The 113,824-nt window shown below is 36.5% G+C and overlaps 15 protein-coding genes across 26 annotated transcripts; 4 read left to right on the top strand and 11 right to left on the bottom strand.

Annotated features, from left to right (window-relative positions):
• Positions 1 to 6,325: 6,325 nt before the first annotated feature.
• On the bottom strand, positions 6,326 to 12,825 carry LOC118435950. Its single transcript, XM_035852506.1, has 3 exons — positions 12,540 to 12,825; positions 7,236 to 7,669; positions 6,326 to 6,789 (listed from the first exon to the last, which is right to left on the bottom strand). The coding sequence occupies exons 1-3, from the start codon at positions 12,586 to 12,588 to the stop codon at positions 6,433 to 6,435; spliced, it is 840 nt and encodes a 279-aa protein (XP_035708399.1). The 5' UTR covers positions 12,589 to 12,825; the 3' UTR covers positions 6,326 to 6,432.
• Positions 12,826 to 13,082: 257 nt separating this feature from the next.
• On the bottom strand, positions 13,083 to 17,132 carry LOC118435953. 3 transcript variants are annotated; one of them, XM_035852509.1, is made up of 6 exons: positions 16,844 to 17,132; positions 16,623 to 16,754; positions 16,359 to 16,517; positions 16,196 to 16,287; positions 15,904 to 16,131; positions 13,083 to 14,466 (listed from the first exon to the last, which is right to left on the bottom strand). In XM_035852509.1, the coding sequence occupies exon 6, from the start codon at positions 14,411 to 14,413 to the stop codon at positions 13,379 to 13,381; it is 1,035 nt and encodes a 344-aa protein (XP_035708402.1). In that variant the 5' UTR covers positions 14,414 to 14,466; positions 15,904 to 16,131; positions 16,196 to 16,287; positions 16,359 to 16,517; positions 16,623 to 16,754; positions 16,844 to 17,132; the 3' UTR covers positions 13,083 to 13,378. The 3 variants fall into 2 exon arrangements, with proteins under 3 accessions (XP_035708402.1, XP_035708404.1, XP_035708403.1); XM_035852510.1 differs by having other exon boundaries at positions 15,917 to 16,131.
• Positions 17,133 to 17,628: 496 nt separating this feature from the next.
• LOC118435845 lies at positions 17,629 to 20,236 on the bottom strand. The gene is made up of 5 exons (XM_035852308.1): positions 19,928 to 20,236; positions 19,702 to 19,833; positions 19,442 to 19,600; positions 19,267 to 19,362; positions 17,629 to 19,203 (listed from the first exon to the last, which is right to left on the bottom strand). Exons 1-5 carry the CDS (start codon positions 20,090 to 20,092, stop codon positions 17,863 to 17,865), a joined length of 1,893 nt encoding a protein of 630 aa, XP_035708201.1. The 5' UTR covers positions 20,093 to 20,236; the 3' UTR covers positions 17,629 to 17,862.
• A 5,716-nt stretch (positions 20,237 to 25,952) lies between these two features.
• Positions 25,953 to 27,681, bottom strand: LOC110849881. Of its 2 annotated transcripts, none has more exons than XM_022097350.2 (4): positions 27,552 to 27,681; positions 27,384 to 27,481; positions 27,167 to 27,256; positions 25,953 to 27,089 (listed from the first exon to the last, which is right to left on the bottom strand). In XM_022097350.2, the coding sequence occupies exons 3-4, from the start codon at positions 27,215 to 27,217 to the stop codon at positions 26,400 to 26,402; spliced, it is 741 nt and encodes a 246-aa protein (XP_021953042.1). In that variant the 5' UTR covers positions 27,218 to 27,256; positions 27,384 to 27,481; positions 27,552 to 27,681; the 3' UTR covers positions 25,953 to 26,399. The 2 variants fall into 2 exon arrangements, with proteins under 2 accessions (XP_021953042.1, XP_021953040.1); XM_022097348.2 differs by having other exon boundaries at positions 27,397 to 27,481.
• Positions 27,682 to 38,249: 10,568 nt separating this feature from the next.
• Positions 38,250 to 41,693, bottom strand: LOC110849782. The gene is made up of 4 exons (XM_022097231.2): positions 41,380 to 41,693; positions 41,107 to 41,177; positions 39,436 to 40,755; positions 38,250 to 38,862 (listed from the first exon to the last, which is right to left on the bottom strand). Exons 3-4 carry the CDS (start codon positions 40,750 to 40,752, stop codon positions 38,539 to 38,541), a joined length of 1,641 nt encoding a protein of 546 aa, XP_021952923.1. The 5' UTR covers positions 40,753 to 40,755; positions 41,107 to 41,177; positions 41,380 to 41,693; the 3' UTR covers positions 38,250 to 38,538.
• A 427-nt stretch (positions 41,694 to 42,120) lies between these two features.
• LOC110849890 lies at positions 42,121 to 44,691 on the bottom strand. 2 transcript variants are annotated; one of them, XM_022097361.2, is made up of 3 exons: positions 44,433 to 44,691; positions 43,265 to 43,511; positions 42,121 to 42,627 (listed from the first exon to the last, which is right to left on the bottom strand). In XM_022097361.2, exons 1-3 carry the CDS (start codon positions 44,621 to 44,623, stop codon positions 42,310 to 42,312), a joined length of 756 nt encoding a protein of 251 aa, XP_021953053.1. In that variant the 5' UTR covers positions 44,624 to 44,691; the 3' UTR covers positions 42,121 to 42,309. The 2 variants fall into 2 exon arrangements, with proteins under 2 accessions (XP_021953053.1, XP_035707798.1); XM_035851905.1 differs by lacking the exon at positions 44,433 to 44,691 and adding an exon at positions 44,178 to 44,303.
• Positions 44,692 to 49,615: 4,924 nt separating this feature from the next.
• Positions 49,616 to 52,224, bottom strand: LOC110850131 (peroxisomal multifunctional enzyme type 2). The gene is made up of 4 exons (XM_022097614.2): positions 51,643 to 52,224; positions 50,782 to 51,167; positions 49,773 to 49,890; positions 49,616 to 49,698 (listed from the first exon to the last, which is right to left on the bottom strand). Exons 1-4 carry the CDS (start codon positions 52,169 to 52,171, stop codon positions 49,658 to 49,660), a joined length of 1,074 nt encoding a protein of 357 aa, XP_021953306.1. The 5' UTR covers positions 52,172 to 52,224; the 3' UTR covers positions 49,616 to 49,657.
• Positions 52,225 to 54,129: 1,905 nt separating this feature from the next.
• Positions 54,130 to 56,177, bottom strand: LOC110850197 (peroxisomal multifunctional enzyme type 2). Its single transcript, XM_022097666.2, has 4 exons — positions 55,589 to 56,177; positions 54,675 to 55,060; positions 54,358 to 54,475; positions 54,130 to 54,283 (listed from the first exon to the last, which is right to left on the bottom strand). The coding sequence occupies exons 1-4, from the start codon at positions 56,121 to 56,123 to the stop codon at positions 54,243 to 54,245; spliced, it is 1,080 nt and encodes a 359-aa protein (XP_021953358.1). The 5' UTR covers positions 56,124 to 56,177; the 3' UTR covers positions 54,130 to 54,242.
• Positions 56,178 to 62,446: 6,269 nt separating this feature from the next.
• Positions 62,447 to 64,300, top strand: LOC118435588. The gene is made up of 3 exons (XM_035851875.1): positions 62,447 to 62,679; positions 63,140 to 63,585; positions 64,196 to 64,300. Exons 1-3 carry the CDS (start codon positions 62,478 to 62,480, stop codon positions 64,298 to 64,300), a joined length of 753 nt encoding a protein of 250 aa, XP_035707768.1. The 5' UTR covers positions 62,447 to 62,477.
• Positions 64,301 to 71,009: 6,709 nt separating this feature from the next.
• Positions 71,010 to 72,445, bottom strand: LOC110850088. The gene is made up of 2 exons (XM_022097572.2): positions 71,926 to 72,445; positions 71,010 to 71,631 (listed from the first exon to the last, which is right to left on the bottom strand). Exons 1-2 carry the CDS (start codon positions 72,116 to 72,118, stop codon positions 71,261 to 71,263), a joined length of 564 nt encoding a protein of 187 aa, XP_021953264.1. The 5' UTR covers positions 72,119 to 72,445; the 3' UTR covers positions 71,010 to 71,260.
• Positions 72,446 to 75,138: 2,693 nt separating this feature from the next.
• Positions 75,139 to 77,450, top strand: LOC118435763. The gene is made up of 4 exons (XM_035852177.1): positions 75,139 to 75,473; positions 75,582 to 75,771; positions 76,145 to 76,556; positions 77,040 to 77,450. The coding sequence occupies exons 1-3, from the start codon at positions 75,411 to 75,413 to the stop codon at positions 76,417 to 76,419; spliced, it is 528 nt and encodes a 175-aa protein (XP_035708070.1). The 5' UTR covers positions 75,139 to 75,410; the 3' UTR covers positions 76,420 to 76,556; positions 77,040 to 77,450.
• A 396-nt stretch (positions 77,451 to 77,846) lies between these two features.
• On the top strand, positions 77,847 to 82,003 carry LOC110849657 (zinc finger protein 77). Of its 3 annotated transcripts, none has more exons than XR_002547869.2 (8): positions 77,847 to 78,011; positions 78,296 to 78,690; positions 78,760 to 79,015; positions 79,074 to 79,595; positions 80,021 to 80,323; positions 80,396 to 80,474; positions 80,547 to 81,306; positions 81,886 to 82,003. XR_002547869.2 is itself a non-coding variant. In XM_022097089.2 (7 exons), the coding sequence occupies exons 2-7, from the start codon at positions 78,321 to 78,323 to the stop codon at positions 80,829 to 80,831; spliced, it is 1,815 nt and encodes a 604-aa protein (XP_021952781.1). In that variant the 5' UTR covers positions 77,847 to 78,011; positions 78,296 to 78,320; the 3' UTR covers positions 80,832 to 82,003. The 3 variants fall into 3 exon arrangements, 1 of the variants encoding a protein (XP_021952781.1); XR_002547868.2 differs by having other exon boundaries at positions 80,547 to 81,350; XM_022097089.2 differs by having other exon boundaries at positions 80,547 to 82,003.
• A 1,431-nt stretch (positions 82,004 to 83,434) lies between these two features.
• LOC110849882 lies at positions 83,435 to 86,098 on the top strand. Its single transcript, XM_022097352.2, has 5 exons — positions 83,435 to 83,743; positions 83,834 to 83,965; positions 84,066 to 84,224; positions 84,304 to 84,399; positions 84,485 to 86,098. Exons 1-5 carry the CDS (start codon positions 83,579 to 83,581, stop codon positions 85,739 to 85,741), a joined length of 1,809 nt encoding a protein of 602 aa, XP_021953044.1. The 5' UTR covers positions 83,435 to 83,578; the 3' UTR covers positions 85,742 to 86,098.
• Positions 86,099 to 88,079: 1,981 nt separating this feature from the next.
• Positions 88,080 to 90,539, bottom strand: LOC110849770 (zinc finger protein 16). 6 transcript variants are annotated; one of them, XM_022097215.2, is made up of 6 exons: positions 90,254 to 90,527; positions 89,644 to 90,028; positions 89,530 to 89,566; positions 89,100 to 89,391; positions 88,726 to 89,037; positions 88,080 to 88,657 (listed from the first exon to the last, which is right to left on the bottom strand). In XM_022097215.2, exons 3-6 carry the CDS (start codon positions 89,540 to 89,542, stop codon positions 88,186 to 88,188), a joined length of 1,089 nt encoding a protein of 362 aa, XP_021952907.1. In that variant the 5' UTR covers positions 89,543 to 89,566; positions 89,644 to 90,028; positions 90,254 to 90,527; the 3' UTR covers positions 88,080 to 88,185. The 6 variants fall into 6 exon arrangements, 4 of the variants coding, with proteins under 4 accessions (XP_021952907.1, XP_035707917.1, XP_035707916.1 ...); XR_004834949.1 differs by having other exon boundaries at positions 89,100 to 89,359; positions 89,530 to 90,028; positions 90,254 to 90,539; XR_002547879.2 differs by lacking the exon at positions 89,530 to 89,566 and having other exon boundaries at positions 89,100 to 89,359; positions 89,599 to 90,028; positions 90,254 to 90,538.
• Positions 90,540 to 95,478: 4,939 nt separating this feature from the next.
• Positions 95,479 to 98,538, bottom strand: LOC118435533. Its single transcript, XM_035851710.1, has 2 exons — positions 96,851 to 98,538; positions 95,479 to 96,748 (listed from the first exon to the last, which is right to left on the bottom strand). The coding sequence occupies exons 1-2, from the start codon at positions 96,981 to 96,983 to the stop codon at positions 96,267 to 96,269; spliced, it is 615 nt and encodes a 204-aa protein (XP_035707603.1). The 5' UTR covers positions 96,984 to 98,538; the 3' UTR covers positions 95,479 to 96,266.
• Positions 98,539 to 113,824: the final 15,286 nt, after the last annotated feature.

The following is a 113,824-nucleotide window of genomic DNA, read 5'->3' as shown; positions in this document are numbered from 1 at the left end:
GTTTATTTATTTAACTTTTTAACCTTATCCTTAACTATAAATTTAACATTTTACAACCTTATCGCAAGTTTATTTATGTATTGGTATAGTTTAATACGCATAAATATTTGATTTCCAAAAGTTTAATATGTACATATTGGATAAATCGCACGCAAAAATCGTAAAAGAGTTTTTTCCTTCTTAGGAGCCGTCCATAAATTACGTAACGTAAGAGGGTGGAGGGGGGTCTATGGCTCCAATAATATCGTGCCTGTGTTAAATGGGGGTCTAGAAAATCGCAATTTTTGTGTTGCGTAATTTATGGGCGGCCCCTTATCAAAGTATCAAATTTGTTTTAGTTCTTCCCACAAGATGAAACTACTTATTTCGATAGTTAATAAATCAAATTTATTTCAACCATTGTCGAATTTGCTTAATATTGAACACTCCACTTAAATTTTATACGTACTCGTACACGTCATGTGATTCGAGTATATAAAAGATGACGGCCTCGCAAGGCGAAATCATCCTGCAACGACAATTGGAACGTATATAGCCTTCCACTCCGAGATCGAAAATAGGTATGTGCTGATGTGACTGAGACTTTTGTAATTATTTTTAAATACAAGGCTAATTAAATATTGATATATATTAATCATCGTAATTAATTAATTAATCAATCCTTAATCATCCTGCTTGTGTTAGGGGATGCCCATAAATTATGTAACGGCTGAGGGGATGGGATGGTCTGAAAAAAATATGGATGTTTCCGTTACATAATTTATGGACGTTCCCTTATCCAAGTAGTTCTTTTATATATTTCATTAATAGAGATTTATACTTGCATTTCGGTTTTATTCTATTAAAATCTGTGGAAAACACTACAAAATCACTGCTACTTTCCAGGACACAATTTATTACATTATTATTGCTAAAAATTTTACGAAATAAGTTTGCCATACACGACTCAAATTGTACATGTAGTCAATTGCTAATTTAGATAAATTACAGATTGTGTTTGCCCCCTTCAGGATTACACTACTCGTGAAAATGTCTCTCTCCAAGTATAAACCAACCAGGCTAAATGGTCATGTCGAATTCATCATTCCCGACGTTCTGGGAACAACCGGTGTATCGGGGATGTATCGCCGAATCGCGCCAACCAACCAGCGCCCCGTCGTTCCACTGTCGCAGATTGAGTCCCTCGCCGCAAAATTGACCAGCTGGGCGGAACAATGTGGCTTCAAGAATGACCATTTCGAACGCTTCCCGATCCACACGCTTTCCCTGACGGCGACACAGTTTGCCGTCGTTTGGTTGCCCGATGCCCCCTTCGAGTCGAAAAAGATGGAGTTTTTCTCCCGCTTTCTCCTCTGGACTTGGGTGCTAGATGACGCGATGGAAGAGTCCTGGCGGGATGGGAGAATGCAGACGAAAAATATTGCCACTTTGCAGTACATTCACGAAACGTTTTTTAATATCATTAGGAAAGTTGAGATAGACGAGCCGCTCCCTTATTTTCCTGAGTATCCGGACTTTGCCACCCTTTGCAATTGTACCAAGGGCATGGTCGCCAGTGCGGAGGAGGTGGCGGGAAAGGAGAACTATGTCCAAGCTATTGAACCCTTTGCGTCAACGCTGGAATTTTTTACGAAAAGTTGCGAATGGTTTACCGTCAGTCGGGTGGATAAACGGTAAGGATGCGTGGGGAGAGTTTCTTTAACAATTTTTTAGGGATGCGGGAGTGGCAGTGACAAATTGACATGGCAGAAATGTCCGATTTATCGGATACTTAAAACTGTGACAAATATGGTAAATGTGACAAGTTCGTAAATAAATGTCCCAATTTAAGCATTGCATAAATTTGACATTTGTGAAAATTTGAATTTGCAATTTTGATGTTTGTCAGCGCGTCGGACATTTTTCAAAAATATGCTCAAATCTGTCATAAACGTGAAATTCTTGAGAAAAATGACTACCAATTTTTACCAAAATAACCCCAACCTTTCGTAAACCCATTTTTATCCTAGAACAATTTATAATTTGCAGTTACTCTTTGCGAACCTTCCACCGCTGGCGGGTACTAAACACTGGGGCGGATTCCGTCCTGGAAGCGAGCGCGTTCGCAGACGGGATCCAGATTCCACAAAATATCCGAAGAAATCCCGCCTTCATGCGCATGGTCAACATTATGGTGACAAATGTCCAACTCGTCAACGACGTGCTTGGCGTAAAGAAGGACTTCAACTACAAGGATGGCGACCCTGACAATGAAATCGTGTTCCGTGTCCTGCGAAAAGGTGACCCCATCGATGTCGCCATAGCGGAGACGTGCCGCATCATGGATGAGGAATTGTCCGACCTTATCCTCATCAAACAGGCCGTCGTCGACCAGTTTGGCGAGGAGGATGAAATGCTGCTCCGCTACTTGGATAAGGTTGACACCTTCATTGACGGGCAGAATCAGGTGTACGTGGAAAACGTGCGGTACGAGTGTGACCGGGGCTTCGTTCGATTGACGAGGGAAGAATGAATGAATGAATAAATAAAATAAGCATAATGGGGGAATTCATTACGAGTTTATGTATATTATAACAACAATGTATTGTCAAATACATTGTTGCATTTACATTAATGTACATAAATATGTATCGTTTTATTCATGAGAAATTGGTGATGGGTGATTTTCTGTGATGATGGTGATGGAGTTTTGTGAATTATTGCACTGGGGAACAAAGAGATTAATGTTTATAAAAATATGCATAGAGGTGAAATTTATTTACTGTCGCTATAAAATCAATACAGACGGTCGTCTTGTACCATATATTTAGCGACTTAATTATTTGTTGAGGCAATTTGATACATGGTTTAATTAGCAAGCTCACGTCGTCATTTGAGGAAAATTGAGACATGCGTCATAATCTTGTGTCACGTGTGTAAGGCTCTGACAAGTATTGGATGTTATTGGGGGCGTATCCGGGGCGTATTAGGAATATGAACAATATATATACGTCGTATCTAAATCGAGCTTACTAACGCATAACAACGACTTGCAACTAATTTATGTAGAAAATTTGAGAAGGTCAAAAAATTCGCAAAATATGATTTCGCAAATGTCCCAAATCCCTACAAACAAGTCTATGTAGTATCCAATTTTAATTTAGATAGTGTCTATTATTTGCAATTTTTCAAGTAGTTAATAAATATGATGTGAAGACTTTGTAGACCAAAAAATACTCAATTACGAAGAATTTAAATTTATAAAAATAATCTATGTGTAATGGTGTTCGACTAAAATTGTTTCAAAATCCTACAAATTATGTCGCTATGCTTAATTTTCGAGATATAAAGATTGACGTGACTACGCCCACCCATACATAATTATTGTTTGACCTAACAAACCACAATCTTATCTTAACGCCGTCCCTCATTAATTCCTCGCTAACAACAAACTAATCGTATTGCTGGTCACTCTTTCCAAAAAATTGGCAAAATACTCCATATCAATCCCCTCCTGCATCGTTTCTACTGAACTGACAAACTCCAAATTGATATAATTCGGCAACAAACTCCTCAAAATGCGCCTTCTATACTTATTCTTTTCATGATTTCGTCTCGCCTCAAGTATAAAAGTTTTCGACAATGTCGTCCCCTTGGCGACGATGGCAATCGCGAACCACTCCACGTACCCCGCGACAAGGATCATCGTCACACAAACGAGCATACTAAAAGGCGTCACTTTTCCGGACACGATAACCTGTATCATGACACAATAGATGGCCATGGTTGCCCAGACGACGGCGTAAAAGTGGTGCATCAGCGGGAGCACGAGGTCACGGGAGAGGTCAAATTGGACCAAGGTCATGACCCTGAGTGCCCTGTAAATTTTTACCCCGGTGTCAAAAGACAACGCAGATTTGTCCGACGGCACGAGGAAAAGTGTCCACAAGTAGAGCGTCACGATTCCGTACATGACAAGCAGGATGCCAATGCTGAGGGTGGACGCTGTCAGGGCCCCCGTCGTGCTGACGATGAGACCACCAATTAGTTTGGTTAGAAATATATTTTCTTCGGACACGAGTTTGGTTGATGTGACCAGATTTGTGATCGGATTTTGGGGCGAAAATGCTACGACGAAGGAAAACATGGGAACGAGATAGTCAAAGGCGTAGAAGAAGAGGGTAATTATTATGGAAATGTTGCGGATTGCGGTGGTCTTGATGACGTCTCGGCGGAATTTGTAAATTTGAGAGGGAATCATACCTGAGGGGAAAGGATAAAATAAATTTTTAGTGGGCGAATAGAAATTTTGAAATTTTGGAGATTAATTAGTGGATCATAATTAAAACGGGAGGTTGACATGTACCTCCTTTAACCTTAAAATTATACTTTGCAAAGCCAAACTTTGTGAGTTTCAAAATTTTCAGCAAAGTCTTAATTTTTAAACTCAATATCATTTCAAAAATATGAGAGGGGTAATATTCATTGCGAGTTAGCATTGTTGGTAACGTTTGCCAAAACAGTTCCCAAGTTCGCAAAACGTTGGATTGAAAAGTTTATTTGCAAACTAATACATCTCCAAAGCTATTATGTACTTGGCAAATTTTTCTTCAAAATCATTTTGCGATGTGAATTCATACTGAATTCACCCCAAATATACATATTTGCATAACCTCTCACCTTGTAATTTCTTCTCCAAACTTAGCAGTGAAGCGTACACATGTACAAACTTCTTTACGCCCTCGGGCCACACGAAGTACCACAAATAATGCACACCAAGCCATAAGTACACAATGCACAAATAAGCAAACCAGATTTCCACCACGTCCGCCCCGCCACGACTGAGGAGTTGATACAATCTTAAAATAACCGTTGGCATGACGACAAAAATGCAAAACAGGGCACAAATTTGAAATATCCGGTAATGCCAGCCCTTCTCAAGGGGTGTGGCACACCGCTTCTTTTCATCCCAGGAAATAAAATACCCCGTGTGCAGCAAGTTGCGATGCGTGGCTAGAATACTGCGGCGGAAATTTCGAAAGGCTTCGGCACGCCACATTATTTTCAGAAACGCAAAAACTTCAAAAAATTTAAGAAAATTAAATTCTTTCTTGTCTTATAGAAGATTTGATCGGCTCGTTTTCAGAAATGTTATGAGTTACGAGATAATTGGATTAAAAATAACAAATATTTATGCAAATCTTGGGTTTTTTGCCTTATATATAAGGCAAAAAAGGCATTTTCTAAAGAAAATCTACGTGATCCTAAATAATTTTCATATTGTTCGTTCTGGTGGACATTGTGACGGGCAAATTATAGTTACATGACGTATTTTTGATAGGAAGACTAATTACTAGTTAAAATATTGAATAGTTCATAATTAAATTGTTAGGTTATCAGCAGGAATATTAAAAAGCTTTGATTTTCAAAGGGTAGGTACGTATAAAGTTTATTATCTGAATTTTAGGCTGCCATCTCTGGATTCTGTGAAAATTGTACTTAAAAATATTTACTTATATTCATAATGAAAAAGTGGTTCGAAATTATACATCTTATGAACGATTCTTATTTCCTTCTCGCTATTGCACTTTCTTTGTTGGCCTCACTTAACCAATTCTTTTTAGGATTTTTTGACTCTACAGGCGAAAAAAGTAGACTAAATAACAAAATTTGATTAATTTGTCTAGTAAATAACAAAATTTGATTAATATGTGTCCATCATGCAGATTTAATCACCTGATATCAAAAGTATTTATGTATGTAGGCTTAATTTCAAAATAATTGGAGTTTTATTATTCACTATGATTGGAAATATGCAAATGTGTATTGGATTTATTGGGTAAAGATAAATTTTCAATCCCCTTCTAAATAAATAAATATAAATAAATAAATATGAACCCGATACATAAATCCTCGAAGCAAATCACATGATTCATGATTGCATGCGTGTTATGTACTTCAAACTTCAAAAGTTATCCTTCAAACCGACATGTTGTAACCAGCGCGTGCATGTCAGTCTAAATAAAATGCGATGCGTACCTTGATTGGATTTCAGATTAAATTATGTACCAGGTTTTTGGTATCATATTTTCACCTACGTAGTACATATTTACGAAGTTGGAGTAAATCGTCATGTACAATCCTTCGCGTCATCATCATACATTGTACCTTGTTTGGAATCCGATTTTTTGATTGGTCGAAATTTTTAATGGTGATAAGTAATTTCGAAAGTCTGGGGCCAGCTCAAGTATGTATATACAGATGTATGCATACAAATGTGGCATAGATATATGTACATGTGTGTGGGTAAATGTGTAAATATGTATGACTGACGGCTACACAAGTCTTAGTTTTGAGAATTGAAATTTTTATTAAATTGCGAAAATTATTACATGCGCATTTGCCATAATTTCCGCTCAAGATACATACCATCCTTCCTGCATAATGCATAAGTTAAATCGGAAACCCCATTACTAACGACGCCGTGCTATCCAGCACTTTGTCGAGATATGTCATCTTGAAGTGGCGTGTTATGGGGGAGGTCGTGTTACAAAGAGACACGTGAAACGCGAGGATCGGCATGGCTCGAATTTTCTTTAATAATTCTTTCCTTCTGTTCTTAATATTTTTCATGGCACACTTTCTCTTCATTAGATCCAGCCTCGTTTTGCAGATGGAATTCACCTCGGCGAGAAAATAAACAATCACCGCCATCGTCACCCCAGAGGCGAACGCGACGTATGGAATGGACACGTAGGCGTTAAGTGGTACCAGTCCCGCCAGAACGATACTCGCGTAGTTGAATGACACCTGAAATAGGACAACGTCTTGTTTAGAATCGCAAATTATTTAGCAAACTTGCTTGTCACGCTCAAACAATTTGTGTCGTGAGAAAGAGAATTTGCAAAATATGAGTTCGAAAATTAATAGAGACAGTTTTGCTATCGGTTGCCATGAATTATTTGGAATTTCTGAAGCATTTTATAGAAAGACGAGGTTACGAAATGATCTTGCGAAATAAAAACATGCCCAATTTCTGCGTAGATTTACGGAAAAATCGTAGGGTTTTCCATCAAATGTTTTGCGGAATCTCGCAAATTCCGTCAAAACCTTGCGAAGTTATGTTGCTATTGCTATTATTAATATGCTCAATTTATTTATGGGTGACGGGATATACGAGATTTGGCAAGGTTGACGTGCATACGCTCATCGAAAATTTTCAAAAAAATTCCCAGGTTTTTAATAATTTTATCTACCTGTAATGCGAATCCGATTGTGATCGCAACCGTCGTCATGAAAGTGGCAGGACCACGACGAAGTATGTACAAAGCGATTAGTTGTCGATAAAAGTATAATCCAACGTGAATTTTTCTGTCACAAATGGCCCCCCACATGTGCAGCTGACGCCACGTGGCATTAATGAAGAACAATATTAGTCCGGCTAGCAGGGCGATGAGACGGCCAACTTCTGCTGCCGTGGCGACAAGGGCGGCGGCGCGAAGAAGGACGACGAGCGGGTGCAGGGGCGAGATTCCCAACTGGAGGAGGATAAAGTAGGCCGGTTCCTGGCTGAAGATCAGGCAGCTCAGGGCCGCAAGATATGGACAATTTCGATACATGCGAAATATGGAGGATGCTATCGAGTGAATTTTTACAGTGACTTGTTGACCTTGTTGGACTGGGTTGCAATCTAAAATTCAATCGATTTATTTATGAAGTTAAATTGGATAATTTTTCAACCGGAGGTACCCGAAGGGGTGACCCATACCGATTTTTCAAAATAATCTAATCACGCTGAAATTTGGTATAGAGGCTGCTAAAGGCCCCTAATGGAAGAATATGAAGCCAAATTGGTAAAATTTTCATATCCGGGACCCGTTGGGGTGACCCATACCGATTTTCATAACTTGTCCCAAAAACCTGAAATTCGGAACGGTGATACTTAATGGCTTCGCATGAAATTATATGAAGTCAAAGATAAACAAAGAGTAACCAGAGGGGCACTAAGGGGTACCCATACCGATTTCTAAGAGTTTATATATTTAGCTAAAAATTTAGCGTGGAGTCGAAAAAATAACTTAGGATTAGAGTTTTGGAGGGTTGAATTTTGAAATTTTAGAATTGAAAATTCTGACAAACATTGAGTTTACTAATCAACCCTGGTTCGGGCTAAGCAAAGCTGTACTGATAGGTTGTTAATATTAGAATAAGTATGTATATATTTGTATATTTATTTTTCCCAGGAAAAGCTCTGGCAAAATTGGCATTATGCGTTATGAAATCAGTACATAGATATGTAAATATTTATTTAAATGAAATTGAGGAGATTATATATTTGGTACTTATTTTCGGGATTTATATTTTTGAGACTATCAGTGTTTTATGCCATTGTAAAATTCTAATAAACCATGCAAAGGTCTGTTCGAAATCTGGTATAGTACGGCAGGTATTGATTTCTCGGTATTAAAGTTGCTGCCCCTTGATATTAAAATTATAGATAATGATTTATAAAAGTTTTCTACCGATACAGTACAACTTTAACCACTTCGCCCCTATAATGACTATGTGGCGTATTTGACCTTTACACCGAATACGACCATGTGGCGTAAGTTCCCTTGGCACCGGAATACGACGATGTGTCGTATTGACCCTTGACAACGGATACGACTATGTGGCGTATTTTCCGTTCACACCGGCCTACGACTATGTGTCGTATCCGGAAAAAATTAGGTCATTGCCTCTCCAAGCAAAGCAAAGCAAGAGTTATGAGTCAACAACCCGCCCTTTAGGCGGGAAGATAAATTGTCTCTTAGGAAATAATATTAGAAATGGATGCAAAATAAATTTATAGCCAAGTGGCTATATCTAGCCAAGACGCCGAGTTGTGAAAACTGTTTTTTGCAAGGAAATTTCGACGCCGATTTATTTCAACAACGCTTTACGATAAGATTAGAGAAATTGTTTTGCTCGCATGTAGCACAAATGGGCGTTTTGGGCGAGAAAACTAAAAGTTTGATGAATTGCATCATTGCATGGATTTAATTATATACCACAAATAATCTTGCCGGTAGGGTAAACTACGTCAAAATTAATGATTACGTACCGGGTGCCGCTGAAATATCTTTTGGGCGGGAAAATTAAAAATTGAGAGATTGCCAGGAATTAGTAGAATTTAATTTTCCCGCTTAAAATTGATTTCTATTCACCAGATGCGCCATAGTCTATGTTCGAGCAATTTCCTCTCACGGGATAATTATTCATTGTCATTGCTGTCTATTTAAAATCATTGTAAGGATTTTTGGTTTTCCCGCCCAAAATCGGCTCCTAAGGCGCTTTATGCGCTATAATCAATATTTGCGAGTTTACGTACTATTATGCAAGTATTACTCTATGCTTGTTTAACTTTTCATGCAATTACAATCATTTTTAAAATTCGGCGTGTTGGCTATTTTCGGCTATAAACATTGGTGGTTCGCCACAACTCAAAAATGCAAACTACAACTCAAAATACCTTCTTGAAAGGTTATTCATACCAATTTTCACAAAAAAGTGTCCAGAATAATTCCGGTGGGAACACCATTTTTTAATTCATGGCCCAGGAATTAACGTCATGCAGTAGATAAAAATTTCGGGGTCAAGGGAGGTAAAAATTCGCGGTTACTAGGGGTGAAAGGTATGAAAAAACTCGTCTCCTAGGGTTGAAGTGGTTAATGTCAAGCCATGACTACATGATAAGAATTATTTATCAATACCACTTTAGTTGTGTGAGAAATATGTATACCGCTCGGTATTATTTTAATACTGGATTTCTATATAAGAGTGAGTACCATGCGTTACCTGCAATCAACGTCTCAAACACCTCAAAAGTCTGTCTCTGTACTAAAATCCCGTACTTATTCCAGAAAATTACCAACGGAGCGAACACAAGGACCAGACAGGTCACCACCGTCAACATGGCAACGTTTACACCGATCACGTTCAAAGGAATGTTATCCTCCCAATTAGTGACCCCAGTTTGATTGCAGAAATACCGGATCACCACGACCCATCCCGGTATGAAGTACGTGATCATACTGAAAATGACTTTCACCCAGTAGAAACTATACCCGAAAAAAAGGGTGTCTAAATATAATTCGCCTCGTTTCTTGTCCCACGTGAAGGGACATTTCCCAAAGAGATGAGAGGATTCTAAGATATTGCAATATGCTTCGAAAATACCAAATACTTGAAATTGTGAAGTCATTGTGGAAAATAAAAATAAGATTTTTTTCAGTCCGTGTATATTGGTGGATTGAATTTGATGATGCATGTTGATTTATGTACACATGCTTATTTAGGTATGTTTCCTCTCGATATTTAATTCTATAATTTAACTATCTTTGATCAATATGTAATAGAATATTCTAAATATATACAAATAAATATATGCACATATATACATATGCAGCATTATACCAATTCTTATAATACATATACATACATATGCAAACTAAGGTCACGTACGTATGTACATATCCTTCGCAAAAATACATATGTGGAACGACTCGATAATAAAATTAAAAGTGATGTCGTCAAATGTAGATAAGAATATTTGATTCGCGAAGAAATATCGCAGTAATTTAAATTTTGTGCCTACGTACTACGTACGGAAGTTAACAACTATGTACATATATGTATGTATACGTAAAACTTTTCAATGTTCAAGCGTTACAAAGTAGATAAATACGTATAGTTGTTAATTTCTGTATGTATGTAGGCATACAATTACTCAATATTTCTTCACGAATCAAATATTTTTATCCAGTGTTCTGCTTAAACTTAAAAATTTTGGTACATAATTTGATTTTTGCATTATTCAACCTAAGTTTATAAATATTTACGAATATGTAAATATGTAGGAACATGTGTATGCATAAATAGAATAAGTTCGATAAGCACATGATAGATATTTACATCAGACTACCATAAAAATGCAACCATAAAAATGTGCTCATTATCAGAATTAAAATTATGGTTTAGGAATTTCATTTTTGTACTCATGAATGCATTAATTTGACATTTTTTTTACCATGAGACCATGCTCATTTCGTGGAGTACTGTGTCCGTGCTACTTTTTTGCCAGGAAACCTCTCGCTTACAATTCAAGCAATTCTCGACGACGGGTAGGCAGAGGGGAACATGATTAGCGAGAGGGCATCAAGTCTGGGAAGGTGCCTCTCATAGTCGAGGACATCATCGTCCTCGTTATTTTGCTCAGAAGGGAAACGAATTTCCATGCCAGAAAATTGCATCCATCCGACAGAAAGCGTTAGCATCCGGGGAAGAATCGGGAGGTGGAGAGTTTCGTCATTGCGCCAGACGTCATAAGTGAAATGCAACTCTTCCAATGTGTTGGCGTGCTTCTGGAGTAATTTTTCGAATTTGGCATAATCTTCTCCTTGTTCAAATCGCAACCGGTCCAGTTTCAATTTCTTCAAGGGATTAGTCAACTTCAGGAGTAAGTCAAGAGAGATTTGCTGAATTAACGTGTCAACTAGATCAACTAGGTACGCGGGAAGCGTTGTTATTCTAGTTAGCAGTCCTAGCTAGCAATCCTAGCTAGCAGTCCTAGCTAGCAATCCTAGCTAGAAATCCTAGCTAGCAGTCCTAGCTAGCAATCCTAGCTAGCAATCCTAGCTAGCAGTCCTAGCTAGCAGTCCTAGCTAGCAGTCCTAGCTAGCAGTCCTAGCTAGCAGTCCTAGCTAGAAATCCTAGCTAGCAGTCCTAGCTAGCAATCCTAGCTAGCAGTCCTAGGAAACATTGTGAGGAAACATGATGAGGAAACATGGGGGCAACATGTGAGGAAACACGGGAGGCAACATGGGAGGAAACATAACGTTGTGAGGCAACATTACAATGGGAGGCAACATCGCGCAACATCTGCCTTACTCTGCCCCAAGTTAGTGCTTCCGCGTGAGGAGAACTTTTGTAAACAGTTTATGGTTGTGGGTGCAATGTCGGGTCGTGGTGTCCTCCCACTTATCAAATTCCCCCAAAAAGTGAAGATATCTGTAAGGTATGATGTGGACCGTGTATTGAAACCACTTTTAGAATAACACTTTCCTAAATTGCACGGTAAAAAAATAAATAAGGTGATTTTTCATGATGACGCAGCGTCTTCCCAGACGGCAAAGTTAACCCAAGATAATGAAAAGGACCTTGAAGCTAGACTGGGGATAAAAAAGCATTTCGAATAGTGAAATACCTGTATAATTCCCTGATATAAGTCAAATGGACTTGTTTGGGTTCGGATACTGGAAAAGAAAATCTTTTCTGTGGAGACCGAATTTTTTAGACTGAGTTTGGAAAAAGTTGGAATTAGTGTCTCAACTTCTGGGGGCTGTGGGGGAGGCATTTTTGAAAGTAGGGAGTTGAATTTTTGCACACCTCTATCTGAGAATAACATGCTCGTCGGTTCAAAATTTTGACCCGCTACGACAAACCGTTCCGGGGTTATTCAACGACAAATTCGTCACCACCAGCGAAAGCGCCCTTTGGTAATAGTCGAAAAATTCACTCACCTTTTGATTCTCGATATAGGGCAAGATTGCATATGCATGTTGTTCCCATTCCACGTCCGTATAACCTTTACCATGGACACACCCACAACTTGAACCCCACATATACGCTCGACATGAAGGGCAATGTCGACATTTTGGTACAAGAAGAGTTGCGTCTTCACTTTCCATTTTATTGGCTCCTCAATTAAAAAAATGTGGTCGGAAATATTTAAAAATTCCAAGAATTGGAATGCACGGAATATTCTGTTTGTTGATCGTTGAGCAAAATTTGTTGACTCACTTACAACTGTTCCATTAATAGTTTTGAACGTCCCGCTGGACAAAATTGCAAAATTCAATGGAGTTTTGAGTCTTATGAATTGAAAGGGCCCATTCATATATTAAGTCATAAAAAATCCGGTTTTTCTACCTACACCCCCGTTTGATAAGGGCAACATAAGCATGATATGATTAGAGCTTGGACCCCCCCCTCCCCTCTCTTGTATACGTAACGTAATATATAACGGGGATATTCATAAAGCATTTTTTGTTAAAATGGCGAAATTTAATGGAAAACCCATTTTTATTAATCTCATCTATAATCAAAGTCAAATCAATACTACACATCGAATAAGTAATATAAAAAGCGTGACCGTCATATAACAGAAAATCCAAAGGTACAAAATGGTTTTTAATGAGAACGTCACAAAAATCAATGATCAATAAATAAATGAATAAGTAAATTGAGGTTCATCTTTTTTAATTATTCTTGTCCTGGCTCGGAGATTACTTCCATGTCGTCCCTGGTCGCAGATAAGGATTCCTCTCGTGACTTCTCACTCCTTTGTCTCGTCATCCAATCATTCCAGACGTTTGGGAACATCGGTGAGTGAGAGGTCGGAAGGGAACTCAATTTCCGACCAATCACGTCCTCTACACAGGTCGTACATACGTGGCTCAAGTTTCCTCAATGTGACGCATCTTATCTCAATCGGCTCTCCATTTCTGTCCCGCGTGGGGAAAAAATTATCCAGTTGGTCTCGTTGATGTTCCCACGTATAATTGAACTCATAGTCGTAGGGAAACATGGATAACGAGAGGGCATCAAGGCTGGGAAGGTGCCTCTCATAATCGACGACATCGTTGTTATCATGCCCAGAAGGGAAACGAATATTCAGGTCGGTCCGTGGCATCCATCCAACGGTAAACTTTTTCAACCGGGGAAGAATCGGGAGATGGAGTCGATGGAAAGTTGCGTTTCCGAAAGAAATAAAGTTCACCCCGTTATAAATGAACTTAAACTCTTCCAATGTGCCGGCATGCTTCTGGATTAAGGTTTCGAATTTGGAGATATCTTCACGTTCACAAAATAGCAACGCGTTCAGATTCAACTTCTTCAAGGGATTCGTCAACTTCAAGAGTAAGTCAAGAACACCCTGTCCTGTTAAATCCGAATTGATAAAAGCCTCCAATTGTGGAAAAGGGAGCTCGCACTTCCGCAAACATTCGAAGAATTTGTAATCCTCGAGACAATTGCAATTTAGTTGCATGGTTTTTACGCCTTGAATTGCTGCCGCCCAGGAGGACATGATGGTCCGGCGGGGTTTGGCAGGGATGCGATCAAAATTCACGGAGTAAGTGAATACTTCTAGATTCTTGAGATGAAGGGCATCCGTTGGAAATGCGTAGTCTTCACTGGATTGAAATATTCTTACTGTTCTTACGTCAAAAAGCCAAGATAACTCTAGGTCGCGAAGGGTTCCTTGCATTTTAATGAGAATATCGAGATGCATCTTATAATCGGATCTTGAACAAATTTCTCCACCCAAATTTAATCGTGTGATGTGACGACATCGATCTAGTAGAAACCAGTTCAGATCGTCGACCCGTTTCATGGCTAATTGTCCTTCTACCGAGTTTGGATCCGCTGGCGGGCGAAAGGCGGGACCTTCAAGTTCGAATCCATGTCAAATTGACCCCGTCAGATTTCCCCGGTCATATTGACCCCATGTCATATTGACCCCGCGACAGATTGACCCCACGCCATATTGACCCCGCGACAGATTGACCCCAAGTCATATTGACCCCGCGACAGATTGACCCCAAGTCATATTGACCCCGCGACAGATTGACCCCCGGCAACTATTAGTTAATACACAAATAAATAGGTATGTCCTATGGACATTGTCCACTAGCGTACCATACACATGTTCAATCATAATTTTGTTGACAAATTGTTATATTTTTAGCCCGAGTCAGGGCTTATGGAACCGTCATGTCCGTCCGTCTGTCTGTCTGTCTGTCCGACACGATAGAGCCAAAACGGCTGAACCGATTGACTTGAAATTTTTACTATATGCATATTGGGCAAAGTTAGGAAACGAGTTCGAAGATGGGCGAAATCGGTCCAGTGGTTGACCGGTGGGGGTCATCGGAGTGGGTGGGGTATAATGCACCAAAGTTTCAAAATTATTGTAGAGAGCTGAAATTTAGTACAGAGGTTGCTAATGGCTTATAATGCACAAAACTCAAGTTGGAAAAATTCAAGTTGGAAAAATTGTTATCTTGAGGGACCGTAGGAGGTGACCCATAGGTAGCGTCCATAAATCACGTGATCGATTAGAGGGGGGGAGGGGGTCTGAAATTTGTCACCAATTATCACGGGGGGGGGGTAGATGGTCAGATGTCACGTGACATGAGTGATTACTTTTGTATATGCCAATGTCATAAGAGTTATGTATAAACTCTCTTGGCATACCACACGCACGTTATATAAATTTGATTTTCATTTTGCATATTTAGAAACTTGCTTCTTATGTTAGACTTAAATTCTTATGTTTGACTGGCGTATTAAATAGTTATTTACACATATGTGTGTAGTGTAGCTCTAATTTGATTAATGATTTTAAAAATATTGTTATTCCGGACAAAATGATTGAATTTGAGCATCATCTCCTGTCACGTGACCGGTGGGGTGGGGGGTAGCGGTCACCAACCAACGGTCACCAACGGTCACCAACGGTCACCAAGGGGGGAGGGGGTCAAAATTGTCCAAAAATCGATCACGTGATTTATGGACGCTCCCATACTGATTTTTCAAAAATCATCATATCAAACTGAAATTTGGTAGAGATCTTGCTTATAGGTCCCATTAGAAGAATATGAAAATAAATTGGTAAAATTTGTATCTGGAGCGACCCTATGGGCGTGGGGTCAATCTGTCGCGGGGTCAATATGACATGGGGTCAATCTGTCGCGGGGTCAATATGACGTGGGGTCAATCTGTCGCGGGGTCAATATGACGTGGGGTCAATCTGTCGCGGGGTCAATATGACCGGGTAAATCTGTCGCGGGGAAATCTGACGGGGTCAATTTGACGCCCTACCTTCAAGTTCAACCTCATAGGTTGCACGTTTTCCATTTCTTTAACGTATCGAAGCAACCTCATCGACCCCATCGGGTGCTCGTAATAATTGTCCCGGGAACAAAAGTCCAAGGTAAGGGTGGATTTTTTCTTTACAATCCGAGCAGCTTCCTCGTCCCATTTGCTGCATACTAATCGTGCCGTTTTGAGAGTGTTGAAGGGCAGGCAGGAGAAAATGTGGGACAAGACCTGCCAAAATTAAGAACAGTTAGTTAGCGCATGTGTTCAGAATGACCACGAAAATATAACTCACGACGTGATCTTGTCCTGCCGTGAAGTCGACCATGTCCTCGTTATCTGGAATGGTCGGATCCTCTCCTTCCTCTCCTTCTCGATGGCACGACCCTAATGATTACAATTAGTCTACGCATCATTATCAACAATAAACAAAATCGATAATAAATTAAAACTCTTACCCTAAATTGGAAGAATCCATTTAGGGATTCGTGATTAATCACTTGATCAAATCCACGTCTCGGTCGAACTTTTCCGAGTAAAGCAATCTTGTCGCCATCGTTGAGTTTCGTGCGGCAGTTTTTCTCCAACTGGTAATCATTGACCAAGACAATACGTTTCTATATATTTTTAAAATAAAACAATAAATAATATAACAGACTTATAAATAAACCAAATCCATTACTTTTTACACTAAAACTAATCAATTATCTCGTAAAACTAACCCCGGCCGGTTTGACCCAATAATTTCCACCTGAACAAGTAATTTCGGCCAGATTTCCGGGATTTTGTTCAGTTTGCACAAAGATGAACTCGCCTTGGTCGTCCCTCGAGATGTACTTGCTTCCGAAAGTGTACTGTAAATAAGGAAGTGTGATGTGTGAAGTGTTACAAAATTTTGCCCACATACCAGCCATCGGCAGAATTAGTCGAAAAATTCGCTCACCTTTTGATCTTCGATGTAGGGCAAGGTGGAATATTGTTGCCACATGTCGGCCTCACTTTCAGCAGTGACACACCCACAACGTGTCCCCCACAAAAATTCCCGACATGAATCGCAGAATCGCCATACTGGTTTAAGAAGAATTGCGTCGTCCCCTGCCATCTTATTGGCTTCTCACAATAACAATATGGTCAAAAATGTTTAAAAAATTCCAATAATTGGAATGCACAGGAAATTTAAAATGTTTAAAATTTCGGAATTTGTTGACACACCTGTCGACTTCTGGCTTTGAACGTCCCGCTGCACAAAATCTAATGAGAGCCCCACTGCGAGAAATGCTCCTTCCAAAAAGGCGAGATAATATTTAGGATTAATTAGTGATCCCAATACCCTCGTACCGGACATGAATAAAAAAAATTGCAAAATTTCAATTACCCTCAAGACAAATTTACGGTGGGTTTCTTTATTTCCCGTAATATGAGGCATGGTGAAGTGAGGCGAATCTTGAGGCCGGTGAGAGGTAGGCTGCATAGAGTAATAAATTAAAATTATCTATGTAAGTTTTCGTTATAAAATTATTTTGCATCTTTGCCAAGATCTCTTTGCACGGAGCGTTAGGCCCCCAGAATCGCACATCCATGTCACATGTTTTTATGTTTCTCCAGTAATGTTGATTTATAAATCTCGTGTTTATCTATTTCAAATATTTTGATTCGTATTCGCACTTATGTATTTGCATGGAAAACTAATGAGTGAATACGGACGTATGTATGTAGATACAGAGTAAATTATGGGAAACTGATTTTTATTAATCTCATCTAATCAAAGTAAAATCACAACGATGTACCAATCAAATAAACAAGTAATATAAAAAGCATGACCCTGGTAACAACGAAAATTCAAGGTACAAATGGTTTTTTCATAAAAAAAGTTAAACCCAGCAACAAATTAGCCTGTACATATGTAAATAAATTGAAGTTCATCATTTTAATTGGGCGGCACCCTAAGGATGCGTTATCGTTCTACTGCTTCGGAATTTGCTTCTCACTCCGAAATGTCGCAGATAACGATTCCTCTGCCTCCTCCATCCTTCTCCTCGTCATCCAATCATTCCACACGTTTGGGAACATGCTGGTGAGTGGGGGGTCGGAAGGGGACCTGAAAAAGCAATCCGATATCCACCCATATCCTGTGTAGATACGTAGATCAAGTTTTCTCAACGTGACACATCTCGTCTCAATCGGCTCCCCATTTCTGTTGCGTGTGGGGACAAAAACCTCCAGTTTATCTCGATGATGTTCCCACGAGTAATTCGGACGCCCCGACGGAAACATGGATAGCGAGAGGGCGGCAAGTCTGGGAAGGTGCCTTTCATAGTCGAGCACATCGTTGTTATCATGCGCAGAAGGGAAACGAATATTCAGGCCGAACAATTGCATGCATCCGACGGAAAGCGTTCTCAGCCGGGGAAGAGTCGGGAGGTGGAGAGCTTCGTCTCGGTCATAAACGAAGTGCAATTCTTCCAATGTGTCGGCGTGCTTCTGGAGTAACTTTTCGAATTTGGCATAATACTGTCCTGGTCCTTGTCGCAACCTGTGCACTTTCAGCATCTTCAAGGGATTAGTCAACTTCAGGAGTAAATCCAGAACGATTTGTTGTGTCAGAGGGGTAATAATGAAAGCTTCCAATTGTGGAAAGGGCTGTTCGTAGTGTAGCAAACAATTGAAGAATTTCCATTCGTAGAAAACATCGCGTTTCAGTTGTATCCTTTTTACGCGTTGGACTGCTGCCGCCCAGTAGGATAAGACGGCTTCGTTGGCTAGAACATCCTCCTCGTGACCTGTTGTAATCGAGTAGGTGAATACTTCGAGCTTGTTAAGATTGAGGTCCTTCGTCAGAAATGCGTGGTCACCACTGGATTCATCTCTTAAGTAGAGTTGCCAAGATAACTCTAGGTCGCAAAGGGTTGCTTGAAGTTTCGTGAGAATGCCGAGGTGCATCTTGTAATCAGATCCTGAAAAGATTGCTCCACCCAAATTCAACCGTGTAATGTGACGACATCTATCTAATAGCAGAAACCAGTTCAGATCGTCGACCAGTTTCAAGCTTCGATAATTTGATGATGTGAAACGCGGGAGATTCAAGTGCAAACTGGTTGGATGCAGGTTTTCCATTTCTTTAGCGTATCGAAGCAACGTCATCGACCCCATAGGGTATTGATAATTGTATCGGGAATACAAGTCCATGGCAACGGTGGATTTTTTCTTTAGAATCCGAGCAGCTTCCTCATCCCATTTGCTGCATACTAAGCGTGCCGTTTTGAGATTGTCGAAGGGCAGGTAGGAAAAAATGTGAGACAAGATCTGCCAAAAGTTATGAATAGTTAATCAGTGCTTATTATGAATTATGGCCAATTTACAACTTACGAGGTAATTTTGTCCTGGTGTGAAGTTAACTTTGTCCTCGTCATCTGACATGCTTGGATCCTCTCCTTCTTGTCGTTCGATGGCGCGACGACCTTCCTAATAATTGCAATAATTAATAATAATTTTGCAATCAGTGCACTAATCATTAACAAAATCGAATAATTTGAAACCTTACTTTAAATAGGAAAAATCCATGCAGAGATTCGTGTTTAATCCATGGATAAAGTCCACGTCTCGGTCGAACTTTTCCGAGTAAAGCAATCTTGTCGCCATCGTTGAGTTTCGTGCGACAGTTTTTCTCCAACCGGGCATCATTGACCAAAACAACTCTTTTCTATACATTCAAATAATAAAAGAACAAATAAAATAATGATAAATTGATTTATTAGTCCATTACTTGGCAATGAAGCTAATCAATTATCTCGTAAGACTTACCCCGGCCGGTGTGATCCAATAATTTCCACCTGAACAATTAATTTCGGCCAGATTTCCGGGATTTTTTTCAGTTTGCACAAAGATGAACTCGCCTTGGTGGTCCCTCGAGGTGTACTTGGTTCCGAACGTGTACTGAAAAAGGCAATTATGTAGTTACGTAAAAGATTTATAAAATGTCGCCCAGATGAGATATTCTCATTGAGAATTAATCGACATATTCACTAACCTTTTGATTTTCGATGTAGGGCAAGATAGAATATTGTTTCCATTCCTTACCGGCATAATTTTCTGCAGTGGCACACCCACAACTACTTGGCCCCCACATATGCTTCCGACATGAATGGCAGTATCGATAATTTGGTTCAAGAAGAATTGCGTCTTCCCCTTCCATTTTATTGGCTCCTCAAAGAACAATGTGGTCTCAAATGTTTAAAAATTCTAATAATTGGTATAGACCGAAATTTAAAATATTTAAAATTCGGAATTTATATTCTGCTTGTTGACTGTTGAACGGAATTTGTTGACTCACACCTGCTCGACGATTGCTTTGAAAGTCCCGCCGGAAAAAATTACAAAATTCAATGGTTGTTCGTTCGACCCATAACTCTATGTGCTATTATGAATTTAAAACGTAAAATTATTGGAAATGTTGCACAAACTGCAATTTTCAGTCTGCAAAACATCAACATCTCTGAATTCGCATGAAGTCACAGGCTGCAAAATTAAAATTTCATATCAAACTTTACCTGCAATCGATGGAACTTGAAAATGTATGAGAATGTGACCAAAGTGTGACCGTGACCATATGTATCGTTAAATTAGTGAAGCACAAGTGAAAGGTGTATTAATCTTCAGAAATTTTAAAGTTGCCTTTGCCTGCTAAAATTATTCGCAAAAAAATTACGCGCTCATAATACGGGCCCAATATGTTGACAAGTTATTTATTAAGTAGCGCAAGCTACTTTATGCGATGACTTAGTTAGTCTGTCCGTCCGTCCGTCCGTCCGTCCATCCGTCCGTCCGTCCGTCTGTCAACACGATAACAGGAGAACGGATCGAGATAATCGAAATCGGTTTTCGCCATCATACGTATGATCCTCCCTAGGGGGAGGATCCCCTAAGCATTTGGGGGCGGTCGGACCACACCCCCTCGGGCGCCAGTGGGTGTGGTTGGGGCGCAGTGGGTGTGGTTGGGGCAAAATGAGATTTTTACAAAAATTGAATCTATGGATGAAGTAGAGTTGAATTAAGTGTTCCCGAGTTGTGTCACACCCCTCGGGCGCCAGGGGGTGTGGTCGGGGCAAAATGAGATTTTTACAAAAATTGAATCAATGGATGAAATAGAGTCAAATTAAGTGTCTCCGAGTTGTGCCACACCCCCTCGCACCCAGGGGGTGTGGTTGGGGCAAAATGAGAATTTTCAAAAATTGAAACTAACATGTAGGACATATGAAACAATATGATTGATTAATTAATAAGGATTGATAAAACAGTAAAATATGTAAGGTGCATAATTCTTCAGAGTAGCAAGATAGAATGAGGAAATCTCAAGTATTTTGTTATTTTTTGATAATTTTTTTAACAACAATCTTTGTTTTCTTTATTTTGTATCGCATTCTCAGCACTCTTGCGCTACTTGTGTACCCTGCGTTGCCGCAGTTTATTTAAAAATATTCTAAGCAGAGAGCTGTCGATATGAATATCGGTCTGATGTTTTTAAGCTGCATACGCATACTTACGGTATGCATATTATGCAATATGCAATGCATACTTAAAGTACGATATTTTGCTATGGCGATGAATTTATGGTGCTTTTCATTTCCATGCAAAAATTGTAGCATTTTTTATTTCAAAAATGGTAAGGAGTAAGGATAGGTTTTCGAATAATGCTATTTTCCAGCATATCCTATACTGAGGGAATTCACGCCGTTATCTATTGGTAACATGTAAAATCTGTAAGTTTGGTAAAAATAATTTTACAACATAACGAGACGCCCTTGATATGAGCAAGTTTCCAAAAATGTGAAATATAATTTTCCTTCGAAATGTTTATAAAATTTTAACGGATCTTGCAATGCTTCCAAGGCTGCGTGAATTGCTCGCTAGCTTTTTTCGTGCAAAAAATATATCAAAGTTTTTAAATATATTTTTATGACTGCAATGTGATCCATTCCATTCCATTCAAGACGAGCCAGATAAAATTGCAGGCTTGAATTGAGTCTCAATTTGAGGCAATCGTTCTCATTTTGTGGAGTACGTTGTCCGTGCTTCATTCGCTTACCCCGAATCAAGTTGGAGATGGATCGAACCCAGAAAAATCGACCACAAAAACATGCCATGAAATCCACACGGAGTTCTAGCAGATCTGCATATTTGCATGTTTATTTTGCGAGGATTATTTTGCATGATTATTTTGCATGTTTGCATTTCCCATATTACAATTATCTGCCATGTAATCCACACTTTGTGAACGAGTTAAGTGTATGTAAGCGTCAAAATTGTTTGCTTCTTAGGGGATGCGGATTTCATGATAAATGATTATTTTACCCATATATTTATTCATTCCTGTGATTTTTATCACATTATCTATTCATATGTAAAGCATTTAAAATTGTGCATGCAAAATATTACCTCATTGTTAGTCAGTGAACGAGATATATACAAAATTGTCGAGATTGTCCTTAAAATTTGCAGAGAAACACATAATTTGTAGTTCTTGGTAACATTATAAAATTCGTAAATTCTTGAAACTTACAAACTTTTACAAAGATTTCTAAGGAAAATGGCTTGCAAATTTTTGTGGACTTGCTCAGGTCAAGGGCGGATTTTGATTTTTATAAAATTTTTGTTCACAAGAGATTAAAAAGAATCTTTGTCGCGTTTTTATTTTTTTTTATCTTACTCTAAACATAAGAATACATATTTAATAGTAATTTATAACTAAAGTAATAATAAGGAAGAGGAATATGCGGTTAACGTTCTCCTGTATGCAGTTCTTGAATTTGAATTTTGACCTTCTTCCGTATTTTCAAATGGCTAATTTGAATTATGGACATCTCCCTACATATTTTGGAATATAATTTTTAAACTTGAAAAGTTATGAGATTGAAATTTGTAAATGTGTTTCTTGCTTGAGGAAATATTTAATTTTCAATTAATTTTTTTTTCTTGTTTTATTCTATTTTATTATGGCGGAGAAAAATTAAAATTCTGACCTCCTAATTTTGTGAGCCTAAAAATTATCGATTTGTTAAAGCAATAAAATATCAATTTGCAAAAAACCTCAAGATGACCAGATTTAAAAATCATCATTTGAATATATGTAATTTTTTATGGAAAGTTGATATACACAAAGTTCAAAACCTGCATACAATAGAACGTTAACTTTACTTAAGATGGAAGGATTGGGAAATTCTTAGTTGAATGTGTGGGATTAGGACATTCAAATTCGCGGTGACCGGCGTTATTTGTATTGCATCTCCTGCATCGTCCTCTCTTTTGTTTTGATGCAAAACTCGATCGGTCACTTGACCCTGTGGTTCTATTTGTTGAACCTGAAGGACGAGTTGCCTGCGGTTGAGGGGTTGGTGGGTTTATGAGCTTTATCCTTTTGCTATGAGATAAGTCGTTAGATGAGCTCGAATTAGAGAGACGTTCAGATTGGTTCGAAACCAATCTCTCCGTTCGGTCCGGCTGAGCTGTAGGTGCAATTCGAAGATCACGTGTGGATGTAGCTGAGGCTAGTTGGTTTTCTAAGATAGCAATCGTATTTTGGTGGCTCTTACATCGATTTTGTAAGAATTGTATGTAAGATATAGCTTGTTCCGCGATGACATCGGTATCCCGAACCTTGCGTAGATCTTCATGTGTGTTACACGTCTCGTTCCTACAAAATAAAATATCCCTCGCTCATTATTAAGGGGTTAAACCCCTTTATAAGATTGATATGTCCGTCCGTCTGTCTGTCCGTCCGTCCGTCTGTGCGATAACTCAAGAACGGTATAACATATTGACTTTAAATTTTGAACATAAATACTTCATATGCAAACAAAGGTCAAATTCGAAGATGGACCCTGAAGGTCACCCCCTTCAAGGTCAAAAGGTCATGAAATATCGTTTAAAGGTCAAATTTCACATATATATCAATTTTACAGGAAATGTAACCCCGATTTCAATGGTCACATCCATTTTGACCTCAGAGGTCATCTAAAGGTCACTTAGAGGTCACTGAAAGGTCACTAAACGTTATATCTGATACATATATCAATCTTAACTGAAATTTAACCCCGAATTCAATGGTGACCTCCGTTTTGACTCTTAGAGGTCACTAGCTGTTAAACTTGATACATACGTCATTTTATACAGAAATTTAACCCCAAATTCAATGGTGACATTCATTTTGACCTCAAAGAACATGAATTTGTTAAATGACTGTTTGTTAACTGTTAACTGACAGCAAATGTTAATTTGATACATATGTCACCTCACAAATGTTATAAAGTTCTCGGTTTCACCCCTTCGTTACATGCGTTTAACGGTTTATTGTCTATGGGTAATTAGCGTATAAAATATCGAAGTTATTTATTTGGTTAGATATGATCTAATCCAACTGCAAAAAATATGCACGGGTTGGATAAGTTTCGCACAACCGTTGAATAAATTTTCCCTTAGTCTATAATATTATACAATTGGCGATTTTTGCCGATTGTTATGGCTACTTATCGATTGCAAACTTGACTCACCCTTGGTTTTCTGTACGGGAAGAAGTATCGGATCCTACGGCAGTGGGGTAGTTAGAGGTAAAGTTGTCCATGATATCTAAAGCAAGAGTTTAGCTATTTTATTAAATACCGGACACGAGATACGATATAAATATACAAATGTAATTAATCAATCAAATATAATTAATATAACTAATTAATCAAGACCAGTATATATCTATTTACCTTATCAATATAAAAATAATAATACTATGGTCATAAGTATTTATGAAGGAGGTAATTTGTCCACTTTTACTTTTAAAAATTTGCTATTAACAATGTTAATAGCAAATTTTTAAAAGTATCATATTTAACTAGTATCATATGTTAATTTAACATATGATACTAGTTAAATTTTAATAAGATTCTTCTAACTTGTATCAATCTGCATGTTGCCTAGAGTTTTTGTGATATAAATGGGAACCGGTCTCTCCATCCACTCGAATAAACTCATCCTCATGGTGGGTGATAGTACCCAAGCTTAACATATGTACATAGGTTTATAAAATTACATTACAATGCAAGAATTTGTACCAACTAGTAAAGAAATGTAACAATTTGGCGTAAAATTGGTAATTTATCAATTTCAAGATCAAAGCATATCTGCGTCGCGTCCCTTATTTTGAGTGCTTTTTATGAGTGCTGGTGGATATGTACATAGTTCTGCATACGAAATGCGTATGGTAACCAGGGTTTCATTTGAAAAATGGTGAACAAACGACTTTTTCAATTTTAATACCCACCCTAAACTATTCGAACAATGAGAGATATTCAAAATACAGGTGAGGTTACGAATTGGGACGATCGTACGCAGTTTTTCTCATAGTTCTCATTTTCTCCCATTTTTACCCCACAACCAAACTTGACGAGAAATGCTGCAAAATTTCATAGAGGGTGAACATCAGTGGTCAACCAGGTTTTGTCATATTTCACACCTGAGAAAAATAGTTTTGCACTGGGGAAACGAAATTCTGGATGTATGCTCAACCACCACGCATTCGCTAGGCCTCATTTTCTATTTCAAAAAAGAATAAATGAATTTCCTGGATGTTTTCTTTAAAGTTTTTAATTTTTGAAATTTTTAGGTTTTTCTTTGATTAATATCACGTTCAGTGCAAGAAATATCTTCCCTTAATCCCCTTCCAGGAATAATAATTCCAATAATAATAATAAGTTAAATAAGTTCCTCGTTATGTGATAAAATAATTTTATCACATAAAGAGGAACATAAAGAGGATAGATTTTATTAAAACCTATGTTTGCATAATATATATGTGTGTGCGTAAAAACAAAGCGCAGGTCGGTTTTACAAGTTACATATAAATGATTCATTTGAAATGAATGTGTTAGTGAATTGTCTCAATACATATATATTTATAATGAGAGAAAATCTAATACTCCAATAAATACGCACGTATGTACATACATATCTTCTAACGGTACGAATCACGTTAAATGTGTTCATACATATGTACGTAAATGACCGTTTAATACAATTTAATCCAAACACGTTTAATTTAACACGTTAAAAAATTGTATTTTAATTTAACTTATATTTTCAAATTTTCAAGATATAATACATATAAGAAATTAACTGTATTTCTGTTCATTTAATATTAAATTTTATAACAAAACTATTCGAAATTCAGTTTTACTTGGTGGTATTCATATATGACTCCACCAAAGTCTTGGTATTGATAAGTAATACGGTGCATGTATTTAATAGCTCGGTATTAAAATTTTACCATATCCTTAGCAAATTTTTCTGACCGATAATTTGAATACAAAGCGGTAGCAATTTTAATACCGAGATAATTATACCTACATGCATGGCTATACTAGATTTTTAACAATAAATACTAAATAGTTTCTTTGGTAGTGAGATCAACAAGTTATTTTTAAAATACAAATTAATCTTCCATAACGTTTTTCTATTAATCAAGTCTTAACCACTGCAATTCCTGGTGGCCATTCCGACTTAAATTTAAGATGTCCAGGAATGACCAGTGTTTCTAAATTTGGTGCAGATTTTACGATAAGCTCCGTCATTATCTTAACCAGCAAAGGTCTGCCATCCTCCCTTTGCGTGGTGTGCACATTTAATCCGGTTAACGTTCTTCTAACCAGAAGTGGTCGACTTAATACACGGTCCACCTCGTCATTAAGCGCATTTCTGACTCCCGACCTCCCATTCCACTCGCGGATCCGCAACCTTTCCAAATTTGGACAATACCTTGTCAGAATTTCATACAAAACGGGTATCATACTTAAATGTAACAAAATTTCGATGGAGTGCACGTATTCGCTAAATTTTTCGCAAACATGAAAAAATCGCGACATTGATGATTTATAGTGTTGCTCTAATCCTGCTTCTTTCCCGGTGAGATGAGCAATCGAGTGACATCCGTCCTTCCAGAGGCGGACATTCCGCGCAAGTCGGGGGTCCATGTCGGCGCAGAATAGTTGAAAGTTTAAGGGATCACAGCAACCATCCGCGCTGGAAAAATTGTGTAACTTCAGGACTAGTTTCCTCTCTGGGTGGGACAGGACGAGGTCGTTCCATTCTTTGCAAACGAGTCGTAACGTTGTTCCCCGGAGGTGAGAAGAGTTGCAGATTTTTCGGAAAATCTATAAAATACATATACGATTATTTAGGATAAATGTAAAACAATGTTTGTCAAATTAAATTAAATATATATATTTACAATTGGATTTAGTAGAGCTAAAGTTACTCGGTCCACTGGTGGGTGACCCATTATCTTGAATTTGGTAGTTTTGTACAAGTTCTTCTGTTGCTGTAATTCACACATATTTACACATATATACAAATACATGCATACGTAAATATATCAGTTATTCCGTCAAAAATTCTCATCATATGCAAACATGAAATCAATGAAATTTTTCAGATATTTTACGTACATAAGTTATGTACCTCAGTGTTACATATTAACGATACCGAGTTCACAATTCGTGTTAAAATCGCTTTTTCACTGGTTTCACTGGTCGCTCTTAGATATCTAAAATGTGGACAAAACAGAAATATGTACATAAGTTGCAATATGCTAAAGACTATTTATTATTTCTTACCCTTTGCTCAGGTTAAATCATATGTACAACGGGAAATAAACGTAATATTCAGATCAGAGCCGACTGTGTTTACAGAATCAGATGGATATGAGAATCCCGGTTGCGAATGGATATGAAGAGCATATGTTCTTCATATGTACAATGTACATAACTATGTAGTTATGTACATTGTACATATGCACATAACCAGATGTACATAACATGCATGCAATTTATGAAAATTGTATACTGTGACAAGTAACATCGAATTATTGCCTAGCAATTATTATCACATTACAAGATTGCAAAAATAAAATCAACTACAATTTGTTTGCATGCATTCATACCTAATTCATCTATTTTTCTCTGATTTTCTCCAATGTTTAACAAGTTTGTTTAAACTAAATACTTCGCAATGGCATAGATATGTTGAATACGTATCTTTTAAATTATCATTATCACCAAACTGGTAAAAGCATATATTTTTGAAAAGATTTTGAAAATCTTAATCTCAGTAGTGACGAGTTGTTTAAGGGCAAATGATACAGCTTCGTTTTGTGAAGTACGTTCTCCGTGTTTTTCTTATTCAAAATCACCATTGGTTTCACCAGTTTGGGTGCACCACAAGTGGAACTTTTGTGCCCACTCTATTTGTTTTCCATGGGCAGAGAACACGTAATCCCTGATGTACATATATGTAAGCACTTTCTCTGTATCAATATTGATCTCAATGAGAATGCAGAATATTGCACACAAAACAGACATATGTACAGGAAGTACTTTGTATGAGCTACATACATACATAATTTTAACAGAATAAGTAATCGAAATTGAAGTAGGTATGTAAGACCCTGGTGACATTCGATTCAACCGATTTTTCTAAATACATGTTGAAATACTGGGCTTACAATTGTTGATAGATCGACAAGGGCGATGTATTTTTATGTTAAATTATACGGTGAATGCGATTGTGGCCACGAGGATTGGTTCGAAATGATGGTTTAATGTGTATTTATTTTTTTCAAACTAATGTACACAGGCACGTATTTGAATTTTGTGTGTAATTGGTGGTTTGATTTGATGTGTCCAACCGAGTGAAATAAATGGATACATATTAGTACATTTATTAAGGAAAAAATGTGAGACCTCGTATTTGCTATTTTTCTTGCACTTTGTCACAAAGTGCGTACAAGAATAGGAATTGCATGGAAAATGATACAGATTCAATTGGTCAGGTATGCTGTCCGTGCTTTTCTTGTTGAAAATCACCATTGGTTTCACAGGTTTACATACATGGTTATGTACATGGTAGCTTTAAAATTAGACACGTTGGTTCGTTTTATGCACATGAACTATGTATGTACATACACACATACATGCATATGCAAATATCTATATAACCCACCATACATACATTCGTATCGAGTATCCTCTGTGACAATTGGCAATTATCCCCTCTTACATAAATATGTACCTGGTTATCACATGAACTAACTTTAATCTGAGAATAGTCAAATTAGTTATGAAAGTTTTTTTAATTTAACAAATTTAAATTGAAATTTTAAAATATCAACTTGAAAATTCATGCCGTAATGATACATAGTAATACATATCTATTTTACAATCGATTCCAATTCTATAAAATCCTCTGTCATTATTTCAATTTGTAAGTACCAGAGGTGAGATGGGTCAAGGTTTTTGAAAACCCGACCCGCCCAAGCCCGACTTTCCTGGGTACTAAAAAAACCCGACCCAACCCAACCCGACAGTTTGCAGTTCGACCCAACCCAACCCAACCCAAGTTTAGCATTTGTTTGCCCAACCCGCCCAAACCCGACTAAACCACAACAAAAAATGACCCAACCCAACCCGACTCAACCCAACCCAACCCAACTCCATCTCATTTCACCCCAATATTTTACAACAGCAACGGCAACAGCAAATGTAAATTTGAAATGTTTATTTACCTTCAACAATAATTAATTTGCTTGCTCAAAAACCGTGTTCATGATTTTGAGCAAATTGCTTCAAACATTTTGTTGTTTTGTGATAAAGTCTAAAAAAAGAAGTAGTAATACATAGAAGGAAACATCAGCGTGCTGGAATTGTGGTTATCGAAAGTAGAATATCCGAACTGCCGACGTCGACAGAAACATGAAAATTGAAATCCAGTTAGATTTCTTGATTTTGGAACCGAAATAATTTGCAAAAAAGGAACGTATTGCGTTCTGCACGCACATGGGTAAAGACAACACTAGTGCTCCATATGGAGAGAATGTGAAACTAAAATTCTCAACTCAACCCAACCCATGCTTTTCTACCGAAATGCCCAACCCTCCCAAGCCCGACTTGAAATAATAGGCCCGAGCCCAACCCGCCCGACTCCTTAATTTTTTTTGCCCAACCCGCCCAAACCCGGATGGGTTGGGTTGGGTTGAACCCGACTTAGTCGGGCGCCCATCTCACCTCTGGTAAGTACTTAATTAAAGAAAGTATTTAGGTGTATGAGTACTATTATTAACCAAGATTGGTAAGTGGATTGAACGAGGGTTAAGGTTCTAAAAACAATTTCAAAAAATATTGTATGTAGATGAATATTTCTCAAATTCTATACTTTTAACAATTTCTAATTTCTTGTCTCAGGCATGCAAAATTTTGAATGAAATGTACGAGAATCTATACAATGTAATAAATTCTGACATGCGATATTATAATCACGATTAACATTTCTTTATAAAATGCAGCCAAAACATTTGACATCTTTGGAACTCATGAAGTTCTATAGTAGATGGTAGCAACGTGTCAAATGTTAGATATTTTTGCGACTGGAAAAGTATGTCAGATCGTACATATTTATAATATTATATACTCGTCTAATTTTATGTGTCATACTAACTACTTACTTAAATTCATGCTAAATTTAACTAATAATGAGACGAGGTTCGTTTTGCGGAGTACTTTATCCGTGTCCACTTTCAGCTCGGGAGACCTCGCGTTTACTCCAGATCAAGTAAGTTGGATGCATGGGTTGAAAGCCTGCAAAATGTTCGTTCCACAAGTGACAAGTGCAATAAGCATTAAAATATGTGCATTTAGTGCTTGCTTATGTGAGTACGTCCATGTATTTGAAACTATTGGAACTTCTGAAAAATCCGTACAGTGTGCATACCTCTATGTATATGTATATGTAATACTTGCGTGTATATAAGTAATATGTACACACATTGTTCAGTTAACTTATTAAAAAATATATTAAATAACTTAGTACTCATGCAATCAGGGCCGTAGGAGCACTGGTTTTAGGTGGAGAGCACTCTCCAGGCCGGACGGCCCGAAGGGCCGTACCGGCTGGGTGATGCAGACACTAGATATTATTGTCCCTCCGAAGTACATCTCACAAGTCAACTTATACATAGAACCTAACTTCCCAAACCAACGCTTACATAGTTATAAATTGAATCCTGATTTTGTTCACTTCTGAAAAGTTTCAATGATCTCACAAAAAGATACAATACTCAAACTTAAGCCTTCTGGGACGATTTCTGCAAATCGGTTGAGGTAACATACCTGCAGTTGAAAAATTTTAAAGTTTGAGTTAATTACCTTATCAAACAATTTTTCATATGTAATTGAAAAGGCCGTGGCACTATTAATCGAGCATTAATAACTTAACCATTCTATCTGTGTCGGCCCACTCATGCAAAATGTTGGTGTCCTATGACTATTTCGAATATTTTGTATTAAATACTTAACCCATAGCACTAAATAAAATATCCCTACTTCACCAACTATTTTTTGGTCTAAACGACCTTTAAAGTCTTTCATAACAATGGCGAGGAGCATGTTCCCCTTTAATTTTCTCAAAATCTATGAATGTGTTCTAGCATTTCCGAGCGAAAAAAACTGATTTGCATGCGTTACCTTTTTTCTAGGAGCTTTAATTCACGAAAGTGGGGTGTTACAAATGCTAATACACATCTGTCAAACAGTGGACAAGTAGAAATTGAATTCTGAAAACGATAACCAAAATTGGCTTGATGTACATAACTTATTCAATAATTTCTGTTTCGTGAAATTTGGCAATCAAGTCTCATCTCTGCGACATCCAAAATCTGAAGATTTTGAAAACCGGTTTGAAATTGAGTTTTTGCAAATTTAAGTAACCCGATTATCTATTCTGTGAAAAACGGTTCCAAACCGTTTTTAAAGGCCCTGTATTAGTTAGAATTTAAAAAACTTTCTCAGTACAGTAATAAGCTATAATTTAATTTAAAATCAAGTTTAAATATGAACTTGAGATTTTCGGGAATTTTAAATTTATGTATATCAGAAATTAAGAATATTTGTGGCCAGATAAAGGTACAATTTTTACAAAAATATAGACTTAAAATTCTGAATCGATTTACGAATTTTCACGCACGATGGAACGCTTAAAATAATGGCTGGAAGATATACGAAATAAGAAAAGTCCTTGAAAGTTTTTTTATCGGATAAAAATAGATGCATTTTTAAAGTTAAAAACAAGGGCCGTCATACGGCACAAGTTTCGCCTTAGGAAAATACGCTTGTGATGTAAAAAAATTATTAAACCTTTACACGAATATATGGGACACCCTCTGTATTTGTAACGATAGCCGTAGATAAGAAATAAGCGACAGAAATCCGCTGTATCAATTTTAATAATTTTGCACATAAAAGGCCGGACCAGAATTTTACTCTCCAGGCCGGACCAAGGACACATACGGCACTGCATGCAATATATGTCTTGCTACGTGTTTTCGATACGTATGTACCTGTATATGCATGCATGCGTAAATATGGTGATAATTATACATGCAATTTAAACTTCAACCCTTCCTGCGTACGAATTTTCTCGATTTTCGTATAATCCATCGAACTGGGTAAAGCAATATCGCTCAATAGAAAAGTAACCTACATAAATGAATAATTTATGATTTTTGCATGATTAAATTTGAGTTATATTTATAATCCCCTTTAAGTATTATAAATTCACTAAATTTCAAACTAATTGTCTTGTCATGATATGTCTATGTTAAAAAACCAAAGTTCTAACGATGTCAGGTGATGCAATCTAACCTAATCTAATCTGACTAACTTTTTTTGTTAACTGGTAAAAACTTGGCTATATGGTAGTACACGTGTATACGAGCGTACATAAATAGGGTACATAACTCGTACATAAATTATTATTTTTTTTAAATAAGTACTTAATTGTGGCTGGATCGGAGATCAAACAATCCATGAATTTTGTATCATCTCCCTACGCATTTCATCTACCTTCCGTGAACGAATTATAATTATTAGTTTTCGAGCAAAATTGTGCTGCAATGAGCAGTTTGGACTAACTAACCATCTAACTTAGATGGTTAGTTAGATGATCTAAGTATTGTATTTATTTATTTTTTCTGGTCATAGGATTGAATGGTATTCCAATTTATGCATGCACAAATCACACGACTTGTTGCTAATCAGACCATGTTGACCTATGCCGACATAAATAAAACTTAAGCCCTCATAAAAAAGTCTGTTAGCAAAGTTAGTATCCATTAATTTTCCTTGCACACAGTACAAATCGATACATATGTATGGATGTATGTATTTAGAAAGATATTTTCAGTTTGAATGCAGGAAAACCCTTTGTGTACCTATATTTAAATATTTATTTACGTAAGTCAGAATTACATTGCTACAGAAATTTAAATATATATATTTATGTATGTACCTGTAGAGAGGTCGAGTATACTGACCTTCCTTAGGATTAGTTAAATTAAGTATGTAGTAGGGTTGCCGCGGGTAACGGGTCGGGTACCCGTTACCCGCATACCCGCAAGATTTTTGCGGGTACCCGTTATCTGCGGGTAGCGCGAACTACCCGCACGGGTAACGGGTAGTCCAGTTTATATTTTATTTTGTGCATAAATTGACTCACAAAGAAAGCTTGAAGCTCATCAGGCTCTACATTTAAAGACGTATGATTTTGTTGTTTGTCCCATTCAGAACTTGTTATTTGTCAGCAAAAACGTTTCTAGCGAGCGTGTTTTTTGAGAAGCATAGTGTTGCCTAAAATGCCTTCCAGAAAATGCGGAATTAGGGAAAATATTATTTCTCAAGCATAATTCGCCTGCTATAAAATATCAGGAATAATATGACTTCAATCCGTATGTAAAACGCACAATATTTTAATTTGTACAGGGAGAGCGAAAAATCTCTATCCGATTGAAGCCAAAAAGTTTATATTTAGACTATTTTTTAAATTAAAACTTCATTTAAATCAAAATTTAAAAAAACCCACACTAACAACGTAACCTTTTTCAAGCTATACCAAGATTGCCTAGCGAGTTATGTCAAAACGTCCAGCCAAAAATTGGGAATCACGTGACACTAATTTTTTATTTATTTTTTTTATGAGTGGCCACTTTGAAAAACAATATTGGCAATAAAGTTCAATTTGTAAGCAAATGTTCTACCTCTTTTTTTTCCACTGGGAGAAAACTATTGTGGACAATGAACTCTGCCCTACTGATAGTTTTCTTCGAAGGGGTCATTCAGATAAGTGTAATGTAATCTCTAGTTTTTGGCCAGATGTTCTGAAATTCCCGTGTAGCTTGACAAAGGTTGCATTGTAAGCCAAAATGTTTCGTTTGAGAAACAACTAATGACATCTAGCAAAGTATGACCTGTGCTACTTGCATAGCATTATCTCAAACTACATATTGAGAAAAATGAGTAAATAATTGATTAAATCAAATTTATTGTGGGGTTGGTTAATTTTTAACTTAATTCTCATAACGGGTAGCGGGTGACGGGTACCCGCATGGGTACCCGTGCGGGTACGGGTAGTTGTGCTGCGGGTAGCGGGTCGGGTAACGGGTAATATTTTCGCTACCCGCGGCAACCCTAGTATGTAGTTGTTTTATTGTGCTCTCAGTTCGAAAAACCTAACTTTATATGCTGTTAAAATTGCAGACTTCAGTTATTCACGCCTTTAAGTTGTCTGCTACGTATTAAATGCAAATAAAAATTGAACTTTGATTCTAAATGTGAATGGAAGAAAGGAATAAGTGTTGGTTTTATATTCGTACCTAAAAAATGATGGATACTCGAAAGTATTTATTTGTTTTTGTATTAATTTTTGATTTGCGAAAGTAAGTATTATTTTAATAGATATACACCAGCGGAAAACCCTGTCCACATATTTATTAGGGGTAAAATCCCAGGCACATAAATAATTCGTAGGAATCTTGTCTCCTAAGTATTTATCCTATGTACATGCATAACTATGCATAGATCCATGAATAACGAATGCGGATATTTCTGTCCGTTTTTCATAAAGGTCCATAATTTTCATGAAGAAGTAGATCTGCTCAGGTCCGTAAAATCGTGGCTATATTTCTGTCTGTGTTCATAATTCACACGAGATTTACATATATATGTATATGTAAGTCACTTATGTAGGTTCATCATACATGCGTTGTTCCCTGAATTACATAAATGTTATTTTTTTAAATCCTGTCAATCTTTAATAGGCAATTATGCGAAATAGAAAATTTATGAATGACTTTAAAGCTTCGCATAACTTTTACAATTTGCATAAGGAGTTCATAAACTTATTGGCGTATAAATACATGAATGAAGATGTCTGAGGTCATCCATTCAACATTTCACTACCTACCGCAACCATGTCGAACTACTTAACAATTCCCGCTCCGGTCTACCTTGCCGACAAAATTAAGGGTGCCATCCTCCCGCGAACAATGTACGACCTTCTCTCGGGTCACCTGGTTGATTCTACCAGCGGAGAAATCTTATCCAGAAAATATTTTGACCTTGAGGGGTCATCCCTCCACCTTAATTTCGACATGGGAAGCATCGAAATTCCCGAAACCGGCGAAATATGCCACGTCAGCGGGGCAATTCCACTGCTTGCCCAGTGGCACTGTCCCACCGTCGGACACACACCGATCCTGCGGAACAATCATAAGAACGAGGAACACGAAATTTTTGCACATCTGGCTAAATTTGATTTCCAAGAGATGCAAAATCTCGCCCAAAAGGTCAAATACGTCCATCTCCTGGTTAAAGCTTCAGTCCCGCCGGATTTTGAAATCTCCCACCAAAACCTGCTCCCCGTCGTGTACGGAAATATTTTTGGCTTTGTGATCGACGACATTTTCGACAATTTGAAAAACTCTGGAGTCCAAGATGGAAATGTGCTGATTGCCATGTCAAAAATCTGTTCGGGCAATACGTCAAATGGTTATGGAAGCTTGGGAATAAACCCTGAAATCTGCAAGTTTTTAGTCGATTGTAAGAGAAAATTCGAACAAATGGAGAAGTTTGCGGGGGAATCTGGTCCGGCAATTGAATCCACTACGGAATGGTTACGTACAGAAGGAGAAGCATTGTTCGAATCTGGTATGTAAATTAAATAGGTTCCATGCTTGATTTTAATCTCAAGGACATGTTTCCGTCGCATTTTTTACTTAGGCAATTCACGCAGGCCTTAATACATTGTAATATCCGTAACTTGTGTAAATTTTTACCAAGGTTTGCAAATATTTTTAAGGAAAATCAGCTTGCAAATTTTTGTAAACTTGGTCATATTCTTTGTATTTTGCAAAAGCTTGTAAAATTATTTTAAGTACAAACACACGGATTTTACGAGTTACCAATGACTGCGTGAATTGGCTTATATTGATTTTTCTGTGGAAAATCAAAATTTGTATTTGAAATTATATTTATATAGATCGTGCTTCGCATTTTGTCTATTTTTATTCCAAATCAAGAAACCCTATGCCTAGATAGTTTAAAAATTCAACTCTTAAACTATGTCGTTAAAAGCTATTTTTTGCATATTTTGTATATAGGAATTTACAAAACGATTCCGGCCTACTTATCCGAACGAAGTTACACTTCCGCTTTCCGCTGCTCCTGCGAAGTAATGGCGCTCGCTCTGCATATCAACATCACTCTCGAGCAACGGAGGGATCCCGTCTTTAAGCGGATGCAAGATGTCTGGGCAACCCTGGGCGGTCTCATGAACGACGTTTACTCCCTCCCGAAAGACGTTCGGAACCGGGACAAGTCGAATTATTTAATCATTCTTTCCCAAACTGAGAACAAGGCGATATTCCCCTGTTTGAAGGACCTCTTGGAAGAAACGATGCCCAAAATGGTGCAAGAAATCAGATTTTTGCAGCAACAGCTCCTCCATAAATTTGGGATGGATGAAGCCCTGGAAAATTACTTTAAAGTGGTGAACAACATTTATGACGCGACGGCCAAGTGGGCACCGATGTCGGGAAGGTATGGACACTGTAAGGGTGTAAAAATGGTTTTTGTGAAATAAATAAATACAAAATCAGGCGAATATTTTCATAAATTTTGGTGATTAACCACTTCACCCCTGAGAGACGCATATTTTCATACCTTTCACCCCTAGCAACCACGAATTTTTACTTCCCTTGACCCCGCAATTTTCACCAACTGCATGACGTTAATTACTGGGAGATCAATTAAAAAATGGTGTTCCCACCTGAATTATTCTGGACACTTTTTTATGAAAGTTGATGCGAATAACCATTTTGGCACGGATATTGAGCCGTAATTTGCATCTTTGCGTTTTTGTGAACCACTAATATTTATAGCCGAAAATAGCCAACCCGCCGAATTTTGAAAATGATTGTAATCCCATGGATAGTTAGACAGACATGGAGTAACACTTGCATAATAGTACACAAATTCGCAAAAATCGATTATCGCGCCTCAAGCGCCCCAGAAGTAGATTTGGGCGGGAAAATTTAACTTCGCAAATATTGCTTTCAATTCTTGACATACAATATACAGGCTATAATTATAGCATCAACTGTTCAAAATCGACTTTAGCGCATTTGGTGTATATAACTCAATTCTAAGGAAAATTAATTGCTATTAATTCCAGGCAATCTCTTAATTTTCCCGCCCAAAGAGATTTCACCAGCTCCAGATATGTAATAATTAATTTTGACGAATTTTGTCGTAGTGGCAATATTATTTGTAGCCTATAATATTAATTTCATGCAATTCATCTAAGGTTTAATTTTCCCGCCAAAAACGCCCGTTCTAAATCCGAGAGAAACAATTTCTCTAATTTTGTCTGAAAGCGCTGTTGAAATTGGTAACAAAAATTCCATCCAACAGCAGTTTTCAAAACTGGGCGTGTTGGCTAGAAATAGCCACTTGGCTATAAATTGTTTCCACCTCCCTTTATAACATTGATTGCGAAGAGGCAATTCATCTTCCCGCCCAAAGGGCGTGTTGTTGACTCAAAACTATTTCTTTGCTATACTTGGAAGGGCAATGACCTAATTTTTTTCTGGATACGACACATAGTCGTATGCCGGCGTGAACGGAAAATACGCCACATAGTCGTACCCGTTGTCAAGGGTCAATACGACACATCGTCGTATTCCGGAGCCAAGGGAACTTACGCCACATAGTCGTATCCGGTGTAAAGATCAAATACGCCACATAGTCGTTATAGGGGCGAAGTGGTTAATACGATTTTATTCATACATAGTTTTATGATTTGCGAGGTAAATGGAATTGCTTTAACCGCAAAGTAATAAATTATTAAAACGGTTTGAGTAATTATTTAGTTTGCATAATTATGTAGGTTTAATTTAAGGCGAATTTTATATGCATGTACGGCCTAAGAAATATTATCAATACCAGCTGTGACTTTATTACTGAAACCGAATATTGAGTTTTTAATGATAACAGTCTGATATATACTTTGGGGGTGCACTGTTAGAACTCTGGTATAGTTACATATGTAAGCATGATTTCTATATAGATATTAAAATTATACCCGTCCGTAAAAAGTTTTTACTAAAAACTTCCTTCCGAACTGGTAAAACTTTAATACCGAGCTATTACTACACGATTTTTCTTATGAATACCGCTTGGTATTATTTTAGTATTGAATTTCTAATAGTGTAAAGATTGTCTAAAATTTGCTATCATAAATGTGCGAAAAGTCTCCTCCTCCCTTCGTCCTACCAGTCAACCAGGGATTATTCACGTTCGGAAACATCCTGCGAATCCTCCCCTTCATCCGACCACTCAACCCCACCAGACTGTTATGCGGGATGAACAAGTGTCGCAAAGTGGGGCAAACGGGGTCATCTTCATCACCACAGGTCAACGATATGAATGACTGGAAGAACGGAAAATCGGAAAAGGTTACGACGTCACTGTCCGCATCGTCATGCTCACTTCGTCCGGATGTCCACAATCCGAGTGAATCTAATTTTGGAAGCGTTGTGGCGATCTGAAATTAGGAAATTGTATACAAAAAATTATTACATGCGCGAATGCCACGCTTTTCAGATCAAGTGTAAACTATTTCCTTTCATACATTTTACATATACAAGTTTGCGAAATAATTCCAAAACGTTGTATAGGTTACGAAAATACGTGTGAACTGAAGCTTTGACAATTGCGTAAATTGAAATAGTATATGCAGCAATTCATACTGTCGTTGATTCTTAAATGCTGTAAAATTATTTTACAAACTTTTAAAAATTAAAAAGACTGGTCGGAGTAAGTTTACAAGAAAATCCCAGCCTAAAATTTGGCAAAGCATGTAACTTTACAGAATTTTCAGAATTGTCTGAATTGTAAAATAATCCTCAACGGGTTAGTACGTAAATCCGAGTGAGCTGATCAAAGATTATGTAGAAATTTGCGTAAACTGGTAGTCAATAAATAAATAATTAAAATGATAGCAAATTCACAGACATGCAAAATTATGTTTATACTAAACGTCTCCGGAGTAAATTTTTTTTTATGAAACTTGCAAAGTTTACATATATCCACGTAAATCTCATCTCATCTCACTCACCTCTACCCCATGGTTGACCTGATCCGAATAAAACGTCACGGTAGCCGAAGTTCTGTCACTTTCCACCCCACAATCCTGCCTCCCCCTTCGCACCCAGTCCTTACTCCACGTCCCATCATTCCCAGCACCAATACTGATCCGCAACTTCTCCAAATGTGCTAATTTTGGCAACTTTATCGCCAAATTCTTCTCCCCCCTTGGCCGATGTAACCTCACCTCGAAACTTTTCAATGTTACGGAATGCTGAATCAACAAAGTTTCTATATCCTTCTCCAAATCTGGCTCCATTTCCGGTCTCGTCGCCACCTCCAATTTCGTCAAGGTGACAAAACCCGGCAAATTTCTGACCCACTGAAAAAGGTCCTTGCTCGAATGTAAAATCGAAATCGATCTTAATCCCGTGTAAAAATTTGGGTAATAAATCTGCACATCGTGCAAAAATAAGGTGTCCAGGTCACTTCCCAATTTCAAAATTATCTCGTTCAGACGTCCCCCCATTCCCCCCACGACGTGCGGGATCCAACCTTGCAGAAATATTTTCGCACTTGTCCAATACTTCGGATCGTGGATAATACTTATTGTGAATGTTCTTATCGAGTTGAAGATAACCATTTCCGGGGGTGGGGGGACATCTTGCAGTAAAAGTTTGTTAAAAAATGGCATCCCGAAAACGATGGTCACCTCAAGTTTTTCTAATCTCGGTAAAACCCCAAGTTTTCTTAGCACGGCGAGAAAAAGGGCGTACGTCGAGTCCGTATTTATCGGTGCGAAAAGTATGACTTCTCTTAATTGGGGGGAATTACAGGTAAGGAGTAATTGTACGTCTTGCAGGATGAAGTGTATCCGTGACCACGGCGTAATTTCGGGGTAATTCAAAGTTTCCCAGATTTCTGGACCTGGGTCGAAAAGTGTTTCGATTTCGTGTCCGACATTGGCGATTGATTCGCCGCATGGTTTTATTGGAGAGTCGAGTTGGAGTTCTGGGAGGAGGTTGGTGATGAACTGGGGTAGTTTGATTTCCAGAGTGGGGGCGGTTCCGCCTTCTTCCTGGGGGGAAAGGTGGGGTAGGGACGAGATTAAGGCGAGGTTGGCTAGTCGGGCGGTTTTATCGCAGGTTATGTAAGGTTTGAAATCGATGGTGATTTTGGAACCTAGCAGGAGAAAGTGGGTGGCTTCGTAGTGCCATAGTTTGGAGACGAGGCGGGCCGTTTTTAGGTCGGGGAGGGTCACGTGAGCGAAGAGGGAGGAGAGGATGACGGGGATTTTGAGGGGGTGTGTGGGCTCGGGAGAGGTGGATGATGGTGGGTGCTGCTCCATGACCTGTTGGTAGAGGGAATTCTTTAGTGTAATATTGTACATACTCATTGTTTATAACGATGCACTCTTAGAAATCTAGGGCATATTGAAATAGTACGAAAGGGTGCTCATACATAGATATATGTAACTCCTGTCTTCATGTACTTAGGTACATGACTCTACCCAAGTGATATTTATAGTAACATTACACAGTAATAATAGCTCGGTACTTAAAGTTTGCCACATCGGTAGCAACTTTTCCGGCCTGGTATAATTTCAATACCAAGCGGTAGCAACTTTAATGCCGAGAAATCAATACCTGCATGACCTTAGCGGATTCATAACCGTGCATGTAAAAGTGTGTACACAAATTACCAGGTTCAGACCGCGCTGTCAATTTTGTCTTAATTACAAACTAGATGCTTGAATGTCCGGTCGCATCGAACCTGAAAATATGTACATATTAAGTCAAAAATTAACATACTTATTTGTAAAAACAGTTTACAATTGCATACGTAAATGATGACATTATTGCAATTTCTCATGTATAAAACTTTGGATTAAAAATACATAGTATGGTTAATAATGTTAACCATTCTATTTTTTATACAATATTTTTAATTAAATTCAAAATTAAACTGTACATACCATACTAAATTTTTTCCGATAGAGAGATGTGTAGATATGTATGTACATACAGATATTTAGAAACTTTCCCTATTTTAAAATGACCTTATGTTTTGCCTTATCAGTATGTATGTGTTGGTATTTATTCGTAGAAGTCCATGCACTTTAATTATGTACAGTTTGATAACAATCCGGGTTTAATTTATATATTTATGATATTTGTGATATTTGTAAATTACAAATTGTAATTTAGCTTTTATTCATTCTTGGAGTTCAACTTTTACGCTGCGTATTGATTGGTGGCTACGATGAAGAGAAACAGATGAGAACTCACACCGTTGCCATGGAAACTTATGAACATGTATGTGCCTAGTTATGTACATACATACGCTGTTAAAAATCTGGTAGAGTCACATATTCCATAGATTTGGTAACAATTTCTACCGGATTGGTATTAATTTGTTTCATTTTTCATCACCACAAAATTACTAAGCGGTAACGCCCGTTATCACTAGTGCCGGTAAAGCTATCTACGTACATATGTACGTATTTGTATATATGTATCTACACACGTATGCACACGATAAGAAATGTAGCTCTGTTAGATTCTGTTCCAAGATATATTTTGTCGTATGACACGTATGTACTCTGGTCAGTAATAATTTACATAATACCAATTTTCTAAGAGTTGTACATATGTATATATGTAGTATTATTTAGGTATATGCACAACTCTCTAAGAAATTTGGTTGCAGATAAGTACACAAAAATATTCATGCATTTATGCACATACATACACATAAACACATTTACTCATTAAGAATTCATAAATGTACAATTCAAATTATGTATCAATTAACAAATCGGTTGAAGAATTTTTAATTAGTCAAAATATCATAATAAATGTCTAAACGTGATCTCAATTAAAATATGTATACTTATATTTTTTGTTCATCCAATTGATTTTCCTTTGCGTGTTTCAGCCCTGACACAACGTCCACTGATAGATTGCACGCTTCCAGGCGCACAAGACAACGTGTTAACCACGGCAGGAAGAGCATATGCAGTTCCGTAAACGCAACCCGGTGTTATTTTTTCCTCTCTGAAGAAAACGAACCCAACTTCACATACTTCACTTGGTTTCCCAATCTCGGCACATGTTCCATTAATTTGTACAAATTCCGGTCCGTGGGAAGAGCACGGATTTTCAGAACACGTTGGCCTTCCATCCGACGTAAGGGTGTGATAGAAACCGGGAGAACATGCTCCCTGAAAATAAATTAAAATATTTACTGAGGGTATTCGTATCGCTAAAATAAGTTACAACGGTTAAGAAATTTTGTACGCGTCGCAAAATTTCGTCATAAAATAGCACGTTACTAAGATTGCGAAAAGGGGAGTCTCCATTTTTGTAAATTATTTTACGATAATAAGGCTACGAAGAAATAAAGCATACCCTCATTGCCATTTTCATTTAGACCTGGTGACTATGTATATCATTATCGAGTCTTTTTTTGAAACACCCCGATTTGCGATCAATCTAAACCAGCACTCTGTTTTAGTTTAAAGGCAGAAATCGGTAAATAATTGTATGTAAGATCAATGATATGCAGGGATTGAAAATTTTTGAGAATGTTTCCTGAAATACATATTTTTGTTTTAAGTTAAAATTAAAATTTAAAATTGTCTAAAATATTGAACTTGCAAAAATTTGAAAAATTAAAGGCTTATGTATAGAATTCTATAGAAGATTAGGAAATGAATTTCACAAGCTACGGCACCATTTGTTCTCATTGTCTAGTGCATATTGTCAGTCGTTGCCTATGCCATAACATAATTAACATGTAAGTAGAATTTCGAAAAATCACAGTTCTTTAGAATAAAAGTAATACAAACAATTCCGAACCTGCGAAAATATCGGGTAACACTTGTCAGTCTTTTCGTCATAAATATTTAGCCTGTGTCCTGACAAGGATCTCGGAGTGCAGTCGCAATCCCCGTAAATGCTCCCTATGGATCGGAGGAAAAAGGTCATTCCAGAATTGCAAGGGCCCTGAGTACCTATGCGAAAGCAGGTTTTTTCTGGCTCGTGATATCTCAGATCGATGAACCCCGTATTCTCAACATTTTTAAGTTCTGGACATTTTCGTTTCCTGAAAATTTTAAATTTAACCTGTATCGTAAGATAAAATTGCAGCAATATAATTATCAGAGCTTTTTAATTAGTGCAAAGAATAATTAATTAGCAATTAATAATTAGCGCCGACATCTTTAATCTAATTAATTATCAATTTTTAATTAGAGAGCTTCAACTAATTAATTATAATTACTAATTAATTACTTCTAAGAAAAGTAATTAATTACCTCTGGAAAAATAATTAATTAGTTAAAAAATTTTAATTTATAAAATTTTAAAATTCTATTTTCAACGCAAAATTTACAACTACATTATAAAATTATGGACTGCAGAAATAATTACCGGCAACTCAAATTTATAATGGTTACATTTTAACATCGCCTATATTTTTTGGATACATAATCATTCCATTAGTCATTCCATAATCAATCAATTAAATAAAAGTTCAACTGTAGCTGATGGTGGTATGTGAGTATTGACCTGGTTAGTTTGTTAAGATTTTCATATTCATTTTTGAAAATATCGTCTTCCATTATTGGCACTTGAAAGATACTTTACAGTATGTATGTAGTTATTTATTGTAACAAAGATGAAATTATGGCATGAAATTTAATTATGAGGGCTTGAAAATAAGTCATGTAGAATAGGAGAGTTGCCAGATTAAAAAAAAATCCCACATTACCTGGGAAAACGAAACAGCGCAAACCACATAAATCTCAAAAATTAAGTAATTAATTAGTTAATTAATTAATTGGTTAAAATATCACGAAACTAATTAATTATAATTGACTCAGTTTAATTACTCTGGTAAGGTAATTAAAACTAATTTATAATTGTTAATTAGTTGAAAATTGGTAATTAATTAGCAAATTAATTGATTTCACTAATTAATTAAAAATCTCTGATAATTATTACGGCATCGAGTTAAAATTCTTACAAATTTTCAAAGGCCGTTGGACTAAGATATGTTTGTGCAGAGTTTTCTGGTATGCTTTCATCCGAATCCTCGTACTCGTATGTTTCCGTAGGTTCGAGATTTACGCCCAATTCGTCTGAATAATTCACTGGGGAACTGGACGCGATGCTTAACACCGCCACTAAAATTAGGGCGACTAAACAGAAATCCATGATGATCGGGTGTGTGCGTGTTTTAATAATAATTTACATATGTCAATGTAGATTTCTCTCCTCCTCGTGGAGAATAAATGTGGGTTTTATCATTTACATGCTTATAACAAGTTTTGCTACACACTAAGAAAACATGTTCCTCACAACTATGTGAATTAATATGTGTATAGTAAAGTTACTAGGTATTTTTACTGGCAAGTATATATTAAATATGTATTTAAGTTTTCTGCACATTTTATTCGTAGAGGGAACGGAATTCCAAGTTGAATTTAATATAATTTGAGCATCCAGCAAATAGTACAGACTTAAAAAAATATTATTCAAGCTTTTAAATACCCACATAATCGTACTTGTTTACTAAATTTAAAACCAGTCTAGTCGAACATTTAATTTAAACCCTTTGTGTGGAAGGACTTTGTAAGTTATTTTACATACACAAATAGATTTGCATACTTTAAATATTCAACATTCAACATTTACACATAAATATTTAGCACTAAGTTTTTAGTGTGAAAACTAGTAACTTATGCATCTTCTCCAAGAAAATGATTCTCACTTCTCAGAACACTTGGACAACCGGTTTGTCACTGTGACCTTCCAAGAAAATTATAACATTATTCATACTAAATCAGAAGTTAATTAATTACTAATTCAAACTAAACTTAACTCAAATTCATGCAACTATTTAGTGAATTAATTCAACTGCATTGGTCAAGAACAAATATTTTCTTGATTATTAATCGTCCTGACAAAGATGCACATTCTAACATGTTATGCACAGATAAATACAGAGACGTCCAAATAACACGTCCAATGTGTGTACCTATCTTCATTTCTCTCGTAAAACTGTTGAAATTGCAAACCGATTTGACAAATAAAACCAGTTCACAGACTATTGTCAATTTCGTAAAAGTTACCTAGAAATTTAAGACCTAAGCCCTAGGCGTATGTAAGTTCATATACGCATAAATACATACTTCTATAATGTATGTAAATATGTACGATTTTCTCAAAAAACTTTTATTATGTGTACTTTAGTAAAGTAAATTTATTTATTCTTGATATTAGCATAGGTAAGTTTTGAAGTCTTGCCATTTATTTGTAGCAAATTAATCATACATATATACATACGCACAATACAAAGGTATGCATGTATATATGCGGAGATGTATATAATATACACTATATATTTACAAATGAATTAAAATGTTCCCCATTTCCCGGATGGACGAGGTAAACAAATTTGTATATAAATATGGCGTTCATATAATTATTTTTTAAATTTGGACGTATCACGCCATCACTTATTGTTACATATGTAAGGTTAAAAAATTAATTTTAAGGATAAACCATCCACGAAAGTTTAACATGTTTAAACTTAACTATGCACTTACTTGAATACTATGAATTTACACACTTATCTAATCCAATGCAGTAAAATTATACGCTCTTAACTAGCATCTCCATTCAAAAATAGTTTATTAATAAAAAGAAGTTTCATTGTCAAAATTAATCGCATATTAAGTTGCTTTTTGTCCTCAATCTTTTGTCAAATCCGAACCCGCATTCATAAATTCATGCATTAGATGTACAAAAACATAACTTTATCGTGACGCAATTGCCAAATAATAAAATGATTCGATACACGGAAATACATATTTATGTACGTATGCATGCAAATTATCGCTTATTTACATGTACATATACATATTTTTTTGCAACAGGAAGGACAAACATTTACGATCCTTTACAACTAATTTTACCTAAAAACCATTATTTTCATGGCTAGGTCAATTCTAATAGTTGCTTTCTACTTTACAACCCTAATTTCGCAAAGTTTGCAAAGTATCCCCACCTTTGACCTTGATCCGACCTGCCTTCTTCAAACTGCTCTAACGCATAACACTAAATCGTCAGATTTCTCGGCGAAAATCTTCAAGCAAAATTATTACGAAACTTTAATATCCGCCCACTCGAACGGAATAGTTGTTAAACACTTACTCCCAAACTATTTTCGGAGAAGGGATGAATTTCCCTTGTGGAAAATAAACTGTATGCAAATCCTCGTGTTTGACCAATCCGGTGAAATTAATGATTACAGTGGAGAAATTATTAATTGGGGGACTCGCAACGATGTAACAATTTACTTTGTCCTTTCCCCCACAAGTTTTAAAATTTTGGGGCGATCTCAATTTTACTCGTATTTGGACACTTTCCGAATCCCAGTTTATAAAATCTATTTAGACATTCGTCACCAAGTTACGACGGTTTACGGCGTGTTGTCCTCTCCGATTCGGGGATATTACAAGTGGAAAAAGTTTACACGTGGGGTACAAACTTCATTTCCATCTCCCCGACAGTTACGTCTTTATAGAATTGTGCTTAGCAATAATCAACAAAAGTGCAAACTTCCACTGGATCGGGGTTGGATTCGTAAAATGAACAGAGTTGATTGCGAAAATCATCGCGAGTTTGTCCGCTTTCGGTCACCATGCTTTACTTCGTTTGGTCCATTGCTCATCGTTTCGAGGAAGCTCAACTTTACGTTTGACAGAACAAAGTAAAAATTAAATTTACTAACCACATTAGGGATATTTTCCCCCGAAGAAAAACGACTAGCCCAAATTATTACAGAAATTCTTAGGAATGTTACACGTATCTGTATATTTCTGGCATTTTCTTGCAGTTTCTTACACCATGCATTTTTTTAGTTTTTTGCCTTGCAATGGTTGAAATGTTTAGCAAACCTTCAAGAAACACGTTCGTTTAACGTTCTAAAATTAAACGAAAAACGTTTAACGAAAGACGAAAAACGTTTAACGCTCTAAAAATTATTTAAACAAAATTTACATTAAATCAAATATTTCAATACAGGTCCCATCCCCACGCTCGCTTTTTCCTAGGACTACAAGTACACAAGATAAGCACTGCAAAGGGGGAAGATTTCTATATCGAGCGAATGTTGGACTACTACGTCCTTTATTGTCAGAAGAATCCGACCATGTCGTCTGTAATGATTTGGTATTTTTTCACAATCATGGACCACTACGTTTGGACGGCGTGTGCAGTGATGTCAATTGGTTTGAGGATTTCTAATAAGGGTAAAGTTACGGACCTTTTGGTCGCCCTTGTCAGGCAGGCGATACCGCGAAGGTAAAATAAGCAAGTGTAAAATTTTGACAAGCTTACATTTGTTCCCCGCAGAAATTTTTGAAAAATTTACACTCATGGAAATCCAGTGTTAAAATGATACCAAGCGGTATTCATATATGACTCTACCAAAATGGTATTGACAATGTAGTCATAGTTCGGTATTAAAGTTTCGCCGTATCGATTGTAAATTTTGATGGATTGGTGTAATTTTAATACCAAGCGGTAGAAACTTTAATACCTGAAAATCAGTACCTGCTAAATTTCTAAATGTGCAAGATTCTAATTCTACTGTCGGTCCTAATATTATGCTCCTTTCTGTAGAAAACTGACATTCGCCGGCATCCTGGGAATTTTGGGGATGACCTTCCTCAGCTCGTGGTATGATGCCTGTATTACTGCCCAGATTACGAAGCCCCTGGAAAAATATGTGATCCAAACAATCTCGGAAGTGTTTAAGGATGTAGGGTTTCGATTTCATTCAATGCACAACCGAACGAGTACAGAAATGTTTAGAATGTCGCTCAGGCGAATCGATGGAGATCGACATCTTGTCAAACAAAGTATGGAATTTATACATTGGGGGTATTCATTAACAGTTCGCATCAGTTAGGAACGTTAGCAAAAAATACGCTAAAACAACAAAAAAATATGCAAAAAAATGAAAATCTGCGCTTCTCCAAGGCTAGTATTCAGTTGCGATTTTTTCAGATGCGAACATGCCAAATCTTAATGAATACCCCCATTGTAACCAATAGATTTAAAAAGTGGCGGTAGTGACCACAATCATTAATGACAATAATACATACGTACAATTAGCATATTTTTTGCACTCAGGACTTCACCCAAACCTCACCAAGTTTTATGAATTTTCTGGCGCCGCTATTTTCGCTGATGAAATAGCATTCGGCCCTAATTCGGAAAATATACAGAACGCGCTCCACTTCCTCAAGTCAACTTACCCCAACGTCACGTGTAACATAGTCAAAGAGATCTTTTACAAGGAGAATGTCGTCTGGAAGTTTCGATATTTTGGAGGTGATCGACTCTCCACGACGCTGCAAGCTTTGAGCTCTAACGGAATATTCTTGCTGTACGAGAACCTCTGGAAATATGTGGATCAGCGGTATTCCAGACTACACCCAGTATTTCAAAATTTGACGATCGGTGCATTTCAAAACCTTTTGGTGGCATTTCATCTCTATTTAGTTTTCATTTGTGGAGCATGTTTCGGTTTCGTGTTTGAGTTAATTATAGCTTGTATACGACGGACTAAAGTAATGCCATTTTAAAAGGACCCGCTTAAATATTTAAAATTTGTCCATTGGAAACTTAACGTTAAGTTTCTAAATGACAAATTGGTTGGTGCAATATTTCATAAGTTCAGGGTAAATTTTCAGAGCTTGTTGCAATGTACAAATACAAAAAATTATAATTTATACAATGTGCATTTATGCAAACTTGGGGCTCGCATAATAATGTATGTAAGCCTTATGCAAAGTGGTAATTATGCCATGTAGCCTTATGCAGCTAGAGTTTGTCAAGGTCTACGAAGACAATCGTCCTATGCATGTTGTATCGATCTACCATTATAAATACCTATATTTTTAGCATCCAAATTTACTTAATTAAAACAATCACATTTACTATTAATCTCATTATTATGTAATTAAAAAGTAAGATATGTAGTTAATTTAATTCAGAACAGTTACAAAACTGCAAACTTATTTTTCCTTAGCGAATTATCAATTAGTTCATTTGTGTACAAAAAATTGAACTATTTTTAATTACATGAATATTTATTAGTTTTACATATACTTCAGATCATATTTGATACAGTGATTCTCCACAATTATGTGACTTTGTGTAATTTTAACATCCATCTTAGTGCTCTGGATGGGATGGAATTAGGTCGACAAATCCTCCTGGAAAATTTCACCGGAAACAATTTATTATAAATTCCCGAAATGGATACACATTTTTAACTACTTTTGTCAACCTTTCATAGCCAGTTTGCCCGTGTTGAGGTTAACAGCTTCAAAAAATATTCTGGGCTCGCGATGCCACGCCCGAATTTCCAGAGTGTCTCCGGGATGCACCACACTTGTGAATCGTACCTTAAAAACAGAAGCATATCAAATATTTCAGTATTTTGTCACTTAATTCTTAATTTTTTAATTCTTAAAGTTAGAATGAATTTTTTCATAATGCAATTTAAAATTTTATCCAAACATGGCAAGAACTTTGGACCTGCAATATTAATAATTCGGGTCAGGCTTTTAGGGTAAAATTTTGTAAGTGGTAAATTGTATGAAAGTAAAATCTTTTTTGGATACATTTTGTCAAAACTTTGTTCTAAGAGTTAAACGGAATCTTATTGTCTTAACTTAAATAATAAATATTGAGGAAATTCACGAAGTGATTGATAACTTTGTAAAATAATGTTATAATTTTTTTTTAAAAAAGAAGCTCTTTTGATCTGAGTAGGTTGGCAAAAATTTATGAGCTAATTTTGCACAGAAATATTTGTAAAAATTGGTAAGTTTACAGAATTTACGAATTTTTCAATGGACGTACTCACAACAACGTCTTATTTCGCATCGCAAATCATTTAGCAAACTTGCGAAGATCAAAATATTTCTGTCGCGACGGGATTCGCAAAATATGACTTGGCAAATCTCTCCAATCTCCCAAATCTACTGAAAAACACCTATTTTAGTATTGTTTCCATGGATTTCTTGAATTTCTCCTGCTGGCGATTGTGAGGATGAGTTTGCGAAATAATTTTGCGAAATAAGAACATGCTAAATTGCTGCGTAAATTTGCGAAAAAAAATCCCATGGTTTTCCAGCAAAATTTTTGCGAAATCTCGCATATCTCGCAAAACTTCGCAAGTTATGTTGCTATGCTAAATTTGCGAGATATGCGAAGGTTGGCGTGAGTACGCTCAATGTTACCAAGGTCTGTATGAATTGCTTCAGTGATTATGCTAATTATGTAATCCATACCCTGGAACGCTTATATCTCGTAACGTCTCCCCCGGCAAACTGCTTGAGCATTAAATGCACCGCCGACGCCCAATAATACCGTCCATGCAAGTTTGGCTTGTCAGTAAAGGCGGGCTTCGGTCCGTAATGCTGGTTGGGATTGTGGAACTCAAATATGTCCCTTTTCAGCTCATTCTCACCAAATTCAAAATTAAAATTTGGTGGCATTTCAACCGTTTTAAAGGGCACGATAGCATCCGGTTTTCCTTCCGGGGGAGGCATAATTGGTGGGGCAGCAAAGATTGCTTTTTTCGATGTGCGAGATCCCCCTTTTCCCCCGTTGGCTAGCTCGATGGTGACGCATTGGGCGAAAAATAGCGGCGACGAATTTGCATCTTTACCGAAATCTGGGGTAAAATATATTACGAAAATAGTTAATAAAACATAATAAAAATTTGTTTACAGTGGTTTCGCACGGATAAATTTGTTTTCTTGGGTTTTGCGTTTACAGAAATGTTTAAAATGTGACAATAATAGAAAGAAAACCCAAAAAATTCGACTTCACGAAATTTTTTCGAAAAGCGCTTGCCATAAAAGTCTTGATTGATTGATTGATTATGCTTTATTCAAGTGTCTACCAAGTTCACAGTAACAAACCATGCTCTTCCACGAGTGACACATATAATATACAAATATGTTACTAACTAACTATATCTACTTACTAATATATCTACTTACTAATATATAGCCTGGACTTTTTAAATGAAATTTCCCTATACTTTACGTATCGAGATTATTTTGCAAACTATTTATATCCTAAATTATTTTACCAGTGCAAAAGCACTCATAAGCCCATTAAGTAAGTCCAACCCTACCACTCACAATGATGATAAGCCAAGTCATGTGTCCCCTTATCCACGAATTCCTCCAGTTTTGGCTGCATCCTAAATTCTCCGGATGTCGGAAACGGCCGATAAACCTCCAGATAAACTTCGGCCAGTACAATCTTTTTAAAATCGAGACAATCCACACACGATTGGTTACACAAATCCATCATGACTTTGCTAATCGTTGGAAACATGAAGGTGGGAAGAACACCAAATTTCAAATCTTTCGGATCTGTCAATCGTTTCTCTTCAGACCCGACTTGTATCGTTGATTTGGCGTAATTTACAACATCCTGGGCGTCATATTTGATGGTAAATTCGGGAAAAGTGTAGGATGGAATGGTGCCGCGATTCAGATTGGATAACTTAACTTGATTTCTCTTGGGATTTTCATAGGCTAGTTTTTTAACCGAATTAAATTTCCGTTGGGGTATAAACTCGCTCGATATCGTGGAAAATCGGGAAATACTTCGCAGGGGTGGAAAGATTGGTCTCAGGTTTACCAAATATTTTAAGGAAATCATGATTTCACAAATAGGTAAATATTGTCAGGGGTGGTTTGCCCAAAACTGATAAGTTTACCTGTGGCAAGTCCTATTTTAAAGGAGAATCCTCAAGCCCATTTTATGTAATTATGCTTAATTACTTCCCCTTTATTCAAGTCTTCTTTTATGTACAGGTAAGTTGTGCATGCATATCCATTTACGGGGAGTTTCTTAACATGGGACCGTTCATGAATTATATAACCCATGAAAGAGGAGTGGGGTTTACCGCTCCAGTGATATCGTGCCTATTGACACATGTTAAATAGGGAGGAGGGAAGTCCAGAAAATCGCCATTTTTGTGTCACATAACTTATGAACAGTCCCTAATATGCGACTGCAATTCAATTCATTTTAAATCCGTCACGCATTTACATGTCTTCAGTTGACTCACTCATTAGTAGCCAATAAATATTTTCTATCAACTTATATAAACATTAATTAACCTATCGGTAATATATATGTAATTATTCATTAGTAATCTTGACGTGTGTATTTATCAAGTGCCATTAATGGCACTTGATAAATACATGCCGCATAATTGCACACGTTCCATAGGAATGGTAACTTAATTATCTTTAATACGGTGCGTCAGTATGTAAATATGTATTTACAGTGCAGATAAATAATTATGCATCTCTGGAAAGTAGAGGGATTCATGTAATTAGTACATGCACATATAAATATATTGACAAGCTTAACAATTTAAATGTAATTAAGTGCATATAGGATATCCGTAAATAGGAATTGGCACTCCGGAAATATATAGATAGGCCAATATCCCCCGTCCTCCACAGCACTGGCTTAATAATATGTGAGATAAATTACTTACAAATGTACATTACTCCGTTAGATTTTCGGGACAGATTGAAACACAATGGTTTAAACCACAACTTAAATTAATAATAAGTAAAATTTAGGATTCAAAATGAAATTTTTAGCAGTTTCATGTGCGACTTGAAGTAGCTTTATTTGTGTCCACCGACATTGTTCATAATTTTAAAATTAAATAGGTAGTCTTTAAACTGTCGAAAAATGCTTCACCAGGCTGGTGGAATATTTTTGTGCGGGTTTTATGCTGCATTTAAAACCCGAAGGCGACCATAATTTTGAAGTCATGTCTCAGCCTTCCACTGGATGAAGTGTCGTTTTTACTTCCTGTCTAACATACATATGTATGTACATCTGAAGTTTTGTGGATTGTACAGTACACTCTAAATAATTTAGAGGCAAATTGTAATCTGCGGAGGTATGTACCTATGTAATTTTTGGGTAATGATTAATGAGATGTTTTGTCATCAAAAAGAAATATGCATTTCAGTCAAAAACTTGTACACCAAACCGATGTGACGTCGGTCTTTAATTTAAAAAGTCTTATGTTCAGATAAAAATGCGCATTTTTAAAACAACGACTTCACGTCTGTTACGGTACAGGAATTTTTAACTTATTTCCTGTTAGTGATAAAGCGTCTCCTTTATTATTGCTTATAAATAGAGCACTATAATACCTCCGCGGGAGACGATTTGTCTCTAAATTATTTAGAGTGTCTGGTCCATATAAATCTAGGCAGGGGTCATCGGCGAACAGTGACATTTTTCGAATAAGTTGCAGATTTCCACATGAAATGTATGCAATACAGGTTTATGCAAAGTTTGGGTACCAATACAAAATTGGTCATTCCATAAAGTTGTAATTACAATTATGCCAGCTAAATTTACACAGTCACTTAAAAATTGCGCATGGTCCCAAAGGACACTCGTCCACTTCAGTCATACCAATAAACCGTAACAAATTCTTGTGGGATCAATATTTACTTGGAACAATGATAATTAATTCCCACCAGATTGTATTGATCTCATTATTGAAAATTATGTAATATCATTAATTATAATTGCAATCAAGTCAATCAGGTCAAGCATGTATACTTTTTTCCTAGTGAATTATATTAATGAATTTATTTGCGTACACAAAAATTTAGGCAAATATTTTAACGATTATTTAGTTTTAACTTTTTGAACTCCGATTTGACTTCGTGTAATTTTAACATTCATCTTATTGCTCTGGATGGCATGGAATTAGGTCGACAAATCCTCCTGGAAAATTTCACCCGAAACCATTGATTATAAATTTTCGAAACAGACCTTCATTTTTAACTGCTTTTGTCAACCTTTCATAGCCAATTTGCCCGTGTTGAGGTTAACAGCTTCAAAGAATATTCTGGGTTCGCGATGCCACGCCCGAATTTCCAGTGTGTCTCCAGGATGCACCACACTTGTGAATCGGACCTTGAAAAACGGAAAAAGAAACGTTGGTTATATTGACCTGAATTTTATAATTCCAAAATTTCAAAAAAATCATTTTTCAAAAAAGTTTGCCCTTGACACCATCGCATTTTAAGGTGTAGACGATGTGAACTGATAACGAGTACCCGTTCCTAACGATAATAAAAAAATAAATAGGATTTAATTCATTAATTATCCATACCCTGGAACACTTAAATCTGGTAAGGTCTCCCGCTGCAAATTGCTTGAGCATTAAATGCACCGCCGACGCCCAATAATACCGTCCGTGCAAGTTTGGTTTCTCAGAAAAGGCGGGCTTTGGTCCGTAATGCTGGCTGGGATTGTGAAACTCAAATATGTCTCTCTTCAGCTCGTTCTCTGTAAATTCAAAACTAAAGTTTGGCGGCATTTCAACCGTTTTAAAGGGCACGATAGCATCCGGCCTTCCTTCCGGGGGCGTCATAATTGATGGCGCGGCATAGGCACCCTTTTCCGAGGTGCGAGATCCTCCCTTTCCTCCCTGGCCTAGCTCGATGGTGCAAATTTGAGCGAAAAATAGCGGTGACGAATTTCCATCCTTGCCGAAATCTGGTTGGAAAAATATAACGAGAAAAGTTAGTAATTTTTTCGAAATTCAAAAAAGTGGTCTCCCACGGATAAATTTGTTCTATCGAATTTTGTATTTGCAAAAATGTTTAATAAACGAAAACAATATGGAGCAAAACAGAAGAATGGGAGCAAGCGTACGTACAACGACTTTTGGATAGTTTGAACATCTTGCAAATTGGCAGCATAATTTGCCAAAATGCAAAATTTCGAAAATTTTTTACGATAAAATATTATTGATCCAATTTCACTATTATGTGTAACTATTTCTTATATTAATTGAGCCTTGCAAAATGAGTCGTTGACGTGAATACCAGTGCTGGCAGGATCCGTAGGGACATCTGAGGACATTAACATTGAAGGATAGGGAAGTAAGGGGCTTATATAAGTAATATGGCGATATGGCGTGGACGTCGAGTAACCGTGGGGACATTGTCCCTCCGTCCCTACGCTTCCACGGCCACTGATGAGAACACCCCTTAAATAACTAATGCTGATCCTACTACTCACAATGATGATAAGCCATATCATGTGTCCCCCTATCCACAAATTCCTCCAGTTTTGGCTGCACCCTAAATTCCCCTGATTTCGAAAACGGCCGATACACCTCCAAATAAATTTCGGCCAGGACAATCTTGCTAAAATCCAGACAATCCGGGCATGTTTGGAGGCTCATATCCTTCATCATTTTGCTAATCACTGGAAGCATGAAGATGGGAAGGACACCAAATTTCGAATCGTTCACATCAGTCAATTCCTTCTCTTCGGATCCAACTTGAATCGTTGATTTGGCGTAATTCACAACATCTTTGGCGTCATATTTGATAGTAAATTCAGGGAAAGTGTAGGATGGGATGGTGCCGCGATTCAAATCGGATAACTTGACGCGATTTCTCTTCGGATTTTCGTAGGCTAGTTTTTTAACCGAATTAAACTTCCGCTCGGGTATAAACTCGCTCGAAATGGTGGAAAATCGGGAAATACTTCGCAGGCGTGGAAAAATTGGTCGCAGTTTTGACAAAATCGAATATTTTAAAGAAATCATGATTTCACGAGTGTTTATTATTTGGCTGTGTTGGAACAACAGTGGTTTGACCGAGACTGACAACTTGCGTGTAGCAAATCTCATTTTAAAGGAGAATTCTTAAGCTCATTTTAATTACACTAATTCACCTTCCCTTCGCCTATTTATGTATAAACATTTCGTTTATGGAGTATTTCGTGGGGCATCTTCTACCCTGATTTCCAAGTGCATGGTTATAACTTGTAAACCAGTCTGGATGTGACTAGATTCAATTCAAGTGCGTGTGTACTCACAATTGAGGTCTCGCAGCGTATACTTACAAATTTTGCCCAAACTGGTGTCACTTGATAACAAATTTTTATTATCTAGCATGAAATTTGCGAAAGATATAATCTGCGCATGAGCACGTTGTGTAGAGATTTTTGTATCCAAAGAGGAAAATGTGCAGTAAGTTTACATAAAATTTGTTTTTCTCCTGTTTGGATGCAAATGCATATCTATGTATCTCTACCAAGCTTACCCATTGACAGATAGTATTTATTGGAAATTTCATATTACTTAAATTTTTGATCGGTTGAGACTAATTTGGTCAAAATCTGCGAGCACATGTTGGGAGACCTCCATGGTAAGTAAGAATATGTACGCACTCTAAATAAAGTCGAGCAAAATTTGCGATGACACAACGGGTCGTGTAAAATTTACGTGACGAAAATTGCCTTTATCAAAGACTAATTCTTCAACTTTGGATAAATTTTAGGACAAATTTTACGGAACCGGTTGAACCATCGGAAACCTTACTCAACTTTGGGTAAATTGTAATCAAGTTAATTTAATGTGTGGGTTCAAGTTCATTCATTTTCATTGACGTCACGCAGTCATGTCTCTACTTCACTCATTAGGACTTGAATCATGCACAATGCCAAAATTACATTAGTTATCTGTACTATGTATAATGCTTAAATATCCACATGGCGCATATTTATGTAAATATTTACATTTAAATTAACTGGTAGAGCTACATAAGTACATATGTACATATGTGTGTATTGCATAACAAACCATAAATATATATTCAATTCCATATCGACAATATTTACATAATCGAATGCAGTAAAATTATGGACACGTCCTAAACGGCATATTAAAAAAAATAGTTTCTAAATAAAAAATCTATTGTTGTAGTTGCACACAAATTATGTATCCTTTTGTACTCCATCTTTTGTCGAGCCTGAACGTATTTGACGTATGTATTTACATATGCCCTTTCTTAGGATTAGCAAAATAGTATTGAATCATCACGGACCGGGCGCATTTATGACTTCACCAGCACGGTAATAACGGGCATTACAGTATTGTAATGAAGTATACCGTTGTGGCAATGAAAATTTACCACTCAGAAACAAATTATTATCAATCGGGGAGGAAATTATTCCCAAATAAATACCAGCACGAAGTGTATATGTGACGTCACTACATTTCCAACAGTGCAGTATTAATATAGTACCAAGCAGTATTGATACACACATATATGACTTTACCAAAGTAAGAAATACCGCATACATATGTAGTAATAGTTCGGTATTGAAGGTGTATCATGTCGATAGAAAATTTTTACGACCGGTATAATTTTAATACCAAGTAGTAGCGGCTTTAATACCCAGAAATCAATACCTGCGTGACTATACCTTTCTAACAGTGTACGAGTACATACATACACGCAACGATTCTTATTTTGATACAAAGCAATTACCAAATAGACGAACAATTTCACTATATTTTATTTTACAATTTGAGATACATGCATACATATTTACTTACATTAACGTGTATGTACATTTCTGTTACCGACTGGACTTGAAAATATCCACGATCCATGAAATCCAGTCACTTATCTATCTACAATATCCCCTTGACTAGGGGTTCCAGTCCCGGGATTTTTCGGGATTTAATTCCCGGGAATTCCCGGGAAACGGGATCCCGAAATCCCGGGATTTGAATGACTGAAATCCCGGAATTTCGGGATTTTTCAATTTGTCATTCAGAAGTGAAATTACTTGTAATTTACTATTTTAATAGCAGTTTTATATAATTTTCGGTTATATGATTGGTAAGAAAAAGCTTTGAAGAGCATAACCAGTCAAAATTGATCCTAAAGTCGAAAATTTACATTCTAAACAATATTGGTAGCCGTATTTTTCGAATATTCATCCAAATTTTGTATTTAATTCACAAATAAAATTTTTAATACAACATGGAACTTAAAATTTTCTAATTTAGATGTCAGATATTAAATTGAAGCAAAAAGAACGCCGTATTTTCGGCATAATTATGGAATCCGAAATCACGTATGCCCAAAAACACTAAAACGTTACAAGTGATTCCAAATTTTAGTCGATGAATTTAAGGCTGAATGAAAAGCTTTTTGACTGAACGAGGTAGTTCGTATATTTGAGCTTGAAATTTTTGAATTGCCAAATTCCATGTCCAATTGTAGTTTTTGAATAATTGTTCGCGATTTAGGCCAAATAATACTGCTAAACTTAAGTTTGTGCATTTCTGGTTAACATGGTGGCAAACCCTTGATTAATTATTTATGTTTTCTAGAATGAAATTATCAAACTTTTTCTCATCACCTCTCCAAGATAGATGACGAAAATTGAGCTACCACAATACATCGAAATTTTGTATTTATCATAGCAGGCAAAACAATATGCTCGCTAATTTGTGTTACTATCATGTGTATGCCAGAAAATAGCATACTTTATAATAATACTTATGAATGCACATATTTGGAAAACACACATCAGTAGATATGTAAATATTATGTAATATGCAATGTAAGTATTATAAATATGCTCAGGCTCGGTACTTTTAGAGCCATGTGCACCATAATTTGACTAAGTTATACGGTAATATTTGAATTTCGGGAAAAAATCCCGGGATTTGTCACGGCGAAAACCGGGATTCCCGATTCCCGGGATTTAAAAAATCGTCCGGGATTGGAATCCCTACCCTTGACCATGGGCAGGTCAAACCTTTCACTTACTTTCTACTACTTTACAGCTCTATTTTCCCCAAGTTTACAAAGTATTCCCTTTCCCACCTTTGATCTTGATCCGACCTGCCTGCTTCAAACTGTTCTAACGCATAACATAAATTCTTCCAATTTCTATTCAGAAATTTTACAAATATCTCATCACAACACTTTAATGTCAGCCCATTTGAGTGGAATAGTTGTTAAACACCTGCTCCCACACTACTTTCGAAGAAGGGACGAATTTCCATCGTGGAAAATCAACTGCATGCAAATCGTCGTGTTTGACAGTTCCGGTGAAATTAGTGATTACTATGAAGAAATCATAAATTGGGGAAATCACAACAATGTCACGATTTACTTTGCCCTTTCACCAATAAGTTTTCAAGTTATGGCACGTTCAAATTTTGGCTTACATTTGGACACATTTTGCATCCCGATTTACACAATTTTGTTACAAATTGATGAAAATTCGTTGCAAATTAATGTCTATGGCAAGTTGCTTTCCCCCGTTCCGGAATATTACACGTGGCAGAAATTTCCACGTGGAGTTAAGACCTCATTTCCAGCGCCGCAGAAGTTGCGTGTTTTGCGAAGTTTGCTCAGCAATAACCAACTACAGTCCAGACTTCCCCTGAATCGTCTTTGGCTTCTACATATGAGAAAAGTTGATTGTGAAAATCATCGCGAATTTCTCCGCCTTGGTTCCCCATGCTTTTCTGCGTTTGGTTCTCTGGCCGTGGTATCGAGAAAGCTCAACTTTACGTTTCACAAAATACAGTAAATATTTTATCATATGTACATATATATATTGAGACAATTCACGCAGTCCTTAACTTACGTGAGTTTTATAGCGTAATTTTACAAATTTCCAGAAAATAAAAAATGTCCTTGATGCGAGTAAATTTACAAAATACGTAAGCTAATTTTCCTTAAAAATATTTGTACAAGATTGCAAGTTTACAGAATTTACGATATCAAAAACTGCTTGAATTGCTTCTTTACTTATTTGTATAAAGTATATATATATTAGGTATCTTGAAAACCAGCGATTTAAAAAGTATTCCCATTTTTACATACCTTAAGAAGCTAGAATTTTAAAATATATCTGTTTTATGGCACGTGCAAAGCTCCAATGTTTTCTTATTTTCGGGATAAATTAACAAAAAAGTGATGAAAAATTATCCGGTGCCAAAAATGGATATTGAAATGTGTCAAGCTTACAAATATATACTAATTTATACCTTCCATACATTCAAAAGTATTTACAGACTGAAAATAAATACAAGCCAAAATGTAGTTAACTTACTTATCTACAGAGCTTTTTAATTAGCCACAGTTCTAATTAATTAGTAATTGATAATTAGAATACAAATATTTTGTCTAATTAATTGGTAGCTAGTAATTAAACTCAGGTTGCTAAGTAAGCCAATTAATTAGCTAATTAATTAGAACATTGACCAATTAATTGGTGATTATTAGTGATTTTCTAATTAATATTAAATGAAGTAATTAAAATTAGCTTCGGTGGTACTAGTTAACGTTAATTAGTAATTAATAATTAGCTTAAATATGCCATTTAATGCTACTTACCCTGCTTATCTAATGCATATTTATTTCTAATCAGGTCCCATTACCACTCCAGCTTCACGGTTGGATTGCAAGGAACCAAAATAATACTTTACAAAGGGGAGGAATTTTTCATAGAAAAAGCACTCGACTATTACGTCCTTTATTGTCAAAAAAATCCCACCTTCTCATCCGTACTAATCTGGCATTTTTTCACAATTATGGACCATTACGTTTGGACGGCGTGTGGAGGAATTTCGATTATTTTGTGGATTTTTAATCTTGGTCAGGTTCCCGACCTAGTGGTAGCCTTCTTAAGGCAAAGTATATCACGAAGGTAATACAGATATATATTTACATATTTCAGGTGCATACATATATTCAAAAAATATTTTATTCAAAATTCATTCATTTTCTAAGTTGAAAAAATCATTCATTAATTTTAAATTTGAAAAATATTTGTTCATTCAACTTATTTTGAACGAACTTCTCAAGTTACCCCATTTATTAAGGGTACAAAATTAATAAACCCTTACAACGAATATAACCAAGGGGTGAAAGAACTGTTTCATACGTTAAAATGAATTTCCTGTTAAGTTGACATATATATTCCCTATGACCTTTAGATGACCTCTGAGGTCAAAATGTAGGCCACCATTAAATTCTTCGTTGAAAAATAGTTAAAAATGATGTGTCACATGCCAAAACTGACACGTGACACTTTTTCGTCACTTTTAGTCACTGTGACGATGTCATCGTCACAGGTGACGTCTAATTAGAGTTGCCAGTGAGTCGACTCATTGAGTTGTGAGTCGAAGCAAGCCGAGTCAGAAGCAAGCCGGCTTGGCTTGACTCGACTCATTAAGAATCTGAGTGAGTCGAGTGAGTCGAGTGAGTGGAGGCAGCTTATTGACGAAGCATATGTACATACGTGTACGTGCATTTTATGTTTACAAGTTGGAGAGAAATGAATTTGTTTGTGCATGTGTGTAAGTACGAGGAGGCGGAGCCAGCCGGCTTATTGAGTGAGTCAAGCCGAGTCCAACTCAATCACAACTCACAACTCAATAAGCCAACTCATTGAGTCGACGGCTTACTTGAGGTCAACTCGACTCGGCTTGACTCGACTCACTCAATAAGCTGAGTAAAGCCGAGTTGAAGTGGCAACTCTACGTCTAATCGCAAAATGACATGAATTTTCGAATTCTTCATTGAAAAATAGTTAAAAATGATGTGTCACATGTCAAAACTGACACGTGACACTTTTTCGTCACTTTTCGTCACTGTGACGACGCCATCGTCATAGGTGACGATGTCACAGTGTCCATCTTCGAACTTGCCCTGTCCCTTGACGTTGTGAGTTAACGTTAAAAATTTCAAGTCTCTATGTCTTTCCGTTCAAAAGTTATCGGACCAACGGACAGACGGACAGACAGACGGACATAACGATCTTATAAAGGGCTTTCACCCCTTAATAAAGAACAAAGTATTGATCCATTTTTCATTAATATGAAATGAATAAATATTTATTCAGTATTCATTCATTCAACAAATTTTAAAAAATTATGATTCAAATTTTTGTTTTAAATATATTCATTCATTGCTCGTTATTTTAGTGAATTAGTTAATCAGTCATTTGAGAATGTGAATATGTATATAAAATGCATATTTGACAGTTTTAAATTATTGGGAAACTGTTTACTTAATTTTATGAATTTTGGTTTCGATTCTGTAGAAAAATTTCGTTCGCCTCTATCCTCGCCATTTTAGGGATGACGGTCCTAAGCTCGTGGTACGACGCATGTGTAACCTCCCAGATCACGAAACCCCTCGAGAAATACGTCATCCAAACAATTTCCGAAGTATTTTACTATTTTGGGTTTAAGTTATACCCGAGAAATGACGACATAAGTGGAGGAATGGTGAGACTATCGATCAGACGGATTGACGGTGAAAGACACCTTTTCAAAAAAAGTATGGCATTGTTAAAATAAATATGAAAAGTCAGACAAAATCAAAATGTGTACATAGACAATACCCTTCGTTCAAGAAGATAAATAATATTTACAATGGGGGCGTAAACCATGTTCAACCCAGATTATTTTTTGCCCAGCTTAGCTTGTAGAAACAACATTTATTGCGACACTTGCGCAAAATTCAGAGCGTTGTCAGTTATGGGTACCGCAAGTTAGCGAAAACGCTAAGTTTTCGACTGAATCAATGACTTACGGAAGCAGCTCAGATCTTTACCTTGCATTGCTTCATTGTGAATACATACGGAGCATTTTCGCGAACTTGCGAAATTCTCTGGATTTTGCACACCTGCACAAGTTCCTCACCAAATTTTGTTTCCAAAGAGTTGGTCTAAAAAAATCTGGGTTGAACATGGTTTGCGCCCCTATTATTATTTAATAGTATATTTTTTTATATTCAGGCCTTCACGTAAATCTCACCATATTTTATCAACTACCCGGCGCCGCCATATTCGCTGATGAAATCGCGTTCGAGCCAAACTCCGGCCACGTGCAGAATGCCCTCCATTTTCTCAAATTAGGTTATCCCAACGTCACGTGTAACATAGTCAAAGAAATCTTTTACAAGGAAAACGTCGTCTGGGAGTTTCTATATTTTGGCGGTGATCGCCTCTCCGCGACGCTGAAAACTTTGAGCTCAAACGGAATATTCTTATTGTACGAGAAGCTCTGGATATACGTTGATCTGGATCAACGTTATGCTCGAATGCACCCGGTAATTGAAGATTTAGCTATTGGGGCATTTCGAAACCTTTGGGTGGCTTTTCAATTACTTTTAGTTCTAATTGGAGGAGCATGTTTATGTTTTGTGTTCGAGTTAAGTATAGTTTACGTCAAACGGATTCGAGTAAGCACATTTTACGTTGTCTCAAATTGTAAATATGTACATAAGAAATAAATAAATTTATAGTGGTAGTAAGTAATTCATAACACAATTTTAAGAATATTTAGTTAAATATGCAATTTTGTACATATGTACATGGTTTGAGATTGTCCAATTTTTGATGTTCTTGTGATGAATGAATAGCAATAAGAGGCCTCAAAAAGAAATAGGATCGATAAATGAGAGATTTAAAAAAATCTGATCCAAAATTATCGACCTTGCCGTGTCTCCATTGCATTTCTAAATATTATTTGATATATAGGGACTATCAGGAGTAACTCACAAATTTTAACGCACGTATGTGTTTAAAAGCGGAATACTTAACTTTCATTGTAGTGTAGGGAGTCGTTGATTTTTTTGAAAATTTATTATTCAGACTCTACATATTTGTACATACGATATTCTTGGCATGATCATCGATCACGTTATTACTTATTAACATACGTCGGATATGAATGAAAAATGACTTTTTCCATTTATTGACGTACAGTCGCCAAACTTTCTGAGAATGTTTATGGTCACTAGTAGGTCACGTAGGTCAAAGCATATTTTCTCATATTGGTCATATTTGCAGGTTTTAGGACATATTCATATTCCCGATCATATTTCGGGATGTTTCGTTTATTTTATCATTTTTGGCCAAATTCTAAGATTTGGCAATCAAATCGACAGAAAATGACAAAAAATTCAGTTTTCTCAAAATGATTGATTGTGAGAAACTTTCAGAAATTTACGTTCACTTTCGCCTAAGGTGATTTAATTCATTGGGAATGCATTAAATAACCCCAGAACTTGTTTATTTGATAAAAATTGAGCAATACAGGAAAACATATCAAAAAATTAAGCCAAAAATTTAAAAAATAAAGTCATTTTTATGGTCATATTTTTGGGGATTTTTACGGTCATTTTTCATTCATATTTTGAGGTTTTATCGGTCATTCATATCCGACGTCTGCTTATTAATGTAATTATTTTATTTTGTTTAAATTTCTGACTATTTTCGTACATTATATTAAATACGGTACGTTGTCTTGAAAATATAAAATCTACACTATTGTTTACTATAATGAGGGTATTCTCGTATCCTTAGTATCGTAAAAAAGTTTATGAAGAAAAAGACAAGAGGTCAAGCTTCGTAAAAATCTTAACGTGATTTTTGATGACGAAATCTTACGGCGCTTACAAAATATTGTAAATTCGTAACCGTCGTAAGTTATTTTACGATACGAAGAATGCTAAGGATACGAAGGAACAATGAATTCCTTCAAAGTATTACTAAGTATTTTATAATGCATTCGATGGTACATATTCCTATGGAATATGTACGCATCCAAATCCAACCAGGTTCATATTTTTGTGAAGGGCAATTATGTATGTAAATAAACCCTTACAAACGAATATAAAAAAGTAGCGTCAGAACGATCGAAATTTCCTTAAAAATGACATCATATCTGACAATTATATATTTTTGACCCCTGACCTCGTCCTCATGGTCATGAGGTCAAAAATATTAACGTCCTTGAAATCGGGGTCAAATTTCCTTTAAAATGACACCCCATATGACAATTAAGTATCTTTTTGACCTGTGACCTCGTCCACAAGGTCATGAGGTCAAAAATATTAACGTCATTGAAATCGCGGTCAAATTTCCTTTAAAATGACACCCCATATGCAAATTAACGTGAATTTAATTTTGGACCACACCCCCTGGCGCTGTGGGGGGTGGTCCGATTGACCCAATTTTCGAACTCGACCGAGAACTAAAAATTAGAAGCACAATGGCGAAAACCGCTTCTAATTATGTTGAGGCATTCTAAAGATATCCTGCTTACGGACGGACGGACGGACGGACTGACAGACAGACAGGCAGACGGACAAAGTGATCACAATAAGTAGCTGACGCTACTTAATAACCACACGTGCGCAAGTTGTCAAGCACATTTTTAAGCCCAGTGTTGGACAATTTTTTTTGCCCACCTTGTTTTTCTTGTTCCTGGCTTTAGTATGGATACGAATTCATACATAATTTACATATGCGCGGATTATTTTGCAGTAATATTACAAATGTCGCGTAACTAAGCTTCTTACAATGAGGAGATGCAAGGTGGTCATCTCCGAGTTTGACCGGGCTAATTTGAAATTGGCCACCCCAGAAATAAGCGAAGTTGTACTTTTTGGTTTTCCAGATTGGATGTTTCTCCCGTGACGGAATTTTTAAAAAAGTTCAGTCAAAATCCGGAGTTTTTAAAACTGCAATTTTTCGAATTTTCACACTAGTTCAAAAATTAAACCCGATTAAACCAGATTTCAAACACTAAAGGTTTTAAAAAATTCTGAAGTTCGCTGATTGTTTTTAAATTCCGCCACGGGCGAAAATATGCAAATTCTGGAAAACTAAAAAATGTGGGTTCGCTTATTTCTGCGAGTGAACAATTAGATTATCTAGCCCGGTCAAAATCGGAGATAAAGACCTTACATATACCTACGCATTATTTATATTATTCTAGATATTTAATATAATCAGCATACCTTTATATCAAACGGGATAAAACATGATTTCCCTGGCTCAGAAATATCGTGAATATTTTATTTCACCATCCACTCTCATATTCGAGCTTCTCATAAACTTAAATAAATTGTAAAATATTCCCAAGTTTTCCATCATTCCAGGTTTTCTTATTTCATTTCAAATTTCTTACCATTTCTGTGTAACAGAACATTCCAGGATTTTAAAATGCTGCCGAATTATTTGACCACAGTGCTCTCATTCGTTTCAAAAACGTGGCTAACTTTCAAAATCTTCTTAGACCAGTTTCTAAATCGAAATCCACTCCAATTTTTAATAGCTATTCGTCTCGAGCAAGTAATTTATGTACCCTTGACAAAAAAGCAACATACATTTGCTCACTTTTCCTTCACAGTATTTGTACTCCATACATTTTACTGCTTTCTGCGTTTAATGTGGCTATGGAAAACTGGACTTGGTGGTTCAAATGAAAACCTAAATTTCGAAATAATTCGAATTTACCTTCTCATATTTTTTACTTTTCTCCCTCTAAGTTGCTCCGCAATGGGGTTCGTCCTAGCTAAAAGGTTCGGGACCGTAGTCGCTATTATGAATTCTTTGCGAGGCCTGACGAAATTTGCACACGGTAATAATCAGTTTTTTTGACATTTCAATATTTTTAAGTCTGAAAATCTTGGAGCAGATAGAAAAATTATGTCGTATAATTTCCAAGCAAACATTTTACGTTGTACGTACGTAAAACTTCTTGATGAAATATTCATAGTACTACTAAATATGATAATACACTGTAAAAAATGTGGTGAAGTCACGTATACACCCCGTGATGGTATTAATTTGGTGATAATTTCTCCCCGGGTTGGTAATAGTTTGATTCTGACTGGTGAGTTTTCATCACCACGTCGGTGTATATTTTACGGTATACGGTAATGCCCGTTATCACCGCGCCGGTTAAGTCATATATGCACTCCGGTTGGTGATGATTCAATACCGTTTTTCCAAGAGTATACAGTAATATATATACAGTGCATACTGTATATATTGATCGTATCATATCTACATAATATGTAGATATTTACACATATTTACATATTATGTAAATATGTGGATAATTGCAACTAATCAATAATAGTCAATCTAGACGTCACATGGATTTTCTTATTCCAAATTGGGATGGAATTTTCCAGCCCTGGTTTAACTTTTTCTAATTTTGTCGTGAATTGATCATGCACACAAAAACTTATGTAGGGCGTCGAAATGGGTCGAAAATTGTCTAAGATTAAGATAGATATATACAATGAAATAGCTTTTCTTCGCACTCTAACGATTTTCGAGTTTGAGGGCTTAAAATTTGCATAATGAGTAGATCAATAATCCGTAATAAAATTGTTGGGCGGGGGCGCTTAGCCAATTTTCGAGATAAATGACAAAATGTTCGAATTTTTTGCTAATTTTGAGTTTTTTTCACACTCTTCAAAATTTGTTTGACATTACCTACACAGAATTAACTGACAAAATATTCACGGTCCCAAAAAAATTTGTTGCATAAAATGCGAGTTTTGGGCACGCTTGCCGTGACATCGTTTTCGAAATGTCAAGTTGATTCAACCGTCCATAGAGTGAGATATAATTTTGTAGACGGAACAAGATTTCCCTTCGGTGAATGAACATGAAAATCACGTGGTATTTTGGTTTTAATTCAAACGTGAACATTACCACCTGTCATTTCATGATGGTCTGATTTCTAAAGGTTCTCAAATTTTTTCAGAAATCAGACAAAGCTGTCCTTCCACAATGGAGTCTCCTCGCAACTTCAACATTTTGACAAAAGCTATGAAATATTTTCTCTGGCTGAGCAAATACCCCATGCAAGTTATTATCATGACCATGGTACTTTTCGGCGTCGACCTACTTGACCTGCCAATAAGGACAATAATTTCCATCGGGCCAAACATTTTTTCATTTCTCATTCGCTCCATTTTGATAATAACTTTTATAAATGAGTTGTTGAAATCGATCAATGCTTTCTTCATTCTTGGTTTAACGGTGGTATGTTCGGCTAGCGAAGTGCTTCATGTCTTGAACAGTTTAAATTATAAGAGAACAATCTGGATTGAGAGAAATTTACAAACTCGTGAAATTCAGCTTTATCGACAATTATCAGTTTGGATGGGATTCACTAATAAAAATTTTTGTTATTTTGCCGTCCCGCCGTTACTATTCTTTGGAGTTTCGTTTATAATATTGGGGCTTTATGGGACAGTCCGGATGCGAGATCGGATGCCATTTTTGCTATATTTGTTGCTGCCCATTTCGAGTTTAATGGCTTCCTCGTTTGTTGTATTTATGATACCAGAAGCAGCCAAAGTGTATGAAGGGTCAAACTTGTATTTATGCAAGACGGGTAAGGATTTGGGAAGGGGGACGTGGGAGAAGAAGGTCGTCAGGGCGTTGAGACCAGTGGCTGTTCAGATCGGACCATTCGGCTTGGTTAGAAATAATTTGATGAAGATTGTTATTAGCGTTTTGACCGAGCATACTTCCAACTTGTTGATAACGTTTTGAACAATGTGTAAATGTTTAAGGGGAAATTCCCTGTGAAAATATATGCATTCTGGACACCACAATGTAAATAAACGTGTACAATTTGCTTATCACATACATACATAGATGAATGAATGAATGAATGTACTCCTCTTTTTTCGGCTATAAAACCTCGACGTCACCCCGGCAATGCTTTTAAAGACTAATGAGAGTGATGACGTCGAGGGTTTTATAGTCGAAAAACAGGAGTATTTATATTTTATTCTGTCTCCCTTCGAGTATGCACCCATATATAGAAGCCTTAGCAAAGACAGTTCGGACAAATTTTTCCAAAATTCTACATAACTAAACTCGACACAGGTTTATGTTTAATTTGATAATAAATACTCGTTGATCAAGTTGATATGTAGAGTGATTAGCATTCACATTATTAAAGATTTCCGAGTCTTATATTATGTCAAGTTGTCTCATTTTATGGAGAGACAAAAAAAACAGTATTGCAGGCTAATATATATCTAAGAATCTGTTAATTCGTGATTTCTAAATAATTTAAAATTAAAATAATTTAGGGCTGATTTGACGCCGCAATAATTGTTGGACAAATACATATATATATTTTTACAAATATTTTTCTATCAACAACATTTGCCGTAATTACTCATGGATATATATGCAATGGAGAATGTCTCTAAATATCTACACAGCTTATTGTGGTTGGCATGAAATAGTAGAGATTTATTATGTAGCATTTTAAGCATATTAAATATGTATGTAACATTTCGTTTTAAAGTGAAATTTTGCATATTTTCGAGTTTTAGATAAATATCTAAAACCCAAAGTATGCAAATATACAATTTGAGTATGCGAAATATACATTGCAAAATTGTGTATATACATATAAGCAATGTCTCGTGTGAGCAACTTTTGCAGCTACCTACTTTAGGAACGTTCACATATTATGGCATCAAAAAGTGGGCTGGATAGTTTTGGGGTGACATCTTACTATTATTAAAATGAGTAGGATAAGGCATGGATGGGTGTTCAAAAGATTGCAATTTTTGGTGACGTCATATCTGTTCGTTCCCTTGCAATTTTTTCGTCTGGCATTACGTTTAGCAAAATGAGATGACTCATCATGTGAGAATAAAGTCGTCTAGGATCGCACTATTTTCTAGCAGGCCTGTTAGCACAACTACTAAAACTTGTCACTGTGTTGCGAGTTCACAACTCGCACAGGCCACCATCTTCAATTGTTTTTTGCACAATTTTACTAACATCTGGACACGAAAATTTTAATTTTTTTGACACAAATTTATCAAGTGCAGCTCTATCAATATTTTACCCGTATTTTATGCCCTTACTTAAACATGACATACTTTTAAACCAAAAAGGGGCCCGGTTCTGATTTAAATCACAAAATTTAAATTATTATTTATATTGGCGATGTTCATTACGAGTGCGCATTGTTAGCAATGTTAGCAAAAAAAAATAGTTAGTAAGTTGGTAAAAAAAATTGGTTGATAGTGATTTTGATAAATTTCGCAGGTATGTATTTAGTTGGCATTTTTTTAAAAGGAGGACGCACCCTTCTTATGAGAAAATCCCCCCCCGTGATATTTGCCCCAAATTTTGATATGTTGTACACCTCGATGTGCTGATCAAAAAATGTATTGGTCCCTAAGCCCTAAGTGACCTGGTTCGACCGGAAACAGAGGTCAAAGGTCAGTGCACTTTTTCGCTCGAAACCCCACAAACCGTATATTTTTGGAAAGCTACGGACCTCACGAGTCCGAATATACACCATAATAGGGTCAAAGGTCAAGTCTTGACCTTTCGAGGTCAAGCAAAAAGTTGCAAATGTGTGTTGCTGTTGCAACACAGTTGCACACACAACAGCCATAGAGTCGACTAAGCTTGTTGCCATGCACTCGGCTGACCGGAGTGCAGCGGAGGTCCGTAAGGTCCATAAACGGTCACCATGCCCAAATAGCTGACCTCCAAAGGTCAAGGGTTGACCTTTGACCGAGTTTGACCTTATTATGGTGTATATTCGGACTCGTGAGGTCCATAGCTTTCCAAAAATATACGGTTTGTGGGGTTTCGAGCGAAAAAGTGCACTGACCTTTGACCTCGGTTTCCGGTCGAACCAGGTCACTTAGGGCTTAGGGACCAATACATTTTTTGATAAGCACCTCGAGGTGTCCAACATATCAAAATTTGGGGCAAATATCACGGGGGGGGATTTTCTCATAAGAAGGGTGCGTCCTCCTTATGTATATTCATGAGAATATGCGAACTCTTAATGAATACCCCAAAAATATTTATGTGTATATATTTTTATTTGCGGCGTTGCTCATTCTTTTATTTTGTGGATAAAATATGTATATATTTATATATTTGTAACTTCTATGTACCGATGTGCATGTGTAAATACGTTAAACAAAAGTAATAAATTTCCAATTAGATAAATACATCTGTTTATGTATGCATGTATGTTGTACATTTAACTCTAGAATTTCTAATTATCCGAAATTAAGAGAATGCATTATAACTTTTAGAGTATACTTATTTCTACCCAGACGTGTTTCTCACCGGGCGTAAATTTTGTGTCCTGTGTTCTTCATCAAATTGAAATTTCAGGGAATGTATTTGACAAGACAGTTCTCTAATTTGGACGATGCTTCGAGACAAAGCATCCTTCGCAGATTGTTCCTTCATCTTAACATACGCACTTTGGGCTCCTTTCCACGCATACGAAATACCAATTGCGCTCGAAATAAGGCTCAAAATCCAGATTCCTCCCGAATACAAAAATATATTTCCGGCTAAAAAAAATCCAATGGTCCCGAAACATGGCAGACTTTTCATAAAGTTGGGAAACGCTTGGCTTGGGGCCAGCTGGACTTCGGCGTTAATTCGATACAGCTCTCTCTTGTGACTTTCTAAATAAATTAAAAGCAAGATAAGAATTAATAAAGGAACTAAATAATAAATACAAAGTGTAAAACAATTAGGTAAAATATGTAAATAGTAACAATGTTAGAATTCTGCTATAGTATTGATTTCTCGGTATTAAAGTTGCTACCGCTTGATAATGAAATTATACCGATCCGTTGAAATTTGCTACTGATATGGTAGAACTTTAATATCGAGCTATTACTGCACGGTATTACTTATCAATACCGCTTAGATGTATGTTAGACTGAAGTTTTTAAAAGTGTAGCTTAAAATCTTACCAATCAAGGTGATGAGCTGGACGCACTTTTGTAAAATAATGCGAATGTCTCCGTTTTTCAAGTCGGCAACTAAATCAGAGTGTGCAATACTCAAGTCCTTTATTAGTGGGTCAGAAATGTACGGAGAGTCAATCAAGTTTTGAACAACGGTGGAAAATTGATTCGCATTATTTCGGATGCTTTCTGTCAACATTTTAACGCTGGACAAGATTTTAGTGCTGCGTCAAAGCTTGTGAGGACTTGGAATGAGTTATTATTTGTACATCCTGCTGCTTTATAGCTTATGCATGCATGTATGTATGAGTAATATGTGTATTTATTTATGTGTTATCATTGCAAATATTTTTTGCATGTAAACAAAAAACGTTTGGCATCATCTTAAGCGGAAGATCTCATAAATTTATACACATGGAGAATAAAAAATTCACTTAGTTATTGAGGGGTAAAACCCATTACGTCCGTCTCAGGGTTCGCCACCCCGGGTTTTTGTCGGTTAGGGTTTTTTGGGGTTTTTGCGGGTTTTCGTGAATTTTTGTAGGATTTTGTAGCAGATTGAAACAAAATCCTTTAAACTACAACTTACAATGCGATGGTGTCAAGTGTAACCCTCCGATTTGGTTGAAATTTTGAAATTATGTGGTCCTAGTCAGTACAACCGACCTTTGTTCAGGCAGTTTGTGCGATGGTCAGAATTTGTCGAAATATTTGGGGTCAAAGTTTAAAAACGGGCGATTTTTACCAGGTGGAGGAAGCAGACTCAACTTCCATTCTCTTCCAATGCTAAAAAGTACATGTTTTTTAACTTTGCCCTAAAATATGTTGGCAAAGTCTGACCATCGCACAAACTGCTTCAAGAAACGTTGGTTGTATTGACTTGGACCACATAATTTCAAAATTTCAACCAAATCGGAGGGTTACACTTCACACCATCGCATTGTTAGATCAATGTTAATTACATTTCCCAATTAATCATGAAGTTTTGAGCATTTTCATGTCCGACTTGAATTTCCAAGTATCGTTGCATATTTCCAGGTTTACATGTTAAGTATGAATTTTCGATTTAACAGTCCAAGTCAATGATAACGCTTAAAATTTCATGCTGAATTCGTATATTAAATTAGTTTTTCTCTAATATATAATTTTAGTAATTGTGGTTCAACCTGCTCCAAAATCTACAAAAACCCCAAAAACACTCCGGGGTTTTCCGAACCCTGGACGTCCTTCCGTCCGTTGCTCCGATCACCTTTGAACTCGACAGCATAGAGTTGAAATTTTGAACGTAACATCCTAACTCAAGGATTAGACCTGATTAGAATTTGGGACACAAGTCACACCCCTCCGGGTCAAAGAGGTCACGTATGGATCAAATTTCATACATATGTATGTAAACCTATGTAGTGGGAAAGGTAACCTCAAATTCGGTGATAACGTCTATTTTGACCTCATAGGTCCGTGGTCTCGTCCCTCGGTTATACTCGTTTGTAACGGTTTAGTTGTACAGTGGGTTGCCAAAAGTATTGGTGGTCAATTTTGTGCTCGGTACCGTGTGGGATATTTTTGCTAAGGGATAACCACGGACTAATTCTAAAGGCATTTTTTACAACCAAATAAATGGACAAGAAAATAGTTCAAACAGAATTTGAAAATCTTACCCCGTTCGGGGGAAACTGAGAAAAAACTTCAAAAACGGCATAAAAAATTGTGACAAAAGTAATGGTGGTGGTATATTTTTTATATCTACAGGCCTTACACATCTGAATTACTAGTCGCAACTTTAGTACCATACTCTTGTATGTTCATTACACTGACAATTTATTAAATATGGCCAAAATAGGCGAGTTGTACATCGCTGGGAAAAATTTATCAACAGCACGCACGGCATGGGGGTTGCACCCCAAAATCTTATCCTTCTGACCTCATTGAAGCTCTGGAAAATTCAGAATATCATCAGGAAGTTCAATTAGACTTGTTCCGTGATGAATACGACAAGATATGACTGAACAAAGGCCACCACACAACACCAAAGCTGAAAAATGATCACCTGCGGTAATGACAGCGGTATTCCAAAGGTCTCGACCAGATTCAATGATTGGATGGGGTGCGTGTCATAAAATAAAGTGGAGGACCTTAGTTTGATTATTAGCACAATGAATCTGTACAGTGTGTATTGTATTAACTTTTTGGTGACGCCTGCGACCTTTGGAATACCGCTGTCATTACCGTAGGTGATCATTTTTCAGCTTTGGTGTTGTGTGGTGGCCTTTGTTCAGTCATATCTTGTCGTATTCATCACGGAACAAGTCTAATTGAACTTCCTGATGATATTCTGAATTTTCCAGAGCTTCAATGAGGTCAGAAGGATAAGATTTTGGGGTGCAACCCCCATGCCGTGCGTGCTGTTGATAAATTTTTCCCAGCGATGTACAACTCGCCTATTTTGGCCATATTTAATAAATTGTCAGTGTAATGAACATACAAGAGTATGGTACTAAAGTTGCGACTAGTAATTCAGATGTGTAAGGCCTGTAGATATAAAAAATATACCACCACCATTACTTTTGTCACAATTTTTTATGCCGTTTTTGAAGTTTTTTCTCAGTTTCCCCCGAACGGGGTAAGATTTTCAAATTCTGTTTGAACTATTTTCTTGTCCATTTATTTGGTTGTAAAAAATGCCTTTAGAATTAGTCCGTGGTTATCCCTTAGCAAAAATATCCCACACGGTACCGAGCACAAAATTGACCACCAATACTTTTGGCAACCCACTGTATGTATCTACATACATATGTTCCTCTTGAACATAAATCTAGGGTCAATATATAACTTAACTGACGCACTTCTGAAACTAGGTTGTTTGCAAATTTTACTTCAGTAGTTGCACAGGAGATAAGTCAACATCCGCCGAAGTATTGTCGAATACTTGGAAGGATCAACATCCTTGACTTAAATATGTACTTATTTTCTGTATTATGTACATATGTAAATATGTATTTAATTCCAGAATTAGACATCTATGTGTATATGTATGTACATATGCAATACCTTCGAAATTGGAGTAACTGACACTGTGAAATTCTTTTCATGCAAATTACATCTATCTGGATGTTTGCATGTCTTAAAATAAATGGGTAACTAAATACGTATATATTTACATGCATACTTGCGTTCTCTGTATTTGTGTACAATGTTTTTTTTATTTATTACAAAGATTACAAATTTGTTAGTTTTACCCAATTTCATCCGTGCAAAAAAGAAACAAATTCTATACCATACACGATTTATGAATAAGTAAACTCGGTCAGTGCGTTGGAAATATTGTTGGAAATATCTTGGAAAACAGACATACCTACATACATAATGTACACATGTAAATACATTTGTAATCATGTTTGCAATTTTTTGCAAGAGCAATAAAAGCTTTCGCACATCAGAATATCGAATTCAGACGGTAAAATATTCTTTGTACTAGAGCGTGGAATTTTAATATGAGTTCGAAATATAAGAGCAAATCAAACGAGGACATGGAGAAAGAAGACACTAATCTAGTGGTAACAATTTTACGAGTTATTTCAACTATATACTTAGGAGACACCGAGTCTGTTATTTTATGCAAAATATTGAAATACCAACTACTAAAGAATATGTTTGAATTGCAGTCACTTCCTACCCTGATGAAGACTTTAAACATAGCAAATTCAGTCCAAACTGGAAAAAACATATTCAATTTCATGTCACCCTTGGAAACACTGCAGAAACAGTGTCTCGACGGGAAAGCGAAACTGGTTGAAGATGGACTCAAGTCTTTATCAGAAAATGAAATATTCAAAGATTTGTGTGGAAAAGCAGGTATATAATTTGTTCACTCTTAGAAATCCAGGGTTAAAATAATACCGAGCGGTATTAGTATATTACTCTATATTACCAAAGTGGTATTGATAAGGGGCCGCTCATAAATCATGTAAAAACGACGATTTTCTAGACCCCCCTCTCCCCTTTAACATATGTCATATTTATGAACGGCGGCTAATATGTACTAACCCTCGGGATTAAAGCTTTATCATATCGGTAGCAAATTTTTACAGCCAGGTATAATTTTAATACCGAGAAATCAATACCTGCAATCTATACCAGATTCCTAACTGCATGCCAACCTTACTTGTTAAAAAAGTTTACTTAACTTTTCCTAAATTTGCAATTTATCTACATGCATATGTTCTAGGTTACGAAAACTTGGAAGCTATTGCGAAAAATCCATCCGAATTTGTAAGCAAGCATGGATGTACCCTTGTCCATAAAGAACTTTCTAAAGTACAACTTCACGTGGCTAATCAAGCTTATAAAGCTGAACTGGTTAAGACTGCGTTCAACTTGGTACAATGTGCCGCCTGTATTTGGGAAATTTTTACGATCATCTCTTCAATTTCTGGCATGAATCAAAGTACCCAAAAAGTTGGCAGGGACGTGGAAAAATTTCAAAAAGACGTGGTCAACTGAGGTTGACCAATATATCACCGAACAGGAAGATATGCCTGTCTCGTTTGGAAAATGTCGGAACAATTCACCTCAACAGAAGTTGGTTGACAAAGGACTCCAGCTTAAACTGAGATACCAAGATATATCTCAGGAAATATGTAGGTGACACTAAAAATTACTAGATAAGAATGGAGGTTTCTCAGCGTATGCTCTCCGATTATGACGAAATTAGTGTCAATCGATCGCAAATTTAATTAAATAAGACGAAATTTGCAAAAGTCGCGATCTACCAAATAGTCACGTTTAGCGGATATAGATATTCGCTTCACGTTTGGTGGAGATATGTATGTACGTTGGAGATCGTGCAAATGCCATAAGGGTGGTCTACATATTACGTCATCAAAAAGTTGAGTGGCTGGTTTTGGGCCGTCTATTTTACTCGTTTTAATCTTAACATGAGTAGGACAGGGAAGGGGTTTGCAAAGGATTGCCATTTTTTTTTTTACTTATGGATGTTCCCATATTGATTAAATTTGTGAAAGATCGACACTAATTTGGTCAAAATCCGAGAGCATATGCGGTGAGGCCTTTATTCTAATCCTAAGTTGTTTAATCCATTATTTACTAATCATAATTTTCAGGTGATATCAAGGTGATGGCAGGCAATGCAAAAGTAAGTATTGCCGAAATTAAGGCAAGGGCCAAGTCGAATGCGCAGCTAGAGCTGGAATAACTCGTTTTGCGACGGGAACAAGTTTCCTTAGTACAACCTGGGGTACTGCCTTAAGCGTGGTGACTGTCGTTTTAGGGGTCGGCGCGGCAGCGGCGCAATATTGGACATCCTGTAAAGCGGGGGAACGCTTGGAAGAAATTGAGAAATTGCTGGGTCGCATTTGTGCCATGGAGGATAAATTGGAAGCTGCTTATAAAAGCTTGGATAGCGCTTTGAAAAAAATTCATCCGGATTCATAAAAAGGTGTTTAGAATGTTTTTAAAATAAATTACATGAATATTTTGATATGCCAAGTTATGCATTTAATGTACTTATTTACTTACCAATATACTAGCTTCTTGAATAAATGCATTTTTCTCATTTCTGTGCATACATTCCTACATTTATTTTTGCGAATAAGTAAAGCGATTTCGATTTATCATCTATTGGATAATTTATTCTTTTTCTTGCACAAGTCTTATCATCTTTCAGTCTTGTAAATTCCCACGTATTATTCGTAATTAAGTATTAACTTATTTTGTTGTAAACCATATATGAGAGATCTTGTATTTCTCTTCCATGGTTGTAAACCAAATCAACCGTGAAGGGGATTAACACGCTATGAATATGTAAATGACGTGTACATGGATGCATTTATTTGCATGCAACTTTTTTGACGCAACAAAGTAAGGGTACAACTTGCATGCGCGATTCAGGTGGGATTTTTCCTGCAAATTCAAAGTCAGCTGAAGTCTTTTCACTCATTTTATAAACTTGCGGGTGTAAACATTCAGTCAATTTAAATTTACAAATTAATTATTGAAGCTGTTGCTTGAATTTTGAAAGAGTTTTTACAAAATTCTTTGAAGTATATTATTTGCCGTAACTGCTAAAATACTAGGTAAGGTTGCAATATTTTAACTACATTTTTTTAGAGTAAAATAGAAAAAATATTTTAGTAATTAGTCATTAGTTTTGTAGTGTAGTGCAAAGTTTGCACAATTATGTTCAAAATTATGCACAAAATTATGCACAAAATTATGTTCATAATTTTCGGAGTTCATTTCTATTGAGCTTCTTATCTCCTAAATTACATACTTACATACTTTATGCAGATTAAATCCTTAAAGAAATGGTACAGTGATTATGTAACTAAATAAATCTGAAACTTCTCTTGGTTTGCAGGTTTTACGATCAACCACAAACCATCATGACAACCTTTCACTGTCTCCTGTGCTTATCTAGTCTGGACAAAGATATCAGTCCTCCCCTTGCCAACAAGGGGTCAATAAAGGCACAAATTCTCAGACTTTACGACCTCCTTGTTCCAGGACACCGCACTTCCACCCAACATAAGAAAATTATTGCACAAATCGAAGATTCCGACGGATTTAAACTGTGTCAGGATTGTTTCTTATCGGCGAAAGAAATTGAAGAAAACAAGCTACAAATATCCCAACTGGAAGAACAGATTGCGAGAAAAGTGCAAGAATTAAAAACAACCGTGTCAAATTCTTTTGCAAAAGATGCAAAAATTGAAGATCCTTTGCAAAGAATTAGGAGGTCATTAGTTTCGTTAGGTTAGCATTTAAAAATAATCAATAATTTTTGGATTTTGTAAACTTTATTGCCTAATTTTCGTTTTTTAGGCGAAACTTCCCAAAGTCTTACTGATCTTAAAGTCAAAGTAGAACCCGAGGATTTTCAAGAACGATTCCCCCCACAAGACGACATTCCCTGTCCGTCCCCAACATTCTCGAACCACTCAGAAGATCAGGTCGACCCACTTTCTCATTTACAACTGGGCGCTGGTGAAGGAAGCGACTCCTCTGACGATGACGATGGTTCAACCAGCAGCGACGGATCTCATTTTTATATAACGCCAGATAATGATAAGAAGAGAAAGTAAGAAATTCTAAAGTTTATTTACTTAAAAGTTCAAAAAATCATATTTTCTTTTTAGAAGTAACAGAACTAAAACGACAAAAATAACCGAAAAAGATCCAGAAAGCAAGCCCTCCACTCGTCCGACAAGAAATCGTCCCAAAAAATACGCAAAACGCAAAAAATATGACGAATCTTGTTACATATTCTCTTGTGCGGCGTGTCTTTCTCGATTTCGAAGAGAAAAACATCTGACCCTCCACTTGCGCCAGGAACACAAAGGATTTTGCCAATTTCAGTGTCAAATCTGTCAAAAAAAGTACGAAGCGCAGTCACTTTTGGACTCTCACATGATCGTGCGACACGAAACGGAGGAAAAATTACATTTCTGTAAAAAATGTGGGAAAGGTTTCTCCCTCGAGGTTAATTTTGAAAGTCACATGGAACGCCACAAACTCGATGAGAGCAAACCCGTCGTCTGTACCGTTTGTGACGCCAGATTTATAGATCAAGTCCAACTGGAGAAACATAATGTGGTGCATGTCATATGGGTGTGCGACTTTTGTGGGTTAACGCTCCGTGCAAAAAGATCTTGGCAAAGGTACGAAATAATTTTGTGAAGAAAAAAATGTTACATAATTTGGTGACAATTGAGGTCTCCCAACATAATGCGTATCCTCACAAATTTTGGCCAAACTTGTGTTAACATGAATTTTGCAAAAAGACACGATCTGTCAATCCTCATGTTTGACGGAGATATTTTCATCATCCAAAGAAGAGAAAACGCACTGTAAATTTGGAGTGTAAACTTAATTTTGCCTTTTCTCCTACTCCTATTCAGATGCAAATATCTCCGCCAAACGTGACATTCGTGTCTTTTGCAAATTTTATATGAACTAAATTTGTGATCGATTGACACTCATTTCATTACAATACGAGAGCATACATATGCAATACACTGGGAAACCTCCATTGTGAGTTCCAAATACTTCCAAATATCGGAATAATTTATGCATATTTTTTCAGACATATTCGCAACCATACTGGGGAAAGACCCTTTAAATGTGACCAGTGCGAGGAAGCCTTTATCGATCCAGACGCAAGAAAAGCGCACAAAATACGTTGCCACATTCCAGAAAGACACGAGTGTCCCATTTGTGGGAGAGTGTTTGTTTTCAAACGATTATTAAAAGCTCACGTGGACAAAGTTCACGAAAATGTGAAAAAGTACGAGTGCACCCAGTGTGGAGGAAAATTTAAGGATGGAGAAGCTTTAAACGCTCACAGCATCCGTGAGCACAATGCTGCACCGATAGTTTGCGAGGAATGGTAATTTAAAGAAATCATAACTAAACACTTTAATTTTTGGGATAAAAATAAAAAAAGTTTTATTTGCATCAGTGGCGATACGTTTACTTCATCAAGTGGATTCAAACGCCACAAAATTACTCACTCGGGAATAAAACGGCACGCGTGCAATGTACGTACATACATGAGGAATTTTAAAATTCAAATTTTGAAACCAAGTGAAACTAATTTTTTTTGCCTCTAGATTTGTGGGGCCACCTTTTTCTTCAGTGCCGTGTTACGATGTCATCTTCGAACCCATTCCGATGATAGGAACGAAATTTGTGAACAATGTGGAAAAGCTTTTAAAACTGGGAAGAATCTATCTCGTCACGTAAAAACTGTGCATGGATTAATTGGAAGGAAAAAAGGTGGTGGACCTAGAAAGTCGAAGACAGCGACGATCCAGCATGATGGTCAAAAGGTTGGGACGGACAACGAAATTCTGATTGCTACGAACCCGAGCAATTTCAATTTTAGTTTATCATAGATTGCATTAACGTACAGTTTTAAGCTCTTCATTAGATTATGGCGTAACGGTGTGAATTTACCGTTCTTTATTATTATTTTTTGTAGTTTTTTTGTAATGAGTCAAATGAGTGATGTTGATACCGAATTCCAGTATTATTGACCTACATACCTATGTATGTATGTATATGAATTTAATTTGGAAGTTAATATTTAAAAATCAAAGTATCCCTACATATTTACCATTAATACGGTACAATCTTACTGTCCACGTCGCTTTTGAGTACATTAAAAATGTAAGACAGTAAAATTAAAGTCGGTTAAGACCTACGACTGATTGTGAGGTTTATGTATTAACAATTGGATCCGATAAGTATGTATATACATATATTGTGCTAGGCTGAAGTCTTCAGCCTGAAGAAGTATTTAATAGAATGTGCATATTTTTAAATACATTTAATGCGTAGTGATTGATAAGTATCTTTCTCGTAAAATAAGTAAGTCCTGCAAAATGTACTAGAATCTAGTAACTAGATATCGGGTTAGATTTAACCTCCCACTTATTTAGCTGAAACTTCCCACTTGTTTTGACCCTACCATGCACTAGCTGAAACCTCCACTTTGTCGGCTTTTTTATCCCCCTAATAGTTTGAAACTTGCACAGCCTTTATTTACCGATTATGGATAGTAAAATCGTACATTGACGAGTGGATGCATTTGAAAGCCTATAATTGGACTAGCAATTCAAGAAAAGTTGCACGAAGTTGGCGCGGAAGGTAAAACCGTTCCTTTACCCAAGAGGGAAAGCGTTACCCGAGCTCATATTAGTGCTTAAATTCTTTAAATGTAAATCAGAAATAAGCTTTTAAAGTATTATGAGAATTTCTGCATAATTTAGCTTAGATTTTGGTTTTTGTGCTTAAATTCTTCAATTGAGCAATAAGATAAGTAACTAGTGACCACGACTAGCTAAATAGGTGGGTGGAAAAAACCGACAGAGTGGAGATTTCAGCTAGTAGTAGGTAGAGTAAAAAAAGTGGGAAGTTTCAGCTTATTAAGTGGTGCATTAAATTTAGGCCGTAAAATGACCCTGAATTCCAAATTCTATACATACCATATTTATGCTCATGTATAAATAAATGCGATAAAAACCACTGGAATAAATAACTATGTACATACATAGGTAAAATATCATTTATCGTGAAGTCCGCATCCCGTAAGAAGCAAATGAGCTTTATTACGCTACCCGTTCACATTGTGTGGATTTCATGGCATGTGTTTGTGGTCGATTTTCTGGGTTCGATCCATCTCCAACTTGATCCGGGGTAAGCGAGAGGTCTCCTGACAAAAAACAAGCACGGACAACGTACTCAGCAAAATGAGGACTAGCGTCTCAAATTGAGACTCAATTTAAGCCTGCAATTTTATCAGGCTCATCGTGAATGGAATGCGATGGAATGAATCACATTGCACCCATGCAAATATATTTTAAAACTGATATATTTTTGGCACGAAAAAAACTAGTGAATTGTAGCCTTGAAAGCATTGCAAGATCCGTAAATACTGTACAATTTTACAAACATTATGTAAGGAAAATTATCTTACACATTTTTGGAAGCTTGCTCATATCAAGGGCGTCTCTTTATGTTGTAAAAGTTTGTAAAATTATTTTTACCAAACTTACAAATTTTACAAGTTACCAATAGATAACGGCGTGAATTCCCTCAGTTGTCAGTATAGGATATGCTGGAAAATCGCATATTGTATGAAAACGTATCCTTACCATTTTCGAGATAATAAATGCTACAATTTTTACATAGAAATGAAAAGCACCATAAATTCATCGCCATAACAAAGTATCATACTTTAAGTGCATGCATTGCATATTTATGCATATGCATACCTTATGTAAGTACATTCAATGTATGCAGCTTAAAAACATCACGCGAACAATATTCATATCGGCAGTTCTATGCTTAGAATATTTTGAAATAAATGAATAATAAATTTTGCATGATTAATTATTAATAATTATAGTGTTTAAACTTTGACACCGACGCGTTCTCTTTTCCATGTCGACTTTAAGTGAACTCGACTCAAATGTTTTCCCATATTTCCATCAACGTTCTTCGCAAGCAGATGTCACATATTGCGAATTTTTCGCCACTGCTGGTCACATTGTTTACTTTAGCGACATGTTTGTCGTGCTTGGTTGTGGAGGGAAATTTTGGTGCACAGTTGGGACATCTTTGGCCCGTATTATCCGCACGCAATTTTTTTGTGAATAATTTTAGCAGGAAACTTTACACTTCCTGAAGATTAATACACCTTTCATAATCGTCGTGCTTCATTAATTTAGCATGATGTCATTTCACATTCGCATACATTTTAAAGTCCCATCGATTCCAGGTAAAGTTTGATGTATTAAATTTTAATTTTGCAGACTGTGACTTCATGCGAATTCAGAGATGTCGATGTTTTGCAGACTGAAAATTGCAGTCTGTGCAACATTTCCAATAATTTTACATTTTATGTAAATTCATAATGGCCCGTACCCCTAGAGTTATGGGTGCGAACGACCCATTGAATTTTGTAATTTTTTCCGGCGGGACTTTCAAAGCAATCGTCGAGCAGGTGTGAGTCAACAAATTCCGTTCAACAGTCAAGAATATAAATTTCGAATTTTAAATATTTTAAATTTGCGTCTATTCCAATTATTAGAATTTTTACACATTTGTGAGCACATTGTTATTGTGAGGAGCCAATAAAATGGAAGAGGAAGACGCAATTCTTCTTGAACCAAATTGTCGATATTGCCATTCATGTCGGAAACATACGTGGGGCCCAAGTAGTTGTGGGTGTGCCACTGAAGAAAATAATGCTGATAGGGAATGGCAGCAATATTCCATCTTGCCCTACATCGAAAATCAAAAGGTGAGTGAATTTGTCGACTAATTCTCATCGGTTATCTGGGCGACATTTTATAAACCTGTTACGAAGTACATACATAATTGTCCTTATCAGTACACGTTCGGAAGCAAGTACGCCTCGAGGGTGGAACAAGGCGAATTCATCTTTGTCCAGACCAAGAAAAATCCCGGAAATCTGGCCGAGATTACCTGTTCAGGTGGAAATTACTGGATCACACCGGCCGGGGTAAGTCTTATGCGATAATTGATTAGCTTCATTGCAAATTAAGTTACTAGGAACTCATTTTATAATTATACTATGATTCTTTTGTTTTAAAAATATATAGAAACGGATTGTTTTGGTCAATGATGACCGGTTGGAGAAAAACTGTCGCACGAAACTCAACCATGAAGACAAGATCGCTTTACTCGGAAAAGTTCGACCGAAACGTGGACTTAATCGAGAGATTAAACACGAATCTCTGAATGGATTCTTCCTATTTAAAGTAAGGTTTCAATTTATTCGATTTAGGGAATGACTAGAGGACTAATTTCAAATTTATTATTAATTATTGTAATTATTAGGAAGGTCGTCGCGCCATCGAGCTTCAAGAAGGAGAGGATCCGAGCATTCCAGATGACGAGGACAAAGTCGACTTCACGCCAGGACAAAATTACCTCGTGAGTCGTAAATTGGCCATAATTCTTAGCATGCTTGATACTGGTTACCTAACATACCAACTAACATGTTTATAATTTTTGGCAGGTCTTGTCCCACATTTTTTCTTACCTCCCGTTCAACACTCTCAAAATGGCACGATTAGTATGCAGCCAATGGGACGAGGAAGCTGCTCGGATTCTAAAGAAAATATCCACTGTTTCCTGGGACCTTAATTTCCGACACAATTATCAACACCCAGTGGGGTCGATGAGGTTGCTTCGATACGTTAAAGAAATGGAAAACCTCCAACCCAACAGTTTAAACTTAAAGCTCCCGCCTTTCCCGCCAGCGCATCAGAACTCGGAAGGAGGACAACTGGCCGTGAAACTGGTCGACGATCTGAACAGGTTTCTGCTACTGGATCGATCTCGTCACATCACACGATTGAATTTGGGTGGACCAATCTATGCAGGATCCGATTATAAAATGCATCTCGGCATTCTCATCAAACTTCAAGCAACCCTTTGCGATCTAGAGTTATCTTGGTATTTTGACTTATGGGATGAATCCAGTGATGACTTCGCATTTCCGACGGAAGACCTTCATCTTGACAAGCTCGAAGTATTCACCTTCTCCATTTCAACGAGCTACGAAGGTGCTATCGCCAACCAGGTGATCATGTCCTCCTGGGCGGCAGCAGTTCAAGGCATAAAAACCATGAAACTTAATTGCCATTTTCACGACGAAGGGAAATTCGTCAACTGTTTACTACAGTATGAAAAGCCCCTTCCAAAATTGGAAGCTTTTACTGGCAAATCGACAGGGCCAATCGTTCTCGACTTACTCCTGAAGTTGACTAATCCTTTGAAGTCGTTGAAACTGAACAGGTTGATGTGTTTGGAACTACTAGATAATTTCATCAGGTTGGAAAATTTAGTCCAGAAGCACGCCGGCACATTGGAAGAGTTTGAGTTCATTTATTGCGTCCACCAAGAATATCTCCAAGTTCTCCATCTCCCAATTCTTCCCCGGCTGAGAAGGCTTTCGATCGGATGGTGGCAAATTTCCGACCTGAGAATTCGTTTCCCTTCTGCTGGCCATGATAACAACTATGTCCTCGACTATGAGAGGCACCTTCCCAGACTTGATGCCCTCTCGCTATCCATGTTCCCCTGTGTCCACCCAATCACTGTTTCATGGGCAGATCAACGGGATAAACTGGAGATTTTTTTCCCCACGCGTGACAGAAATGGGGAGCCGATTGAGACGAGATGTGTCACCTTGAGGGAACTTGATCTACGTCCCTCGTGCAGAACATGCTTGGTCGCAAATCGAGTTCCCTGCCGACCTCCCACTCACTGACATGTTCCCAAACGTGTGGAATAATTGGATGACGAGGCGAAGGACGGAGAAGTTATCCGCACAGGAATCATTACCAGCGACCAGTGGCGATATGAGTGTCAACTCCAATGTAAAATGATTATATTTACATCAGAACAGTGCCACCCAATTAAAAATGATGAACTTCAATTTACTTACATACTCTGGATAGGTACCGTTTGTTTTTAGGTTTAGTCTTTCGTGTTTTTATTAAAAAATCGTGTGCCTTAAATTATCGTTGTTACCAGAGTCATGCTTTTTATAGATATTACCAATTCGATATGTAGTTATGATTTGAATTTGATTAGATAAGATTAAAAATGAATGTTGAATAATTTATTCTGTATGTATGCACGCGTGTATCAATTCGCTCATCAGTTTTCCATGCAAATATGAATGAAAAAGCTTGAATTAAATACCAAGTTCATCAATCAACTCCTGGAAAAATATGTAAAAATATAAAGCAGTGCATGTGACATGTATGTGCGATTTTTGGGCCTAATGCTCCGTACAAAGTGACCTTGGCAAGGGTATAAAATAATTTTATAAATAAGCTTACATAATTTACCGAGTTAGAAATATCCGAGTAATTTAAACTTTGCAATTTTTTGAATCATGTCCGGTACGGTGACGTTTAATTCGAATCATGTCAACCGGGGTAGGTAGAAGTAATTGATCCTGAGTGAGATGAGATTCATTAGTAGGTATGTGTATATAAGTATGTATTGTGTAACCTTTACAAACCGGCCTTGGTAACATTATAAAGTTCTTGAAAACTTGCAAAATTTTACAAAATCTTACAAGCAGTTCTACAGAAAATTAGCTCACACATTTTTGTAAACTTGCTCAGACCATGCGGGCGTTCCAATTAAATATAAAATATACGACGCAACGGGTGGATGGAAGACCTTAAGAAGGATGGCGGACCTTATCGTAAAATCTGCACTACCTTTAGAAACACTGATAATTCCGGGACATCTTAAATTTAAGGCGGATTAGCCACAACGCCACAAGGAGTTGCAGTGATTACGACGATGCGGAGGAAAATAACGTTATGGAAGATGTAATCCGGTCCGTAATTATGTAATGCCACTTTTCGAAGAGTGAAATCCATTCTGCATTCTTTTGTTTAGAGTAAGATAAGAATACATAAAGAAATAAATCACAGTAAAGATTCATGTCCATCTCTAATGTTCCAAACTTTTACAAAATCGAAAGACGCCTTTGACCTATGCAAGTTTAGAAAAATTTGTAACCTAATTTTCCTTAGGTAGAAATATTTACAAAAGTGTGTAAAATTTTAGAATTTGTGGATTTTACAATGTTACCAAGAACTATGGAAATCGTGTATTTTGCTGCAAATTTTATGGAAAATCTCGAGGATTTTACATATATCTCGTTCACTGACTAACAATAAGGTAATATTTTGCATGCACAACATCAATTACTTTACGTATAAATATATAAATATGATAAAAATCACAAAAATGAATAAATACATGGGTAAAATAATCATTGATCATGAAATCCGCATCCCCTAAAAAGCAAACAATTTTTATGCTTACATACACTTAACTCGTTCACACAGTGTAGATTTCATGGCAGATAATTGTAATATGGGAAATGCAAACATGCAAAATAATTGTGCAAAATAATCCTCGCAAAATAATCATGCAGATTTGCCTGAACTCCGTAATATGGAAGTTGGATTTCATGGCATGTTTTTGTGGTCGATTTTCTGGGTTCGATCCATCTCCAACTTGATCCGGGGTAAGCGAGAGGTCTCCTGACAAAAAAGAAGCACGGACAACGTACTCAGCAAAATGAGGACGATCGTCTAAAATTGAGACTCAAATAACGCCTGCAATTTTATCAAGCTCGTCTTGAATTGAAAGAACCAAATTGCAGTTATGCAAATATATTTAAAAACTGTGATATGCCACCATGGCGTTAAATTATGTCATCATTTGCACGAACAATCTATATGATGTGCTGGAACCTCGTACACTAAAACTGAATAGGTATGCTAAAACCTACATACACATTTGCCATTTTTATAAAAAGTAATCAAATTTTTGCATGAAAGGAAAAGCAGCATGAATTCATGACCATGGCAAAGTGTGTATGTAGCTTATCCTGTAATAAAATCCTCACGCCACAAATATTCATGTCGACACTCGACAGGTCTCCGCCTAGAATATTTTGAAATACATGAATAAATAAGGGACTTATCATCTTTAGTGCTCAAATTTTGGCAAGGACGCGTTCTCTTTTCCTTTTCCTTAGACATTCACGCAATCAAAAAATGTGTACACAATTGTAACTTGAATTCCGTACGTTTATTGTACCAAAATGTTTTAAAAAGTAAATAATTTGTGACTTGACGTTGTGCGTATCGTGATATTTGGGTACTTGAGGTCACTCTATCAGGTCACCTTATCTCCAGGAATATTGCCGTGCACACGTTCCACGTGACTTGCCCAATCTCGCTTTTGGAAGAAGCCTTTCTTGCAGTGGGGACAGGTCCATCTCGCCACCCTCAAGTGGACACGGCTCAAATGCTCTCGCATATTTCCACTTCCGCCCTTTGTAGATATAGAGACGCCGCAGATGTCACATATTGCAAATTTTTCGTCCGTCTCATTGTGTACATTGGCGACATGCTCGTCGCGCTTGGCTGTGGAGGGAAATTTTCGCGAACAGTTGGGACACTTGTGGACATATTTGGCCCGTATGATACGCCCCACCTCGAGGCGTTTATTTTTTGCAGCGATATCAATTTCGGAAGCCTGACGACATGCAGATTTTTGATGAACGCGTAAATTATAGATTTGCTTGAAGGATTTTCCACATTGATGGCAAGGATGTTGTTTTACAGAGATGTGGCGTAAATAGTGCCTAAAAAAGAGCACATTTTTTATGAAAATTTTTAGCAGGACACATTAAAATTTCTGAAATTAATATACCTTTCATAATCTTTGTGACTAACGAACTTCGTGTCACAGTGGTCACATTCGTACCTTTTTAGCCCCCTTGATTCCAGGTAAAGTTTGTCATGTAAAATTTTGCAGACTGTGACTTCATGCGAAAGCAGGGATATCGAAGTTTTGAATTCTTTGCCACATTTGGAACATAGATATTTTGTAGGTGGGGGTGGGAGAGGAACGTGTGTGACCCTTTGAATTTTAGCTTTGCGTCTTCTTCGACGCTTTATTTTCTCCGATGGGGATTTAGGTTGATGCTCAGAAGACGAGAAATAATCAAGTGGATGTTCCTTGCTAAAATTGCGGTGATTAGTAACAATGATTGATTAATTTTGCTGATTAATTGCGAATTTTACCTTGATTGGCAATTTTCAAAGTTTTTCTTATCTTCGTCGAGGGTTAAAATTTGCGAAGGCTCGTCATCTGAATTGTGGCCAACTTCATGTTGACTAGGGCTAGATTCAGTAGTTTCTATAATTGGCTGGATCTCTTGATGGTGGTCACTTTCTTCTGAATTTGTGGGAAAGATAACTTCATCAAAATAAATGTCGTCATCGACCTCTTCTTTCACGACTACGTCAGGTAACGCGTCAAGTTCTTCTGGGGGGATGGGATCCTGAGGAGAGGAGGCGACGAAAGTAATATTGTCTGCATATAATTTTCCGATTAAAATTTTTTTTCTGTAATTATGACCCATCGACGCCGACCAAGTTTGCGGCAGCGCGCGGTGGCAATTTTTCAGTCTGACCAATTTGTGACTAATCGTGTGCACGAGATTTCACTTACTTGCCAAATTCATGACATTCTTTCACCAAATTTCGTCCTATTAAAGTTTAGAAAATACAGAACATTTACTTCTCTTCCGCTTTCTTGCTTGAGATATTAGTAATGTTTCCCTTCCTTTCGCGACCAGCCTGTCCAAATGCTTCTGGGTCGAGATGAGCCGTAGTCTTACCCCCCAAATCTCCCTCACCAGCGTGCAGCAATTTTCACAAGCGGCAACATTGGCGACAAATTGGTTATAAGTCTTGGGGGACAGTTTAGCTCGAAATGGAGGCGTAATAACGAGATCCTTGAATAGGGCGATTATCTCCATGTGGCGTCGAACCGATTGACCTTTCTGGATGAAGGGGGACCCTCCACAAGCGAAGCAAACGTCATTCTTTGGAGGAGGTGTGCCTTTGCAGAGGAACGATTCAATATTGGGTTCACGATCCAGGCGGACGTACGGACTTGGGGACGATATTTCGCCATGAGGCTGTTGTCCAATGATTGCCAATTCCATCTAAAAAATTAGCATACAATGTAAAAAAATAAAAAAGGTATGCATGTATGTAAATAAGGTAGATTAGTAATCTAAGATTACACAAAGTGCTTGCGTAAATTTGGTTCGAACCCTAACAAAATTCACAACTTGCGATTGTGAATTATGAGAAAAACTCAAATCTTAGACACTTAAAACTTACAATTAAGTAAATATGGGAAGAATTTCTTAGTAAGAATTTCTTACTTGTTTTAATTTAACATTCAATGTTATAAATTCCTAAATTCGATGTGTACAAAATTTGTACTACAAATGGATTTTGATAACTTTAGTGTTTAGTTATGACGATGTTTCAGAAGGTGTCAAGTACAAATTAGTTAAAACGTTAAAGTCTTTAAAAAACTGATTTTTTCGCATTTTGTCTTTACCTAAATAGAAAATACTATGCAATGCAATGTAATGTAAAGAATGTATGTAAATATGCAGCCTGTTCGGTATTTTACTCTACACAGTGTAAACTTTACCCTGCAAACCATGAATGTAAATACTATAGGGATTGGAATTGTATGGGTAGGAGAGCGAGACAGAATGGGGAGAGATTATGCAGGATGTTGCCTCATGCCACGATTTGGTGCCTGGTTCCGAATACGTAGTGCTTCTATAGTATTTGGTGCTTGTGCCCGATTAATTAGAGCTTTCTGTAGAATTTGGTGCCTTTGTCCGAATATTTAGTGCTTAAAAAGAATTTTAGGAATATTCTAGTGTGCTGCGGGGTTGGAAATAAGTATTGTGAATTTGTACAAGGTTTATTTCAAGTTTAGTACAACCAAAAGCAACATAAATTCAATACTTGACAGAACTATCATTTTTAACAATAAACATTACATTTTAACAATACATTTCACGAATATCACTTTCTTTCACTATCAAAAAAAAGTTTAAAGTTCAGTTAAGTGACTTTCCAAGGTGATCTTGTCAGGTAGGGGTAACTACAAGTGATATATTTGAAACTAAGGAGGAGAGATTCACCACCTGCCCTTCTCAAATGTTGATGTCCTTTGCATATGTGGTAGGGTCCTATGTGTGTACTAAAACCCTGAAGTGGTTTGACTCTATGGCCACATTTGCGACCACCACACCCACTCAAAGAGATGAAAACTACAAAAGTTACCAACTTCAAAAATCCACCAAAAATCCAATTTTGCTCGGATTTTGATAAAATTTGTATTTTTGTGATCCCAGATACTTCCATATATGTGGCTGTCTCCATGAAAAGGGACCTTATTCATACTTTTCTCATTTTGTACAAGCGGCAAAATACCAAACCAGAACACTTTCAGCGAAACCCATTTCGTCAAAAAGCTGAATTGGCGAAATATACATTAATGTTAAGCATTCCACCTCAAATTTAAAACTTAAGGTTGTACAGGGTTGCTTTACCTAATAAAAATAAAAAAATTGCGTCTTGACCTTTTTCAGGACCTTAACGTGACCTAGACACTTAACCTCGGGCGATAAACCTCAGATTTAAAACTTAACGTCATTCAGGCTTGTATTGGCCTATGCGAATCTAATTTTAGCGCCATATGAGCTACAATATTAAATTTTAAAATATTGATCTAAATTTAATCAGTATGAACATTTTCGCCAAAAGGTCGTTTTGCCATATTGTCGATGCAGCACTTTGAATTTAAATAACTTTACTTGCAATTGAGAGATTGAGCTGAAATAAATGGCAAATTAAAGCCTGAGACAAGAACTTTCCTAACAAATTAAAGTCGCTAAAGTAGATATTTGGTGAATAAGGTCCCTTTTCATGGAGACAGTCACATATATACTAGTGTGATAATGTCCAATAGCATCTCAACTTTTTGAAATTTTCGAACTTTCTGCCGATGAATTATTCAAAAAATTCAAAATTTCAAAAAAGTTGAGATATCTACTTTCAGAGTAACGTATTTCATGTATACACCCTTTTTAAGCCAATTCAAAGATGGAGCTGAAATCTCCTTTATAACGTTAGATGGAAGCAGATGCACAGTCTGTCTCTCGTGAACGTTCACGAGAGACAGACAGACAGACAGACTGTGCATCTGCTTCCATCTAACGTTATAAAGGAGATTTCAGCTCCATCTTTGAATTGGCTTAAAAAGGGTGTATACATGAAATACGTTACTCTGAAATGGTGAAAATTTTAACAATATTTGTATCGGTTTGTTTTATTTTATAAATTGATAAATTGCGTTGCAATGTTTTTAAACTAATTTATTACATTCATTACATTACATTACATTTATTACATTATGAAAATGTATGCATATTTGTGTCACGTTGTGGCTGGATGAGTCATCATCCAGCACCAAGACGGGACTGTCATAAACTTTTGCAAAGTTAGGGCTTTGTGTTGCACGACTTGGTGCCTGGACCCCTGTTTTTGAGAATCAGTGTTTCGCTAGGCAAAAACCAGATTGGCCAGACCGCCGGTCAAAAACGGACAAAAGTGGCTTTTGACAACTTACAAAAATAGGTGGTAAATGGTCAAAACTGGTCAAAAGTGGCCAAAATGCAAAAAATGGGGCATTCTGTGACAAGGAATGATAGTTTAATCATTTTACTAAAAAAGCTGTTTTCATGTGCTTCAAATGTCACCAAAAATCCTTCTTTGCTCGGATTTTGATAAAATTTTTGTGATCCCAGATACTTCTATGATCATATCTAGTAGATATCTCAACTTTTTTGAAATTTTGAATTTTTTGAATAATTCATCGGCAGAAAGTTCGAAAATTTCAAAAAGTTGAGATGCTATTGGACATTATCACACTAGTATATATGTGACTGTCTCCATGAAAAGGGACCTTATTCACCAAATATCTACTTTAGCGACTTTAATTTGTTAGGAAAGTTCTTGTCTCAGGCTTTAATTTGCCATTTATTTCAGCTCAATCTCTCAATTGCAAGTAAAGTTATTTAAATTCAAAGTGCTGCATCGACAATATGGCAAAACGACCTTTTGGCGAAAATGTTCATACTGATTAAATTTAGATCAATATTTTAAAATTTAATATTGTAGCTCATATGGCGCTAAAATTAGATTCGCATAGGCCAATACAAGCCTGAATGACGTTAAGTTTTAAATCTGAGGTTTATCGCCCGAGGTTAAGTGTCTAGGTCACGTTAAGGTCCTGAAAAAGGTCAAGACGCAATTTTTTTATTTTTATTAGGTAAAGCAACCCTGTACAACCTTAAGTTTTAAATTTGAGGTGGAATGCTTAACATTAATGTATATTTCGCCAATTCAGCTTTTTGACGAAATGGGTTTCGCTGAAAGTGTTCTGGTTTGGTATTTTGCCGCTTGTACAAAATGAGAAAAGTATGAATAAGGTCCCTTTTCATGGAGACAGCCACATATATGGAAGTATCTGGGATCACAAAAATACAAATTTTATCAAAATCCGAGCAAAATTGGATTTTTGGTGGATTTTTGAAGTTGGTAACTTTTGTAGTTTTCATCTCTTTGAGTGGGTGTGGTGGTCGCAAATGTGGCCATAGAGTCAAACCACTTCAGGGTTTTAGTACACACATAGGACCCTACCACATATGCAAAGGACATCAACATTTGAGAAGGGCAGGTGGTGAATCTCTCCTCCTTAGTTTCAAATATATCACTTGTAGTTACCCCTACCTGACAAGATCACCTTGGAAAGTCACTTAACTGAACTTTAAACTTTTTTTTGATAGTGAAAGAAAGTGATATTCGTGAAATGTATTGTTAAAATGTAATGTTTATTGTTAAAAATGATAGTTCTGTCAAGTATTGAATTTATGTTGCTTTTGGTTGTACTAAACTTGAAATAAACCTTGTACAAATTCACAATACTTATTTCCAACCCCGCAGCACACTAGAATATTCCTAAAATTCTTTTTAAGCACTAAATATTCGGACAAAGGCACCAAATTCTACAGAAAGCTCTAATTAATCGGGCACAAGCACCAAATACTATAGAAGCACTACGTATTCGGAACCAGGCACCAAATCGTGGCATGAGGCAACATCCTGCATAATCTCTCCCCATTCTGTCTCGCTCTCCTACCCATACAATTCCAATCCCTATAGTATTTACATTCATGGTAAACACAGTCGATTTTACATGCATCCATCCAACCTGATCTGGAGTAAGCGCGAGGTCGTACCGAGCCGAACGTGGACACGGATAAAGTACTCCGCAAAACGAGCTTGGTCTCATCTATGTATGCATTTGATAAAGTAACTCATTAACAATTGAACTAATGAACTATATACTTATCTGGACATCATTAAATATTCTCTACTAAAATTATAGTACCATTTGAACAGAGAATATGTATATGTATTTTTATATACAAGTTTATAAGTGCCAGTTTGTACAGTGTTTTAAAAGCTTCTTTTGTGCATTTCATGTAAAACGTGATGATCGTATGCCTAAATTTATTAAATAGATGATACAATACATTTAATTTCAAATTATCTGTATACATGACAAAGATTTCCTAACCGTGCTAATATTCTATTCGAATTTTTTTTGTAATTAATGTGCAACTTAAAATCTCCATGTACGAATGCAAATACAATTTTTTTACTGTGAATTTTTAGGAATCCTAATACCATATTAAATCTCCTGCCGAACTATGATGTAGAGCAAAAGCATTACTTAATTCTAAAGAAAGTATGGTTGTAATACTTCCTAATTTTATGAAACCCATTTGGACCCGTTCTCATTATTTTGTAGATACATATGTATGTATCTGACAATGAGTTCTGCTATAATCGCGTGCTGATTGATTTATCATTCAAAATTTCGGTTAATGCACATTTGTTTCTACCCGATCTTGCACTACTTTGGAATATCTTTATGCATGAAAATCAAAAAATGCAACATATGTCTCGTAATTTACATAAATAAGTAATTACTTGTATGCGAATATTGGAGAGAAAGTATACACGTATAATATATAGGTCAATATTAGATACATGGGGCAGCCATGGACATATAACTTATAACTTAAAATTATGACGTATAACTTATTTTATAAGTTATAAGTCATAGAAACGCCATAAGGCGACGTATACTTATAATTATAAGTCAAGTTATACGTCATAATTTTAAGTTATAAGTTATCTGTCCATGGCTGCCCCATGTATCTATTAGCTCGTATGTACATATGCGTATAAACATTAGACCGAAGACGCATAATGCCTACACATGTATGTACTTACCTATATAATGTTCTCCATGGTAAATTTGTACACAAGTCCAAAATATTTGGTGCACGCAGACCTGGAAAACCAATTGTGAGTTTCAATAAGAAAAACACGGACAGCGTACTTGACAAAAGTAATCTGTACCATTTCCACTCGTTTATGCACACAGCCAATTATGTGAATGATAAATTGATAAAGTTATTTAAACAAACATTTAATCGAAGGTCGTTAAAGTTATGTATGTAGCTACATTGAATGCTAGCATGCTGCTAGAAGATAGAAATACTGTACACGGTGTTTAACTTCTCAATTACAAACACATTTATATATTTTGCATAAATACTTATATACATATTACGCTATATTGGTGGATATTATTAGCTTGTGCATTTCTGCAGTTAAGCATTGAAACACGAATATGTGTCTATGTATGTATGTATCTATATACATAGTATGTAGTAGCAATAGTACAATTGCAACTGTCAGTAGAATACGTATTTACACATGTATATACATACATCTGCAATAGTTGCGAAAATTTGTTGTTGAGTGTGTTGCTTAAAACATAATAAAACCCATAAAACAAAAAAAAAACATTAAAACCCCTGGCTCGTTACTTTTTGATTAAAACCCTGAGTATAATGGATAATATTTCCACATTATCATCATCTACATACGTACAAATTGTACTACAATTTGCCCCATTTCACATCAATTTTCAAAAGTTGTGTTCTTTCGCCACTGTGTGAAGGATTACAAATTTTTTACGCTGTCCATACCCAAAGCGCAACTTGTTTGGTTAGCATGCGGTAGTACTTAAGTCACGGTCAGTCATTAGGGACGCCAACTAAATGCAATGCAAAACGAGATATATAAATGAGAAAATGGGACGACAAAATGAGGCATAATAATTCGACACAAGTTAAATAAACCATAATAGTTTGTATGCACTATCTACATAAATGTTAATTAACACAACGTACGTATTTAATATAAAAGAGCTCCGTATAAACTATCCAGTCACTTGTGTGAATAAATATCAATCCCCTTCAGACCTTGGGCGGTCAGAATTTCTGGGACAGGTGTGGAGAGCGATCGTGTCGAGCCGGCGACTGGGGTGGGCAAGCTGTACATTTCGATACCGCTGAAAAACATATACCCCCCAAACCCAAGGACGAATAAGATTGCCAATAAAATTAACAGAATTGCCCACCCCGGGGTCATTGAAGTTGAGTTGTCATTCATGCAATTCTTTCCGCAAAGTGAGATCGATCTGACGTCAACAGGAGGATGTTTCTGACGATGGAAGCCCCACCAGTTGATCGTACTCAAGTATGGGTAACCAGGCCGTACCTGCACCGAGTACCCCCCACACGTGGCGTCTTCATGTAATTCGACACACGTGGTTGTGACGTTTCCTAAAATTTTGATGGACTCCCACTGTCTCACGGATGGCGTAGGGATGCACTCCATCCCCGATATTGAGTATGTACGATTGATTCCTGCAATATGCGTCAGGTCAATCAGGTTATTAATCTGTTCTCCGTGAGAGCAAAACAGAGTGATATTCAATTTTTGCGAAGTTCGCAAAAATCTCTTCTTACCAGCGTAACCCGATTTGCTATAAAGCGTGACACTAGTTGAAAGATTCCTCTCCATTCCGAGCCAATTCTGAGGGTCACATTTCTCCAAACATGGCCAGATTGAGCCAAAAATAATGTCTTTGTTGCGCGTCATAGCAGTGTCGTTCCAATCTCTTGCGTCCACGAATGTCTGCGATGAACCTGGCTGAATCCGGAGGAAGTGTCCTTCGCAGTAGAAGTGAGCCGGGCCTGGGCTTTAACTGGGCTAGCCCGGGCCCGCCCAGGCCCATTGGGCTTTGGGCGGGTGGGCCTGTCAGCAACTGGGCTTGGGCGGGCCTGGGCTTTTGAGGAACCAAATTTAGTTGGGCCGGGCCTGGGCGGGCTTCTGCCCAGCCGGGCTTGGGCTTTTTAGGAAAAGCCCAAGCCCGAATCAAAACAACCCAGTCTCATATTTGTTGGGGGTGAATGAGATTATATTCAAAATTGCAGCACACCGGTACAACTGCATGAAGTTCTTGATGTTTTTCACCCCATCAGTTATCTTCTTACACAACAAATTTACTTGTTCCTTTCTGTTATCATTACAATATGTATATTTATATACACATACATACGTATGTCATCCTTATTGTTAATGCTAAAATCAGGACAATCACTTCTTGGCACATCACGTTGTTCCGGAATACTGAATTTATTGGCCAAAACCTATTCTCACCGATTCGAAAACGAAGTACCCCCTTCAGTACCTTTGACATAGATGTTCAATTGTGGAAAGTTTCATTTGGATTGTTCCACCGGTGAAGGCGTGGCGTATACTCAAACTTGGCTGAAAACATTGGGCTAAATGGGGAAAACTTCAAGTTGAAAATCCTGTCTATTCCTGTGCTTTTCTGATGAACCGTTAATGTATTATTAATCCCCCATATCTAATCTACAAAAACTGCTGCCACCAGCTGCCACCATTATAAATAGGCAGAGAGATTTGAATTTATGTAATTGCAAATTGCCATACGCAAAATAGCTGGAGTGTTCCATTATTGTCACGTATGAAATTTTCGAGTGTTCCAAATAACACAATCGCCTCGAAATATCTTGCCAAGTCCTAGGGGAAGGAAATATGGTAAACCAAACCCCTCTAAAAAATTAATTACGAGCGGGGGGATTTTAGGAATTGGTGACCCCCTGAGGAGGCATAACTAAATTTATAATTTTTGTCCTATTTTCTTTGTTAATCAAGCTAGAGGGTAGAAATACTTCATAAAACTATAGAATATTGTCATTTTATGAAAATACATCCTCAGAATTATCAAAACAAAACTTTCAAATTTGTATTTTGACCACACCCCCCTGGCAGTGGGTGTGCCGATAATGTCCCAACAATGGTCGGAGTTGTTTAGAGCTTGATTAGACCTTTCAAATGACACCCCACTTGATGGGGTAATGCAATAAAATAAATATCCACCTGTGACCACACCCCCAAAGGGGTGTGGCTTCAATGAGAGTTGCATAGCTTATGCCCCTTGGAACTTCATATCTCGATCCCCGAAGGCAGAATACGAAAAAATTAAATGGTTCGAGAGCTAGAGGTTTTGGCAAACAAATAAAGGAACCCGGACCAGTGTGCACATGTTCAACATATCTTACACTTAGGGAACTTGAAATTAGTCCCAGGTACTACACAGCTTGAAAATTGTACTGTAATCAATTAAAAATTGCAGTTTTAATTCAGGAAGTTGAATTTTTATTTATGTACATCTTATTAAATAATTATATTTTATAAATTTTAGGGTGCCCCTCAATAACTATCTTGAATGATGGATATTTTTGATAATCATTCATTTAAACCTAGCCTTAAAAAAAGCCCAGTGGGCTTAGCCCGGTGGGCCTGGGCCTGAGCTGGCTTTTTTAATAAAAAGCCCAATGGGCTTGGGCGGGCCTGGGCTCAATTTTTCCGGGCCTGGGCGGGCCTGGGCTTTTGAGACGGGCTTTTGAACCGGGCTTGGGCGGGCCGGGCTTTGAAAAGTCCAGGCCCGGCTCACCTCTACTTCGCAGTCTTTTCGGGAATAAATGTTGACACAGTTCCCATCTGTCTCAATTCCATGGATGTCCCCAATGCCGGATATTTGGGATATTTCGGGAATGCAACCATCAAGGATATACGCCATTGCTAAGTATTTAGAAAACAAGCATGGCTAAATATACAAATGCATGCTAAGTGAGCATGCATTTGCATATTTATTTATAATAATTTAACAAAATAATGTTTATTGCTTTGTTCTTACGCTTACCGATGTTTCTGAAATAAATTGAAATACTTGGGCCAGTTAAGAATCCAAAACTTGATCGAATTCCGATATTTATAAACAGTACTGCTATCACTAATAGTTTTGACAAGGTCAGCATTTTGTAAACTGCGTTTAAAATCTTTAGTTTGCACTTACATAAATACATTTATATTATACTAGATAATTTTAGAAATTTTGTCGAGATTTGTGCATCAATGTGTTCAGTTTGTAGAGAGTTTAAGATGTCTTAAAATGGTACTTTATTCTTTAAGAGTAAGAATTGTATCACAGAGTAGAGTACTTATTTTTACATCTTATATTCATCTTATCTTCTTAAAATGGTTCCTACGTACATATGTACATGCTCAGTTTCAACTATGGCTTACTCGATATGAAAGTTCTTATCAGTGTCCAAGAAACAAATAATGAAAATAAATCATATCACGCTCATATGTAACACGAAATGAGTGAATGTCTTATATAGCTAAATATTTATGTCGGAACTGCATGTGTATTTACATTGAAACAAATAAGTTATCGATTCATTTATATAACTGGAGATAGATAGGTTTGAACAAGAGTTAGGTACATTCCATATTCTGTAGAAATTGATAACCTTAATTAAGGTGCTGCTTAGGACTAGTTCTCAAAAATTGACTTGCTCATTAATCGGCCACTGAAGAGTTGACATATTTAGTATTTGACAATGTGGCAATGTTCATATCGTCGTTGAAGGATGGAAAAGAGCTATTGCCATTTTGTGTTAAATAAGGAAAGAGCCTTCTCCATTCGTCGTCAAATAAAAAAAGGGCCTTCTCCAAACTCCGAGTTTTTCCAGGAGAGTGAGAAACAACAAGCAATCTGAAAGTGTGAAATCAACTCTAACAAATATTTATTTCGAGAAGTATATAACTTGTTAAAAATGATAATAATCGGGACATAAATATATGCTAGCTGGAGTTGATTATTAACATTCTTAACAAATTATATACTTCTCAAATTATGACACGACGTATATACAAATTAGGTATGTGGCCACTTATCATAAGTGATAACTTTTTGGGATCACTGATTTGAGATTTCGGAGGTCTTTAAATTTTCTTAACATTATCTTTTGACTTAATAATTTATAATCAGGCTTAACAATTGACATCTGCTGATTTTTCCTCTATGTGTTCAGTTTTCCTGACCGTTCTTATGCCTCCATGTTTTTCTTTCAGCCAAGCCAAATAAATTGAAGTCATTTATTCTAATATTCACTCAAGCATATTTTTCTTCTAATAACTGGTTGGCGACTTGGTAATTTAAAAGACAGCTTATGATTTAATAAACAATGCAGCTCAATTATTTACTTCCGTTGAATTGGAACAGATTCGCTCGACTCGAGTCGGGCGGAATCACATGTAAAGACCAATGCATCAACTTTCCAATTTTTTTCTCGTCGATAATTAATTTAAATAAATATGTGTGATATATTTTCTGATAAATTAGACCATGAGGATTCTGAATATCCAAAAATCGCAGATTGCCCCTTAAGTGGATTAAGCCCCTTTTTTATTTGACGACGAATGGCAATAGCTCTTTCCTTATTTAACACAAAGTGGAGAAGGCTCTTTCCTTATTTAACACAGAATGGCAATAGCTCTTTTCCATCCTTCAACGACGATATATTATGTCATCAAACAAACAATTTTTGGACCACCACCCACCCCATTCCTATCCCACCCATGTTAAGCGTCTGGCAACCCAAAACCCTTCATTTTGAGGATGTAATCTATGGACGTTCCCGGTCCAGAAAATGAATATCTGTACGATGTCCATAAGAAGTGTCCCATGTTAAAAAACGTCTTAAACATCGATTTGCCGCACATTGTAAGCTACTAAAGACGTCATTAAGATCTGTACATATGTAAGGCGGCACAGGCTAATTATTGCCATTCCTGAAGAGAATCTCTTATCATCGCGTTTTGTCATAAAGAGACAAAATAAATTTATTTATTTTAAGTTTATTGTGTACTAATTGTAAGTTATCAACATATGTAAATAAACTAGTTAAATTTTAATTAATAAATAACTATAATTTACATTGCATACATTTATGCATAAATACATTGTATGTATATACAAGACAACACCCTCTTTTTACGGCGTCTCATTTCTACCCGAGCTGAGATTCTACCATAGAATTACATATTTTAATACAAGGATTCAACTGTATAGATTTATGAAACTACATGTGACCACGAGCTATTTGATAATTATCCATTTTTACTTTCATGAAACGCGCGATAACGTTCCAATTTACAAGATCCACACTTGCACTTGACTCGTCCAATATATTTCCTCCATTCCGTCAATACTTTAAGTATTCGTCGGCTCACTGAAAACCAAGAGTTTCGCATTACAGCTGCAATTGTGTCCCTAATTTCGATCGCAAACGCCATTCCAGCCAGTACTGAAAGGACTGTACAGCCAACAACCAAATATTCTATCGCACCTACCGATACGGCCTGTGCCTCATTAAACACAACGTCGCTTTTTGCATTCTCCCTCTTTTTCCTGAAGTACCGTGAATTACTCGTGCCTAGGAGGAAATCCGCTTCGAAATGCAATACCCGCATTTCTAACAAAGCTTTCCAGCGTTGGGATATTCCCGCTTGTTGAAATTGTCCAAGTGCATAGTGTACCAATTGAAATATGTTATTTCGTGTGATAGTTGAATACAACACGTATCGCAAGTTGATATCCTCATAATTTCTTGTGATAGATTTGTTATCAAATAATTCAATGTGATCGGCCATTTTTTCAACTTCTTCTTCGTGATCCACAATTGCAATTGAACCCGCTGTCTCAACAATTTTACCATGATGATCATATAATTCCGTAGAAAAGGATATATTACGCGAAATGTGGAGCAAGTAGACGTCATTCAACGCGCTAACGTGACTTATCCTTTTCATCAACTTAACTAAATATTTGGCTGCTGCACCTTGTTCCTCAAAGGCGTCCAAAATCAACTCTATTTGATATTCCAAATTGGATAAATATGATTCTGAATTATTTCTCTGAGCACCCATCTCTGAGTGTGTTATAATTGGTATCCCAGAATCAATCAAATCGTGCATTGTCCTGGGTAAGGCAGGAATTGATATTTTGGTCAAACTGGAATAAACCTCTCCTTGATAAAAGTTACTTATCAGCATGCAACAAAAATACCAGCATATTAACCAAGGAAAAAGAACTACTGTCTTTCTCGTAGAAATTAATCCTATTCCGTCCGATTCGACAAGCAAGGTCGAAACAATCCAATAAATTTTATTCCAAACCGACTTCACTAATTCTATCGGAGAATCCATTTCCGATTGCAATGACATAACTAATAAAAGCGCTATACAGCTAGAAATCAGTAGTCCCCATGTTACCGAGTCAAAAGGGGCATACAACGTTTCAAATCCTTCCATTGTAGACGGTTTGGGAGTAATAATTGCAAATGCGAACTTCATAAATTCCACGCCATAGGTCGATATTTCCTTCCCATGTACTCTACATATCCAATTATACAGAGAATAATTGTTCGATGCAACAAAGAAATTTACGTTGCCGGCGTGTCTTCTTGGACTTATGCCAGGAAATGATTGGGTTAGGGTGAAATTGTATTTTTTTGCTATTACCAATAAGCCGCATGCGTGGTAATGAATGGGCAACGCGTAAGTGAGTAAACTCCCTCCACAATTTGCCTTTAACGACCTTGTAAACATCCGATCTGACATTACTACGATTTGTTTTTGCAAATTTGTATGGTAATTCTTCCATGTCTGCGATATTTCATTTAGAGCCGTCAATTCTAGCGAGATTAGTGACTCACAAAAGTACATGCCTAAATGGTTTGGCATGTCGTAATCAAAGTCGAGAAATATGCTGGTTAAAAAACACTTTGGGAAAAGCCTTCTAGAGTAGAAGTAGACGTGGTTAAATATGAAGTCTGGATTTTCGTGGGAAAGAACTATCCTCCAAAATAAAAGGCGTTGTGATCCGGAGTATTTGTGCATGTTTTCTTTCCCACATTTTTGGTTGACAAATGTTACTACGGTGTTTGCAGATAATGATTTTCTCTTCCGTGTTAGGTCACTGAGGAGATGTGAATTGGGGAATAAATGATCCGACGAATACCGAGTTTTTGATAAATCCCAGCCAGGAATAAGATCTGATATGGTTGGTGTGTAGGGATTATTAGTCCGAATATCGGAACGGAGAAGTTCCTCAGAGTCAATAACTTGACTGCATCCGCCGGTAATGAACTGTATTGTGCAGGAGCTAAAGACGTCGGGAACGCTCCAAAAGTCAGTGGCTTCAGTACTTTTGATTTGTGTGGACAAAATAATTGCAAAATATGTCACAATCACGAATAGGATGGGCGGCATTTTGAGAACGTTATATTAAAATTCACTCAAAAAGGGTTATTTTATTATAAAATTGAGACCATGTATGATTAGGTTTATGGGTAATTAGTTGCGAATGGTTAAAAGACACATACAAGGAAATATTTATATAAATAGTTTTAGGCTATTTCATTGAACGCCGAAAAATAAAATATCTAGATCAACCAGCCTACTACTTTCTGTAGTTTTGTTTGTTAACCGTAAAAAGTCCTTGTTAATAGCGTTGCGCAAATGGAATTTTAAGTTCACACTTTGTTTTGATTAAACATGTCGAGGTCAGTTATATACTTATGTTTCTCCTTCTTTTGATGTTGTATTATAAATATTAAGTAGGTTATTTCTGTGGATAACTTAGCGTACAATAGACTTAAAATGAATAAACCCTTATAAACGAATATAAAAAAGTAGCGTCAGAATGATCGAAATTTCTAGCTATTCGAAAAGCTATGTAGCTACAAAATTGATGGTAAAAAATATGGTACGGCAGACAAACCGTATTCATAAGATAGTTTTCGCTGCCTTGCAATTGATTATTCCAAATAGAATTCAGCAGCCTTACCGCCCAGTTCCCGCCCAAGATTATACGGAACAATTAATTATTAACGGTCCGATCCGCATAGGTATGCACATATTCGACGTACACACTACTACTGATCCCATAAAATATGAGCATTAGGCTTTCCCACGGGACGGGACGGTACGGGATTTCGCTGTCCCGTCCCGTCCCGAAGATTGACCGGGACGAGACTTTCGGGACGGGATGGAGGCCATCCCGTCCCGAGACTTGTCCCGACGGGACGGGACGGGATATCCCGAAGTTTTTTTTTATTTAAATTGAAATTCAGCTCTTTATAAATATGAACAAGCTTGGCTGTGAGTATGGGTTGCTGCTTTATTTTCTAACTACATAAATCACATAAGACAAGTTGCCACTCCCTCCGACCGGTCAAATCTCAATAATTTCAAAATGTTAGTTTTGATTACTTATAGTTTAAAGTTGAGAAATCGTCATCATTTCAACCTACATAATACTACATATAACCTGCATATCAAAAGTCATAACTATTGTTTGTTTAATCTTAAAATCTAAATTTGTCGATTTTTTTTATGGTGAAAATAATTTTTAGGTGATATGTAAATACGAATTACTTATTAAGAAATATAAAAACAACAGGCACTAAAATTCAACTAATCGTGTCAAATTTTTAAACTGTTGGGCATGATATGAAAAACTGGCTCAAGGTAAAATGTCAGACATGTGTATGTAACTACATGTATGCACATGCTTAAAATACAAAATTACAGTATGTAGGGTCAACGCATGCGAAAGATTTCCATACGATATTGCTAGTTTTGTCAATAAAGGGAGTGAATTTTGAGAAAAATAGTTAAGTTCGGGACGTCCCGTCCCGACCGGGATGGACCGGGACGGGATGACCTCGTCCCGTCCCGAAGCCTGTCCCGTCCCGAGAGTCTTCGGGACGAAAAATCTTGTCCCGTCCCGAGTCCCGTCCCGCGTCCCGACGGGACGGGACGGGATTATCCCGTCCCGTGGGAAAGCCTAATGAGGATCCAAACAAGTGTGCATAAAATATTGATACATAAGGTGGCGGCGGAAGTTGGGGGACATTAGCAATGTGAGACGAAATGAGGAGCTTATTAACTTTTTCGAATTTCTGGGGACAACGTTCCCCCACTTTGGCTGCTGCTTATCAATACATATGTATTTATGTAATTATTACGTAAGTTGGAAAATATTTTATTTAAGAAGAGTTATATCGTGCTGACTTTGAGATATCTACGTGGTTACATGCATTAAATTAATATGTACGTAAGCATTTCAATGTTCCCATTTTAAAGAACAATTAAATTTTAGGCTATTGTATAGATATTTTTAGACTTGGAAGTGCCATCCAACATGAACCGGCGGGAATGGGCTTCTCTCAATGAAAAATTTGTGCCAGTAAAAACTTAAATGGCGAAACCGGCGACAAATATTTTCCGAAGTATCAAAAAATACAGATTTTCCGCAATCAAGTAACTCTTCCTCAATTGAACACACACATAGAGCCTTCCGTTGTCTTGTTCCCATCCGAAATTGAAAGTAGTTCCTTCCTCGGGTAGAAGGATTGATCGAGAGGATTAAGGTTTAATTCTCTTGGAGTATGTATAATTCTAAGCATAATTTCACCTGTACTACTGTTAATACGTACATACATACATACTTTACGTAAGTAAACACCAAGTATTGTTCTGATGGAAGGTTAGATAAGAAACATATACATAAGTAGTAATATATTGCTTGCATATCTGTACATGTTATACACATATACAGCTCTGCGTTAAATATACGAACTAAATTGAACTGTGTGCATCACTTTTACTGTATATTATACTTATGCACATTGTATGTATTTTGCAGAACTTGTATGAAATTAACTTGATCTGGGGTAAGCGTGAGGTCTCCCGAGCTGAAAGTGGACGCGGATAAAGTACTCCACCAAATGAGCAGGGTCTCACCTTGCGTATGAACATATGTATATTTTATAAAGTAGCTCTTTATCCAATGAAGTAATTAACTGCACGTTATTAATATATTCTATTCTTTTATTGAACTTCAGATAGGTATATGTATAGCACGATTCGAACCATTTTTCGAAACTATTGTCAGAGTATGTCCAAATATGTACACCGTGTTTAAGATGTATTTTTTACGTTGTATGTAAAACGTGACGAACAACGGATCGTGTGCCTAAATTTATCAGCTTTCACGATGTATTACATTTTAAATTGTATAAGATTTTCTAACTTTTTTTATAATGATTATCTGATTCTAAGGAAATTAATTGTTGTACTTCCTAATTTAATGAAATTGATTTTTACCGCCTCTCATTATTGTGAAAACATCTGCAGTTTTAAATTGTGTAATTGTGTTCAGATGGTTTAGTACATGCTGTAAAACTTCGTTTGGTGCACATTTCCACCCGATCATTTGTTAAAGATGTACTTGAAATTAATATCTTAATGTATATATACATATGACAGTCCAGTCCAGTAAGTCAGAGCAGGGCCGTAGGAGCACTGGTTTTAGGTGGAGAGCACTCTCCAGGCCGGACGGCCCGAAGGCCGTACCGGCCGGGTGATGCAGACACTAGATATTATTGACCCTCCGATGTACATGTTAACTTATACATAGAACCTAACGTCCCAAACCAACGCTTACATAGTTATAAATTGAATCTTGATTTTGTTCACTTCTGAAAAGTTTCAATGATCTCACAAAATGACACAATACTCAAACTTAAGCCTTCTGTGACGATTTCTGTAAATCGGTTGAGGTAACATAAGATAGATAGTCCTGCAGTTGAAAAAATTTCAAGTTTGAGTTAATAACCTTATCAAACAATTTTTCATATGTAATTGAAAAGGCCGTGACACTATCAATCGAGCATTAATAACTTAACCATTCTATCTGTGTCGACCCACTCATGCAAAATGTTGGTGTCCTATGACTATTTCGAATATTTTGCATTAAATACTTACCCCATAGCACTAAATACATGATCCCTACTTCACCAAATATTTTTTGGTCTAAACGACCTTTAAGTCTTTCATAACAATGGCGAGGAGCATGTTCCTCTTTAATTTTTTCAAAATCTATGAATGCGTTCTAGCATTTCCGAGCGAAAAAACTGATTTGCATGCGTTACCTTTTTTCTAGGAGCTTTAATTCACGAAAGTGGGGTGTTACAAATGTTAATACGCTTCTGTCAAACAGTGGACAAGTAGAAATTGAATTCTGAAAACGATAATCAAAATTGTCTTAATGTACATAACTTATTCAATAATTTCTTTTTCGTGAAATTTGGCAATCAAGTCCCATCTCTGCGACATCCGAAATCTTGAGATTTGGAAAACCGGTTTGAAATTGGGTTTTTGCAAATTTAAGTAACCCGATTATATATTCTGTGAAAAACGGTTCCAAACCGTTTTTAAAGGCCCTGTATTAGTAAGAATTAAAAAAACTTTCTCAGTACAGTAATAAGCTATAATTTAATTTAAAATCAAATTTAAATATGAACTTGAGATTTTCGGGAATTTTAAATTTATGTATATCAGAAATTAAAAATATTAGACAGAAGATAAAGGTACAGTTTTTACAAAAATATAGACTTAACCAATCATGAAAATTCCGAACCGATTTACTAATTTTCACGCACGTTGGAACGCTTAAAATAATGACTGAAAGATATACGAAATAAGAAAAGTCATTGGAAGTTTTTTTATCGGATAAAAAGCGATGCATTCTTAAAGTTAAAAACAAGGGCCGTCATATGGAACAAGTTTCGCCTTAGGAAAATATGCTTGTGGGGTAAAAAAATTATTAAACCCTTCCACGAATAAATGGGGCACCCTCTGTATTTGTGACGATAGCCGTAGATAAGAAATAAGCGACAGAAATCCGCTGTATCAATTTTAATAATTTTGCACATAAAAGGCCGGACCAGAATTTTACTCTCCAGGCCGGACCAAGGACAGATACGGCACTGAGTCAGAGCAACAACATCAACTTTTTAGTTGTCCATAAAATAAAACATAAGTAAAGTGTATTGGTCTCGCCCACTCAATCGGAGATCCTGAATCAGCCTGTGATTCTCCAGGTGTGGGTTGGATCGGATTGATTAATTAATTAATGGCTGGAAAACGGAAGGCTGTTGTGCTAGTAAAAACCCCAATTAATAAGAGAACTACTAAACCCCGTAAAGTCTCTGCGCCCAAAAAGTTAAAGCTTTGTACCATTCCTGATTAGGCTTTCGACATGGGTCTGAATACTGGTCCCAATAGTAGTGAAAATAGTAATAACTCTCCGATTACAATTGGTATACTAACCCAACTACTTAATGATAACACGAAAATTCTCACCAGCAGATTTGATAATCTTGATACCTCAGTCGCCCTCCACAAAGAGAAACTTGATGAGCTGGAAAGTGAAGTAAAAAATCTAAAGATTAAAGTATCTGAAACTACAGGTGAAAATGAGCGACTTTGGTGCGAGTTATCGAAAATTAATCTAATATTCTCAGGAATCCCTGAAAGAATCAATGAATCCCAAAAAGACTTATTTGATCAAGTGGCAAATGTTATTAAAGCAACAGGACACACGTACAACTTTGACACCGCATATAGAATTGGGAAACCATCAAAAAACTCGACTAGACCAATAAAAGTAAGGTTCTTATCACTGTTTGAAAGAAATGAAGTTTATGGAAATAGATTCAAAGTGAATAAGCCGACATTTATAAACGAAGATTTACCCGCATCGCTAAGAAACGATCATAGGATTCTACGACAGAAACGTTCTCAATTACGCAATCTGGGATATGATGCGAAACAAATTCACGTTGATTGGTCAAAGAGAACGATAAACAGTGGTGAGTCGTCTTTTTATCTATTAAATGGAAATCTTATTGAGAAGCATTATAAAACATCTACTACGCCGGCATTACATCGTGAGAAGCAAAGAACAAGTAACTTATCATTCGTTAATACAAGATCAAGTACCCAGCCGAGGGGGTCGCAAGCCCCTGGAGTTGGAGCACAAGATCCCACTATACATCAAAGAATACAAACAATGATCTACGACTCAAGTATCGATTCCCTAAGGTCTCAATCTCATCCTGGTGGATACCTTCAAAATCTACGACCCGAGACTGGTTCTTCAAAGACATTATCAACCATCAATACAAAAAATTTCTCCCCCATCAATGAATCTCCGTTTGACGACTCACAAAATTTCCAAACCCCAACAAACAATTCGCGACATTTTTTAGACCAAACCATGTGAAAAACGACAAAGAACGGAATCTAAAATTGGCTCATATAAACATTAACTCGATTAAAAAAAAGTTCCATGAGCTAGCCGCATTTTTATCTCTGCAAAATATTGACATTTTATGCATAAGTGAATCCAGACTCAGACCAAATACTCAATTACGTTGCTTTCCTGGATACCATGTACATAGAAAAGACGCCGTTAAGTCAGGGGACAGAGGTGTAGCAATTTTTACTAAATCTCAGCTAAAAATAAAAATTCTTAATATATGTAATTATATTGACGAAACGAAAAATATTGAACAGTTATGCATAGTGGTTCAGGACGGTTTTAATAAGTCCTTCATTGTGGGATGTTTATACAGACACCCTAACTTCTCTGGTGAAACTCTGACAAGTGATTATGATTATTTTAATGAATTTTTTACGAATATATGTATGTTAAGCAAAAATATGTACATATTAGGCGATTTTAATCTACGTGATGAAAGGACATTTACCCCATTTAATGAAATTTTGTCTCGCCATTCATTGTATCAAATTATTGATACGCCCACCCGTGGGGATAATATTTTAGACTTAATCGTGACAAACAATATTAACACAGTGATAAGTAAATATATTTATAATCCACAATTATCTGACCATTCTTACATTGAATGTAATCTAAATCTCATTAGGCCAAAAGTACCTAAAATAACCATTAGTTATCGTAAGTTTAATTCACTTAATAAAGAAAATGTATTAAAGTCAATGGACTCTCTTCAACTCGATAATATATTTTCTACGTACAACGCCACCAATACTACTCTGTCTACAATTCTCACAATATTCAATAAATACGCCCCATTTAAAAATAAAACCATATATCAATACCCTTCCAAGAAATTTATCTCACAACAAACTAAAGACTTAATAAAGATTAGAGATATTGCCTACAATAAGTATAGGGGTAGTAGGGATCAAGTGAATAGAACTCAATTTTTACAATTAAAAAAGAGGGTCAGTGCAGCAATATATCGTGACACTAAATTGGAATTCTCTAACAAGGTACAGTCTTTGCATTTATGGGGAGCTCTCAACAAACTATACCCACGACCGAACCCTCCACCTTTAATAAATATTTGCCCTGACAAGATAAATGCCTTCTTTGCTGCTATTTCCACAACAAGCCCGTCGACCCCGGTACCAACACTACCTGTAAAGCCTCCACTACCTTGGGATAATTCCGAGAAAACCTTCAAATTTGTTGAATTGACTATTGATGACATGAACAAGACGTGGAAACAAATGAAGAACCGATCATCCATTGCTTATGATACACTGGGTATTTGTAACAATATGATTAATATTTGTATGGAATAATATAATTTTAAGGTTCAACTTAGAAATTTATTTAATCTATATATCTCCTCAAATCAACTGCCTGAAGAACTGAAGAGTTCAAAAGTAGTCCCCATTCCAAAAACTAAGGTTGTCAACTCACCAAATGATTTGCGCCCGATATCAATTCAACCTATTTTATCTAAATTTTTTGCAAAGTGTTTATTTAACCAGTTATATGTATACCTCGAATCTAATAGTATGCTATCTCAATATCAGTTTGGTTTTAGAAAACTACATTCTACAACTCATGCACTTGCAATAACGGACTTTGCATATGAGGCCCTAAATAACAATTGTGTATGTATATTGATATCGTTAGACATTAGAAAGGCCTACGATATGGCCTCAAAAGAGGTGATTTCTCATAAATTGCGATGGCATGGAGTCGAATCTGATATCATTTACTCCTTGTTAAGTGAAAGAACGCAATATGTATGTATTTCGTGTAAGGAAACTGTCAAAAATTCCAAGACTTTGCCAACTAATTTAGGTTTTCCACAAGGTCTATGCATTACTTGTTTATTATTCCTTATCATTATGAATGATCTTCCGTATCATTTAAAGCATAGTCTGTCCATCATGTTTGCAGATGATACTGGGGTTACCATTGCAGGAAAAATAGAGGATAAAGAAATTATTAAACAAAAATTAGAACACGACCTAAATATAATTAGCGTATGGATGAAACACAATAGGCAGGAACTAAACGTTAATAAATGCGCTGTAATGTTTATTTGTAATAAAAGGGACAAATCAAGATTAGCCGATATAAGTATCTCATTGAATAATGCTCCGCTGTGTAAAGTAAATTCTATGAAAATATTAGGTGTAACTATTGACGAAGATCTTAATTTTATTAATCACGGTAAAAATGTTGCTAAAAATGTTATGCAGCTTTATGGTCTCTCCGTCCTGTAAAATATGTATTAAATCAGCAACAGAAATTAATAGTGACACAAGTGCTTACAAATTCGATTTATACATATGCATGTCCTATTTGATTAATTGGTAAGAAAAATATACTCTGTATTGATAAAATAATTAGAGCTTGTGCTCGATTTATATCGGGTAAATCTAAATATGAGTCGATAATTGATGATATAAATGATTATCCCTGGCTATTGTCTCGAAATGTTGTAAACCTAGAGCTGGTAAAAATGGCTTACAAAATGTTGAATGAAGTTGGGCCTATGTATTTTAGAAATTACTTAACTTTGGGAAATGAGAGGAAGTGTACTAGAAATAAGACTTACTCGGAACCAATACGCAATGTCGCAAAAAAGTCATTTCGGTACAGAGCACATAAAGCTTTATTTAACTTGCCTGATTCCTATGCTAATGACATTAAAAAAGTTAATTTTAAGGTTTTTAAAAATTCTGTAAAAACTTTCCTAATAGACATACAAAGGACTGAAAGAATGTGTGAAATTTTTGAAATGATTGATGATTTTGAATTTGAAGAATGTATAAATTGAAGTGTACTTAACCTTGAGATGTAATAGCCTACTTGGTAGGGTATCTCATTGTATTAATAAATAAATAAATAAATATGTAACACATGTACCTCAATTATGTGCATAAATACTTAGTACTTGTATGGACATCATTAGAAAGAAAATATGTGTATGTACACACAAGTGTAGTATGCCAGTAGTCATTCATGTAACACCCATTATATCCACATATCTACGTATGTATCTATGTATTTACATAATGTTTTCCATGGTAAATTTGTTTTACAAATATACACAAGTCCAAAATAAATACTTGGTGCACGCAGAACTGTGAAACCAATTGTGATTTAGAATAAGAAAAACACGGACGGCGTACTTGACAAAAGCAATCTGTATCATTTCCACTCATTTGTGCACTAAATCAATTATGTGCATACGTATGTGAGTGATAATTACATACATAAGTTCGGTATTTCCACAAACTCCAGGTGGGACGTGTACATATGTAAATACGTTAAGCATGAGAATTTCCCTCCGTTTGTGACCAAAATTAAGCTCGGAAAGGACGCTTATGAAAAAAAGCGATAGATTTCAGGGATAGTGCTCCCTGAAATCGGTCGCATACTTTCTGTACAGTAAAATATTACATGTACATATGTATATATGTATGTATCAGTAAGTAAACATGTAGGCAACATATAAAAATGGGTACAGCAAGACCTAAGTACTTAAATTAATTATTCACCACATACAAATTAAAATCAAATTTATTACTGGCGTAGAAAATGTACATAGATAATTTGCATTGTGTTTAACTTGTTACATATGTACCTGTGTACATATAAATCTATACATACATGCGTCCAGAATTATGTATGCATGTTGCACCCGAAAGTGTAGTCAAAGTTTTTCTTAGAATTGCCACTAAATACCCCGTGTACGCATATTGTTCTATATACATATTTCTGTATACACATATATATATTTAACATACATACATTCTTATAAGAATTTATGTATGTATGCATATATATTTAACGTAATATTAATGGATATGGATATGTTACTATGCAGCTTATGTATGCATGTACTTCTAATGGATTAAATAAATTCGAATTGTACTTACAACGCACATTAAATATATGTTGTGTCCATACATGGGATAAGTTTTTGGTAGTATACATTCAATCATAAGTCCATTCACATTATATAATGTCCATTAAATTATATTTAAAAATTGTCATCATACTCATGCTAGATATTTCGTATTAACTTGCAAAAATTATATATTCATTAGCCACTGTATGAAGATTTATGTTTTTTATCATCTTCAATACCTAACTGGCTTGGTCAATATGCGGCAGTACTTGAGTTCCGGTCTATCCTTAAAGATGCCAACTGTAAGTACTTCGCGAAATAGGAGAAATAATGATAATGCAGCACAAGTTAAATTAACCTGAACATTTCGTATTGGCCAAATGCAGAAACTATTTAATCAATAAATAGTTTCTACAGCCTTGCATACGTATATGCTTATGTATGGGCAAATTTAACAAAACGTATGTGATAAAAGAGCAACGTACTAATATTTATAAATAC

The sequence above is a fragment of the Folsomia candida genome, unplaced genomic scaffold, assembly GCF_002217175.1.
Source record: "Folsomia candida strain VU population unplaced genomic scaffold, ASM221717v1 Fcan01_Sc005, whole genome shotgun sequence".
Classification (NCBI taxonomy): Eukaryota; Metazoa; Arthropoda; class Collembola; order Entomobryomorpha; family Isotomidae; genus Folsomia; species Folsomia candida.
This window is presented reverse-complemented; position numbering and strand designations above follow the sequence as displayed.

Bases quoted from the DNA above. Each gene is read 5' to 3' on its own strand.
- LOC118435953 (XM_035852509.1), bottom strand. From the start codon at position 14,413: ATGAAACGGGTCGACGATCTGAACTGGTTTCTACTAGATCGATGTCGT.
- LOC110849782 (XM_022097231.2), bottom strand. From the start codon at position 40,752: ATGGAGCAGCACCCACCATCATCCACCTCTCCCGAGCCCACACACCCC. The intron at 38,863-39,435 runs GTGAGTGAGATG...TCCTAATTTCAG, and splicing joins AGGTCAACCATGGGGTAGAG to ATCGCCACAACGCTTCCAAA.
- LOC110849770 (XM_035852023.1), bottom strand. From the start codon at position 89,440: ATGGGTCATAATTACAGAAAAAAAATTTTAATCGGAAAATTATATGCA. The intron at 89,038-89,099 runs GTAAAATTCGCA...CCGCAATTTTAG, and splicing joins TTTGAAAATTGCCAATCAAG to CAAGGAACATCCACTTGATT. The intron at 88,658-88,725 runs GTATATTAATTT...GCTCTTTTTTAG, and splicing joins AGTCACAAAGATTATGAAAG to GCACTATTTACGCCACATCT.
- LOC110850088 (XM_022097572.2), bottom strand. From the start codon at position 72,118: ATGTTGACAGAAAGCATCCGAAATAATGCGAATCAATTTTCCACCGTT. The intron at 71,632-71,925 runs GTAAGATTTTAA...TAATTTATTTAG, and splicing joins CCAGCTCATCACCTTGATTG to AAAGTCACAAGAGAGAGCTG.
- LOC118435950 (XM_035852506.1), bottom strand. From the start codon at position 12,588: ATGGGAACAACATGCATATGCAATCTTGCCCTATATCGAGAATCAAAA. The intron at 7,670-12,539 runs GTGAGTGAATTT...ATTGAATTTTAG, and splicing joins CCTATATCGAGAATCAAAAG to ATTGCAACCCAGTCCAACAA. The intron at 6,790-7,235 runs GTAGATAAAATT...GTCCTATTTCAG, and splicing joins CAATCGGATTCGCATTACAG to GTGTCATTCAACTACGCGAG.
- LOC118435588 (XM_035851875.1), top strand. From the start codon at position 62,478: ATGACGGTCCTAAGCTCGTGGTACGACGCATGTGTAACCTCCCAGATC. The intron at 62,680-63,139 runs GTATGGCATTGT...TTTTATATTCAG, and splicing joins AAGACACCTTTTCAAAAAAA to GCCTTCACGTAAATCTCACC. The intron at 63,586-64,195 runs GTAAGCACATTT...TCATATTTGCAG, and splicing joins TTTACGTCAAACGGATTCGA to GTTTTAGGACATATTCATAT.
- LOC110849657 (XM_022097089.2), top strand. From the start codon at position 78,321: ATGACAACCTTTCACTGTCTCCTGTGCTTATCTAGTCTGGACAAAGAT. The intron at 78,691-78,759 runs GTTAGCATTTAA...TTCGTTTTTTAG, and splicing joins GAGGTCATTAGTTTCGTTAG to GCGAAACTTCCCAAAGTCTT. The intron at 80,475-80,546 runs GTACGTACATAC...TTTTGCCTCTAG, and splicing joins TAAAACGGCACGCGTGCAAT to ATTTGTGGGGCCACCTTTTT.
- LOC118435845 (XM_035852308.1), bottom strand. From the start codon at position 20,092: ATGGAAGGGGAAGACGCAATTCTTCTTGAACCAAATTATCGATACTGC. The intron at 19,834-19,927 runs GTTAGTGAATAT...TGCCTTTTTCAG, and splicing joins CCTACATCGAAAATCAAAAG to TACACGTTCGGAACCAAGTA. The intron at 19,601-19,701 runs GTAAGTCTTACG...TTGAATGTATAG, and splicing joins ATTGGATCACACCGGCCGGG to AAAAGAGTTGTTTTGGTCAA.
- LOC110849882 (XM_022097352.2), top strand. From the start codon at position 83,579: ATGGAAGAGGAAGACGCAATTCTTCTTGAACCAAATTGTCGATATTGC. The intron at 83,744-83,833 runs GTGAGTGAATTT...TGTCCTTATCAG, and splicing joins CCTACATCGAAAATCAAAAG to TACACGTTCGGAAGCAAGTA. The intron at 84,400-84,484 runs GTGAGTCGTAAA...AATTTTTGGCAG, and splicing joins CGCCAGGACAAAATTACCTC to GTCTTGTCCCACATTTTTTC.
- LOC118435763 (XM_035852177.1), top strand. From the start codon at position 75,411: ATGAGTTCGAAATATAAGAGCAAATCAAACGAGGACATGGAGAAAGAA. The intron at 75,474-75,581 runs GTAACAATTTTA...TTTGAATTGCAG, and splicing joins AAGAAGACACTAATCTAGTG to TCACTTCCTACCCTGATGAA. The intron at 75,772-76,144 runs GTATATAATTTG...CATATGTTCTAG, and splicing joins AGATTTGTGTGGAAAAGCAG to GTTACGAAAACTTGGAAGCT.
- LOC110850131 (XM_022097614.2), bottom strand. From the start codon at position 52,171: ATGATTTCCTTAAAATATTTGGTAAACCTGAGACCAATCTTTCCACCC. The intron at 49,891-50,781 runs GTATGGATTACA...TCTGTTTTTAAG, and splicing joins CGAGATATAAGCGTTCCAGG to GTACGATTCACAAGTGTGGT. The intron at 49,699-49,772 runs GTTGACAAAAGT...GAAATTTTCCAG, and splicing joins GGGCAAACTGGCTATGAAAG to GAGGATTTGTCGACCTAATT.
- LOC110849890 (XM_022097361.2), bottom strand. From the start codon at position 44,623: ATGGATTTCTGTTTAGTCGCCCTAATTTTAGTGGCGGTGTTAAGCATC. The intron at 43,512-44,432 runs GTAAGAATTTTA...TAAAATTTTCAG, and splicing joins CCAACGGCCTTTGAAAATTT to GAAACGAAAATGTCCAGAAC. The intron at 42,628-43,264 runs GTTCGGAATTGT...ATTTATTTTCAG, and splicing joins GTTACCCGATATTTTCGCAG to GGAGCATGTTCTCCCGGTTT.
- LOC110850197 (XM_022097666.2), bottom strand. From the start codon at position 56,123: ATGATTTCTTTAAAATATTCGATTTTGTCAAAACTGCGACCAATTTTT. The intron at 55,061-55,588 runs GTGAGTAGTAGG...TTTTCCAACCAG, and splicing joins TGATATGGCTTATCATCATT to ATTTCGGCAAGGATGGAAAT. The intron at 54,284-54,357 runs GTTGACAAAAGC...GAAATTTTCCAG, and splicing joins GGGCAAATTGGCTATGAAAG to GAGGATTTGTCGACCTAATT.
- LOC110849881 (XM_022097350.2), bottom strand. From the start codon at position 27,217: ATGGGTCACCCACCAGTGGACCGAGTAACTTTAGCTCTACTAAATCCA. The intron at 27,090-27,166 runs GTAAATATATAT...TGTATTTTATAG, and splicing joins TAGCTCTACTAAATCCAATT to ATTTTCCGAAAAATCTGCAA.
- LOC118435533 (XM_035851710.1), bottom strand. From the start codon at position 96,983: ATGACGCGCAACAAAGACATTATTTTTGGCTCAATCTGGCCATGTTTG. The intron at 96,749-96,850 runs GTAAGAAGAGAT...CGCATATTGCAG, and splicing joins TAGCAAATCGGGTTACGCTG to GAATCAATCGTACATACTCA.